The sequence below is a fragment of the Pygocentrus nattereri genome, chromosome 27 (assembly GCF_015220715.1).
Source record: "Pygocentrus nattereri isolate fPygNat1 chromosome 27, fPygNat1.pri, whole genome shotgun sequence".
Classification (NCBI taxonomy): Eukaryota; Metazoa; Chordata; class Actinopteri; order Characiformes; family Serrasalmidae; genus Pygocentrus; species Pygocentrus nattereri.
In genome coordinates, this window is record NC_051237.1 from 12070764 (window position 1) to 12211569 (window position 140806).

At 40.6% G+C, this 140806-nt stretch overlaps 11 protein-coding genes and 1 pseudogene across 16 annotated transcripts in view; 7 read left to right on the forward strand and 5 right to left on the reverse strand.

Annotated features, from left to right (window-relative positions):
- Positions 1-1037: 1037 nt before the first annotated feature.
- On the reverse strand, positions 1038-11690 carry krit1 (KRIT1 ankyrin repeat containing). 2 transcript variants are annotated; one of them, XM_017696694.2, is made up of 17 exons: positions 11531-11690; positions 10956-11102; positions 10267-10414; positions 8871-8963; positions 8299-8428; positions 7761-8004; positions 7212-7327; positions 5048-5191; positions 4657-4813; positions 4307-4414; positions 3997-4153; positions 3643-3794; positions 3312-3478; positions 3124-3211; positions 2755-2961; positions 1537-1653; positions 1038-1417 (listed from the first exon to the last, which is right to left on the reverse strand). In XM_017696694.2, exons 2-17 carry the CDS (start codon positions 11052-11054, stop codon positions 1328-1330), a joined length of 2217 nt encoding a protein of 738 aa, XP_017552183.2. In that variant the 5' UTR covers positions 11055-11102; positions 11531-11690; the 3' UTR covers positions 1038-1327. The 2 variants fall into 2 exon arrangements, with proteins under 2 accessions (XP_017552183.2, XP_017552181.2); XM_017696692.2 differs by having other exon boundaries at positions 10258-10414.
- Positions 11691-13238: 1548 nt separating this feature from the next.
- Positions 13239-13357, reverse strand: LOC119262603 (annotated as a pseudogene).
- A 3203-nt stretch (positions 13358-16560) lies between these two features.
- On the reverse strand, positions 16561-35047 carry nup153 (nucleoporin 153). 3 transcript variants are annotated; one of them, XM_017696716.2, is made up of 21 exons: positions 34850-35047; positions 30407-30620; positions 30005-30289; positions 29695-29786; positions 28967-29212; positions 28660-28704; positions 28515-28565; positions 27654-27794; positions 26339-26388; positions 26073-26193; positions 25833-25985; positions 23601-23699; positions 23429-23507; positions 23245-23346; positions 22526-23107; positions 21541-21741; positions 19266-20192; positions 18800-19135; positions 18329-18592; positions 17972-18149; positions 16561-17849 (listed from the first exon to the last, which is right to left on the reverse strand). In XM_017696716.2, the coding sequence occupies exons 1-21, from the start codon at positions 34925-34927 to the stop codon at positions 17759-17761; spliced, it is 4335 nt and encodes a 1444-aa protein (XP_017552205.2). In that variant the 5' UTR covers positions 34928-35047; the 3' UTR covers positions 16561-17758. The 3 variants fall into 3 exon arrangements, with proteins under 3 accessions (XP_017552205.2, XP_017552198.2, XP_017552192.2); XM_017696709.2 differs by having other exon boundaries at positions 29695-29828; positions 30407-30617; positions 34850-35042; XM_017696703.2 differs by having other exon boundaries at positions 29695-29828; positions 34850-35027.
- Positions 35048-37242: 2195 nt separating this feature from the next.
- On the reverse strand, positions 37243-52491 carry ptdss1b (phosphatidylserine synthase 1b). The gene is made up of 13 exons (XM_017696727.2): positions 52201-52491; positions 51344-51435; positions 51035-51079; positions 50810-50934; positions 47638-47796; positions 46235-46386; positions 44236-44377; positions 43923-44035; positions 43037-43102; positions 41728-41827; positions 41054-41122; positions 40281-40347; positions 37243-40176 (listed from the first exon to the last, which is right to left on the reverse strand). Exons 1-13 carry the CDS (start codon positions 52377-52379, stop codon positions 40082-40084), a joined length of 1404 nt encoding a protein of 467 aa, XP_017552216.1. The 5' UTR covers positions 52380-52491; the 3' UTR covers positions 37243-40081.
- A 3193-nt stretch (positions 52492-55684) lies between these two features.
- Positions 55685-60856, forward strand: LOC119262588 (tektin-2-like). Its single transcript, XM_037535566.1, has 10 exons — positions 55685-55689; positions 56552-56720; positions 56932-57057; positions 57648-57853; positions 57944-58087; positions 58216-58330; positions 58432-58539; positions 59354-59497; positions 60121-60200; positions 60577-60856. Exons 1-10 carry the CDS (start codon positions 55685-55687, stop codon positions 60725-60727), a joined length of 1248 nt encoding a protein of 415 aa, XP_037391463.1. The 3' UTR covers positions 60728-60856.
- A 3366-nt stretch (positions 60857-64222) lies between these two features.
- Positions 64223-68426, forward strand: stmnd1 (stathmin domain containing 1). Its single transcript, XM_017693091.2, has 5 exons — positions 64223-64429; positions 64648-64783; positions 66090-66220; positions 66329-66460; positions 67648-68426. The coding sequence occupies exons 1-5, from the start codon at positions 64361-64363 to the stop codon at positions 67870-67872; spliced, it is 693 nt and encodes a 230-aa protein (XP_017548580.1). The 5' UTR covers positions 64223-64360; the 3' UTR covers positions 67873-68426.
- Positions 68427-71559: 3133 nt separating this feature from the next.
- Positions 71560-82499, forward strand: rbm24a (RNA binding motif protein 24a). Its single transcript, XM_017696734.2, has 4 exons — positions 71560-71986; positions 73483-73606; positions 73760-73814; positions 79683-82499. The coding sequence occupies exons 1-4, from the start codon at positions 71819-71821 to the stop codon at positions 80029-80031; spliced, it is 696 nt and encodes a 231-aa protein (XP_017552223.1). The 5' UTR covers positions 71560-71818; the 3' UTR covers positions 80032-82499.
- A 4895-nt stretch (positions 82500-87394) lies between these two features.
- On the forward strand, positions 87395-108691 carry cap2 (cyclase associated actin cytoskeleton regulatory protein 2). Its single transcript, XM_017696747.2, has 13 exons — positions 87395-87713; positions 92459-92585; positions 93016-93116; positions 95823-95900; positions 100770-100913; positions 102155-102240; positions 102647-102752; positions 105761-105932; positions 106544-106716; positions 106970-107093; positions 107200-107282; positions 107389-107532; positions 107781-108691. The coding sequence occupies exons 2-13, from the start codon at positions 92471-92473 to the stop codon at positions 107862-107864; spliced, it is 1410 nt and encodes a 469-aa protein (XP_017552236.2). The 5' UTR covers positions 87395-87713; positions 92459-92470; the 3' UTR covers positions 107865-108691.
- Positions 108692-109916: 1225 nt separating this feature from the next.
- On the reverse strand, positions 109917-112876 carry LOC108426934 (aurora kinase A and ninein-interacting protein). Of its 2 annotated transcripts, XM_017696770.2 has the most exons (4): positions 112314-112394; positions 112041-112138; positions 111753-111918; positions 109917-111638 (listed from the first exon to the last, which is right to left on the reverse strand). In XM_017696770.2, the coding sequence occupies exons 3-4, from the start codon at positions 111853-111855 to the stop codon at positions 110542-110544; spliced, it is 1200 nt and encodes a 399-aa protein (XP_017552259.1). In that variant the 5' UTR covers positions 111856-111918; positions 112041-112138; positions 112314-112394; the 3' UTR covers positions 109917-110541. The 2 variants fall into 2 exon arrangements, with proteins under 2 accessions (XP_017552259.1, XP_017552249.1); XM_017696760.2 differs by lacking the exon at positions 112041-112138 and having other exon boundaries at positions 112314-112876.
- A 324-nt stretch (positions 112877-113200) lies between these two features.
- On the forward strand, positions 113201-119463 carry vps28 (VPS28 subunit of ESCRT-I). Its single transcript, XM_017696783.2, has 10 exons — positions 113201-113338; positions 114418-114484; positions 114610-114638; positions 114724-114761; positions 114906-114995; positions 115073-115178; positions 115876-115977; positions 116395-116448; positions 116559-116650; positions 117836-119463. Exons 2-10 carry the CDS (start codon positions 114445-114447, stop codon positions 117954-117956), a joined length of 672 nt encoding a protein of 223 aa, XP_017552272.1. The 5' UTR covers positions 113201-113338; positions 114418-114444; the 3' UTR covers positions 117957-119463.
- An 82-nt stretch (positions 119464-119545) lies between these two features.
- Positions 119546-133748, forward strand: mapk15 (mitogen-activated protein kinase 15). Of its 2 annotated transcripts, none has more exons than XM_017696795.2 (14): positions 119546-120063; positions 121472-121570; positions 121689-121718; positions 122181-122271; positions 123794-123924; positions 124020-124183; positions 124288-124427; positions 125495-125552; positions 125786-125923; positions 126068-126173; positions 126984-127317; positions 128544-128677; positions 130356-130508; positions 133265-133748. In XM_017696795.2, the coding sequence occupies exons 1-14, from the start codon at positions 119995-119997 to the stop codon at positions 133454-133456; spliced, it is 1839 nt and encodes a 612-aa protein (XP_017552284.2). In that variant the 5' UTR covers positions 119546-119994; the 3' UTR covers positions 133457-133748. The 2 variants fall into 2 exon arrangements, with proteins under 2 accessions (XP_017552284.2, XP_017552293.2); XM_017696804.2 differs by having other exon boundaries at positions 128547-128677.
- A 172-nt stretch (positions 133749-133920) lies between these two features.
- Positions 133921-140806, forward strand: part of grinaa (glutamate receptor, ionotropic, N-methyl D-aspartate-associated protein 1a (glutamate binding)) — a 21807-nt gene continuing 14921 nt past the window's right edge. The window contains exon 1 of the mRNA XM_017696817.2: positions 133921-134071. The gene's annotated coding sequence lies outside the window, so the exon portion shown is untranslated. The remainder of the gene's footprint in view (positions 134072-140806) is intronic.

Consider the following 140806-nt stretch of genomic DNA (forward strand, 5'->3'; position numbering starts at 1 on the left):
CAAGCAAGCGAGAGAGAGAGAGAGAGCGCGAGAGAAAAAAAGAGCGAGAGAGACGAGAGAGAAAGAGAGTGAGAGAGATAAAGAGAGCGAGAGAGAGAAAGAGCGAGAGAGAGAGAAAGAGCGAGAGAGAGCGCGCGCGAGAGAAAAAAAAGAGCGAGAGAGACGAGAGAGAAAGAGAGAGATAAAGAGAGCGAGAGAAAGAGCGAGAGAGCGCGCGCGAGAGAAAAAAAAGAGCGAGAGAGAGCGAGAGAGAGAGAGAGAGAGAGAGAAAGAGAGTGAGAGAGAGAGAGAGAGATAGAGATTTAATTGTGGTGTGGAACACTGTGACATTTGCACTGAGGTCATTAGAGCATGTGCAAATGTGAGATAAAGCCTTAAGGTCAATCAGCAGAGCGAAACATGACAATATAACAGAAGACAAATGACCAACCATTAAACTCAGAGTGACACTGAGAGAAAGACATTTATCGGCTGCAGAACTGCCTCCTTTCTAATGGTCCAGTGTGAGCGCTCAGTGAATGTAAATACCATTTCATGCCTTTTTGCTGCTTTTGAATAATTCATAGAATGCAATTGTATAAAGATGAAGAATGTAGTTTACAGGGCAGTCACTCATCTGTGAAGCTACAGTGCTATTTCTCTTCGTTAGAGAGAAACTGCTGAGACTTTTGTTCAGATGTTGTGATGACAAAAAAAAACAAAGACTCTAAAAAAATACCCCTTCTGCACAGAGGTAACATTAAACCATGTTATGATTTAAGTGATTGTTGCAGACTTTCACAGCTGTCAAGGTCAAATTCATTTTACGGCAAGCTTCCATTTTACATGTTGAACTTTCAAAAGAAAAAAAATACACACGTTATCAGTGATTTGACTAGTTCAGCAGGTCTAGGTCTCTCTATATGTATCTACGTGTGCTGCCTCTTACTGGTAGTTGGTGGTAAATACAGCTGGTCGAGGCTTGAAATTTTATTCATTTGGACTGTGACTAGGATCTAACTACAAAAATAAAAAAACCAAAGGTTTTTGTCTGTCTGTGATATATTATTCATTTTATTAAAACGCAACCATTAAATACAAATATTTACAAGCAACGGTGATAAATTCAAATTATTATGAAATTATAAAATGTATTCCAAACAGAATATCATATACAGTATGAAAATATGTCAAAAATAGATTGCTTTCAAAATGATATGCAAAGTTAAATCATTTTAGTAAAAACACTTCTTTCTCATCAAAAGTAGTAAAAACACAAAAGCAAAAAAAACTCAACAAGGCAAGGCAAGCCCAACAGGAGTTCTGACCCTTCTGACGATGACGGGAGCTAGCCGTATGCATACTTGTCTGATGCTGCTCTGTCGTTCGGAGTAATCTGTCCACTCAGCTTCATCAACAACTTTACAATAAGGCCTGCCTGTGGAGAACATAGAGGAACACATTCTCAATCCGTTTCACCACTTCAAAGGCTGCATCATCCCGCACCTTCACTAAAAGTGAAAGGTTACTTATAGAAGTATAAAAAGTCTTTCATACTTGTTTGGTGTGCACTATGAAATTCTTCTTGTTCTCTAGACTGTGGATTTGGACGTACTGGTCAGCCTGGCCGAGCTGCCACATGAAGGCTCCATACTCAAGGCTGAGATGGAGCACCTGGTGCATATAGGGGGAAATGAATCAGTTATTAATTAATTCAGAGGAAAGATTGATGTCACACAAACAGATCTAACCTTGGTAGACAGATATTTCATTTCTTTAAGCTCAGTCAATATGACTAGATGCCAAGATTACTTAATGCCTTTTGTCTATATTACTGTTCAAGATGCTATACATTTACATCCTTAATTTGGAATAAATCAAACTTGCACACAAAAGAGGTTAATCAAGAGACAATGGTCAATAAGAGGGATTTAGGTTTATTTAACCTGCTGCATTATTAATGCTTAGCAAAACTCTAGATGGAGCTGGATTCAATGCTCATCACTGTATTATCCAGTACCTATGATGATTTACTCAGTGACTACCATGAATATAACTAATATGCAGCTCTGAGGGTGAGAAAGAGAAGCCTGGACCCTCCAGCAGAGTTTTAAGAGATTAAACTCAATAAAATGGAATTAAACCTGAGATCACCATTCATTTATTTAACTTCCAGTCAAAACAGCTGCTAAGCACAAGTTATTCATTTTCAGGAAATATTTCTACACAAATATAAGAACCAATAAGTGAAAAGATAAGTGAAAAACTGGATTTACAAAAACTTTTAAAGATCTAGAGAAAATTGGACTCCTAACAACAGTGCAAGAATTGGTAGACCACCAAAACAGTCACCAACAACAAAAATAAACAACTTGTACTTAAAGGCCATTTTGACTGTAAACTGTAAATTAAACAAAGGGTGGTCTTTGATCAGGACTAGATCACCAAGCAAATTCTTTTGTTTCTCTTTCAGCTTGCAGGCTTAGCAAAGCCCCCGCCCCCCAACTTCAGTGGATTAGGGACATAATGTCAAGGCTAGAGAAATTTATTTACACTTTCGATGGATCAAATTTTGTAAAACCTAGTCCCTTTTTGGTAGTTCTGTTGAGTCATTTATACTTGCTTAAGTGAACTGTGGACATTAACATACTGGAGATACTTATCAATATGTTTGTAGATTGGTACCACACAACCAAACACAATAAAGCAGAATGTTTCCTATTTATATTTTGTCAAAATTTTCCAATACAAATTTGTTATCAGTTATTTCCCCACCTTAGTTTCCATATTCATGAGGTGTAGGCCTTTGGTGTTGACCCCCACATAGACACGGATGACCTTGTGGGTGCTGGAGCTAGCCTTGGTGAAGACCTGGCCAGTGAAGAAGGCAGCCCCATAGGTGGGAATGTCCCAACAGTTCTGCAGGAAAAGTCTCTGGAGGTGGTGCATCTCCTTACTGACCCCCTCACTGGTGCTCAGACTCTAAAAACCCAATTATACAAATGCCAGTTTAGATTAGCATTCAGTATTAGGTCAAAATGAAATACCCAGTAGGATACACTAATGCAGAGGTTAATAAGTGCCAAGTCCCACTATACAATAAAGAAAAGCTTAAAATGTTTGAATTCTGAAATTCAAATCTACCTTATACTCATGAAGTATCCTGTTGGTCCAATGATGTACTTTACTCTTGACTTTGGATATTGGAACTATGGATTTCAGGTTTTCTTCGCTGTTAAAAACAGTGAGAGTGAGAACAATTCTTCCACATGACTGTAATGTGGAAACTTAAGAACTGCTAACTAAAGCACTCTCCACAAACTGGGACTTACTTCAGAAAGCCTTGTTTATGTTTCTTGCTGTCGTAGTTGCCATAGATAATCTGCAGAAGAAGGCTGGCTAGAGTAATGAGCTTGCTATCTGGTGAGGAGAAGAAGCCTTTGAGAAGGAAGTGCCGTGCTTCATCAAACAGGATGAGGATTGACAGTGGGTCTTCAACCTGTAGGAGATATGTATGTAATTTCTGCACTACATTTATAGCATTTTATTTCTGCACTATATTTATAGCAACGTTTGCTGACCTGTGAGCAACTGGATAAACGATCTAACACTGTACTTAGAATTCGTAGAGATATTTTGCAATTCGAGAAATTTGTATAATACCTTCTTCTCAATGTCAAGTGGCAGGCGGACATCTCTGCGTAGGAAGAGCTGGGGGTTTTCTCTCTGGGGGTCCAGTGCGGTCAGGTCTGTGACGATCTCAGGCCAGATACGCAGGTGTTGCAAAGGTTTGTGGTAAGGCTTCAGTTGCAAACCTTAAAGATGATGACAACAGTTACAGGTGAAGTTAGAGCGAGGAGAAACAAGTATGAATAATTAGCAGTGTCCCAGTGTATTTATCCACTTCAAATTTACCCACATAATATCTTCTGACTTTGTACCGCGCAGACTGTGATTTTCTTTCTAGCAGATGGTTAAACAGGGTTGGCTTGTGTAAGGTGCTGCTATGGGACTTACTGAGGTTCTCTGAGCAGATCCAGATGGTGAAGTACTGTTGGGTCTCCTGCGAGAGTCGCATGCCCTCCATGATCTGCTGCACAGTGGTGTTGTTCCCGTGCTTTAGCTCCACTGAGCGGTAAGAGCCATCCATGCGGTAGATACGCACCTTTTCATACTGACACAGACACAAACCACTCAGTTTACAAATATATTAAGTGTTCCAGACAGGCTCATTAACAAACAGATGTGTGCACTCCCACATATGTGGACATTTGTACCTTTCTAATGGGTTTATGAATTTATGTCTATGGTGCGACATCATACTTACTGGTTGGGTACTGGCTTGTCTGAGGAGTTTCACAGTCTCTTCCCAGTTGTTCTGTTTGTTCTCCTCACAGACGTGAAGGGGCGAGTGTTTTTGTTGGTCCTCAATGTGCTTTACACGAGAAAAGCATAAAAAAGAAATTATAATTGGAAAATGTAAAAAAACTTGAATGTTCAATGAGAGATGAGTTCATTAATGAGCTTAGGTGTGGCTGCATACAAATGCAATAGTAAAATTAAATCTACATTCATCAAGACAAATTAAACCTCCTCAAACCTAACACCTCCCACTACTGGCCAATGCTACAGCACTAGATCTTAGAACCTGTAAGCCTGTTTGTTGGTGTGACTTACCCTATCTATCTCAGGGTGCTTCAAAAGGAGCTCCACGATGTCTGAGTGGCCTCTACCAGCTGCAAAATGCAATGGGGAACTGAGCTGTCCATTCAGCAGGTTGGGATTGCAGTTCCCTTTCTCCAGCAAAAGCTTTGTGGCCTCCACCTTTCCATGCCTGCAGGAACACAACATCTTCAATCACAGTTACAATGTGGGTGCCACTGGATGTTCAGATGTGGTCACCAAAAGGAGCACTTAAAATGTGTTGCAAATATTTTTCTGTCAATCACTTGGCTAACGAATACTCATGATATACCAAGTATAATAGACTGAATGATAAAGCGGCTAATTTTTTATTCCCATTATTACAGACAAGATTAAACAAGGAGAGAAAATGGAGAAGACGTACCAGCATGCATAATGAATGGGGGCCCAGTGGTCACTGTCTAACTGTTTGACAGAGAAGCCACTGTCAAGCAACTTGGACAGAAGCTCTGTGTCTCCCTCACAAGCACTGCGGTGAAGGGGAAAGTCGTCCACCCACTGGCGTTCCCTACAGGACAGAGAGAGCAATAGTACATGAGCAATGCTGTCTGCTAACACAGTATTAGATGAACTTGTTACAATACAAATCTACTTAAGGGGTGTATATTTGATTTAGGGCAGCAGCCCTTTATTAGAATGACTACATAACTTATGTCTGTGCACCTTCACATTCTCCAGGTAGCCACTGCTCTAAAATCATTTTGATAACTAAAGAAATGAATAGCGAAAGAAATGAATTAATAATACAACTGTATATAACAGTGACACAGAGGTATTGAGATTTTGCCATCACAATATTGCTAACAGGATTCATGTCTACACCACGTTCCAAATTATTATGCAAATTGGATTGAAGTGTCATAAAGATTAATTTTTTTGTTTCTCAATTAAACTCATGGATAGTATTGTATAGTATTGTATTGTGTCTCAGGGCTCTTTGGATCACTGAAATCAATCTCAGACACCTGTGATAATTAGTTTGCCAGGTGAACCCAATTAAAGGAAAACCACTTAAGAAGGCTGTTTCACATTATTAAGCAGGCCACAGGTTTCAAGCATCGTGGGAAAGAAAAAGGATCTCTCTGCTGCCGAAAAGCGTCAAATAGTGCAATGCCTTGGACAAGGTATGAAAACATTAGATAAATCACGAAAACTAAAGCGTGATCATCGCACTGTGAAGAGATTTGTGGCTGATTCAGAGCACAGATGGGTTCGTGCAGATAAAAGCAGGATGAGGAAGGTTTCTGCCAGGCAAGTTCATCGGATTAAGAGAGCAGCTGCTAAAACGCCATTACAAATCAGCAAAACAGGTATTTGAAGCTGCTGGTGCCTCTGGAGTCCCGCGAACCTCAATGTGTAGGATCCTTCAAAGGCTTGCTGTGGTGCATAAACCTACTATTCGGCCACCCCTAACCAGTGCTCACAAGCAGAAACGGTTGCAATGGGCCCAGACATACATGAAGACTAATTTCCAAACAGTCTTGTTTACTGATGAGTGTCGTGCAACCCTGGATGGTACAGATGGATGGAGTAGTGGATGGTTGGTGGACGGCCACCATGTCCCAACAAGGCTGCGATGTCAGCAAGGAGGTGGCGGAGTCAAGTTTTGGGCCGGAATCATGGGGAGAGAGCTGGTAGGCCCCTTTAGGGTTCCTGAAGGTGTGAAAATGACCTTGGCAAAGTATATAGAGTTTCTGACTGACCACTTTCTTCCATGGTACAAAAAGAAGAACCGTGCCTTCCGGAGCAAAATCATCTTCATGCATGACAATGCACCATCTCATGCTGCAAAGAATACCTCTGTGTCATTGGCTGCTATGGGCATAAAAGGAGAGAAACTCATGGTGTGGCCACCATCTTCCCCTGACCTCAACCCGATACAGAACCTTTGGAGTGTCATCAAGCAAAAGATCGATGAAGGTGGGAGGCAGTTCACATCAAAACAGCAGCTCTGGGAGGCTATTCTGACATCTTGCAAAGAAATTCAAGCAGAAACTCTCCAAAAACTCACAAGTTCAATGGATGCAAGAATTGTGAAGGTGATATCAAAGAAGGGTTCCTATGTTAACATGCAACTTGGCCTGTTAGGATGTTTTTGATTGAAATAGCTTTTGATTTCAGTGAATGTGACCTCCTAATGCTGCAAATTCAACAAATGACCATTTTCAGTTCTTTACAACCTATAAAATGTTTTGAAACTCTGCTGTGCATAATAATTTGGAACAGTGCATTTTGAGTTTTTTATTTTTGAAGAATATACTGTTATCATTGGGAGGTTTGTTCAATAAAATTCAATTTATACTCTAACGGGTGATGACTTATTATACTCACTCATTTGCATCGACCATTTAGGAAAATCAGGGGAAAAATATCATTTGCATACTAATTTGGAACGCGGTGTCCAACAGTAATCACAAAAATACCTCGGAAAACGCTGAACCTCTGAAAACAATCACTTCTGATAGAAAGGGCATCAGAACTCTTGATAGCTTGAATGTGGGACACTGTAGTATCATGAATTCACTCACTTGTCCTCAGTCACACTGGTCATGCTGTGTTGCCATTTCTCTCTTTTTGGAATCTGAATTTTGGAATAGTCTGGAGCTCCCAAACCAAAGTATGGATTAATGATGACTTTATCCACCTACACATCATCAAAAATGAATAATTACAACACACGCACACACACAACAAAAGTAAACTAAGCTGGACTGTGGACACAATGTCATGTCTTAGCAGAGCAAAGGTCTTCAACTTCAAATCTGGAGAGCAGTTTGGTGATCTCCCTGCTTTAACACACCAGCTAAATGTGACAGTAAACCACAAGGATAATATCTGGTCTCCCAACATTCAGCTCTGTTAGATCATGTTCGAATCAGGTGTGTTTGAGTAAAGAACAGAGCCAAAGTTCGAGACCCCAGCTGTAGAGTGTGCTAGCTTGAAAGCATACCTGAATCAGCCATAAGCCCTATAAAAGCTGCTCATTAAAATACAGTCTCTAAAGAAATTACATTACATAGTCTATATTTGACCTTAACCCTTAAGCAGTACATATTAGAATGGAGCTTTTATCTCACTCGGTTGGTGTACTGTAGGTCTGATCCATAGAGCGGATTCTCAATGCACATGTCTGCCTTCTCCAGAGACATCATCTTGCTTTTGATCTCCAGAGCGGTGTAGCCCATATGGAGCGGCCCGTCACTCTGCTTACTCTCTGTGGTGTAGGCTGGGTTGCTCACGTTGGTCTTCACTCGCTCTATAGGAGCAGGTCTGAAGAGTGCAGGGATTGCATGCGGCACACTGTGCTGTTCTGCTAACCACCTGCGGGCAGCACAGATACAGTGGGTTAGCTACTCTTCATCAAGTACTCTATACGCCATCTGTCATGAGCTCTGCACACACAGAAAATGTTTGGCATAACTTCACAGTGTGAAATGAGACACGTGCGATTAATGCAGAAAATTACTTATCTGCACTGACACTCAAGCATAAAATACATGTAGGCACATGCAGAGCGGCAATTCATGCACAAGCATGGAAAACGTGTCGTCCATTCATCTCTCAGTGATTTTCTGGTCTCATATATGAGGATGGAGGGTGATGATATGAACGTACTTGTCTAGGCCAAGCAGCATCTTTGAGGTAATAGAGGAGAAATGGGCACTGGTTTCACTGCACACACGCATGATGTCTTGAAGACAGTAAAAACTAGGACTCCCAGGGTGATAGACATGCTTGCTGTTGTCTGGAATGGAAGAGAGACCACAGTTTAAACAAAGTATTTAAAGTACATTTCTCTTATCAAAACCTTTAGGTTTAGCACCACGTTTTTCCCCAGACTATTAAATTGTGCCAATAAATGTCATGCAATATGTAATTTCAGGCTAACTTAGTCTTTTATCTGGTGCATTTGATGTGTGGAATTTATCTAATTTCAGGAAAATTCCAGCATTTCCAATCTACTCTCAATGTGGCACATTTGTAGCAAGTGGTCAGTTACCACACACCATCAACATGTTTTTTCTGTACTCGTTGACTTAAAGCATGCTTATAATAGAACATAACTCGTTTTTTTAGAGATGGGGCTCGTGTTAACTGAGTAGTGCAAGCTAAAAATACATCTGTTTTCCTATAATAAGAGTACTGTCCATATCAAGAATAAACATATACACAAAGTGTCGTCTTACCTTTTACATTAATTGGCACAATAAATAAAGAGGCTTCTTTTCCCTCATTCTCTCCATCTAGAGGAAATTTCTTCATGTGTACTACACGCTTTCCTGCAACAGAAACCATATGCAAAGTCGAATTAATATTTGTATGTTCCAACAATACAGTATTTGACTATATTTATATTAGATATTTCAAACCACTGCACACACAAGTGAAATCTATAGCTACCTGGGTAGGTAACTCCATACATAAAACTCTGAATAGGATGCTTTGAGGCTTAAACCTCAAGACTTTTCAAAACACCCTACCAGAATGAAACAATGAAGCTGAAACTGGCATTTTTTTGTTTGAATTTTCTCCTTCTACCTTAAATGGTGCAGCAGTTACCTTTTGGTGCCAGAGGTACTGGAGGGAGAGCCAATAAAAGCTGGGTTCAAGCTCATTTTTACACCCTAGTCGTATAAATCTCATGAAACAAAGCATTCAGCATCACTTATCACACTTGGTATCAGGTTACTACCTCTTCACAAACTGGCTGTTTTCAAGGTGAAAGATACAAGCTAAAAGAGACTAAGCTAGTAACATTTTTTGACATAACTTAGCATTAGCAAAGGTAAGACTGGCTGTCTTTTCTGTGTAAATTTCACGACATTATCTGCTGTGGCTTTCTGTGGCCTCAATATGGATTTGATTTAATGCAGCAATGACAAAAAGGCTGAGTGGCGTGCTTAAGAACTGAACAGTGCTGGCACTGGGCCAAGTTCCAACTCCCTTCGTGTACATGCACACCATACAGGCATATGGACACTACAGATAACAGTCATGATTTCAGTTGTCTCTATGTGTAAATAACAGGTCATCTTGAATTCACCTACATATTAAGCACCAGAACAGGACCTAAAGCCAAACAAAGAGTCTCAGTGATATTTAATATTCCATTTAAGGTGATGCATTAAAGACTTAAAGGTTTTTGGTGCAGCACTCGGAGAATTGAGTGCCTTTAGCATAAAAGTAAGTACTGTGAAAAGTACTACAAGAACACAATTTGAACACAGTTTAAAGCTGTGCGTACCTCCTTGAAAAACAATGTTTTTTAATGGTGGTGTGTACAACATGGCTAATGGCTGGGTGACACGGTTGGTCTGGTGTGCAGTGGCCCTTACAGAGGGCATGTAAAGATACGCACACGGACAATATTGGATATCGGCATCAGCCAATAGGTACATGTAAACTATCAGTTTTCGGCACCAGCCTAGAATTCCCATATCAGTGCATCCATACTAAAAATTAACTACACTTTAGCTGACCTTAATTTCCCTTATTAGAGACATATTAAAGACAATGATGACAATTAAATTATGTATTTTCGCAAACAATCAGAGACAGACAAATGATACTGACCTATAATACCTTGGTTATTTGATATGGGCTTGGTCGCTTCATCCACATATTCAAGAACTGACTTTGCTTTGTCACTGTCGGCATGTATTTTGGTCCCTAGTAGAACCTTCTTTCTTTTCTTCTCCTTACCCTCCAGCGGAACTTCAATCAAAAGAATCTAACAAGAAACATTTGTGAAAATAATTGTTTGAACATTTCTGCAAGCTTAATAAGAAGTAAGTATTTGTTCAAGTAACAGTTGTTTTAAAAGGACTTTACCACGGAAAAAACTTCACTTTTGTTTAGTTATTTTTTAAATAAAAGCGTTTTATGTAATATGCAATATCTATTAAGGTATCCAAACACGTCACCCACACCCCAGTTTATAAGGTCCATATGTGGAAACTATACAGCAAAAACAGCTTTAATTCACTCTCATGAACCTTCACATTTACATATGTGACAGCTGTTAGCTCTACAGCAGCTTTGGCCCACCTGTTCTCACTAAAGGTAGAAGGTTTCTGAGAGAGGAAAAACAGTCTCTGTTCATTTCTCAGGGCTAAAGATGTAAAAATGAAAAACTGTTTTTGGTGCATAAACGTAATAAGTGGATGTGAGGAAAAGAAAAAAGGACATGAGCCCTTTAAACGATCGTGGAGAATCAAAATCACAAAGCTACAAGGAAGGTCTCGCAAGAGAGCTGCTCCCACAGTCCTTACCTCATAGGCTTTAGCTCGGTACTCCTTTGAGCTGAGGCTGGCTGTGTTCTTCGGGCGAATAACAGCCACGAAAACATCTTCCAACTCCTGATTGCCCATCACGCAGCTTTTTAGTTTCTCCTACAGGTGACTGTCTTAACACCATGCCTGTGTAGACAGTGAAACCCCGCTGTAGTTAAAACCACCAAATCATTGTAACCGCTGCTTTGAGGATGTTTAATAAGTTCGTTAAGTCACTGGACGCCCCCGCGGAAAAACAGCTAAGCAGCTAACTACAACATCTTATCACAGGACGGCTAACAACACAAAAATAAATCACACCACACATTAACCTCTAATCCAATAAACAGTTTTACTCGACGAACAGTCCGCTACCGCGGCTGCTGTGACAGAGGGCTGCGGAAACACGACACGCATCGTCGGCCAACTCCTTGCTAGGTTAGCCGTTCGCCTGCTAGCTATTTTCCCACAACAAAGCTAAGCTAGCTAGCTAACAAGTGGTTAGGTGGATGTTATACTAGTCGCTAACGTGTTATTAATAGCTTATTACACAGCACGAAGCGGCGGTAACGTACCTGGAAAGTCTCCCTCACATATTTATCTATTCCGGATTGAGGAGGGGAGCTAGCTGTGCTAGTGCAGATCAGATTTCACCTCCTTCATCTTCCGCTCGCCGTGAACTCTCGGAGACGCCGGAGAGAGCGGAGAGAGCGGAGCCGCAGTCCTCTCGGCTGCTTTGTTTTCACACCCGTTTTCTCTCAGACCCCGCCTCCCACGCCACGATTGGCTGGTTGTCAGAAGCGGGTGGATTAAAGGGGAATTCCACAGAGTTACATTCACGGCATTTGGCTGACGCTCTTATCCAGAGCGACTTACAATGTGGTCATTTTACACAGGCAGGCCAAGGCGGTGTTAGGAGTCTTGCCCAAGGACTCTTATTGGTGTAGTGTAGGGTGGGGGATTGAACCCCAGTCTACAGCATGGAAGGCAGAGGTGTTACCCACTACACTACACCAACCACATTTCCCAAATAATTCTGCATAATTTAATAATTCAGATGTAAACAGTCGTATTCAAAGCAGTCTGGTGTGACTTACTGAGTGAACGGTGCGCTCCAAAATGTTTTGGACAAAGACGCACTTGCTTTCTCTTTTTGGAGAAGGCATTTGACCGCGTCCCTCGGGGGATCCTGTGGGGAGTGCTCCGGGAGTACGGGGTGAGGGGTTGGTTGTTACGGGCCATTCAGTCCCTGTACAAGCAGAGCAGGAGCTTGGTTCGTATAGCCGGCAGTAAGTCAGAATGGTTTCCAGTTATGATTGGACACTGCCAGGGCTGTCCGTTGTCACCGATCCTGTTCATAACTTTTATGGACAGAATTTCTCGGAATAGCCAAGTGGCGGAGGGTGTGGTATGGTGGCCTCAGGATTTCACATCTGCTTTTTGCGGATGATGTGGTCCTTTTGGCATCATCAGGCCGGACCTCCAGCTCTCTCTGGACCAGTTTGTAGCCGAGTGTGAAGCAGCTGGGATGAAAATCAGCACCTCTAAATCTGAGACCATGGTCCTCAGTTAGAAAAGGGTGGAATGCTCTGTTCAGGTCAGGGTTGAATTCTTGCCCCAAGTGGAGGAGTTTAAATAACTTTTTTTTTTTTTTTTTTTGTTCACGAGTGAAGGAAGGATGGAGTGAGAGGTTGACAGACGGATTGGTGTGGCGTAAGGCGGACCCTATACCGGTCCGTCATGGAGAAGAGAGAGGTGAGCCAGAAGGTAAAGCTGTCAATTTACTGGTTAATCTACGTTCCGCCTCTCACCTATGGTCACGAGCTTTGGGTAGTGACCGAAAGAACGAGATTGTGGATACAAGCGGCCAAAATGAGCTTTCTCCGCAGGGTTACCGGGCTCTCCCTTAGAGATAGGGTGAGAAGCTCAGCGATTCGGGAGAGGCTCGGAGTGGAGCTGCTGCTCCTCCACGTTGAGAGAAGCCAGTTGAGGTGGCTCGGGCATCTGGTTACGATGGCCTCTGGACGCCACCCTATGGAGGTGTTCCAGTCCAACGGGGAGAAGACCCCGGGGAAGACCCAGGACATGTTGGAGGGATTATAAATTCCACAACATGGCATGTATTTTATTTTTTGACTAATTACATTGGCAGGTCTTTTTTATGATCTCACACTATGAATACACTGATGTCTGTAAGGAGAAGCCCTGTAAATAACAGACGATAAAAGAAAATAAGAGTAAAAGAAGAAGAAAAACTCGGAAGTGTGTGCTTCAGTGTAAAAAAGTTTATGGCACCTGGTATTCCCAGGCAGTCTCCCATCCAAGTACTAACTAGGACCAATCCTGCTTAGCTTCCGAAATCAGAGGAGATCGGGCGTTCTCGAGGTGGTATGGCTGTAAGAGAGAGAGACACTGTGGATAAGACTATTTATAACGCTGAACCAAGAGCAGCGCTGGAAAACTAAAAGAGCTCTGCTGCTAATGATCAGAGACAGGGTTTCAGTATAATAGCTCACAAAGTGAATCCAAAACGTTAAATAAAGGACAAAAGAAAGAGTAATATAAAAATAATGATATATAAAAGATAAAGTACGTTCATAAACTGAAAAGCAGATATCACTTCTTCCACGAGGCAGTGGAACATGTCCTAGAACAAAGTTGAATTTTCTCAATACGTTCATTAATTTAGCGGTTCTTCTACAACACGTACTGGACTGAGAAGATATCACTGTAAAAGTCAGTTTTAAGTGCACTGTAAACTGGAATTCTCTTTGTAAAATTAATCTCATGGAAAAAGTATTTACTAAGGAGAATGAACAGATTAGCAAGTAGCAGATGTCCTTATTGGAGTCTTTACAATAAAATAAAATATCAAATATATCTGTTCTTAATATAACGCTCGTTTTTTGTCCAATATCTTTCATTGCATCATACCAAAATTCCAGGTATGTAAACATGCACGGTTGAAATGCCGGGCGGTGAGGCGCTGCTTGCGTGACCTTGGCCACACCTCTCTCTAATTTCCCCGCCCCCAAATCAAAACGAAGTCAAAACAACAAAAAAAAGTAACGCAAAAAGGGAAAGTACTGCAGAAAAAACAGGAGCGTAAAAACGCAAATAAAAGAGTGTCTCAAAAGATTTACCCTAATAAAAGTGTGATAAGAGAAAAAAGGCAGCACAATTTCACGTCTTTGCCATATCTAATTCTTTTTCCAGACCACATTTTTTTTGTGATAGTTTTATTTTCTCGTCACTATTAAAGTCCCCAGGACTCTTATTGTATGGAGTCTTCTGAGCAGCGAGCCAGGAACGTGAGATGGCTCGCGAACGAGGTGTGACTGCTTGTGTGCGGCGTGGCTGTGTCCAACAACAGGGGGAAAAGACGTTTTGACGACATTTTGCGTTTTTTTGTTTTTTTTACTTTAACTGGTTTTAACGAGTTTAGATCGCCATTCACTATAAATCAAACTCTTGGCATTGATTTTTTTCTCCAATTTCTGAGCAGAGATTGTGATATGGGTGTTTCAACTCAGCATCTTCCATCCATGTGAAGTCAAGAGTATCCAATGGCATTTCAGGGTCAATGACTGTGACCATGAATGAGTTACATAGGAAGGAGAGCACTTTACATACACTATATTGTCAAAAGTATTCACCCATTCAAATCATTGAATTCAGGTGTTGCAATCACTTCCATGGCCACAAGTGTATAAACCAAGCCCCTAGGCCTGCAGACTGCTTCTACAAGCATTAGTGAAAGAATGAGTCACTCTCAGGAGCTCAGTGAATTCCAGCATGGTACCGTGATAGGATGCCACCTGTGCATCCTATCAGTCGTAAAATTTCCTCACTACTAAATATTCCACAGTTAACTGTCAGTGGTATTATAACAAAGTGGAAGTGATTGGGAACGACAGCAACTCAGCCACATAAAATGACAGAGCGGGGTCAGCAGATGCTGCGGCGCATAGTGCGCAAGGGTCGCCAACTTTCTGCAGAGTCAATCGCTGCAGACCTCCAAACTTCATGTGGCCTTCAGATTAGCTCAAGAACAGCGTAGAGAGCTTCATGGAATAGGTTTCCATGGCTGAGCAGCTGCATCCAAGCCTTACATCACCAAGCGCAATGCAAAGCGTCGAATGTAGTGGCGTAAAGCACCGCCACTGGACTCTACAGCAGTCTAGACATGTTCTCTGGAGTAACGTATCGCGCTTCTCCGTCTGGCAATCTGATGGACGAGTCTGGGTTTGGCAGTTGCCAGGAGAACGGTACTTGTCTGACTGCATTGAGCCAAGTGTAGAGTTTGGTGGAGGGGGGATTATGGTGTGGGGTTGTTTTTCAGGAGTTGGGCTCGGCCCCTTAGTTCCAGTGAAAGGAACTTGTAAATGCTTCAGCACCAAGAGATTTTGGACTATTTCATGCTCCCAACTTTGTGGGAACAGTTTGGGGACAGCCCCTTCCTGTTCCAACATGACTGCGCACCAGTGCACAAAGAAAGGTCCATAAAGGCATGGATGAGCAAGTTTGGTGTGGAAGAACTTGAATGGCCTGCACAGAGTCCTGACCTCAACCCAACAGAACACCTTTGGGATGTTTTAGAGTGGAGACTGCAAGCCAGGCCTTCTCATCCAACATCAGTGTCTGACCTCACAAATGCACTTCTGGAAGAAATGTCAAATTCCCATAAACACACTCCTAAACCTTGTGGAAAGCCTTTCCAGAAGAGTTGAAGCTGTTATGGCTGCAAAGCGTGGGCCGACATCATATGAAACCCTATGGATTAAGAATGGGATGTCATTCAATTTCATATGCATGTGAAGGCAGACGAGCGAATACTTTTGGCAATATAGTGTAATATCTGGAAAGTGTCAGGAAAATCTTGTCATTTTGTAACGGAGATAAATCTCACAGATTGTATAATTCAGACTCTCTTGAAAAGAGCCCGAGCTCATGAGGTAATCTTACAAACAAAATTTACAAACTGGGGTGGGAAGCCCTTTTTTTCAATTTTAGTTCCACTTTACCATGGCAACGCATGGTTTCTGACAAAAATGCTCCATATCAGGCTAAAGTTGAGGTGTAGTTGAGCTTGATCAATTCTATTGGACAATTAATGTGACACAGGCTCTGTGGATTAAAACTCCAGAAAAACATTCCACCTCACTACTGTACAGTACACCGATGCAGTGTTGAGTACCTGTATTAAAAAGGTTTAGAAACAGTTCAATTATCATTAGTAATTGGTATGAAAAAGTAAATTAATATGTGGAAGATCACTGTATTCCCCCAAGATCGAATAATTAATCAGCTTAAAAGTTAAATCAACTAGTGTGGTCATAACCTCCACAAGGAGAACCAGTTGTTTTGCATTATTTTTTTTCCCGTCCCCAGTTAGTGTTTGTTGGTCTTGCACAGCACAGTCTTTAAATCAAGTGCAATAGTAAACCTCAAAGTTCTGCAAACAAATGTAGTGGAAAAATGTTTCAATCTGTAAACATGACAGAACACAATGAAACGAATAAGTTTGTTCATATACCCTTAAATATTAAACTGAAATTTACTCCCATGCTACTGTTTGCATCACATATGGGAAAGAACACACTTGTCTATTTCATAATTTTATTGATGGCAATTACCCATGGTTTTATTTATCACTCGTCCAGTAATAATTATCATGGCTTTAAAATTAAGTAGATGTCCTTACTATCCAAAGTCACCCTAGTCCATTTAAACAAGCAATAGAAAAATATATACTTAACACTTTTTACAACACTGCTTTTGGTCCAAACAAAAGTGGATCAGAAATGCCAATATACCTTTAGTATTCAAAGGATCTCCAATTTGCATTTAAGGTTATTTTTAAATGGATTTGGGCAACTTTGAATTAAGGGCTTTACATAATAAATTCTAAAAGACAAAAATTCCGAACGAAAAAGGTTGGTTTAACACACAAAAACTTCACAGATTAAAAAAAGTTACTATTTACAATTTTAATAATATTCAAAGGCCAATTGAGAGGGAGTGAAAGAGAGGGAGAGAGAGATGGAGATAAGGAACAGAGATGGCAGAACAAGAATATAAGAGGGAAAAGAAGTCAGAATAAAGGAGGGGAGAAGGTGGACTAAAAAGGAATACAAGATGAATGAACTAGAGATTTACAGAGGACCTCTGGAGAAGAGTTCTGGGGTTACTTTCCGTTTCACCCACCGTTTCTCCACAGTGCATGGGTGCGGCCCACACCACCCTGCCCTTTCCTTAAACACATTCATTTGCCTCTCACATCAACCAGCACAGTTCAGCAAGTACAAAGAAACCACATACACACATCAACCTGCAGACAAAAAAAAGAAAAAGAAAAAAAAAAAAAAAACAACCACACAACACCCAAACGTTCATAGAAACACTCGCCTCTTTACGTACAACAACTAGTCCGCATCTCTGCATTCGTTTAACCTGATCACCCAAAGAAAACCTACTTTGTCAATTCCCTAAATTTGTTTTTGCATGTTTTTTTCCATACAAAAAGTCATGCGCAAATCCTGCCAATAATGCAGATGTTGAAAATATATATGTACACATACACACCTTTCCTGTTTATGGTAAGGTTTTTGCTTGATTGTATTATTTTGTATTTTTGAGTCTTGGTTAGATTCTGTCAATGGACGAGGGCTCCACAGTCTACCATTGATCCTCAACTGCAAATCAAATCTCTTGGCACAAGGAGCCATCAGAGTGTCGTGCTCAAAATACTAAGTACTTCAGTGTTTGTTCAGAAATGAGGCAGCCCCTTGTCAATTCCAGCTTTACTTTCTACGTCGAACGGCGGTTTTGATCTTGCGGCCGGGAATGGCGTGCTGTCCAGTAGGTGCTGGGCTGAACGAATTTTTTGTTGACCTGAGGAGAAAGAGAGGTAACACTGCATCACATGACTGTTTAAACATCTGTTAAAAGGCTGTGCTCCTTAAAATATTCCAAAGGCAGAACTAGATAGAAATGAAGCCACTGATATACTCTACCCAATATTAAAGGCTGGGGCCTGGGTGAAGTTAAAGCCTCCTCCAGGTGCAACAGGCTGGGCAGACATTGACTGTGAGGATGCAGAATTGGCTGCTGTTCCTGACGCTCCAAAAGTAAACTCACTACTGTTTCTAGCAGATGTCCCAAAAGCACTGGCTCCTCCAAACTGGAAACCTCCTTGGAACGTGACAACAGCAGACAGATGATCTTAGCATTTACATCAGTAATGATAATGCCATGCAAAATTATGCTTGCACAGTGGATGTTCTTTTAGGACATCCTGTATATTGTTCATAGAAATGATACACATGTAATAAAATGTTTTAACTCCAGGAAAGAAAGGTGAAAAACCTCACCTTGACCAGCAGAGGCAGTAGAGGATCCAAAAACAGGGGTCGAGTTAGGCTGTTGGCCAAATGCAGGAGCAGCACTGGGCTTGGCTCCAAAGGCAGGAGCTGGTGAGGCTGTTGCTGAGAAGGAGGGTGCAGCTGATCCGAACGCTGGAGCGCTGGTCTGGGACGAGCCTTGTCCAAAGGCAGGTGTCTGCCCAAAGCCAAAGCCAGAGGAGGAAGTAGCAGAGGTAAACACAAATGGAGAAGGGGTAGCTGAGGGTGCAGGAGCTAAAAGAAGAGACAGAAATTAGTTGATCACATGTAACAAATAGAGGGAATATGGCAAGATGGCAACCACTAGATGATGCAGATTTTAAAGCTCTAGTTTACCAAACCATGCTTATACATGTAAAAGTGAAGAAAAAAAAAAGGCAAAAAACCTAACAGACAATGGAAAGAGGTTTCTGGCAGGAAACAGCTTGGCTCAAAACTAACCTGCAGATGCTGGTGTAGTGGCTGCTGCAGCTCCGAAAGAAAAGGTAGCTGAGTTGGCTGCCGAGCCAAAGAGGAATGGCTGTGTTGGAGCAGGGGCAGCAGGAAGGCCTGCAGAGGCTGGCTGGCTGTCTTGTTGCTGTCCGAACATGAAGGTCTTGGCAGGAGGAGCATCGGAGGAAGAGGTTTGCCCAAAGACAAAGGTGCTGTTTGGAGCAGAGGTGGGGGCTGAAGTTGAGCTACTCTGAGCTCCAAAGAGGCTTGGGGCAGGGCTGGAAGAGGCAGGTGTGCTGGACGAATTGGCCATGAAGCCAAACGCAGGCTTTGGTGCAGCAGTATCTGAGCAAGAGAAGATATGAAGCCATTTATAGTTTTCATAAGAATTAACCACATAGTTCTGCATATTTTTGGGGGGAGTTAGTAGTCCTCAATAATGCTCATTTATAGTATAATTTGTGCTCTCGCTTACCTGTTGCATTTTGCCCAAAGCCAAATGCTGGCTTTGGGGTTTCTGTGGATTCAGCAAGTTTTCCAAAGGTAAATGTAGGTTTAGGGATTTCCTTTGGGGGTTCTGGCTTGCTAAAAGAAAAGCCCATGGATGGTGCTGGTTTGTCAGCCTCTTTGGCGGCACTGAACACAAATCCAGTTGAGGGCGTCGAGTTATCTTTCTTCTCTTCTGGCTTGCCAAATGTAAAAGCAGGGGTTGCTGGCTCCTTTGCAGCTGTTTCACCAAATGATGGTGCTGCTGTTGCAGGTTCAACCACTGACGGCTTGCCAAATACAGGGATGGTGTTGGTAACTGCTGTAGAGGTTGTGGAGGCAGCTGAAACGGTTTCTGCTGAAGATGGACCATCATCTTTATCACCTTTGACTTTGGGTGCTGAAAAACTGAATGTTGAATTGGGTGCTGCCTTCTCCTCCGGTTTGGACAACCCAAAAGAAAAGCCCCCGGACACAGTTGTTGATGTGCTGGCAGCTCCAGAGCCAATAGAGACACCACTGCTTCCACCAAATTTAAAACCAGTGCTGGAACTCTCCTCACTTGTTGACACAGGTGCAGAGGCTGTTCCAAATTTGAAGCCATCAGAGGATCCATCAAATTTAAATCCCCCTGAAGAACCTGTGCCGGTGGAGGCAGGTTCTGTTAAGGCTCCACCAAATTTGAAACCTCCAGAGGCATCTGAGGATGAGGCTCCAAATTTGAAGCCTGCAGAGCTTGTGGTGGAGTCTGAGGAGTTATTACCCATTTGAAAGCCCACAGAGTTGGAGGAGTTTGAAAAAGTGCCACCAAACTTCAGTCCACTGGAGGCTGTATTTGAAGAACTTGTACCAAATTTGAAACTAGATGAGGTTGACTCTGTGCTAGATGACTGCGTGCCAAAAGACGACCCAAAATCTGAAACACAGCAATGATGCAGTTAGTTGTGAGGACTGTATACATGTGTAATATTTGCAATAAATAATTATTAAAAATAAAAAGTTGTTCACACAACAACATTCAGAGTGCATCAGTGTCATACAGAGCAACAGTGATCAGAACTGAAGTTTAGGACCCTGCCCCAAAGCACTGATCTTTAAGAGAGCTGCAATGCTGCTTTAACACTGAACACAGCATTAGACATGCTACTAGTACTTAAACTGTACTGGAATTAAAACAGCATTATTGTTTAGTAGATGCTCTTATCCAGAATGATATACAATTTCATGGTTACATAGCATTGAGTGTCTTTCCCAAGGACTTATTGGTGTAATGTGGCATGCTTGCCTGGGAGGGAATTAAACTGCTGCATAGAAGCGATATGACCCACTATGCTACACAACCCACTTGCACTGCAGTATATCACGCAGTCATCATGTACATTCCTTTGGAATCCTGTGCCTCTGAGGTCTTCAATTCCTTTTATCGATGCTGACATTTTTGCGCATTGCAAAACTCATGCATCATAATGTCAAACTCTGCTGGAAACTTCACAAAAGATAGATAACAGTACTACTTGCAATGTGCGTAAAATGATTGTTTCATGTAAGGGTGGAAAAACCAGCAAAAATGTTGAAACATCTTTTGATAACATGGGCTAAGGAATGGCATGTATGTGACACTATGCATAAATGCCTTTGCTTCCCAACCAAGCAAGTTTGTTACAGAGTATAAACATAATATGTTCTAGTATCATTAGGCAGGCAGGCCCATGCAGGCAGGACTAGATTTGTTACTAGTTGTTCTACTAGTTTGTAGAACTGTCAAATTTGTGTGTCAGTCATATTAAACTTGTTCCCTTTTTGAAAGTACTGGAATTTGAAAAAAAAAAAAAAAGTTACTAAGCATACACCGCTATTTCCCTAAAGAACCGTTTTATGTTATTATTATATTAAATTTTCTATAATTTAACATGTGCAAATGTTATTAGGCAGACATTCTATACTGTGTTCAGACGCAGAAATAATAAAACGGCCGTTTTGATGCTGAAAACCTGGGCAGCCCCACATAGAAATCTGATCAGGAATCAATACTGAATTGAAAGATTTGGACCGATTTGCAGAATTAATAATGCCATGGGCATCAATAAAATTGTATCTATTCCCATCCTTATATGGGTGCGATATCACCCAAGTCCTAAGCATAAATGGAAAGCTTTGGCATTTCGCATATTCTTACAGACTTTTGATAAATGCACTACAAGCTGACCATATCCTTTTGGACACAAACCTATCAGAATATCTGTAAACATAATTAGCCACTTTACCTTTGGATGCTACTTTTGCACCTGGTTTAGCTGACTGGCAGGCCACACATTGTTGGTCCTCAGCCTTGTTCTGGACACAGCAAACATCACAATCCCAGCTGCCCTCAGGTTTCTTAAACTTGTCCCCAAATCCTAATAGGGATCCAGTACTTGCTGTTTTTGGTGGAGGAGCCAAGGATGAAGGTGCAACAGCTGTCGTTCCTGTTCATTGCAACACAGAACAATATGATGAAGCAGATTTATCTGAGCACACAATGTCAATTAAATCCCTTATGAACTCTTGCAGTCATAGTTAAATTCACTGGCTAATTAGGATTATTTTTAGGGTATTTACCAAAAATAAAAAAGCTAAAGTTTCTGCAGTGAAAATTCAAAAAGAGCTGGGACAGAACACACTACCCCCATTGCTTTCAGCTAAACAACAAAATTTATACATAATTACATCAACAAACACATTTAAAGTAGTCTAATGTGAAATGCTACACTCTAAAGCAGATATCTTTTGACCTAAAAAGTATTTTTAAAACACATCCAAGGCAGAAACATATGTGCAGGATATAGTAAGTATAATACAATATTACCTACCTACTTACAAATATTACCTAAATAAAACTTTTTTCCAGATTTCTCTCTATTCGGTTACCAACAATAGATATTTAAAAAAAAAAAAAAACCCACAAGACATGTAGGTCGACCGGCCTTTGTAATGCAAATTTTTAACTATCCCAGAGATCACAGAAATTTGAGTTGATCAGTTTCTCTACAATGAACCATTTCACACAATTGGTGGAATTCCCCTTTAAGACAAACGAGAAAGATGGAGCAAGCAAAGATAGAAGAATCCTTGCCAAAGACTTTACAACTAAACTTGAGTGCCAATAATACTGTGCAGGTCTGCTTTTGATTTTTCCAAATTTATGGCACCTTTCTAAAGCTGCTGGTCTAGTACTGTCTACTAAACAGTTCTTATGCATTACAAACTCACCTGGTTTAGCATTCTGACAAGCTACACACTTAATGTCCTGTGCTTTGTTCTGAACCATGCAGACATCACAATCCCATGCACCCTCTGGCTTTTTAAACTTGTCACCAAAGCCAAGGGGTCCAGATGTGGTAGAGATGGAAATGGTGGTTGTGGCAGAAGAGGAGGGAGCACAGATGATGGAGGACACTTCTGAGGCAGGAGGAAGAGTCAGGGTAGGTTTTACTCCTGTCCCTGGTTTCGCTGTGTCACATGCTACACACTTAATTACTTCTGGTTTGTTCCGCACCAAGCAAGTGTCACATTCCCAGCTTCCAGGTGGAGGTGCAAACAAAGTAGTAAGACTAGCAGTAGGTGCTTTTGTAGGTTTATTGTCCAATTTGGAGGAAAATTCTGTGTTGGGCCGTGGGGCCAGGCAAGCCACACTCTCTTTGTCTGAAGGTTTGTTTTGCACTATAGACGCATCACAGTTCCGTGATTCTGATGCAGGTTTGAACCCAGAGAGAGAATTCGAGGATGCGCCCTCACTGGCAGTACACAAGGTTTTGTCTGGGACAGAGGAGCTCTGAGCAGGTGAAGCAAACCCTGGGAGTAAGAAACAGAAGTTGACATGCAAACAAATAAGTGTAAACATTGTTATCTGGACACTTAAAATATATAGTACCACAAACCAGTAGATTAAGTTTTAGAAAGACCAAGTTAAATTCTTAAAACAGCATTACCTGGTCCTTTAAGGATGTCCAGAACACTGCCCTGCTTCAAGGCCTTAGCAGGTTTAAAGGGCCCTTCAAACTCTTCATTGCCTTCACTTGCAGCTGCTTTTACTGTAAAATGTACACAATTTGACCACCGTTTTGCCTGATTTGCTTTAAATTTCAACCAAACATCGATCAACAATTCACTCACCTGCAACTGTTGTACCAGGATTCCCGTTTGAAGCAGAAGGTGCAGTTTTCATAGTGGGTGCACTGAAGGTAAATCCAGACTGCAGAAGAGGAGGGTAAAATCTGAGAGAATGCTTTTGTTTCACAGAAGAAAAAAAGAAAAAAAAGAATGTAAACTGGTAATGTTGACTTACAGAAGGAGAAAAAGATGTTGGACTGGCAGCTGTTGCCTTGACGATGGGTGAGGAGAAAATAAAAGGGAGTACTGGGGCCATGGACACTGGTGATGCCTCCTGTATTTAAAAAAAAAAAAAAAAAAAAAAAAAAAAATTATATATATATATATATATATATATATATATATATATATATATATATATATATATATATATATATATATATATATATAAAATTTTTTTTTTTTTTTTAAGGGGCAAAATGAAACCAGTGCCTTTCCAATAGTTGGTCAACAATAATTTAATTCCTCCAATTCATCCTTTATTATAAAGCTTAAAAATAATTTGTTAAAAACCCAAACCAACATCTGTGCTAGTCTAGTGTGTGTGTGTGAAAAAATAAAGGGAACACTTAAACAACACAATATAACTCCAAGTAAATCAAACTTCTGTGAAATCAAACTGTCCACTTAGGAAGCAACACTGATTGACAATCAATTTCACAGCTGTTGTGCAAATGGAATAGACAACAGGTGGAAATCATTGGCAATTAGCAAGACACACTCAATACAGGAGTGGTTCTGCAGGTGGGGACCACAGACCACTTCTCAGTACCTTTCTGCTTTCTGGCTGATGTTTTGGTCACTTTTGAATGTTGGTGGTGCTTTCACACTCGTGGTAGCATGAGACGGACTCTACAACCCACACAAGCGGCTCAGGTAGTGCAGCTCATCCAGGTTGGCACATCAATGCGAGCTGTGGCAAGAAGGTTTGCTGTGTCTGTCAGCGTAGCGTCCAGAGGCTGGAGGCGCTACCAGGAGACAGGCCAGTACACCAGGAGACGTGGAGGAGGCCGTAGGAGGGCAACAACCCAGCAGCAGGACCGCTACCTCCGCCTTTGTGCAAGGAGGAACAGGGGGACCACTGCCAGAGCCCTGCAAAATGACCTCCAGCAGGCCACAAACGTGCATGTGTCTGCACAAACTGTTAGAAACCGACTCCATGAGGATGGTATGAGGGCCCGACGTCCACAGATGGGGGTTGTGCTCACAGTCCAACACCGTGCAGGACGCTTGGCATTTGCTAGAGAACACCAGGATTGGCAAATTCGCCACTGGCGCCCTGTGCTCTTCACAGATGAAAGCAGGTTCACACTGAGCACATGTGACAGACGTGACAGAGTCTGGAGACGCCGTGGAGAGTGACCTGCTGCCTGGAACATCCTTCAGCATGACTGGTTTGGCAGTGGGTCAGTAATGGTGTGGGGTGGCATTTCTTTGGAGGGTCGCACAGCCCTCCATGTGCTCGCCAGAGGTAGCCTGACTGCCATTAGGTACCGAGATGAGATCCTCAGACCACTTGTGAGACCATATGCTGGTGCGGTTGGTCCTGGGTCCCTCCTAATGCAGGACAATGCTAGACCTCATGTGGCTGGAGTGTGTCAGCAGTTCCTGCAAGATGAAGGCATTGAAGCTATGGACTGGCCCGCCCGTTCCCCAGACCTGAATCCGATTGAGCACATCTGGGACATCATGTCTCGCTCCATCCACCAACACCATGTTGCACCAGACTGTCCAGGAGTTTGCGGATGCTTTAGTCCAGGTCTGGGAGGAGATCCCTCAGGAGACCATCCTCCACCTCGTCAGGAGCATGCCCAGGCATTGTAGGGAGGTCATACAGGCAGGTGGAGGCCACACACAATACTGAGCCTCATTTTGACTTGTGTTAAGGACATTACATCAAAGTTGGATCAGCCTGTAGTGTGTTTTTAATTTTGTGTGACTCCAAATCCAGGCCTCCATTGGTTAATAAATTTGATTTCCATTGATTTTTGCGTGATTTTGTTGGCAGCACATTCAACATTGTACAGAACAAAGTATTCAATGAGAATATTTCATTCATTAAGATCTAGGATGTGTTGCTTGAGTGTTCCCTTTATTTTACACACACACACAGTACACTTTTCTTGCTAACGGACAAGCAGACTGTACAATTTGGAAAATTTACTCAGAACATTTAGTTAGATTTTTCTAAAACCACATGCAGTGGCTTCTTGCACTCAGAACTTTTTCTACAAATGATATGAAGAAAACATGCTTTGAGCCATTTCTCTCAGTTTTTCATAAACTTCAGACCAGGGCATTGCTTTCTGTGAAACCTCTGAGATGACTTGTTCTAGGGCATGTAGAAATGAACTTAGAGTAAAGAATGCTTAAGCAATTTGGGTCAACTGGTGATGGCCAGTAGTACCTTGCGGACCAGAGGTTCTTCAGGGACAGATGTCAATGGTTTACTGCTGGGGGTGTGAGAAGAGGTAGATGGTGGGGAGGAGAAGCTGAAGGTAGGCAGAGTGAAGTTGCTTATGGGGAGAGAGATAGCCGGTAATTTTGGCACTTCACCAACCTGGCCAGGAAACAAGGATTATGCTTGTAAAGTAATCATAACTCACAAAACTATATGTTTAGTAGCAAGACAAACAGAGACAGTAACCTCATCATCAGGTTTTTTGGATGAAGGTCGGACACTCCTCTCCCTCTTCATCTTTCCGCCTCCAGCACCTGTACTGCTTGTAGCAGGCGTGCTGGACAGTGGGTACGACAGACTGCTTGTGCTGGGGAGATCGTCATGGAAGCACACCACATAAGAAAAATAGAAACATGCATGCAACTCAAGAAGTATGTCAAGAAATTAAGTCATATGTAATAATAACCGAACAATTAAAGCCATTAGTAACAAATCAATCCTCCTAGTCTCACCTTGATGGAGGAACTGATGGGGCATCTGGTATCTTGGGAGACCTAACAGGCTATGGTGGGGAAGGGAGAGACAAGGATTAGGCAACAATTTAAAACATTACCCCAATCAATCAATCAATAAATAAATAAAAGACGTGACCAATGAAAACATTACATAGTGTTTCATTTAAACAAGACTTTAAGGCTTTTCTAAATGGCAAAAATGCAATAACAGTTATGACTAGTTTAGTTCATAAGGGATGTATGAATTTTTAGTCTAGTGAATTTTTAACTAGTAATTTAATTTTTAAAAAAAAGGTCAACCTCTATTTGGGCGAGCAAATAAGGGAGGCAGGAAAAAAAAAAAAAGCACACTCACAGAAGTGACATCAGTGAAAAGCATTGTATTGGTAGACTGATAAGTGGTGGTGCGGCAGAGGCAACGGTTTGTGGTGTGCAAGAAGTACATAAGCTGATAAACGCATGCTAAATTCACCACAGCTCTTAGAACCTCACTTCATAGTACACATAATTTAAACTGGCTCTGGCTTTTCGTGTACTGGTATTATCAGTCTGATGGAAAAACAATTGCTTGTCAAGATAAATGCTAGTAGCAAGCAGTTGCATCTCTGTAGATTAGTCTTAGAGAGACAGCTAAACTTCATGCCCTCTTGTTTTAAGGCATTATTCTTGAATTGTGTTGGAAATTATTATATAGTTGTCTTGCATAGTAGACAAATAACCCTTTCCCAATCAGTGACACACATGCCTGACCAGAGCTAGCTTGAAGTTCGTATACGTTTTAACAATCAACATAAAACTGGTCTGCTGCTTTTAAGCATAGTGGGCATGAGACTAACAAGTTAATTATACAGGTTAACCACGCTTTAAAAATAAATTCTTTGCCCGCCAACAGAATAAACACTGATGCAAAAATGATATGTTGACACTAATGTCAAGGCATCATTTGTTTTTTTTTTTTTAAATAGCTTTGGACTTTAGTCCTAGTTCTGGTCACACATACTAAGTGAAGACTCCGAGAGCTTGACCTGCCACAATGGCTTCCAGCCCACCAAAACAGAAAGCTGCACCCAGAATCCTGATCCCATATTATGCACAAAAGAAAGCTAGATATTCGCTGTTCAGATAAAGCACAATTTAGCTTTATGCTTATAAATCAATTTGGTCAATTTACATAATCACTTTCCTTCCACGGCAATTATCCAAACAGGCTGCACGGATTCTGAATGAAGGCTGAAATAGTTTTAAAAAGTGACAAATTCCCTCCAATCCCAATTATCTGACATATGAAAACTATATGAAAAACAGTGCTCACAGTCTCTTTGACGCTCTTTTCTCCTGTTCTGCTCACTGATCCAGGAGTGAGCGACGGGCGGAAAGACATGGAGCGGTTTCCGGTCACAGCTGCAGCAGTTGGTATTACCAACTTCTGCACAGGTGGTAAGGCTGGCTCAAGCTGTCAAACAATGGATACACAAGAATCAGAACTGGTCAGAAACGGAGGCAGCAAACAAAAAAATATCCATAATAAATACTCCTGTGCAATAACTGAACTGTGAAAATACTACTATGGCAGAATATCTGGGGCAAGGTGAATTCTTCGACAATGACCAGTACATTGGTCACCAGACCTGTATGATCACTTCACTTCTTTTTGTTACTGAACATCAACCAGCTTAAGCTCAAAATAAAATGGGAGAAGAAGGCTCCACGATCGAAACATCTTAAAACTCATTTTTACCCATTGCTAGGGATTAGAGAGCAGCTGTCGCAGCTGCCCATAACTAGTAGGTAAAGCTTGGCTATGTTCACACTAAACGACAAACAGACAGTGTCAGAAAACACTTAACATTGTAACAGCTGGCACCTCTTTCATTACAAAGTGAGCACAACTATAGATTTAGTGCAGAGAAGTTTAATTTTGAAGAAAGGAGGGGGGGAAAAAAAAAAAAAATATATCACAGAAACCATTTTGATACACCATAGCTTAAACCAGCATCTGTAATAAAGGTTCTCTCAAACTGGGAACTGAGGGGTAGGTAGGGTGGGCACACTTGAGCCCCTTGTTTGCACTGAAGGTGCTAGTTACAACTATAAATGAAAGCAACCCAAAAAGAAAAGCTCATTCTAGTCCATATACAGACATATTCTGGCAAGACCTTATACATTTGCTTACCTTTTTCTTCTTTGACTGAAAAGGTGAAACATCTGGATCTGGGTGATTCAACTAGGAGGGAGGGTGAGAAAAATGTCATTTAAGACCAAAAATTCAAAAGGTGATCAAAGAGCTGAGATTTTAAATGATTCATTAAATTGCTTACTGTTGACAAAGGAGAAGAAACTGTTGAAGGAATTCTTTTGGCATCCTGAAATGACGAAAGGCAAAAATTTTGTTCAGTAAATCTCCTTTGCCCAACCATGGCTTTTTCTTAAGTTAAAAAAAAAAAAAAAAAAAAAAAAAAACACACACACACACACACACACACACACACACACACACACACACACACACCACCTTTTCTGGAATAAGCATTGCCTATTCCGTTTCACAGTCACACTGCCATCGCAATATACTAATGTGAGTACTGTATACCATAAGAGCTACTCAAGCAGAACCAATGCACTTACAGCAAGAGGGCTGGACATGCGCTCCAGGGATTGCAGGATGCGTCTGGCCGTTGCACTGGTCACTCCACAGGGCTGAGCTCCTGCTGGCTTGGCCTTTATCTGTCTCCTTACTGGAGCCTGATAAGGGGTGCCTGGCCTTGCACGAGCTGTTCTTGCAGCTGCAGCACCTCCATAAGTTGTCTTCCCTTGGTAGAAAGGAGAGTCTCCCAGCTGACTGGAGTTCAGCACTGAACTGTTCATAGCCGACTGAAAAAAAGAATGAGAAACACAATCCAGTCTCCTGTACTTTTCATGAAAACTATGGACTACAGGACAGGCATATGGAATACTTTCTAAGAATTTAAGTTTGATTCCCACATGTACACTACCAGCCTGCCAACGTCTCATAAGATTTATGAATGAGGAACTACTGCCATTAGTTCTCTTGCAGCAGCTGTGACTCATTTGACAGGGGTAAGAATAGGCCATTGGTGCATACTCATTAGCTTAAGATACATGGCCAAAAAGTTTGAAAATTATGATATTCTTAGCCAATTTATTCATCTGGCTAGTTTGCAAAGGCACTCTGCATTGGCCACTGCATCGGTAAGACAATTATTACATAATAAACACAATAAAGAAAACAGAAAGGAACCATAAACAATGAGAAAATCGCCACAAGTAGGGCATATCAACCTTAAAAACAAAAGCAGAAAATTAGTCAAAATATTGATCATAATGCCACTTACTGATGAGGAAGTACCAAAGACTGACAGGTTGAAGGCTGGCTTCTTGAGACTGTGCTGGGCTGGCTGCGATCCAGAGTGAGTGCGTTCTGTCTCTGGGGACCAGAGCAGTGGTGCAGTCTTTGAGGTTGGTACATCTGGAAGAAGATTAAACCCTATTCTTAGTGCTACCTGAGCCTAATTTTAGTTCTAGAGTACATCACTTATAAAAGTAAGTGACTATTCTACAAGACAGAGAAAAAAAAACAAAACCTTAAGTCAATTATTAGAGAACGCTTTGCACATTGCTCTAGGTCCACAAAAAATGCCTCACCTTTATCAGATGCTCGTGATGAGAAGCCACTGGTAGTGGAGATATTGTCATCCTCATGTTGAGAGCTGGAATCCTTGATCTCCTTCACCAGGGAGAAGTTGGAGGCTACAGCAAATGGGCTTGCCGGAAAGGGGGCTGTGGATGTGGAAGGTTGGGAGAAAAGGGAGTTAGAGCCCCCTAATGCAGGTGAGCCATCTTGGGAAGGGAAGTGTAGGTGGGAGCGGTTGAGCGGGGGCCGTGACAAAGCGTCCTGGAAGTTCAGCGATGCTCTGCTTGTAGAGGGTTCTGAAAATATGTAGGGCAAAAAAAATCATGCAAATATCTATGCAAAAAAAAAGCCACACTGAGTCATACAATGTTTTGTTCATGTGTCAGTAAAACTCTGAGGATAGATTCAGATACCTGCATTACTGGTGCTGGGCTCTGGTGAGTTGCGCCCATGTCGGAGTGGGACAGTTTCTTCATTGCCGTTGGGAGGAGGGGCTACGTTGTTCTGCTCCACCTCTACTCTGGCCTCCCCACCTTCAGTTAACTCTCCATTTTTAAAGTACTTTTGTAGCCAGGAGGGGACTATGCTTTTCACTGTGTCGGTCACTCGACTGATCAGACCTGGCTGCTGCAGCAAAACACAGACATGGTGATTAGCTTCAGTTAATACAATACAAAACTTCACTATTAATTAAAAACACACCAACATGAAAGGTCTGATAGTGGAAACTGCATACAGCACTGTAAAAAAAGTGTTAGGCACTTTTGAGAAATCATTTGTTTGGGGAAAAAAAATTAAACTTATGAAATTAACACAAAAATTCCAATACAATAAGTAGTGATTTTACATGCGTCAATGCATTACCATCTCCAAAGCTCCCCTCAATGCAGCCTAGTATTACTTGTAGACATCATCCAATACCCAGTTTGGCTACTCAGTGTTTTATTATGTTAACTCAAGTGTGCTGGCAATAGAATTTAGCAAATTGACGCAATGGCTGGGGGCACTGAGGAGACATCTGGAGTCAAACATTGTTCTTCAAAGTCATCAACTACTTTTTCCATACAGAGTTTACAGCCAACTATCAAAATTGGCATAAAACTCAGTTCTATTTGCCATCATAAAAGTGAGGTAGGCCAGTACGTATCAGTTTAATCTGGGCCACAGAATATACAAGCAAATGTGCCTTCAAGTGCCTGATGAATCGGCCTGATACCCATACCACATCTACACCAGTATGCCATTTAAAGACATTAGCTAGCATGACCAAGTGCGTGCTATTTCGTGCTAGATTACTCCAGGACCCGCTTTATCACACATCCCAATGTTAAACTAACCCTGCCCAATTTATGTTTGACTACTTCTATTACTTACATTACTACTTATGTTCTACTACAGCCAATCATGAAGCCAACCTAACTAAAAACTCCTGAAGGTCCGCTTCAACCTCAACACAGAAGTTAAATCGGCATATTAATATACCTAAGCACTCAAAATCTCTGCGTGCTGTGTACCAGCAACATATAGTTAAACAATCCAATACTTCACTTTCCACAACTGATAGAGATGAAAGTGATTAAATCAATCAGCAGACCATCATACAAACAGCAGAAACATAAGTACAGCTTTTAATTTGTGTGAGTACATAGCAGGGGTTTTCAGATAAGCACATGCTTTACTTGCCTTCTGTTTATCTATAACAAGTCTAGCCATCAGTACATCCCATAGGTCGACATCCACACTCAAAAACATGAACTGATGACTACATGTTTCCACTCAGCCTATGCCCACTTTACCTTTTGCAGCTCTAGCATAGCCCTGAGGCCTGTGAAATGAACCTGCAACTGAAAGAATTTGAGTGAGCAGCAGTTCTCTACCAAAAGAGGCCATGGGACAGAAGCATTATACATGCTCGAGGCCTTTTGTTCTCCCATGAAGCACCAGGGTCAGGATGCAATAGCAATACAGACAGTCTCACCATTAGTGCCTGCCAGGTTATGGGTAAAGCCAACTAGTGCATTCAAGAAGCTGTCCAAGTGAGGCAGCAACTTGAACAAAGTCTCCAATACAGTTCTACAGTGCTAATCCTCCCCTAAAAAGGTAGACTCGTTTAAAGCCTCTAAAATTTGAGGATGCTAATCTTTTTTTTTAACTAGAATTAGAACACATTGGACCAAGAGATTTTTTTTTTTACATCACTCTCTGGGAAAAACAAAGTAGAAAGAAGACAGCCTTGTGTGTCTAAACAAGATCTTTATATGTACAATTTGTGCAGATGTGCACTGTATGAACCATGAAGCACTGTACTAGCACGTTTTCAACTTTTAATTATAATTAATTTGTGTTGCGTTACCAAAACGTAAAATTCCCTCACTCAACATAACTCACAACATAAATTAATTAGATTAAGTGACCCTTATTAGTCCCACAACTGGGACACCTCCGCATTTAACCCATCCGTGAAGTGAAACACCACATACACTCTAGTGAGCGCACACACACTAGGGGGCAGTGAGCACACCTGCCCGGAGCGGTGGGAAGCCCAATCCGCAGCGCCCGGGGAGCAGTTGGGGGTTAGGTGTCTTGTGCTTAGGTGCAGTCATGTCCTGTCGGCTCTGGGGGTCGAACCGGCGACCTTCCGGTCACGAAGCTGGTTCCCTAACCTCCAGCCCATGACTGCCCCCATGCAGCTTAATCCTCAGTGACAAGAACACAAGCAAAGCTTTTGTTACTATTGAAAAATTGAACAGAAAGCCAATTAACTAGTAGAAATTATGAGATTCAGGAGTGCAGGGACAGTTACCTCAACCTCATTACATGATGAAATTATAAGCTGCGGCCATAAAACGTCCAGACTATATACACACATGAACGCAGGTAGAAAAGACTGCTTGACACTCTTCAGTAAATCAAGACTGTTTGAGCACACTGCAAAGGCTCACACCCGTCAACCTCGAACACAAGACGAGTGTCGCAACACAATTCACTTCCCAAAACACAGCACACATATGGTGACCCAAGATCACCATGTACACTCTCTAGAACCAAGTGTTAGTACACTCAGAACACACAACCTCCACCAGGAGAGAAAACACTACAAGTGTCGAAGCTGTCCACACTAATCCGTCTCACCAAACCCAGTCAAACCTCAACTGTGAGGACACATTAACTACCATCTTACTCTATTCATAGATATGACATGTAAAGGGAGACAATACGTGCACAAAAGGCTGACAGCTACACATTTCTGTTAGACACACGCATCCATAAAACTTTTTAAAGTTTTAAAGACATTAGAGTAGCATCTTCCCCGCAACTGTCAGGACCAAAGCCAAACTTTTGATTTTTCAAACAAACTGGACAGTTTCAAACAAACTGTGGACACCTGACAGATTTCTGTGGCCTTACAATGAAATATAACTACATAGTTTTCTGAAAGGTCTTATCCATAAAATCCGCCCGCTTAAAGCACCGCGACACGACAGAAGAACCCAAAACAAGCGTTTACGCTTAGACGTTTGCAATGTGTCCTCAAACACACACTAAAGGCGTTTACTCATCGTTACACACTCATCGTGCAAAGAAGTGAAGCTGATCAGGGACTCGAGCACGTCTGCAGCTCGGTTTTAATTAGCATTTCACATCCCGAAAGGCCACCGCTATAGCTGCCTTTCATCGCATAGCACGGACGGTGGACACGATGAACGGGCAACCTGCCCTCATTCCAGCGTAACCTACAGTCTATAAGAGACGAGCACACAGCTCGCTAACCGACCCAAGTAAATCTCCGTGTGGCGCATGTTGGCAGCAGACCACATGCGTTTTGCAGGATGTCATACGTGCGACTAGCCGCTGTCCTAGCTTGTAGCGTTCACAAGGCTGAGAAACGCCGCAACACGCAAATATCGGGCCTTTCGTTTCAGCCGCCTGAAACGAAAAACAACGCGTGCTGCTTTTCTCGATTTCCTCACCAGTGAAACCCCCCACTACGTTATGCGGCTCGTTCTCCTCCTGTTAAAAGACGCGGGAGAGCGCAAAAACGAGTCAACATGGTCGACTACACAAAGTGCTAACTAGCCTGGCTAACGCTCTCCGTCTCTGCTTAGCTGGCCGTCCATGTGCGGGCCCTGGCCGCCTTCCAGCCGGGGCGCAGCGCAGCGACAGCACAGCGGCTAGCGGAGGAAATTAGCTGTACGCCGTTAACTACACCTGCTTGGCCAACTCTACCCAACCACCGTTAACGCGCTGCTGGAGTTATTCACTAGTTGTAGCCCCTGGTGAGAGCGCTGCTTCAACAGAAACCATAACAGACTTTGTTCTAGCGAACACACACACACACACGAGGCATGTTCTACAACTCACAAACTCACTAGCCAGCCAGCCAACAAGTCAGCCAGCGTGCAGTTCAGGCAGCGGCGCAGCGCCGAGCCAGCCGAGCTAACCGCGCCGAGCTAACCGCGCCGCCCCGACGAGGCTTCAGCTAACTGCTAACTAGCACAAGCAGGCTAGTCAGTCAGCAGCTAACAAGCTACACACTTCGACGCGATAACGATGACAGAGAGGAACTAAATCGCTGACTGATGATCATTTCTACCCTGCGTTATGTTTCTCCTCATGTTGGAATTCGCCTAACTGCCCGTGAGCGACTCTGAAGAACTGACAGAAGAGCCGGAGCTCCGTCAAGTTTCCCTCCGAACACTAAAGCTAAAGCGCTCAGGCCTCGACAGGCTGCTAAGTCCGTAGGCCGCGACATGTCTCCGGCAAAGAATACAAAAGCAGTCAGGAAACGATGCGTCCAAAGTTGTGGTAGCATTCAAAGAACTCCGTTGCGCCAAAAAGGCGTGCGTGTGAGTTACCTGTTTGCCTTTGGCATAAGGTTTAGAAACGATATGATATCTCCTTGTTCTAATTTTCCCTCCTCCTGTGGCCGCCATGGCTGAGTGAAGTGAGCGTGCTGACCGCCTCGGCGCCGAGAGCGCTCTTCTGTCAGCGCAGCGCTCAGACTCCCAATATACCGAGCTACTCTTCACCGGCGGCTTTATGGGAAACTGAGTTACTGCGGCACTTTCTCAAACACACACACGAACAGCTTCACACCACAGTGCTGCAGGTTCAGTTGCAACAAGTGATGGAGGTTCGAAAACAAACAGCTGACGCAGAAGCGATTACGGAGATCTTAATCCTAAACCGGCCCTCTCACTGCGTGTAAAGCTCGCTCCTAACAGCCTGCATCCTCAAAAAGCAATCAGATATACACTTAACTCCCACGGCGAAAACGACAGAGCAAAGTGTATAAAATGTGCTGTTTTTGTTTAATATGTCACGTTTTGAACTTCGATTCGTTTGAAAATGAATAAACACAGTGAACTTTTATTCAAGGCCTGTTACACGCCCGTAATAAAATTCACATTTTCACAAATCTTTCCATAACACAAACCAGGCTTCGCCAGATTTGATGTTTTTGACAGCTAATTATACCAATTATTCCTCATTATGACTATCCTCATTTTTCTTCACATATTTTTCCTTTTAGTATTTTTAAGGTCCAGATTCCACAGTATCTATCTTAAGGTAAACACTTAAATGATCAATTTAAAGCTATACATTTAAATTTACATTTTGCAACTGTCAAAAAGGAAAGCGCGGAAACGTAAACTTAGGAACTATGGACTTTTCTCACTTTCCATTAAAAAAATCCTTGAAAACATTTTCAATAGTTCGCTGAAGGTGTAGTAAAGGTGTAGTTCACTGAAGGTGTAATAGTAAAGGTGTAGTTCGCTGAAGGTGTAGCGGTAAAGGTGTAGTTCGCTGAAGGTGTAGCGGTAAAGGTGTAGTTCACTGAAGGTGTAATGGTAAAGGTGTAGTTCGCTGAAGGTGTAGCGGTAAAGGTGTAGTTCGCTGAAGGTGTAGCGGTAAAGGTGAAAACCTCGTTTAAAGGGCGGATACCACTAAAAACAGAATATTCCTCATGATTTTGAAATGACAGGGTTTGATACAACACAGCACCACGGTTACAAGCTTAGCACACACAGCGTTTCGCTCGCCAACTTCATGTGTGGACTGGACCCGGTCATCCCGCTGTGCACCAGGTCGTGTCATTTCCTGATCAGATTTTTGTGACGTGGACAGCGGGAATGCATGCGGATCTCCAGCACGAGCTGCTCAGCAAATTCCTGCGAACATGTTAAACAGAGCATGAAGGATGATCTGCACGATCATTCAGGACGAAATACATTTTCATACATGATGAAAACGGAACAAATTTAGTTTAATATTATTATTACTATTATTAATATTAGTAATTTAGCCCTGTGATGGACTAGCGGCCTGTCCAGGGTGTATCCTGCCTTTCGCCCAATGACAGCTGGGATAGGCTCCAGCACCCCCTGCGACCCAGTAGAAGCGGCTTAGAAAACGTGTGTGTGTGTGTGTGTGTGTACAAATTTAGTTACGACTTCGTCCCACATGAGAGTAAAATGAAACTGAGTGAAAATAAACTGCCCCAGCTGAAGATGTACAATACTAATCATTAAAATGTACAAATAAATAAAGTTTAACAGTGTAAACTGTTGTGTTGTGCTCTAACATTATGGTGTTAGTAGTAAGCGTACCTGCTCTATGCTTTGTGTTATTGAGCAGCTTCTACTTCAAATATTGCAGCAGTGTTTTGTGTCCCAGCTTTAACACAGCAGTCTCTGTACTGCTGCACAGACAGTCCAGTCCCTCCAGAGGAGGGCAGAGCCATGAGGTGATCTAAAGTAGCTCAGGCGTGTCTTCACTTTTGAACTGAAATCAGCCCAAAATGAATGAAAGTGAAGGAGACTTTCTCCTAAATGGTCCTCTCGTGCCCCAGCAGCTCACTTCCGGTGATATGCTTTGGAAGGCAAAACCTGGGGGCCTGTTTTCAGCCTGGACTTTTTGAATGAGGCACAATACAGAGTAGCCAATCAAAACAGAGGTGATTTACATATACACTAGCCTTAAAGGCATAGTAACAGAAACAGCCTGGTTAAGTCTAAAGGATAAATTGGGAAATATTTATGTAGAAATGAATTTTTGATACATAAAACCTCTCGTAAGTGACCTGCAAAGAAAAAAAAATAGACGAAAAATGTTTTTTTTTTCTTTTTTAGATGTTAATGTTTTATGCAAGTGACTCACAGGAATTGAAACAGACTTAGGTCAATTATGTAATTTATGTAAATATACATATGCAAGCAATTATAAAAGCATTTCAGTAAAGCGACAATTCTGCTCCAAAGCTTTATTCGGTAACAATTTTTCATGTTTGGCGCTCAGGCAATTCCTACCAAATCCTCTTGGAGGTGCTCATGTTCAAAAAACACAAATGACTCATACTGACAAGGTTCTTCTGTCCATTTCTCACATAAAACCCAGGATGTTTTATTCAACTTCACACATACAGCAATAAAAATGTCTGAAATGGTCCAACTAGAAATACTGCAGTGGAAACTTTAGATCCAACACATACAATCTCATAAACAGAGAACAATTAAAAAAAAAAAATTCAACCGCTTTGCAGTGGCCACTCATTAAAGAGAAAAACTCTCAAAATCATTGGAGCACCTACAGCCTGCAACCTGCCAACACTGAAACTTCAAATCAATGGAACTTTTCAGTTGCCTCATTGAAACCATAGGAACTGCAGAACAGAACACATGCATTAACATGGAGTTTAAAAATAGAGATCATGCTAAACAAAAATATTGTATGTTAAATGTTTTTTTAGAAGACATTATTAGGCCTTATCAGATAAACTGGGGGAAAAAAAGAAACTTCTCACACCATTACTCACAGGACTCATTCGAAATTCAGCACACAAAGAGCCTTTAGACAGTACCTTGTAGTAATACCTCCAATTATTTGACCCCTTTAAAGCATTCAGGGAAAATAACTGTGCTGGAACTCACAAACATTCACTTATTTTAAATCAAGAACAGAAAAAAGGCCAAAGCAACTTCACTGCCTTTTGACGGAAGAAAACGACACTGTTTGCATAGTGTGTTCACATTCACACACGTGCGCACAGGAAGGAGTGACTGGCAGGGAAAGCATGTGCTCAACAGATTATAAAACAGTGCAGTTAGACAAAGAAAAGTCAGTCTACATTATTACAAATTATCACACATAATTTCAAAGCAACTTCAGGAATAGCCCTTGATATAATAGGAAAGTCTAGAAGCCATGGCTCGGTAGTCGTATGCGAAAGTTTGGCTGTTCCTGGTCAAATCTCATGTGTTTTCCATTTTAAACGTGAAAATAAGTTCACAGATCTGCAACACAGAACACACGTCTGCACATTTTAATCCACAATTACTGTTTATTTGCTGAATTTGAAAAAATAAAACAGAAAATGTGCAAAAGTTTTTTTTCTCTAAGATATGAATTTGTATTTTGCAGAAAATGTGATATTTCAGCCTTCTCCTTGTAGAGGATCTGTTAACTTATTTTCACTTCAACAAAACAAGTAAACTGAGAGGGGGTGTTCAAACTTTCACATACAACTGTAAGTGGTTACTGAAGATCCTGTCATGAAACCTTTAAAGCATCACTGCTGGACACCTATGAAACTTTTTCTTTCCCCAGGGACGCAGAATCATCCAAGATTAGGATCATCATTCAGAGACTTTATGATTCTGATTTTTGGCCGCTCTGCATTGCAATTCTATGACGTGAACCGGTTAAATGCAGTCACACTGTATTTGAATGCTGTTGCAACATCTATAGTAAAATTCTGTAGAATAATTATAATTACGCATGATTGTGCAAAAAAGTCAGCTGCCTCTTACTTAACAGGAAATGTGCTAGTGTGTTTTATGCATTTATTTGCTGTGTGTGGAAAAAAATCATAAAAAAAAAAAATATTAGCTGTAAATAGATCGCAATTGGCCATTCATGATCAGTGCATCCGTACTTTTTTCATTCCACTTCCAGGTGTATGCAGATTAAAGGAATCTTCCAGGGCAGTGTGCATGCAAAAAATTACAACAGTTAAGAGAAGCAACAAAGTAGTGCTTTATAGGAATGTTGTTGGACATGTCTATCATTACGGATGTAATTTATATATATATATGTAGAGAAAGAAAGAGAAAGAGAAAGAGAGAAAGATAGAGATAGAGATATAGATAGATAGATAGATAGATAGATAGATAGATAGATAGATAGATAGATAGATAGAGAGAGAGAGAGAGAGAGAGAGAGAGAGAGAGAGAGAGAGAGATTAGTAAGTAGATTCAGATACAGTTGTGTAGCTTTAAATATAACAGTTTGTAAAGTTACATCCTTAACTACAGGACTATCCTATTAATAGCAGCGCAAGAAATAAGAAAGAAAAGAAATAAAGTGGACGAGTGCTATAATAAACAGGAAAAAGTGTCAGTCACACACATACATCCCAATGTCTACACTAATGTCCAAAAAAGTGTTCAAATCTCCATAGTAAAGCACTGCCACTAAAATAGGACGCAGTGCCAAACATCAGCTACAGGTTATAACACCTCCCCCCAGCATTGGGCCGTGGAACAGTGTTTTTGTGGAGTGATGGAGCTCCATCCAGTACCTTTGGGATGAACGGGAGTGGCATTTCTGACCCTGAACTAATTATCCAACATCATTATCTGACCTCACCAACACTCTTGTAGCGAAATGCAATCAAATTCTCACAACATCTAGTGTAAAACCCTGATTTCAGAAGAAACATGAGCAGGTGTCAAACTTTTGGACACGTAGTGTTCCTTAAAACTGTTTGTTACCCAAATTGGAATAATAGACACTGGCATAATAATCAGTACCAATACTTTCTGCAGTGAGTGCTATTTGGAATACAACTTGTGTACCACCAACCCTGAAGATCATGTAATTAACTTTCATTTGTTTCTTTGCTAGTGCATTGGTCAAGAACCTAGTGCTGAGGAGCACGATGTGCAAGCAGTTGTAGGTTGTTCACAATACCGCTCTCGCTCCTCTCTCCCTATTATTATAATCCTTGTAAACTCATTAACTCTTTCTAATGCTTTATCACCCTCTTGTGTGTGGGTGCATTGAGAGAACCCTGCATCCAACCGGAGCTACTGCTTGTTGCTTGTTCCATTAGCTTTGTTCTTCCCCGAGCGCCCTCTTCTCCTGCTGGACGACTGGGAATGGTTGCTGGAGTGTCTTTCAGCTTTGTGAAGGAAAATAAAAAAAGAAGAAACAGGTTGCAGAGTCACTTCTTCAACATTCTGTCTTTACACTCAGACCCTCCCAGGATACACTGCTATATCTTACCTTTGATAGTTTCAGGAATGTAACCGCATGAATCAATAAAGCTGCCGTCGTCAAAATCAGAGGTGCTCTAAAAGAAAGGATTCAAAAAGCTGATTATGCATGACATGTACAGTAGCACTACCACATAGAGCAGATAGATAAACTGGGGCAAATTTAGCTGATACGAGTAAATCAAAATTCTTTGCCACACTTCATTAAGGACATCACCAGCAAGGCTAGTTAGGACAGTGAATATACACCAAGCAATCAGTGCTAATGTTCCCGGTCAGTCTCAGCACTGCATGAACTGAGCTACTCATTTAAGCAACAGAACAGGAGAGCAAGTGTGTTATCCTGAAATAACATCACAGTTGTGATTTGGTCGCAGTGTTCTATTCCTTTTATACAACAATTAAATAAATAAAGTAAAAAATTAATAAAATCAGACCGTGAACATATTCAATATATTTTAATATCAGTGATTCCTTCCGCCAAATTATAGTTCCTTAACAAGCAGCTTGTTGCTACGTCAGAGTACCACTTGCTGCAATTCGTTCTCCAGCTCCTCACACAGACTCATCTTCAGAGTCTGACCAAATCGGCTGTGGGTCAATTGCCTACAGCATTTCAGTGGAGTGACACAGTGTTTGTGAAGAACCTGTGATGTTATGGCAAAATATCAGCAGAACGCTTCTCAACCAATCAGCTTGCGTGGTCGAAACTAACTGTTGTATAATAAGAAATGCTAAACATTTAAAGGTTATAATGACATCTAAGATCACGCAAATGCTCACCTTGAGCCTCACACCGCAGTTCTGCTCATACCACACCATCCCATAGAGGCAGAGAGAGGTAATAAAGGCCTGACAGAGAAAGAGTGTGACAGTGACAAAATATTCTTTAATAAAAAGAAAAATTGATACAAATAAAGCAGGGCTTGTCAACCTGGGGGTCACAAGAGTGGTGCTACAAACCCAAATACCTTATAAAATAAAGGGGAAAGTAATGGTGATGAGTGCATGCAATTGAACTAAAGTGATATCAAATTATTTGATAAGTCATCTATCATTTGACTATCTTTTGCTGGATCATCGGTCATTTAACTCAAGCCACTCTTGTTTCTCATCTTTTTTTCATCATTAAATGTTTTTTTGTTGTTCGTCTTATTTTAAAAAAGTTTATATATATTGTTAATTTTATTTGAGCTCAAATTCAGAGGCATTTTACCAGCGCCGTATTTAATTCACATGCCATTCACATACCACTTTCATGCGTTCAAGTTCACTTCTACCCTCATAGTATAATGCCACAACAGCAATAATGCACACATATAATAACAGACTAAACCCTTAAATGTGTTCTTAATGCTTTGAGAACTATAAATAATATCTTACTGATTGGATCATTCATCATAGTTTTCAAAACAGCACAGGCAGAGCATAAACACTTGCAACCCTACAGTACTTACCACACACAAGAGCCACAGGACCACATACACAACCTGTGTTTTGGAGAACAGATCCTGCCCAAACTTAACACAAGCCACGGCTTCCAGGAAAGCAATGGCTCTGTTTAGAAGGGAAAGAAAATAGGGGTCAGATAAGCTGTCCAAAGGCTTTACAAGACTTTACCTCTATTTGATGTTTATATATATACACATACATACATACATACATACACACACACACACATATATATATATATATATATATATATATATATATATATATATATATATATATATATATATATATATATATATATATATATATATATATATATTTTTTTTTCTCTTTCTCACACAGACGCACACAGACACAAACTATTAAACATGTTAATTATAGTCACCAGACTAAACAGAGGTCCTGCAGTCTTCAGCACAGTTGCTAAGGTCAGGAAAAAAGCCTCCTTTGTTTGATTAGTAATGCAAAAAAAATGTAATGCTGCACAATTAGCTGTGGCAAAATGAGAAGGTACAAATGCTTTAGCTCTCTTTAGCATGTATTCAAAAAAAAAAAAAAAAAAAAAAAAAAAGACAACCTACTTCATTATTTTAAATATTTTTGTCCCACATAAATTAATCCATTAAAAGCTGGTAAAATATGTTTTGACAGCTTTGATTAGCCTATCTCTGCTTGTAACTAATGGAATAAAAACTCCTCACATTTCCAATCAATTAAGAAAGCTGCTGTGCGGAACGGAGGTGCACAAAAAATCCTGAAATCCGAAGGTTCATGTAAACAGTGTTTTTAACCTACACAGCATAATGTCTATAGACAAATCGCTGTGAGGAGTTTTAGCAGCGTGATGGGAACAGCACAAACACATTTGTTTGTTTGAGGTGCAAACATCCAAACATTAGAATAAATACAAATACTTGTATTTACTTACTATAAGCACTGATTTTATGGATTTAAATGTATATGTGTAACCTTTGCCAAACATCTCCCAGTGTTACTTGGAGTTATCATACAGAAGCTAATTTGGCTAATCAATACTTCAATAAGATCAATCAAGGCTGTTGGTGACAGATTTAAACAAATCTATGTGACGGCTCAGGGCAGACATTTAAAACCAAACCTGTGTTCCCCTGATTAGCTTAGAAGAAATCAAACACTTCTTTGAACTCGGTACTTTTTACTCAATTAATTATAATGTTTTCTGGTGTTTTTACTCGCAATTTTTTTTAAAGACCTTTGCACAGTCCTGTATGTATATATCTACATTTACTGTATATAAATGTATCATTTAGTGAAATATATCAAGGTTGTACTCACCCAAACATCCAACACTGGGTCCCCACTCTTTTGCATTGAGTGTCTGTGAGGTATGCATAATATTGCCTGAACCAACACAGATATTCATGTATTAGATAACAAAACACAACATATAACACATTGTAATTACAGTAGTGACCAAAATGAAGCTAAAACAGTCACATTTATCAGAGCCCATATTCATGTGCTACGCTTTTAAATTCTCAGTCCACCAAGGGCCATGAACTTTAGCACTATCCAAAACAGAATTACAACAACAATCAATATGCTTTGTTTCCAAACACACCAAAAAAGGCATTGCTTGGTCAAATAATCCTTTCCTGTGCAAAATAAAAGTGGGTGAACACTGTTTTCAAAATATACAGTCAATAATGCCAGCACGGAATCCAAGAAAACAGGTCTAGAAAACCCGTCAATCCTCTGAAATCTTCAGTAAATTGGCTAAATTCCAACTTTGTTTCTTTTTAGTGAAGTTCACAAAATGCACAAAAACCATCATGGATTCATGAGGCATGCTTGTTCTTACTAAGTGAAAAATGTTAAGTATACAGTGAGGTATTGGCACCAGGTTTTAGCAAGTTTTCAATTCCAGTTTTCCTTTTGTACACAGTGGAATAATCTCCTTCCAAGGAAAGATTTTGCTATAATGAGCTCTGGAGATATAACGCTAATTTCTAAGGCATGACACACAATACCGCAATATATTCCTCGGCATGAACAGCTTTTTTTCTGTAGTATGTAACCACTTTTTCCAACATTCTTGGAATGAGGACATGCTCAGTGTCCTGTAGATCTGCATAAACACTGAATCCATTGTTTAAGGAAAGTTGCACAGGAGTGCAGTAAGGGTTCTTCTTTGCTGTATGAAGTAATAGTCGGACAGTACCGCACAGTGGGGGCAGTGATGATCCCAATGAAGAGAATTCTGCACCAGCTGAGGGGGTGAGAGGCCTGGAATACGAAAATGTGCTTCAGGAAGAACGTGTTCAGTTCTGTTAGCTGGTGACAGAGAAAAGGACACAGAAGTAATTTAAACAAAACTGACTCTGATGAGACATACAGCCTAAAATACACATATGAAAATGCTGCCAACATACACACAAATAACACCAACACCAAGTTAACTTCAACAAAATAATGATGTGCAAATCACTCAAAATTAAATCAGACTTTAAACTTCAAGCCAAGGAGCTACACACCTGCCAGAAAATCATGAAGAGGTATATGCCTGCCACCCTCTGGAAGGAGGACTTGGGGTCAAACCAGCGTACGTAGGTCCAGCTGGCAGGGGTGAACTGTAGGACAGCACGCTTTAGCTTCCCTGTGGTGCTGTGGATGTCCCTAAACACATGGATGGCCACAATCCCATTATTGCTGGGTATCATTTAAATAAAAACAATATTGACATTAAAAGAAATACCTCAGATTCATAAATGACACATTTACATTATTTTAAGGGCGCTGTCATACCTACAGTTGTATACAAAAAGCCAAATTAGGCCAAATGACATATATTGTTGCTTTCTGAAGTGAAAAGAAAACACAAACTCTGCGGCGAAGTTTTTTTTTTTTTTCTGCAAATGTTAATGCACAGATTCTTTAGGGATTAGGGAATTAGGGAAAAATGGGCACATCAAGATCAGGCATTAGGAATTATCAGCGGCTGGCAAATCTAGAGCATGATCAATACTCTGACTGTTATACTACCACGGAACAATCATGGGCTCCTCTAAGCAGCCGTCTAAGGATCTGAAAATGAATCTGCCTACAGAGCAGGGAGAGATATAAAAAGATCTCAAAGAACTTTCAGATCGCAGAATTCACTTTTACAAAAGCCACTCACATACGGCAGGGAAACTGTGGAAGTCAAAGTACGATCTGAAAGACTAACAAAAATTATTAGATCTTTTTTATTATTATAAAAATATATGTATGATTTTACTTTATATTAATGATCTATACTTGGCAGCAAAGAACATACTCTTGTTTGCTGATGACACCAATATTTTTCTATATAATAAAGGCGGTCATAAATGAATCTCATCTATAATTATTGAATTATCAAATGTTAATCATGGAGTTTGCATGTTCTCCCTGTGTCTGCGTGGGTTTCCTCCGGGTTCTCCGGTTTCCTCCCACAGTCCAAAGACATGCAGTCAGGCCAATTGGTCATGCTAAATTACCCCAGTGTGTGAGTGTGTGAGTGACTGTCTGTTTCTGTCTGTCTGCCCTGCGATGGACTGGCGACCTGTCCAGGGTGTATCCTGCCTTCCGCCCGAAGACTGCTGGGATAGGCTCCAGCATCCCCCCGCGACCCTGACGGAGAAGCGGCTTAGAAAATGGATGGATGGATGGATGGATGGATGGTGTAAAGCTAATAAATTATACCTCAACATCAAAAAAAGTTTATATAAGCTTTTCAGCCCTTAAAATAAAAAAGGCATCAGTATGTCTAGTCATATATTAGCTCAGGTTGCCAGTAAGCAGTGGGAGGGCAAATGTGGCTATTATCTTTTAATTGCACAAAGAAAAAAGTCCACTTGTCAAATTAACTAACTTGATGATGGTGTTACGAGACGGCAAAGTAAGAAGTAATGGAAGGAGGTACAATGGATAAATTACAGAAATAATAATTGATAGACTAGTCAATTACAGAAAGAATTATCAGTGGCAATGTTAAAGTGCTGAGCAATGTATTGTCTCACAATGATAATGAATGATGAGTTAAAAGACCAGCACAACACTCAATAGAAACTTTAAGCAACAGCAGCAGCAACAGCCTGTTGTTCTACCACAAGAGAAACAGCAGTTTGATGTAGTTACAAAAAAGTGGGGCTCAGGTACGTAAATTTGACCTAATTCAGAGCAAATTTTCCTAGTGACTTGTTATCTAATAGTATCAGTACCAGAGACAACAGTGCAAAGCAATCACAGTAAGTGAATTTTGAGATCCCATTGACTATTCTGTTGTTTTATATGCATTTAGTGGTTAATACATGAGCAAAGACATCTCAAACTCTGGCTGATACTCCATTCCAATGAGGTGTTGCTTGCTGAGTCATCATAGTTTCTACAGCTGTTGATGCTTAAAGTTTCCTATGCGTATGTCCATATACACAATATTCACGTGCTTTACCCAGTCCTGGGTCTAAATAAGGCACCTGTAGAAAAAAAGACATTACAGTGTGCAAGGCTTACTTGATACTGGCCCAGTGGTAGGTGCGCATCTCTAGAAAATGACACGCAGTCATGCCAAGCCAGATACCGCCTCCGTTACACAGGAGGATGTCAAGAATAACCTGGTCCCACCAGCATTCAGCAAAGTTAGGCAGCAGGTGCATGAAGAACAGCTGAGGAAAGAAGAAAAAAAAGAGATAAGAATATTATTATTATTTAATAATTATTAATAATAATAATAAAGAGAGAGAGAGAGAGAGAGAGAGAGAGAGAGAGAGAGAGAGAGAGAGAGAGAGAGAAAATGTCAGAAGAATGCAAGAGAAATAGAGTTTTAAAAAATTGCTTCAACAACTAAAACGTTTTTGGCTTTAAATTGTGGTCCTGGGGTACAAATGCCCTACAATGCGCTGCAACTAAAAAGGGCTGCAACTAAAACTGCATATTACAAATACCATGTGTCACTTACTACTCATGATGGTGCACCATTTTTACATACTAAATACTTGGTAAAAATGGTGCATCATCATAGTACTTTTTGGATGCAGTTTAGGGCATGGAGTTCTCCAGCAGTATGACTGAACACACTTCTCTAGTGTACTTAAATGCATCCTTCAAGAGCTGCAGGCATGCAGGTGTGTAATGTAATACAGCAGAACACAGAACAAGTGCTCCTTAAAAAGAAAATCTCATTAGTGAAATCAGGTGGCGTCACTGAGGACCAAAAACTTTAGTGTTTGAGTGACTGCAGGTAAGAACTCCATTTTACATTCAAACCAGTCCAAGCCTGTCTTAGTGTTCTACATAAAAGATATATAGTACTGTGCAATAGTCAAAGACCGCACTATCACTCATTTCCAGCCAGAACAGTCATTAAGTACAAGTACTGTAAGTGATATTAAGTACTGTATATATTTGTATCCTAATCAATAACAATAACATCCAAGACTAGGAACCTTTAACCCACACATACACACACACACACACACACACACACTTTCTAAGCCGCTTCTCCCTCAGGGTCATGGGGGGGTGCTGGAGCCTATCCCAGCAGTCACTAGGCGGAAGACCTTTAACCCTCGAACCAATTAATCATTGGTAAAATTTTCTTTCAGATATTTAATAAAATTGTATATGGTGGACAGGTCACCATATACATTCACACCTAGGGGCAATTTAGCATGTCCAATTGGCATGACTACATATCTTTGGACTGTGGGAGGAAACCGGAGCACCTGGAGGAAAATGCAAATTCTACACAGAACGGAGCCTGTTAGGCCGGCTGGGGAATCGATCAAAGGCCCCTCTTGCTGTGAGGCAACAGCGCTACCCACTGCCAAACCCATTTTGCCAAACTACTGAATTGGTATCTTCAACTTGCATTGTATGCAGAGCAAAAAGAGGTCTGGTAAAACTTCTGGTCATACCTCTGTGAGTTCCCACGTGATGCTAATGGTCCAGCAGAGGCCATAGCTGCGGATGAGCAGGGCCTTCATTGCCCAGCCCCAGAAGTGCCCAAAAGCAAAGATGTCAAAGTGACTCAGGATGCGCTCCCATGTGATATCATGACAGTTTACTGCATATTCCTGCACAGTGAGAGAGAGAGGGACAAAGATTAACAACGTAGTCCATGTTGTACACAGTACATGAGCTTAAAGAAGTGGAGATGCCAAAGCAATGTATACATTTCTAAATGGTGACAAGCAGGTTCTGAAAAGTAGTCTCTACTAGATGTTTTTTAATAAAACCACTTTTTGCCAGCACACTTCGTAACAGACTCAAACGCAGAAGTGAACCTACAGCCTGTCAGGTTTTAAGAGAGAGCACCCACACTGTCAACAGTACCACTCACAGTAACAGCGATAGTATGTAGGGTACGAGCTAAAAAATATATCAGTAATCTAGGCCTGATTTTCCTTCGCAACTGGCTATTGTCTCAACCGCCCTTTAACCACATTGCACTGGATTAGTGCTGCACAGCATGGACCTGGCTGCGCACACCATAATCCAAGTATTGTACTGTTAGTCTGGCAGCAGAATTAAACCTGTGTAAAACTGATCAGCTTGTCCAATAGGCCTGTATTAGCTTCCGACAGAGGTTTCAGTGAAGCAGCGACATTCAATTATTGATCTTGCTCACAAAGTAATTTGTAAACTTCTCTCAAGTTTGTGCAAAAAGACCTCAGCACTGGTCTTTTTGTGTTATCAGTTGACTTTGCCCCTGTTCTTAAAACCACTGTTTAAGTACGGTGTTTGAGTTTAATCTGTCTTTATCCAGATCAATAAGGCACATCAGGAAAACCATCTATGCACAATTGCAATGTAGTTCAGTCAAGAGGAAAAAATCTGTAAACTTTTGTAAATTAACATATGTTGTTCAGAGAGATGAGCCAAGAAATGTTTTTCCCCTCATAAAGGTAATTAGTATGATCACATTTAGTAATATTGTACCATTCTTCATGTACAGGAATGGCATAACAGAAATGAAATATGACTGATGGCAAATTTTCACTGTAAACGGTACCATTCACAGAGGGCAGCTTTTTCCTTTTGTGACTGGCTTATTGATTATGGTTGACTGTCTTACTTTTAACTGGGGTGGTCAGAAGGCTCTGCCTTCTCTATAGTCTAAAACAGAAGAAAGCTAGCTTTGGTTGTTTGTGATCACCCAGAGCTGTACAACACTCTTTAACTGAATGTTTGGGAAAAAAAAAATTGTTTAGGTAAATGTTTATCGCTTGATCGTTCATGCTCTCTCAAATCACTTTCTCGTCCTTGTCAATCAAATGCTTTCACGTGCTTGCTTTTAAAGAGGAATTCCAGCTATTTCTGCATAATTAAATCATTAGGATGTGAACAGTTCCCAGTGGTTTGATTTGAAACACTGTGTCCTGGAGAAACGTTCAGAAATGTTCACAGTGGTGGTGATAGGAACCAGATGTCTGAACATTTTATTGCCTCTAAAAGCTCCATCAAAGAAAGTTCTTAGATGAAATGATTATATGATTATAGGTTACTTAATTCCTAAGACATTGTTTTACAATGATTTTGAGGAGGTTTTGCCCTAAAACACATTCATTCAGAATGTAGATGTATGCAAGGCAATATAAGGCAAAGGCAAGTTTTTTTTTAGACTTACCATTATTTCATCATTAATAGTATTACATACAAAAACTCAGGACACGTAGCTTCAGTGGTGCTTTTGCATAGTAAATAAAACAGATACATTTGTGTTACAGGCTTTACAACTCCTGGTCCCTTTTACCACCAAAAAAAAAAAAAAAAAAAAAAAAAAAAAAAAAAAATCGAGGCCAGTATGCTTTTCTTATTTCACATCAAAATACCTATATTCCCCTTCAAGCATGAACACCATGAGCTTTATGTTGAAAAAAGATGTCTGACCGTCTCAGGCATCCAGACCGTGGTCTGCCAGCAGACGACCTCTGACTAAGACCTTGTCCCAGCTGCTTAGCTAGTGCCTATAGTACAGGGGTGCACAAGTCCACTCCTGCAGGGCCAACATCAAGCTCAGTCTAGTAGTTTCCTTACTCAAACACACAAACTAAAATTGGCAATTAACAAGTGAGCTAAATCAGGTGTGTTTGAGCAGGAAGATCACCAAACTGTGCTGGACACCAGTCCTCCAGGAGTAGAGTTGGGAGTTTATTGTATTTTATTTACCATTTCTGGTTGAGTAAAGAAGTGGCAACATGACTTGAAAAAGGAAAGCAGACCACGAAACCTGTTTTAAAAGGAATGAACAGTGAACTGCAGGTTTTTTCTCTCTGCTTCGAGTTCCACCGTCTCATCTGTTCAGAGTCAGCAGCACTGGAAACCCTAAACACCACTGCAACTTCAAATTAACTGCTCACCCATTCACTGACAGTCCAAGAGCATGAAATTCTCATTAAGAATAGCATTTATTCGTTTTTATTTCATTTATTTTGCCTGGTGAAAAGACAAGTTTTTCATCTTTGAAAAATGCTTAAAGATTTTTTTTTCCTTTTCAAAAGGATTTTTTTAGGCTATGGCCATACAATTTCAAAAAGCTCACAGGATTATAAAGGTACACTCAAAACAAAACAGTTTATCAAAACTTTTTGTGTATTATATACGTACTATTTTATTTCATTAGTTGCCTGGACTGATCATTAATGGTTAAGCATTTAAACGTAACTGTTGCTGCCATTCGCTTAGGTTAGCTTGTTTCTGCGGATCTCCTTCTGCAAGAAGCTGGAAATTTTCTGTAACTGGACATTTGCACGTTTTAGTTAATTAGCCCTGCTTTAAATGATCAGACCTCATTATACTTGTGTGAAAGATTCCTGTCTCTCCTGCTCCCTCTTTGGCAGCATGTTGCACATTTTGCAGAGAATGAACATCTGTAAAAACATGGTATCACCTGCTAAACATCAGGTAACATTATCCCATCTTAGATACTACCACCTGGCATTCCAGTACTGCAGACGTGGCGACAGGCCCACTAAAAGAATTCTCCTCCACCTCTCTGGCTACGGCTGTCTGGCTTCTTACTGCATAGTGTTAATTTTGCCACGTTTAAAAACTATCGCAGAATGACCGCACTGGCCACTCACTCACCATAATATCAGCCTCACGGGTAGCATATTTTAGATCAGGGTCCAGCCAGTACATAAAGATCTTCACCTGGTCCCAGTTCAGGAAAATGAGGAACACCAAAAAAAGGAAGTAAAGGACACTAAGACCTGCAAAAGATTGAGCCAACATTTCACAGCTCAGTGGTCTCGGTCAACAAAGCTGCTGTCAAGAAAGATAAACAGACTTATTTCAAACAGGTCTACTCACCGAAAACCATGCGCCATATAGCTGGGTGCGGCCTGGTAAATGGACCTGAAATAAGATTCCAGCCATTTAGACTGTGCAAAGACCTTCATACAAGCACAGGGCATATAACCAAGTTATTCATTACCCAAAGCACAGTGCAAATAGCTTGAAACACATTATAATAGACACATTATTTTTAACCACAGTACTAAGCAATTGTGTATAATAGCGTATAGATTTACACATAACATTCCATAAAATATAAACAAAAATATAAAAGTAGCTACTGAGGATGCTGTGAATACTGTTGAAGTCAAAAAAGGCCTGTACCATTAGGGAACGCCAGAACACTAATAACAAGGAAGAAGGACACGACCAGAGCAAGGCCTACACGCAGGTTATTGTCAGGATCGGAATCATTCCTGTCAGAAGAAAAACAAGCAAGAAACAGAGAGAAACACAAGATCAACAGTCCACATATGTAGGGCTGAACAATAGGACAATCTTTTAATGTCTGGTGATTAATTACACCACAATATAGGACACGTTGCATATCATGGATATCATCATTACGTAAAGAATTCTGACCAGCATCCTCCGAAAAAGCACTTCGATAAACGTTTTGATACATATCACGTACCATGACATCACTTGTACTGAAACACAGTCCCATCATCACGGCAATAAATTATGCCACATCTACACTAAATGGCCCTTATCCTACATACCTTTCCTGTACTTTACTGTATCCCTGTCCTGTTTGGCTGCCCTTTATCGTGCTTCATTCAAAAAGCAGTCTGGCCCACCAGCACTCAGGAGACATGGCCTCATTAACTTCACTAATGCAAACTAATCAACTAACTCTAAGTGACATGGTCTGATACTAATGAAATATTGGATAATTATAGTAATAATGAATTATTTTAGTCATTAATGTATATTTCCTTTATAGTATTTAGTCATTAAATAATCTCTGATACAGCAGAGTGTCAGAACATTGTATTTTATCAATACTTCCCACCCCTACTGTGTCCACGCTTACTCAACCCGCCCTTAGTCAACATCCACTCCTGCAGTGGAAACAGCGGCAGCTCTCATTCAACCCAGACACAGAAGCCTGAAGCCCGCAAAGCGCACAAGGCCCGCTAAACACTGACAGCCACACACAGCAGCGGCGAGCAGCCCACCTGGTGAAGGCGAAGTACATGATGCTGATCACAGTGAAGGTGAGTAAAGTGATCGTGTGCGGTTTGTAGAAGAAGTCTATGGTGATATCCTCCACCTGTTGCTCATTGATCATCCGAAAATGCAGTTTATAGTTAACGTCATCCTTGCTGAGCGTGCGGGAGCCCAGTGCGGACGCCATAGCCGCTGGCAAAAGCCGCCCAAGAAGTCAGACCGTCGCTCTCGGCCGCGGTGTGAACTTCAGCAGCGCCACATCGCAGCTTCCTCTCCTCCTCGAGCTGGGCTGATGCAGCCGAGGGGCGGCCGCTGGAAGCGCCTCGTCTACCTCAGCGCACGCCATTGGCTGGAGGAGCCTGAACGGCTGCAACGCCTTTTCTCATTCGCAGAGCAGAGTCAGGCTGAGGGGCCAAAGAACCCGAGGGCGGTGTTAAAGATCTGTAACGTTTCCGTGGCTTTATGTTGTTTGATGATCGCACGAAAATAAAGTCTCAGTGGCGCCGTCTGCTGGGCCGACCGAGAACAGAGCGTGGGTTGTGCTGGTTGCTTCGGTTCTGTGTACTTAAGCTTCAGCAGTTTGCGACGGGTCTGTGATGAGTGATGGGTTTCAAATCAAAAAGAAGGTCATAATAAACTTGTGCTCCAAATGCTGGACGTACAAGGAAGTTCTGCTGTGTTTAAGCAGTCACTCATTGTTGTGTACGGTTCTATATAGACACTTTTTGAAAATGGTTCTTTGTAAAGGGTTCTTCTATTGTTACAAGCTTGACGTCATAATAACACAGGAGCCCATTCTGGTGCTACATAGAACAAGTCTCAAAGAAGTTCTATATAGAACCATATGCAACACATCCTTTATCAGTCTAAAGAACCATTTCACCATGCAACGAAACTAAAGAACCCCTGAAGACAGGTGGACAAAGTACACAAGTCATGTACTTGAGTTAAAGTAGAGACCCCCAAGGTAAAATACTACTCCAGTAAAAGTAGAAGTCCTTACTCTAGACCTCAACTTGAGTAAAAGTACAAAAGTATTTGCCTTCAAATGTACTTAAGTATCGAAAGTAAAAGTACTAAAAGAGTAATTATGGCTCTGATGTCCTGTTATCATTTTTATAACAAGACTGGCTTCATGAACTCATTTCAGGTGAAAATCCTCCAGCGTCTCTCTTGGTAAACCAGTCTTTTAATAGAACGTCATTAATTAGTGACACTGACGTCTATTAAAATGATCATAAGCACAAAACACTGAAGGTAAACAGTTTCCATCAGGGAGAACCGAGTGGCTCTGAAATCACTTTTACACACAAGTAAAGTTTCAGTTTAAGATTACTTTGTAAATTAGTTACAAGCTGAAAGAAAAACTGGCTTTAAACTCAGGATCACAGATGAGCTCCTTTACTGTGTTGATCTGTAGGCGTCTGTTCATAAACATAAACTAACCAAAACTAATTTACTATAAAATGAAAGTGTTTGTATGAATTCAGAAAAAAAGAAACACGCCAGTCACGACTGCATATGGACATATTTCAATATTGTGCTCTATTTACACAAAGTTAGGTTAGTTCATCATTTCGGTGACGTATGTGCTCCCCAATATTTACGCTGCTGCGCTGACGTTGAACCGTGTGCTGCACTGGGTCGGTATGACCAACAGCTCAAAACAAGCTCAGAACAAAGTGACCGCTGTGCCCTGATTGGTGCTCTGGCTTTGCACTTATTATATTTATATTTTTATACACAAAAAACAAAAGGAACGACAGATTTCTCAAAATATAGTGGAGGAAAAAGTCAGATATCAGACTCTGAAATGTAGTGGAGTGAAAGTAAAAAGTTGCCCAGAATGGAAATACTTAAGTACAGATACACGAAAAAACTACTTAAGTACAGTAACTAATTACATTTACTCAGTTACTGTCCACCACTGCCTGAAGAACCGCCCTTGATAGGAGTAGGTGTTAGTTTTTAAAGAAGATGAAAGCATGTAGAAGTCTTGTGTAGGCTTTTCTAGTCTCTTTTTTTATTTGTAGGCCTTTGAAGCTGACAGAGCCACAGTAACGGTTGGAGCTAATTGTTCTCTAATGGAGATTTTCAGGACGTCTGCCATATTATTGCTGCAGTCACTTCACAGGAGGGAGGAAGTTCTATTAAAAGTTGCAGCAACGTCTCATGATCCCTTTAAATTTGACTCTTTCTTTAGGGTTGTTATAGACGGATTCCTGTAATTCTGTATTTTCCAGTTATTCACTAGCGTCACTGTGTGTAACCTCCATATTTTGGCCATGTGGTCCTTTTGTTCAACCACATTTCTGCCTTAAAGCTGTCGTAAACATTTTTGTGAATTTCCACTGTGTAAGGCATTATGTGTAATGTATTACACTACAGCCATGCCAAACAGCCTGTTTCATCTTTGAAGCAGTTTGTGAGGGGCCTGTGCAGCAGCCCTCCACACCCAGCTAACAGAGGAACTGCAGTTACACCACATCCTGTGCCTCCACTGCACAGCATTAAAAGGGAATTCCAGTCAACGTGTTTTGTCATGTTATGTAAAATTCCCCTTCAATACTAGACAGATCATATGCCGATTTTCTTTCAGTCATTAAATCCAGTTTGATTGCTTTAGATGTTTTTGTGGTGTTGTTGTCTCTGAACCTTTGATCATTTTTGTTGCTGTATCTTGGGACTTGATTTCTTTAGGTTTCCTGGGTAGGTTATTATTATTTACTGACTTACTGTAACAGGGAGAGAGGAGGCGGACGCATATGTAGAGTTAAGTAAGATTTATTAAGGGCAAATCCAGGGTCATAGAGCCAACACTGAGAGATCAGGGGGCAGACATGACAGACACTAGAATCCAACAGAACAAGCAACAGTATAAAGACTAGTGCAAACAACAGCAGATAACACCAACAAAGACCAGCAAACACAAGGGGCAAACACAGGGCTTAAATACACAGGGAAAAGAGGGACAGGTGGAAAACAGGTGGAGACAATCAGGGGCGGAGTCATGAAACCAGGGGGCTAAACAAAAACAAACGCACATGGGCTAAACCAAAACACGAACAAATGGAGAGGACCGGGAGGGGCCAATCGTGACACTTACAGTATTTGTAGAGCATTTGACTTATTTTTTGTCAAAGCTAATGGGGATCCAAATAAATAAAAAAGCACAATAAGCCAGTTGAGAAATGTATTTCTGCAGTGATTGCTGTGTATATTGGACATGCAGAAATGTAAGGGTGCCATCGTGCATGAATATTTCTGGTTTTATTTGGCTTAATAAGCTTTATATACTAGTACACAATATGCTACGCCTTGAAGTCATATGAGTTCCGTTATGTTTCTATGGAGACAATATCATTTCAAATGTGTGTACATTCAATTCCTGAGATGCTTACTTTTTAGCAGCATGTTGTTTACAGTTGATACAGTTTAAATCCTTCGCCCTCTTTGTTATATCAGTCTTACTACTGCAGTTGTTACTTCGTCATGTGGTAAGTAAAGACAGAAAGGCAACGTCAGCTAATTTGCCCTCATTTCAAATTGTTTTTGCCTACAAAGTGATATTCTGAGCTAGGCCTGTGGTATTTCACATGAAGTTTTAGGTTTCATATAAAGATTGTACCTTATTCAGAATACAGGTATCATGTTTTGTAAAGGCAGTATTAAGAATACAGTTACTTCTTACATTTTTTGAGAATATTTTAGATGGTATATATTTTCACAGTTATGTGATTACGCAATTTTTAAAGAAACAGCATCAGCGTTTGTTTATTAAATATTTAAAATCAGTGCACAGCATGTAGCAAACATGCTTGTTAGATAAACTCTGAAGAGGAACTCAGTTAACAGCATCTTCACACCCTGAAGTTCTTATTAAAGCTTCAGAAGGCTGATAAATCTGTGTGATGAGCTAGGTATTAATCTCACTCTTACTGAGCTCTTTTGAGGTACGGTGAAACAAATAATCTCCTCAGTAGTGGACATATTTGTAGTAAGACATTAAGCACTGGTGCACTGGACTTGGCTTAGGGGGGTTGTGGGAGAAATAGTGAAATGAAGCAGATGAGAATGAAACAAAAAAGTAAGAATTTTGGAAATTCTTTACATGAGAAGTGAATTTCTCATGAAACATATTTGAAGAAACAATAGTTCCATGACAACCAGTGTGAATTAAATTCTATTATAAATGTATTCTACATGTAGTTAGAATATCTTACTTTTTAAGCGTTGTAATGGAATATGTTACTGGATGCATTTCGAACAGTGTATTCAATATTCAGCCATCACTACATTTTCAAAGTATTTTGTCTGACCCTGGATATATATGTATATATTGCTATTACCTTCCTGTAGGAAAACTCCTAATTCATCCGACAAGTCCTTAAAGCCCGGCCCAAGATACACTCAGCTGGACTGGTCCACCAGCAATCAGCTAATCACCAGCAGATCTGAACTGCAGAGACTGACAGCAAGCCAGATCAGCCAAGACCTGCAATGTGCGAGGGATGATGCCACCAACCAGGTGAACAGTCCACATAAGTCACTTAAACTCTCTCTCTCTCTCTCTATTGAATAAATATGTTCAAATAACTATGTAAGCCAGCATTAATCATGTGACTAGGTCTTTGAGTTAATAATAATTAAAATGACTAGTTCATCTGTTTGTCTATTTCGTGTTTAAATGATTCTCTACCCAGTTTTTATGTGGCACTCCTAAAAGATCTCTTTTCTAGATTCTTTGGACCACTCGAAGCACACAGTCCAACCTCAGCTGCCATGTGGAAGAGCTGAAACTTTGGAAGAGCCAAATGGCTAATAGTATCGCACAAGTTGATCAGGAGATCTCTCTGCTGGAGCAGGTACTTTACCTGGCACCCCAAACATCTCTACCAATCTGCTTAAAGGCTGTTGAATAAGTGTGATTTTATAATCATAACATCATGTTGTCAGTCAAGTATTTATGACATCCCAGAAAGCGTTTGATGGAAGTTGATGGGGCAATAACCTTAATTTGGAAAAGATACACTATGTAATATGTAAAAAAAAAAAAAAGAGAGAAAATCTAAAAAACATTTCCTAAAAGCTCTTCAAATTGAGCATACAGGCAAACATCCATCCATCCATCCATTTTCCAAGCCGCTTCTCCGTCAGGGTGTGTGTGGGGGGGGTGCTGGAGCCTATCCAGGCAGTCTACAGGCAAACATGAATAATTAAATAAGTATTTCCTCTTGACTCTGAATCAGTTAGTTAGGGTTTTTATGAATTTTACACTTTTATTTATACATAAGGGTCATATAAACCAGCTCTAGGTGGGTTAATCTGCTGTAGTCCAATTTTATTTTGTCATATGGATTTGAAATCTGCCAGTTTGATAGGCTATTTCAGAGATTTAATCAAGTTCAGGAGCTAAACCCCAGCTGCTAACAGCTCTGTTCTGTGGTCCATGCAGGTGAAGGCATCTGCTGAGACATGGTTACAGGAGAAAGCCCTCTACAGACAGGTTCTTGGGGAGTGTGTGACGCTGCGTGATGGCCGCTTGGCTGGAGATCTTGTCTATGACCACGTGGAGGAGCAGCTGGCCAGAGAGATGCAACTTTGTGAAGACATCAAGCAGCTGGTTCAGCAGAGGATCACTGAGGTGCTGGAACATCAGAGGTGAACTACCAACAGAATCATCATATACAACAGATTTTTATTGTCTTAAAAATGTATTTAGGTAAATCACTGTCCTAAACTGATCTTTAGGACATTAAAGGAGATGCGTAGTCAGTTGTTAGCTGACCAGAAGTACAAGGAGGATGCTATCAATCTCAACAGTCAGTGCCTTACCTTGGACCCCCAGTCTCCCAGTATTGGATACAGATACCAAATCTCCAATATCTCTAAAGGGTCAGTCTTTGAATAGCTCTCTCAGCTGTTCAGCTCAGAGTTCAGTTCTAAGTACTATATAGCCTCCTTAGTGTTCCTGGCTCCTTCCTTGTTCTTTGGTATTAATGTTAATTTTTCATTAAATGCAGAATCTTGACTTATGAGCAGTGGATAGCACATTGCCAGAACTTAAAGAAAAGTGCAGAAAGGGTGGTCCTGGACTCCTCCTGTTTCCGTAACAATCTGCAGCACTCACACGCTGAGGTAGGCAGCAGGGCAAACATAGACTGAGTGACACAGCCAACATCTTTGTCCATTTATTTCATTGTAACCAGTTGACACGTAATCATCTTCTTGTCTTACAGCTAATTAATGCTCTGAAAGCCCAGCACATTGCTACAGAGTTCTCTTTTCGCAAGAGGCTGGACGAACTGAGCAGAGCCATGGATGCTCTCGAATGGGAAAAGCAGCAGGTGAGACTCTGTTGCATCTGCGCTGTTAAATGTTAACATGAACAGATAATAGTTATTATGAGTGGCTTTTAGTGCCACCTCCTAATGTATCAGGTCCATAGATATGCATATTAGACACCAAAATAGCTGACACTGAAGCCAGTGATGCATACTCACTGGAAGTGTCCTCCACAGACTTCAGCTGACACTTGGCATTGCACACAGTAATGTGAGGCTTATGTGCAGCTGCTCAGATGTGGAAACCCACTTCATGCATCTCATGATGCACAGATTTTGTTCTGATATTGTTTCCAGAGGCCGTTTGAAACTCTGGATTTTTACGTGCTAGACACTCGATGGCCCCGCACTGTGAGTTTGCATGGTCTGTCTTTTTCTGGCTGAGCTGTTGTTGGTCCTAGATGTTTCCATTTCACAATAATAGCACTTACAGTTGGCCGGGGCAGATCTAGTTGGAAATAAATTTCACAAACTCATTTTTGGCAAAGGTGGCATCTTATTACAGAGCCACGTGTAAAGTCACTGAGATCTTCAGGACAACACATTATACTGCCAGTGTTTGTTGTTGGAGATTGTATTTGAACGTAGCAACTGTCCTTTACATTGTATGTGGTTGACAAACAAATGGGTCTGAACCCATTCTATTCTGTGACCTGAAGATTTTTTATGTCTTTGTCCCGTTGTGCAAGCATTTGAGGGTCAGCAATGCTATTTTAGAAAGGTACTGAAATGAATAGCCTAGTGTGAAATGAATAACCACAGATGTAATCAGTTAGAAATTATGATTGTAGATTTGTAGCTCTATATTACTCTTCAGGTGATGGAAGCAGTGAATGAGCTACAGGTAGAGATGCAGAAGGTGGAAAGTCAGATTCTCAGCTGTGGCTCTGCGGAACAGCTCGCTCAGACTCGGCTGGACATCCTGGGCCAGAGACTGAACTATGAACCCTGTCTGGATCAGGTAAGTTGGATACACCAGTAAGGCATTTACAGACCCCCAATGTTGATACTTACCCTCCTCTGGTCTGTATTCAGATACTGTGAGCTCATACAGGGTTGGACAGATTATGGGTAGAGCTGTAGTTATCTTGTAGGTATCTTTTATATTTCTTAAAAAGAGTGATCTAATATGATTATGCCTGGATTACTTTTACACTACTTCTGATTTTTAATTTGGTTCCCCTGTGCTTCCTTAAAAGTAAAGATCTCTACACCTTTGGTCAAATGCTGACCACTCCATATTGTTTGTTGGAATTTCAAACTGCCTGTAGACTCAACCCTAATATTCACTCTCCTTCATTCTTCCAACATCACATTGCTATTGGTATCAGTCATAGTGATATAGCTAGAATATGCAAGAATTGATGAACTGCCTAATCAACAGTGTAATCTTTGAAAACAGTAATCCTCGAAAGATGTAATAGTACTTAATAATGCATATTTTCTAAAGTATCCTACTCTGCTCACTTCATTTTTGTAGTCTGATTATGTATTCTGGTCTACATGTTATTGTTTACTACCCACCACTGGTAATATACTCATATCATTCTAGAGTGATGTAAAAAGTATTGAACTGTGTTGCAGCCAAACACCGAACTCCTGCAGGAGACTAAGAGCCTGTGCAGGAACACGTTCACCCTCAAGAAGAAGCTCCTTCTTTCACAGTGAGTCAATTTAAGATGACTGTAACTGATTATAATTTCTGATCATAACTATCAACACCCTAACAATCACCTGGAATAGAGTAGCTAAGGACTATAGCTTGACCTACATACCAACATATAGCTACAGCTACAACCACTTAAGATACGATAGCAATGGCCTAGCAACACCTTAGCAACCATGTGGAATGCCACAGCAACAGCCTAGCAACCACCTGGGATACAATAGCTGTGGCCTAGCAACATTTTAGCAATGATCATAGATTCCGTAGTAACATTCATTCACGAACTTTCCTCTTCTGGGTGCTCATTGGATTTTAACAGTAAGTAGTTATAGTAATCTTTTGTCTTATGAAGTCTTCTGATTTATCCTCTGCAGAAAAACACTGGATGCAATGTACAGTAACTTGTTCAATTTGGATAACGCTGTGAAAGAAAAGACACGCTCGATTGAGATAGACCAAAAGTGCCAGGAGATTCGTCAGAGACTTCTTGGCCTTTATAGAATGCCCACAATCCCTGTGGACTGAGCAGACAGCTAGGATCCCTCCATCAGTGCAGTGACTTCACATGGTGTGAAGAGTAATGGTCGGTGATACGCAACAAAGATATGAGAAGCAAACCTTTTTCATCTTTCCTGGATCTGACACCTAGATTAAACCTGAATAAATGTATTTTGACACCTGTGTGCTTAAGGTTACAGTATTCTCCCTGCCTGCATTACCTATACAAATACGTCACCTGATGATAAACTGGGATGGTATTCCGAAAGCAGAGTTAGAGGACTGTTCTCAGATCAGATTCCACTGTATTTAAGATAATTAAAGTCACAAAAACTGATCTTTATCATCACTCCTACTGCGGAGGTACACTGTAAAAGGAGAAACAGGGGAAAAGTTTATTTGAATTTATTTAAGGTTGGAATTAATGTAAGATATAGACTTTGTTCATCTGACTTAAAATTTAGTTTTTCATCGTTTCATTCAAGGCATGTTTAAGCTCAATAGCACCAGTTAAACTGCCCGATGAAGTCATTTTTACAGTGAAGCTGAGGTGAATACCAGACCGGGTATGCTGTGTTTAGCAGGTCAGTGAAACAGAGCTTGGGAATTTATAAACACATACATTCCAGTAGAGTTTAATGTGAGAAACATGTCAAACGCGCATTACATGCATTAGGGCCTTTATGTTGTGCGTGCGGGTTTTTGTGTTGACACATGTCGGCCTGGCACCAGAAAAACAAGTGTCACCGACCTTTCAATCACTCAGTCGCTATTTTTTTCCAACCTGTTTTCGGGTAAGACCCGCCTCATGAGCTGTGATAGGCCCGTTAGTTCACTGGCTGTGTCCCATATCGCATACCTCTGCTGTAAGTACACTGAAAAAGGTGCTTTGAACTGATTAAGGTGGTTGCACATGAATTCAATTTATTATATGAACCGTTTTCCCAGTGTACACATCTATAATAATAATAATAATAATAATAATCTTTATTTGTATAGCACCTTTCATACATACATGCAACTCAAAGTGCTTTACAGAATAAATAAAAAGAAAACAAAGATAAGCAAAACACATTAAAAGAAATAAAGATAGAAGGAAACAAAATAAAATAATGAAATAAACTGAAAAAGATAAAATGAAAGAGATAGAACAGACAAAAGTTTCTTAACTAAAAGCAGATCTAAACAGGAAGGTTTTAAGATTACTCTTGAAGCTGTACAGGGATGTAATGCCTCTTAGCTCCTCAGGAAGAGAGTTCCAAAGCTTTGGGCCGTAGTGGCTAAAAGCACCCTCGCCAATCTTTAACCGGGTTTTAGGAATCACCAGTAGATTACTGTTTGAAGACCTGAGAGACCTGACAGGAACATATCTCACCATCATTTCACTGAGGTAAAGAGGAGCAAGACCATGAAGACATTTAAAAACCATCACCAGAACCTTAAAATCTATTCTAAAACTGACAGGTAACCAGTGCAGTGAGTGGAGTGCAGGTGTAATATGATCTCTCTTTCTTCTGCGGGTCAAGACCCTTGCAGCAGCATTCTGAACTCGCTGTAGGTGAGAGATAGAGCTCTTTGGGAGAGCAGATAAAACAGCGTTGCAATAATCTAACCTTGATGTGATAAATGCATGGACAAGTTTTTCACTATCAGCAGGAGAGAGCATATCTCGGACCTTAGCGATGTTTCTAAGGTGAAAATAAGCTGTCTTGCATGTAGTCATGATGTGTGATTTAAAGCTGAGCTCATTATCAAAAGTGATGCCCAAGTTCTTAACACATTGTTTGGCCTTCAGATTCATTTGATTTAAATAAGTCTGAACATCATTCTTTTGTGAATCACTGCCAATAACAAGAACCTCTGTCTTCTCTTTATTTAATTGCAGAAAATTGTCTGACATCCATGTCTGTATATCACCTATGCACTCAAACAGTGAGCTAATTGATTTTAGGGCTTTAGGTTCTAAAGAAATGTAAAGTTGAGTGTCATCTGCATATTGATGATAACTAATACCATGTTTGTTAATGATATGCGGTAATGGAAGCATATATAGGTTGAACAGTAAAGGCCCAAGAATTGATCCTTGGGGGACGCCACAAGTTATTTTTTGACGTGTGGAGGAAGAGGTACCTAATGCAACATAGTAATCGCGCCCAGTTAGATACGATCTAAACCAGTCTAAGACTAAGCCACTAAGGCCTACCCAGCTCTGTAGTCGATCAATAAGTATTTCATGATCAACAGTGTCAAAAGCAGCGCTTAAATCTAGGAGAAAAAGGACTGAGAGTTTGCCTGCATCTTTATTCAATCTCAGGTCATTTACTACCCTAACTAGTGCTGTTTCAGTGCTATGGAGAGCTCTGAAACCGGACTGAAAAGTGTCATTTATTTGGTTTACTTTAACATAATCATTCAACTGGGTTGACACAACTTCTCTCTCTCTCTCTCTCTCTCTCTCTTTCTCTCAGCTCACACACACATAGACACACACCCCTGGGATGGTTTCTAGCATCTTCCCCCAAACAGAGTCCATAGCAAAACCAAATATTTATTTATTGAACACATTTCAATACATCAAAGCATTCGATCATTAAGAATTAAAAGCATGCTAGAAAACCTGCTCTAAATCTACCCAAAGTAGACCTAAACATGTGGAGTTCTGGGATGAATAGCGTCGAGTTCACTCCCTTCAGATTCTGACCATCTGTAGTGAGAAATCACCGTCGTGTTTCTGTTTGATGAGGGTGGGTGCACTAATACTTTGGGAGAAAGCATACTTAACACTTTCTTAACAAGGTGGTTCATCAGGGACTCCTTAGTAAAGACAATATGGTTCTACACTGGTTCTACACTGGACCATGAACACTCAAAGAACCATCTGCATGCTTAAACGGTTTCTTGCATTGTGAATGAGCTGTTAGAGAAAAACTTGGACGTATGACTGAGCTGCCATTTGTAACCCAGTTGCTGTCCTAATGTTTTCATATCAATAAGAAGTGCACAACCCTTGCTCTTCGTTCTGTTGCAGTAATGCAGTATGAACGTCCTCCCTGTGACAAACATAGCAAACAATTCCTCCCCAATCCAGTCACTTCTCATCATGTCATACAAGCTCCTGAGGAGGACCCGAAGACAGGATGGTAAACAGTGACGCAGCTTTTAAACTTAATAAAGTCCGTAACTGGCTTAACTTGTACTCATTTTGAGCTCATGTGAATTCAGATGCGTTTACAGCTGAATATCAGTCAGTTCACAGAAGAATAACTTCGAATAAGTGAACAGTGTTTGTCAGCTTATCGTTTAAGCTCGGAGACCTTAAGCAGCGTGTCGAGTTAACCTGGTGGCATCATGTTTTATAGTGTAGACTGTGTGGTTCACGCCCCCTGTGGATAAACGTGCTGTCTATGCTGCTCGATATGGTGCTGAACTTTGAGCCAATGCGGGCGCAGGGGGCGTGGTTTGTCGGAAAACGGGTGGGGAAAAATAACGCGGGTCAGATTTATTGTAGCAACGAGCCTTGGCGACGGAGAGAGTCCATGGAGACGAGGGTCGCGGGTCGCGGGTCCTGTGTAGGAATGCAGCATTGCTTTAAAACGGCTGAGCGACCAGTTTGGCGAGTAACCGTTGAAACATCACAGTGCCGTCACCCAGAGTGAAGATATGGGGTGCGGGAGCTCCAAAACTACGGCGGTCGAGCCCGTGACGCCGGACAGCCTGGACACAGGCGAGGTAGGAGACTCTCACCCCGGCCGTTTTGTTGTAGACACATTAAAGTCGTCAGAAACAGGTGCTGGTGAAAATGGCTCAGATGTTTGCTGAGCTGAGAATCCGTCAGCACTTCTTAGCGGACATTGATTTTTGACCTCGCCTGAACGCTGCGCTGTGTCTGAGGCTGGGAGTCGCTGCGTTGTGGCTCACAGCGCCGCCGCTTTGTGTTAAATCCTCAGGTTATAGCGGCGCGTGGAGGAGCTCGCGGCGACTCCGCCGTGTCCAAGCATACCACGGACAGTGGACTGGGGCTGGAGGCCGGAGAGGCCATCGGCCTTCCAGGCGCAGTTCCCAGGATACTCCCACCGTTGAGAGGTAGGAGGTGAAAGGCAGTGTGTTGTGTTCCCCAGCTGTGAAAATGTGCTGTCTCGGGTCGCTGTGAGCTCCAAGTGAGCTTGAAGTTTGGAGAAAATCGTGTAACACCTACAGCAATGAATTAGCTCTTAAACGGGAACTCCACAGATTTCTCACAATTTCTTCATAATGAAATGGTTGAGATGTAAACAAAGCCATCCAGACGACCGGTTTGGTGTAAAATGTTTTATCCTAGAGAAACTTACAGGGTCACTTTTAACCTGAAACGTTTTTTCATCTATTCATGGTGGAGGGATACATGAAGGGTGTTCTAAGGCAAAGTAGTCCCAAAGAAAACGCCTTATATTTTCAGATTTACTTCAGTTGTAATATCAACTTTACATATATCAGCTCAGAAGACACTCTTGACTAATGACTAATTTGTGTTGAAGCCATCACGACCCCTGGTTCCTATCACCACCACTGTAAAGAAAAATGAGTTTGTAAGTTCCTCTACAAGTGAACCATTTCACATCAAATCACTTTGAATGACTGTGGCATATTTCAACTACTATAGCATGCAGACATTTATTAAAATCAGTAGAATTTACCTTTAAAGTCTTTATTTGCATCCGGCTGAATTTACTTGAGCACTAGAGGCAGTGCCGCTGTATGGAAGTGTGCGGTGGGGGTGGGGGGTGACGACCATTCCAGGAGCCCTGAAGAGACAGGGGTCCACTTTTTTGGCGTGTGATGTTTAGGCTTACTGAAATATTCTTAATTGTCACCTACTCACCTACTTCATTAAAATATAATCAAAGACAAGTTTTAGACACAGATGCAGACAGCAGTGCGTTCTGTCACCCCTCCAGCAGGCCTGTATGCCCAATGACAAGAGGTGTTCATTTTACACTGTACGTATTAATTCAGTCCTGGTACGTTTGCTGTGTATACTGGATCCACTAGGTGGCAGACTTTCTTCATGGTTCTGGTGCAAAGTTGAAAAATGTTCCATACTGGAGTAATTTAAGGACTGTGCAGGCTTTCTGGTGATGTCCTCATCCAGATATGTCGTCCTTAAAACCTTAAATGACCGGGAGCCACTGGCTCCAAGTTTTCTTACACATGTCTATAGAGTGAGAATAGCTCAGGGAGGTTGCATTGAAGTCCCTGTAGCTACTGACTAATAAGCCTTAGTATATAATAAGCCTGGGATTTTAAGGGGTTAAGGGACATCTGGGAGACATTTACACTTTAACCAAGAACCTCTAACTACAGTTGGAACAGAAATGCAAAAGTGACCAACTCCTCATGCCTGTACCGTTAGCTCAGAGTCCAAGGCCGGTGCAGGACAGCCAGAGGCCTGAGTCCAGCGTGATTTTGGAGGAGCTGCTGAGTCAAGGCATCATTCCAGCCCAGCCTAAAGTTGCAGGCAGTGGAGAGGCTTACAACATCATGGTGAGTGGCCTGTTCCAGCGTGATGAGTTGCAAACACGGTAAATAGTGCTGTTGATTTCTATTAAGGGGTTTAAAGACGTCTGTGTGAATATTTATGATGTGCTGCAGTTGGATGATGCAGGGAGGCCGAGGAGGAGGCCACCACCTCGTCTAGAGTCCCTGAAGATTCGCAAAGAACAAGAGGTCACGAGAAAGGAAGACATTGAAGAGAAGATGAGACAAGTGGAGGAGAGAAGAAAAGTACAGCAAAAGCAAAATCTAATTAAATTTTTTCCAATTCCTTGTATTTTTGCGCCAATAAAGTATTTCTGTTGGCCACCTGCTCCACAAACACTAGAGCTCTATGTTCATCAAACATCAACTAAAGCATTGTTTCCTAACCGCAGTCCTTGAGTTCCTCCACACTGCAGAGCCACGTAACTTTTTGTTTTCCTTTCTCTGACACACATGATTCAGCTCAATAAGGGATTAATAATTATCTAATGCTGTGAATCAGACATGTTAGAGTACAGAGTGCAGGAGGAAGCTCTAAGGCTGGAGCTGGGGAAACACTGAACTAAAGCTGTGCAGTTCCAGCCCTGCGTAGTGTCAAGCATCCCCTGTTCCAACACATCAAATCCAGCTCATGGAAAGCCTAAAGGGGCATTTCAGCCTAAAACTAGCATTTAATACACTTTTTGTCATGTCAGGTATTATTCTGAAATGCAGCATTGCAGTCCTCAGCCTCATCAATTTTTTACAGAATTCCTGATTTTGTATTTTTCATACCTAGTTTTCATTATGTTTTTTTACTACAATACCCAGAATGCCTCATGCAAACATGTTGTGTAACTATCTAGAATATAGAAATCAGTCAAAATCTTGCAGAAACGTCAGTTGTTAGCTATCTGGCTTCCTCGTTCAATAGCCAGCTAGCAGATGAAGAAAAATCAGCTTGGCTTCAAATATCTTTCCCAAAGTCCTTGAAGCTTTTCAGATACATCATCAGAAAGGGGGTTTCCTAGTCTTGAATCCAGGAAATCTTACTCTAGAGTACCAAATCTCCAATATCTCCAAAGGGTCAGTCTTTGAATAGCTCTCTCAGCTGTTCAGCTCAGAGTTCAGTTCTAAGTAAAGAGCACAGTTCCAGTTCCAGACCCCTAATAAGCAAGTTGAGGGTTGACAGTGGCAGGAAAAGCTCTCTAGGAACATGAGGGAAAACCTTGAATGTAGCTAAAATGGGAAAATCCTCCTCTGGCCCACATGGGATCAAGTGTGTTGTGGCAGTAGATTATTGAAACCGTGCAGGGCATGACTAGAATTCCAGACTAGAATTGAGAGACCCTGAACTAACATGCAATCACCATGTTTTACTGATGTGGCTGGTGCCCATTGTCCTTTGGAGGCTAAATATACAACATTGTAAACTACCATTTCTCTGTGTGCAGGTACGGGAGGATGAGCTGCGGACCAGACTGAGGGCCAAGTCTGCACGGCCTCGTGGCGCTGCTCCACTCGAGGCTGAGGTTGATGCTGAAGGCCCTCTCTCATCCACAAACAAAGAGCCCCATATGGGCAGCCGTTCAGGAGATTCAGTGGATGGAAGACTGACTTACTCTCCAGAGCTGGAAAACGACTCAACGTTTCAGCAAATTGCTGATGAGTTATTTTAGCCTAGCGCTGCCCTCAGACCCCTAAACTAAAGCTGGGCCAACACAGCGTATTTCTTATAGTTAGTATATATTTAGCATGATATAGGCACATATACTGTATAGCACATCTATTCTGGGAAGGTTTTTTTGCACATGCACTTTATAATGATCTTATACAGCTTTTTAATACTGAACTTCCACACTGTCGTAACACAGTTTAACAAAATTATTGGATGTTTGTGAGCATGCTGCATAGAACAGTGTGGCTCATATGCGCATTCCATGAGTTGCCATTCAGTGAAATGTTAAACAAAGAGGAAGCTTATCATTCTTTACTACCTTTATTCTTTAAGACGCTGTTTTCCAAAGAAAAATGAAACGATAGCAACTTTCGTAGACATACAGACATTATTCTTATGAAAGAATGAGCACAGAGTGTACATCAGGTTCAAGTATTTTGTGTCAAATGAAAGAGAGGGTGGGGATTGATGATTTTGAGAGAGAATTCAATGCCTGAACTATAACATATACATTTGCCTTGCAACCCAAATTAAATCCATTTATGTGTAAATGTGTGAGCTGTACTGATCTTTGACAATCAAAATGTTCTCGAGAAAACTGAACAAGATTTCCAATGAAATGTGGCCATGTAGAGCTGTTTAGTCCACAAGGTGGCAGTGTTTGGTCAGCTGGTCAGTGTGTTCTAATAACAGGAGCTTTACCATGCTGCCGAGGGGATGTGTGTAGGTGTGAATCCGAGAGTGATCTCTCACATAGTCATTGTACGTAACTTTATCTCTTTGTAATTAGTAGAGTGGCAAAAACTAGGTCCCAAAAAAACGTTGGGTGTTTTGTTTTCTTATGAGGAGATCATATGTACGTGTGGGGTGTCTTTGAATATTCAACTGGAAATAATTTAGCTGACACTCAGCCCTGGAGGTCCTGTTCATATTTACATCTGCTGGTATTCATGTCTGTTAAGAGATTTTAATTTGAGGGCTGTTGTTAGTTTAGTGTGGGATATACTCTCTCTTGACAAGTTGGTTGTATGATTACTTTACTAAACAGCAGCATTAAGAAGGCCACACAACACTTACGTAAGCCCTTATGACCCCTACCAAGGGCCTGCATAATCATGTATAAAGGTTTCTTCCAGCAATCATCAGTTCTCACAACAATTTCTGAGACAAACTTTGACAAAAGCAGCCTTTATGACGACTGATGCTCATTGAAATAAGACTAAATGCTAGTGTAGGTGTGATGTAGCCTTTCGAATGTTGCCCTTTGGTAAAGTGTTACCAATAGCTTGCATACATGCACATCTTTATTTTGAAATCATGTTTGGTCGATGTGTTTGTTGCTTTGTATGCATACCTGTAACTACTTTTTGGGTAGGCCCCCAGTCTTACTGAAGTGAACACATTTGTGTAGTTTGTTAGTTTGTAGTTAGGTTCTCTACAGTAGTATAATTTTCTATGAAAATCCTTTCTTACAATACACATTTAAACTGTAGTAATGCTATAGTCACCTATAGTAGGTATGTTGCTTTGTCTTTTTAGGACACGTGCAGTTCTTCACTGACCCGTGACCTCTGTCCTATAAGGGATGTTTATAAGGGAAAAAGAGAGGCATACAATTGTGAATTAATTAATTTCATGTCATTGTTTCAATAATAGTATAAAGCACCACACCATATTGCTGCTGTTGGAACAAAACCTCATATCTCCAAAAGGGTAACTTTACAGGAGAAGGAAAAAACATACTTTACTTTTAATGTACGTCAATGCAAGCAGACTATTTTTCCAAGTAAGTTTGGGCTGTTTTCGTTTGGTCCCTTCATCATGAAATTTACACACAATGTAAAGGACAACAGGCATTTTCAAATCATGTCAAAAACTGAAAAACAACAAAAATGGAGATTCAAGGTTTTGTTCTGACAGCAGCAGGACACTAATTATTGCAATACTGAAATGTCCCTATCAGTCCAACCACCCAATTTAATATGCAAATGAAAGGAGCCAAAGGAACAAGGGAACGCAACAGGATAGGTTCCTATTGTACTCCTCCTGAAATCCAAACCTATCTCTATTACAGCGGCTCTGCTCCGGCCTTAACTGAGCATAAATAAATTAGTGGACGTGCTAGCATGCCAAAGATGCTCTCCATGAGGTTCATGTCATGCCTCCATGGTTGGTTGGTTGCTGACATTTTTTTCTGTAAAGCCTCAGTTATGCATCCCACACAGTTGGGCGTCAGAAGCTAGGCGAAGCATGGTGGACCCCACAAAACAGACGGCCTCTCGGGTTACACGCCTCCACAAAACCCACAGCAGTCGAGTGATATGGAAGAGCAGAGTCTAAATGAGTGGCTGTGTTAATAATTCACTGGGCACCCTATTGAGTTACCTGCCTAGTTAGAATTACAGGTAGATCTAGGAAATTAGGCCTTTCTGCTGTTTTTGTTTGTGTGAAAGAGAGTGACTTCACCTGTATGGATAATGACTATTGTGATTGCAATCTATTGTGATTAATCTGTTTTTGCAATCACAATGTACTTTTCCAGTTAGACCTGGGAATATACTATATTTTGAATTTAAAACAAATTCAATAAAATGGAGAAGAGATATTCTGCCCTATTTCTAGGCCACTATTCAAATGTAAGCAAATTTGTGACATTATTTAAAAGCCTTAGCACAATAACGACTGTTTTATCTCTTCCCCTGAAGCTTGTGTTTAGACGACTCTCAGGTTGATTTGATCTACTCATCAGAGGCTTTTGCACAAACTTGTGGATACCATTCCAGCTCAAGTGTGTGCTGTCATTAAAGCAAAAGGGAAGAAATGCAAACTTTTAAAGGATTCCACTTTTCCCTCAGATTATTATGCTGATAATATAATTTGCAATGAAAAACTGAATGCAAAATAAGAAGCATTTTAGTAGTAGCCACAGTCGTTTGGACCACACTGTATATCTACAATCTATATCTACAATCTGTATAATTGTAAAGCAACAGGAATTCAACTATATTATATAGTCTACTATATTCACTATATAATAGAAATAAGTAAGTTATATTACACTTTAATACCAAGACATAATGACGAAAGGGAGGTGCGCGCGGGCACACTGGTTGCTTTGTCCTTTCAGTGTAACATCATCTGAAAAGCACAAGTCCTCTGGTGCACACCTGTCTCGCAGTGATGCCGTCTCTGACCCATGAGGTGGCTTCTTAACACTGCTTTAACCACCTGTCATGCTGTCCCAGAGGACACGCTGGCCATTTGGTGGGCTTTAAGAAACGTCATTCTACTCACATGCAAATCCTTTGAACCCCTTTAAACTTCAGAAAGAAGATCAAACGTCACTCACAGGAATGTAAATATTTCAACAACAGTCGCTTCAGTGTGAGCTATAAGAATAGGAAGGAATAATGTAGGTCTAGCAGTGTTGAAGTCTCACTGACTGACACATACACACACACACACACACACACACACACACACACACACACTTATCAAAGCAACAAGTGTTCTTGGACAGTCCTGCGGTTTTCAACAGAAGCACACACAACCGACTCGTTGTACCGCTGGCCAGCTGTTGGTAGGCGCGTGTAGTGGGCGTGACCTGCACTCCCTCCTCCCCGTGGGCGGGGTTTCGCCGGGCGCATTTAGCATTGGGGTCAGAAGCACTTAGCAGAAGTCACGTCAGTTACGCAGGGGAGCTCAACCCACCTGAGGATCTTCGGCACAATCCGCTCCACATTTCCTCTCAAGTGACAATATATCTACCTCTAAGTTTGCAGCCTAAAGCAGTGTTTTATACTTCTCAGTAACTACTTTTTGTCGTATCTCCGCCTGCACATATCGTGTTTTAAAGGAATATAAGTAGCGGGAAAGTCATATCGACTCTGAAATATTGCACTACGTCTTTTTCTCCGTAATTGTTTTGCACTTGAGAATTTTTGAGGATGCATACCACCCAAAAGGACACGACTTATACCAAGATATTCGTCGGAGGTCTTCCGTACCACACCACGGACTCCAGCCTGAGGAAATATTTTGAAGTGTTTGGGGAAATTGAGGAGGCTGTCGTGATTACCGACAGACAGACTGGGAAGTCCAGGGGGTATGGTTTTGTAAGTAGCCTTTTCTTTCATGCCCGTTTGTCACACTGTGTCAGAATAGCTCGGCTGCTGCTGCTGCTGCTGCTGCTGTGACCCACGAGTGTTTAAAAGCCAACACCTCACATGTTTTCGTTACTGTGAGGGAGCTACTTCGCGTTGTTGATCCCAAAACAGTCTTCTAGGCATAAAGCCCCAAACTCCAGTCAGCCCTCTGGTTCTTTTCCTCAGAGTTGGGTGGGACAGCTAATGACAGAGCGATTAGCTAAAGCCTTCAGTTGCCTCAGTTTGGCCTCTTCAGGGTTCAGTGTTGGGGGATTTCTCTGAGGATGAAAACGAAAACCAAACACCGCCCAGTTTAGTCTCTCTGATGAGTCCTTCGTGATTTGTGCATGTTGGGTAATGCTTTTGAGTCCCTGCTTGTGAATTGGTGGCTATCACTGATATGTCGGTGTACACAATGGGAAAGCAGCTGGCCCGCTTTCAGTGGAAAGCTGACTCACTTTGAGGAGAAGCCTTGCTTTTTTAGAAGCTGTTTGACTTTGAAAAACTACTGTCATTAAGCACAGCAGCTAATCATGACCAGCCTAACCGTGAGTTATTCTAATGGGGCTCTGTTGGCTCAGCTGTGGAGCTAAGAGCGCCCTGATAAAGACTCTCGTGGCCGGAGAGTAAACACAGTGGCCTGGAAATTGTTGACCGTCCACATAGTTGAAGTGGAGTCTAACAGTTTCTCTGAAGTGGAGGGATTTCACAACAAACTGGCTGCCTGTTAGTCCGTTAGCCTCCTTCCCTACATCAGAATGAGTGGTGGTCGTGTTTTGTGTTGCCTCACACCATTTATAAAGGCAAAAAGTCAAAAGTACAGTGAATGTCAAATGGCCCCATACTCCCTACACACTCCTGGTTCCTCAAGGGTTCTTTAGTAAAGAAAATGCTTCTGTGTAGCACCAAACAGGGTTCTTATTGTTACAAGCTTGACATTGTAACAATAGAAGAACCCTTTTTTGGTGCTTTGTAGAACCATATATGACACATTTTCCATCAGTTTGATGAACCATTTAAGCATGCAAAGGGTTCTTAGAGTGTTCATGGTTCTATATAGAGTCATTGTCTTTAGAAAAGAATATTTGAGTAGTGCATAGGCATAAAATACTGGCTTCCACACCCAAACAGTATCTAACAGGCAGCCATTTGGGACACAGTGTAGGTATAATTGCTGTTTCTGAAATTGTATTGAATCAAACGTGTGTGCTGTATGTTAAAGCTGTGTCTGTGCGTATAGATGTCCTGTAAAAGAAGGTCAGGGGCTTTAATTAATGAAAGTGGAAAATCTAAAGAGGGTCAGCTTTTATTCTACTGAAGTCACCATAGAAGCCACAGTCGGTGTAACTCCGTCCAAAGTATTGTCCCAAACCTCCTTACATTTCATTCAGGTGCCTGTAACTTGTGAAATCAGTCATGGGTCCATTTTCAGAGTTTTTCTTTCTGTCAAACCTCTGCGAAACCAGGTGACTATGGCAGACCGCTCTGCAGCAGACAGAGCTTGTAAGGACCCCAACCCCATTATTGATGGCAGGAAGGCCAATGTAAACCTGGCTTACCTGGGAGCCAAGCCACGAGTGATGCAGCCAGGTGAGGTTTCAGTATCTCTTTTTCAGTGGACGCTGATTATTATAGTGATTATACGTTTAAAACTGCCTTATATGGCTGATTGAGAATGCTTGAAGCCCGCTGGAGACAAATGAACCAGCAGCTAACTAATGTTTCTCATGAATTTGTGCATAGGTTTCACTTTTGGAGTACCCCAGATTCATCCAGCGTTCATCCAAAGACCTTATGGGTAAGTGTCGGCAATACTCTCCAAAGAAGAAAAGTTGACTGAGTGTGCAGGGTGAGAAAGGTCAACAACCGTTAGCCATACCATTCTTTCATGATTGTGTCCAAATCTTACAAAATCCACTTTCTTTAGACTTAAGATTATCCCAGCCACTACAACACTACATATGGCTTTACGTATGTAGATATGAATTCTGGAATTTATTGCAGCAACCTTCAATGCCTAACCAGTTTCACCCCTTTTGAATAATTAATAGGATTAGGTATGTATGTATGTATGTATGTTCGAGAGAAAGAGTGTGTGTGTTTGTATGTGTGTGAGATGATGTTTCACTGGCTGAAGCCTGACTCAATGTTGTCTTTCTCTGGTCCGACAGGCTCGATATGGGTTAAGCTAACTGATGGTTTGAGGAATAGCTCTGAGGGCATTGCACAGATCAGTAGCTACCGTACCTGTAGACTCAAACACACACAAACAAGCTCAAAATGGTGATTACAGATGCATGTATGTTGGTTTTTATTGTGGTTTGGACTTCATTTAATAGTACATAGAGCTGTGTGTGCCTTTTTTACCTTTATGAAGTGGTGTTAATAGCTAAACTGTGTGCTTTTTTTCATTTACTTGGGGAGGGGGAAAAAAGGCTGGTTTGGGGGTGTTGACTTTCAGTGTTGTGGAGGAGTAATAACTTTGCCAGGGGCAGCAAAGTGGGGTTTTACTTTGATTCTTTTTTTTTTTTTTTTTTTTTTTTTGCTGGAACTTGTATTTGCGTTTTCTGGTGTCTTGTTTTTGGAGTGAGTCTTTTTGTGTGACATTGTTGAAACCCCTTTCCTCCATCCAACCTCAACCAAACAAACAACCCAACAACAACTTGCTTGCACGTTGCTGTTTTGTTTTTCTTCTTCTTTTCATTCCCACTCACATCTGTGATGAATGTGATGGACTCGTAGTTTGGCATTCTCTCTTTTGCACTCTTTTTCTATTATCTGGCCGTTTTTGTCTGTCTCTTTCTTGGTCTCTCACTCTCACTCTCACTCTCTCACTCTCACTCTCTGTGTCTCTCTCTCTCTCTCTCTCTCTCTCTCTCTCTCTCTCTCTCTCTCTCTCTCTCTCTCTCTCTCTCTCTCTCTCTCTCTCTCTCTCTCTCTCTCTCACTCTCTCTCTCACTCTCTCCCTCTAGCCCTATAAGGCATCCTGCAGTGAATCCAGGATCCCTGGAGACCTGCAGTCTTTCAGTCACTGATATGTTGTTGTACACAAGGGGAAGCCACTGGCCCGCCTCCTATGCAAAGCCAACTCTCTTTATGAGGCGTAATCTTGGACATTTTGGGAGATCAGTTAGAGAAGGGCCAAAGGGCTTTTAGCTTTCGCATTATTTCATCTGCTGTGTGGGAGTGAGTGTGTGTATGTGTGCCTGCATGTGTTTGCAGTGTTGCAAGCCCCCCAGTGTGACACAAACAAATGTCTGGATGGCACGGCCCCCTGAACGAGCCTTCGTCACATGGCCCTGTGCAGCGTTAAGGAAAACAAGCTTCTCCATTGTGCCACACAAAGGCCATAATGCTGACACTGCAGTCGCATGAAGCCTACTCTCTCTCCCTCTCTCTCTCTTTCTCCCTTTCTCTCTTTCTCTTGCTCTCTGGCTTTTGGGGGCTGGGTTGCTCCTAGTATGTAGCGATGAGATCCACTCTGGAAAACAGGCCCACAATGACGTGGTGTCATTTAAAAAGCATCTCTCATATAGCAACAGTGCATGGGGATAATGTGAGGAGTGCTGTCAGGAAGCAGCGGAGGGTGTTTGAATGGGAACCTCATGGTGTTGACCTTGGAGCAGTTGGCTCATGCTGACCTGAGGCCAAACCCAACACGGCAGTGTCAAAATGGGATAACAGTCCACTAGGCTGATGTCAGTGTATGGCCCAGCTGGGGATTTTTGTTTGACCAACACTGTCTATATAATGAGATTGTATGTTCCTGGATAAAACGCCCTGTTTAGTGGCTCAGCTATACTTTCTGCCACAATGTAACTGCAAATCCGTGCAGTTGATTGTTCAGCTGCAGTAATTGTCATAAGCAGAAAATGTAGAATGCATATTGCCAGGATTTTAAATGGAGGACAGTGACATGATGAACAAAGTCATCCAGTTATTAGCAGGCTTGATATACATCTGTTACACTGGCCCTTTAGGACTTTAAAGGTCCTGGATTTCACCACTCAAATTTCAACAGATGCCAACAGGTGTGCTCCCTAGAGGTGGATTTGATGGACCCTGTCTCCATGGCATTTGATCTGAAACGAACCTTTATTTAGATATGAACTTTAATGTGACTGTCCCCGATGGTCCTGTCAGAAGGGGGTGGAATATTTGTGGTTTGGCGTGGCACTCAGTAACAGTAGTATTTTTAACCAGTGCCTGAGGAGGAAATGGACTCCTGAATCTCACGAGACTGTATTTGTTTTAGAGCCGCTGTGGCATAAACCACTTGTTTGGTGCTCACCATCAACCGATGTGTGGTTACAGCACTACAAACATGACTGAGCAGAAACAGCTGGCCAGTTATTATGTGCTTGTGCTCAGTTCACCCCTTTTCCTTTTTAAGGAATGTTTATTATTGAAAATAGTGTAGCTTTGGATTAAGTACTCTTTCAATGAGAAATATAGGCCTTGTAGCAAGGAACTAGCTCTTTGTGGATCATATAGGTCTTAACGTGAAACTGCTACAAGGTTAAAAAAAAAAAGAGCCAATATGTTCGTCATAAGTTTCATGTAAAATATGGAATGTCTTTTAAAATCTTCAAATATCTGTTTTATCTAAAATGGCCAAAAAGTGCACGTGTACCAGCGTTAGCTTAGTGCTAATAAACCACTAGAATCCCATTGGAACACTAGCAGACATTAGTGTTATAGAAGTGGGTGTTTGTTCCTCATGTTTTAATGGAGTTTTGACATGTATGGCTTGAATTGAAGGCCACGGTTCGACCATTGGCCCAGCCTACCAAAAGATACTTATGATGACCTTAGAGATTAGAGAATCATAATCCTTTTTGAAAGATATCTCTCCAATAGAGAGGAAAGGGAGTGTGAGCAAGAGACATGAGCATGGTGTGATTTCAGGCAGGCTGTGTTTGGAACATACCACAGCAGCTTCTGCTGGAGATGAAAATAGCCCAAGTCCAGCTTCTCCTGTCATTCAACAGAGAGCAAGCCGTGGAGACTGTGGGGGCATTTGAGTAACATGATCTTTTGATCCACACGTAAGATATATGTGGAACATGATTTTACAGGAAATGATTTCCAGAAATTTCACAAAATAGAAGAAAAGATTTTTCCCAACAAATTTTACATAATGAAACCATTAAAATCATTCAGAGTGGTTTGATGTGAAATGCTCTCTTTCTAGAGAAACTTCATGGGGCAGTCATGGGCTGGAGGTTAGGGAACCAGCCTCGTGACCGGAAGGTCGCCGGTTCGATCCCCAGAACCGACAGCACATGACTGATGTGTCCTTGAGCAAGACACCTAACCCCCAACTGCTCCCCAGGCGCTGCGGATTGGGCTGCCCACCGCTCCAGGCAAGTGTGATCACTGCCCCTAGTGTGTGTGTGCTCACTAGAGTGTATGTGGTGTTTCACTTCACGGATAAAATGCAGGTTAAATGCGGAGGTGGAATAGTCCCCGATGTGGGACTAATAAGGGTCCTTTAATCTTAATTAATCTTAGAATTATTCACGGTGGTGGTGATAGAAACTAGATGTCTGAAGTATTTAATACCTGTACAAGGTACTTCTCAGAAATATACATAAAAGGAATTTTAATATGCTGCCTGATGTCTGAGACATTGTTTCACAATATTTTGTGATGAGGTTTGTATGATTAGGCCTAAAACACGTTTTTAAAAATCTATTCATAGTTCATAGTAGAGAGGTACATGCAAGGTGCTGTATGGCAAAATAGGGCTCAAAGAAAACTTTACCACTATTTAACCAACATTACATGTAAAACTCAGATACTTGTAGATACTTGTCTGTTTTAGACAGTTTTAGGAAGTTTTTTGTCTGTTTTAGGAACCCCTGGTTCCTATCAATGCCACTATAAATAAAAGAAATAAACCACTTTGGTTTGACTTTGTTTACATCATGATTGAATTATGCAGAGCTTTTGAAAAAGAACTTCCTTCAGAACTAGTCTGAGGTAGTGGGCAAGTAATGAAATATCCATGTCAGCTGTTATACCTTGTATCTATGGTAAAATACCCAACATTGAAGCTGGTATCAGGACTCTTAATGCAGAGAAAGGCTGCTCCACTCCTTTGGTGGCCTGCATGTGTGATGTGTCTTACAATCAGATTTGTGTGTTTGAGTCTATATGTGTCTTTCTTGTCTGTGGTGTCGAGTCCACAATATGTTGTAATATTTGTAACATGTTGTAACAGTGTGTGTTTTTACTCTTAACTGTTTTGAGATTTGAGGTGTGTGTGCTGAGTTGTCCCTGGCACTGTAACCCTTCTGTGTGCTGTGCTGAATAGTTGTGTATCACTATACAATTTTTCTGTACTACTTTATTTATTTGAGCCATGGTATGTTAACTAAGACAATGCTGTTACCTCAGGCTGGCGGAGCATCAATGCAGGATTTCATAGGAACAGCTTTGCCTTTTGACCTGAGTGAGAAATGTTAGAAACGGCTCTTTTTATTTTTTTCTTTATTTTGTGCTTTGTGTGAGTGGTTGGGTTGTATTGAGTTGGTTTTGGTGATACAGACTTTTTCTTTAATTTATTTATTCATTTATTTAGATGCCTGTGTTTGTAGACCTGCTTCTTTATCTGGGGCCATGATTTTTTTTTTTTTGGTTTGTTGGTGGTTTGAAATGTATGATGGTGTGCTGAAAATAGGGTTGCCATGATGGACCTTTTTGTTTGACAGCAACTGAGAAAATATGTATGTTGTTCAGACAAGTTCAAATGCTCAGTTCAACTAATATTTTTAGACTTATACCTTTTGCTACATAGTTACATGGTAGATAAAATAAAAGTCGCATAGTGGATAAAATAAGACCAAAATACTACAAAATATGAAAACATGTTTGTACCATGATCATTCCAGATTTTATGATTTGAAATTCATCAGTCAAATATGCTGTGCTGCTGCCAAAAACAGCAAACTGATTTGGGAAGCAGTAGGGGGGGAAACTCTCAAAGTGCACTGGGGTACGTAATGAAAGGCAGAATGTGCTCATTGTTCCTGATTGCTTATTTAATCAAAACTCCCCTCTGTGTGTGCTGTCCGGCCTGAAGCGCATTGTCTAAGCACGGAGGGGGAAATAGCCAGCAGCGTCCCTTTTTGAAAACTGTCCAGCTGTCAAAGTGGCAATGACATGTTCACAATGCCCCCCTCATCTCTTCCCTGCTTCCCCAGGGTCCCACCTTCCCCCCTCTCCCAGAGGTCTGCAGCAGACCTTGTGACTTGGGGCGACATCATCCAAAATTCCTAAATCAAAAGAGTTTTATCTGGAGGTACTAGTGCCTTTCAGGTACATGGTGAAATTCAAGTGTTGTTAGCAGCTATAAACTCAGTTTGTGATTTTGAGGAAACCTTAGTGCATCTTTCATGGTCCAGCACCAATGCGTTTTATTTCTGTGAGATGTCTATTCTGGCAACCCTATGTCTCTAATAACCACTAGCAGGCATTTCCTTGGTGTTACTGGAAAGTGGGGTGTTTCTTAAATTGTGGAAATGGGGGTGCTTGGCCGCGGTGTGGGTTTTGCCCTGTGGTTGTGGTTCTGCAGTTAAAAGCTCATGCGTGTTTTTTTTTTTTTTTTTTTCTCCTCCACAAAAGTTATTACAGCTGACACTTGTGCATTTGTGTCTCATAGGATTCCTGCTCACTACGTGTACCCGCAGGCCTTTGTGCAGCCCAGTGTGGTCATCCCTCATGTGCAGCCGGCCACTGCCTCTGCTACTGCCCCCTCGCCATACATCGACTACACTGGAGCTGCATATGCACAGTACGCGAGTGCTGCCAGCGCTGCAGCCGCGGCTGCTGCCTACGAGCAGTACCCTTACGCAGCCTCCCCAGCAGCAGCCGGCTATGTGGCCACTGCCGGCTACGGGTACGCCATGCAGCAGCCTCTCGCCGCTGCTGCCGCTCCAGGATCTGCAGCAGCTGCAGCAGCTTTTGGCCAATACCAGCCCCAGCAGCTGCAAGCTGACCGGATGCAATAGCAGCTAATGGCATGGAGAGGAGAAGGAGGGGAAGGAGGAGATGCAAGGGGAGCGAGCCTATGGACAGCAACTGCTCATCAGCTGTGAAGGGGAGATAGATGGAGATGATTGAAGATAGTTAAAGGGCATATTGCTGAAGGAGAAAGAGGAGTTAATGAGAGGAGGATGGTGAATGGTGGAGATGATTAGTGAGGTGGGAACTCCAACTGCTTTCCAACTTGCTGTGCTTAACAAAAAAAAGAAAGAAAAGGAAAAAAAAAGAAAAAAGTGAAAAAAAATGTGGGAAAAAATCAGAAAAGTAAAAGATGGGCGATTTAACTTTTTACTATTATCAACAAATATTATTGTTATCTTTATGATTAATATTGAAGTAGTATTTATTGCTAAAGGAGAACGCAATGACTAATCACTGTGGTTTGAAGATGTAGAAGAAGCCTTAAGTCCCAATGCTGTCATTAACGTAGGAGACCGTTCTTCTCGAAGGACGTTAGATGTCCCCACAGTGTTTTGATTCTGAAGCCCTGTAACTTATATATTTATTCTCATTTTTGAGGGCTCTTTTTGTTCTGTCTTCTCATGTGCATTGCAAGTTGTTTTTTTTTCTGATTATCAGGGAAATGGAGCATTTTCCAGCAAATTAGTAAAGACGAACTCTGCCAATCAGGGAATAGTAGACATAACTGTGGAGAAGCGGAGAAAACGAAAACGTAGCCGTAGCTTTGTTTCACATGTTCAGAACTACCTTTTTTATCTTCCTGATGCTGAATGTCCCCCTTCTCTGACTCCTGTTTTGACCTCTTGACCTATGCAAAGCAAACAAGCCACCAGGAGACAAAACAAACTGCAGGAAAAGCAGAGATTTTCTGCTGCTCCTCTCTGAAGGACAACGAACAATTTGATGGCACTCTGAATGGACATAATGACATTTGTATTATTTGCCTACACAGACATGCACATACACAACACTAATTCCTTTAACACTGTTTGAGTGGGGCAAAAGGCAAGAAACATTAAATCTGTGCAGCTCATACCCACGTATGCTTATACAGAATAAGATACAGCTTCAAATGGGAAAACTCTGCTGGAGACTGGGAGTTGGAAGCAGGGAGCAGCTGCTGTGTGGGGAGGGACAGGCGCACACATACACACACATGCACGCACACTCACAGACGGATTGCTCTGGAAAGAACGCATCACTTGTGCTCGTTTGTTGAGCTGTCACTTTTTAATCCCTGGGCCCGTTTGGGAACAGGTCCCCTCCAGCTCTGTCAGCAATTCCACCTCTGTCCTAGAGAGGGGCTGGAGGCTTAAGCACAGGCCACCCTCCCTCTGAACCCCCTCTAACATCATACTCCCCCCACCCCACCCCACCCTCTCCAACATCCACCAGACCACCTCTTGTTAGCAGCTGGACGTGGAGGCGCAACAAGGGAAAGATAGAGATACATACACACCCACACATATACATGCTTTTAACCCTGCACCAATGAACTACTATCAGTCAACCAATCCATATCAAGGAAACATGATCTCTGTTCTTTTTTGTGTTTTTGTAGGAAAAAAATGTCGTTCCTAGTGAGAGATGACTCCATTCTCCACTCTCTCCAAAAGAGCTAATGTTAACATCTTTGTGTTAGAAAGCAGCACTAAAGCCGAGGGTTCGAATACAAGTACGAGGGTTCTTCGTGTGCCTTACAGTTGTAACGCTATTTAAAGAGGAAAGAGATCTACTATTTAAGATATTTATTTTGAGAGTTATGTTGCGCTCTAAGGACAGAGACTTAGTGGCGGTACTGTATTAATATAATGTATTCATCTCATGGCATAAGTTATTGAGTAGGTTTAGTTGTAGTATCATTAACATACTCAACCAAAAATGTTGACGTAGGACTTATTTAAGATACAATTCTGTATGTGCACTGTACAATTCTGTTTTTTTTTTCTTTATGCCTTTCCATTTTAGAACATTACATTAAATATCGGCTAGTTTAATGCCTATTGTAAGAAGTTTATTTAAATGCAGGCCTATTTGCTGGCAAGTTCTCTTCTTTTTTTTGTCATATCTAGGACTGTCAGATTTGGAAAAAAAAAAACAAAAAAAACAAAAAAAAAAATCTCCTGGCAAAAACTAAGCAACATGCTGCTTCATACACTAGAATGTATAGTCCTTGTCATGGTTGAATAGCTGTGCTTCTACTGCTTTTAATATACATCAGATGGGCTATTTTACACTGTTGGGAATTTTTATACTTGAACTATTTCTTACAAGGGAAAATATGAAAATGAATAACAAAAAAAACTTTTTAAGGAAGCTTTTCATTGTCACTGGATTTGGGCATGTAAAGTGTTATTTACTATTTAACGTAAATCCAAAGGTCCTCCTGGTAAACCTTATTTAAACCTTATTTCAGATTTTCAACACTATTTACTCTAAATGGAAATAAAAAGGTTCTATATTTCAACCTTAACCGCTGTGTTTCCTTTGTGTGTTTCCTGTGACTTTACTAAATGTCCCATATGGAAGCATTTTCAATACCTGTATATTAAAATGTATAAAATGATGTCAGTGTTTTCAGTATCATTGCCTGAATTCACCCGGGCAACATTATGTTTTTGTTGAAGAAACATTGCACTGAATAGGACTACATGAACTGATAAGACCTCTGGGCCTGTATTCAGAAAGCTTCTCAGAGTAGGACTGGTCTACGATCAGATTCCTCTCTTGTTTACTATAACTTTACTAGCAGGTACAGATCCTAGATCAGCACTCCTGCTCTGATCTGGCTTCATGAATATGGGCCCTGGTTCTCACTCAGACAGGCTTGATAAATATAGGCCATTTTTACACAATATAACAAAGTATTTCGACACTCTTTCTAGTGGGTGAACTTTCGGTCACCATATCCGATGCCGAATGTTGGCTAGAGGGGAATAAGGCCCCCCAGCATCGGGCTTGGGAGCGGCGGAACTGCGTACCTGATCTCACTAATGCTGTTGTGGCTGAAGGCAGTCAAATCCTCACAGTGATGTTCCAACAGCTAGTGTAAAGCCAGAAGAGTAGAGACTTACTGCAGCAAAGAGAGATAAATTGCCTATTAATGCTGTTGAATACTGTCAGAAGAAATGGTGAATAAATAGATGTTTGCTTATTTTTGGACCTATGGGACCAGTTTTCCAGACCCAGATCAAGCCTAAGTCTAGGCTACATATTATTTGTAAAGATAAAACACCTTTTGCATTGCTATTTGGTCTGAGACTTGGTTTAACATCCAAGAAACCAGCACATTGTGCAGATGGTTTGTTGTTCTGTTTCAGTCATTTTTATATTGTTTAACTGTACACACTGTGTGAAGAACCACACAATTCTTTAGTAAAGGCAATGGTTCATTATAGAACCATAATTTCTATGTACCACCATTTCATGCTTACATGGTTAATTGCATGGTGAAATTGTTCTCCAACAATTGGACAATGTGTTGAATGAGGCTCTAAGCAGTACCAACCCTTTTTGGTGCTATATAGAACCATGTTAAAATTTTCTATATAGAATCATATGCAACACAGTCTCCATCAATCTGAAGATTCTCTTTGCAATTAACTATTTAATCATTAAATAGTTACATATACAATTGATGGTTGCTTTACTTAAGAACCCTCGAAGAACCATCTTTTTTAATTGTGTAATTTAATGTTGTCTATGGTGCAAACGTCATCTCTTGTAGTGTGGTATTTACATTTTTATGTACAAATCTGACTAAACGTTGAAAACTAAGCCCTGCTGAACTGTTAAAATCATACAAAAGACGGGTAGTGAAACTGTTGGAGGACAGCAATGTCCTAACTTTCTGATCACTGATTGACCAAGGTACTGGCCTGCACTCAGCAGTGATGACACAGCCTAAAAGGTAGAAGTGCTTGTTTACAAATATGAAATCATTCCATTGGTGTGTACTTCTCTAATGAGGGCCTCGCACTCTTAAAAGTTACAAGTACAAACTATTCATTTGGTGTGGAGCATCTTAGGGCTGTTTGGTTACGAAACTTGTGTAGTGTTTCCATGTTGAGCAATAGGTACATCAAATGTTTAAACCTTTATTTTACCAGGTAAAATGTTTGAGAACCAGTTCTCATTCACAAATGTGAAGAATGGAAGTGTTGTGATGAGAGACAGAAATGTCTGGTGAGCCACAAACAGCACTGCCAGTACATCTGCACCCCCCTCCCCCCACCCCCATAGGCAAAAACATCCACTAAGCTTTGTTTATGTCTTTGTTTATACTTTCTGTAACTTGATTTCTTCCTGAAAGCGCTGGTGGCTGGGAATTTCCCCTCTTTAGATATAAAACTAGTAACTTTACCTTCTCAAAATCTTCTTACCTTCTTTAACTTTACCTTCTAAAAAAATATAACCCTTGCTCGTGTGTGTGTGAAACTGATGATCAGCTGCTGCCTGGATATAGCAAGTTGAGCAATGCTTTAACCAAAGGGCAGCGACACTGATCTCGATTCCACCATGCTGACCACATTATTGGAACTCCAATAATTTTTCCAAGTGGCCATTGATCACCAATAAATTCTAATCAGCACTTTCAGCTTAATCCGGTTTCTAAACATAGCCCACAGTGCATAACCAACTGCTTATCTGTGCTTAAACATGATCTATTCTTACCCTCTCAACAGGCTATCACAAAATGAAGGCTTACCAGAGCACTGTGAATAATTTAAGTCCTTTCTAATCAATAAGAAATGCCTGCTGCTCCTTGTGGCACCCCTTCTCCAGCAGGTTCTATTTCTGCCTTACCAAGTAACCTGACGCATGGCCATAACCGAACAACTGTGACACAGCAAAGTAACAGATCTTCTTGTCTCTCGCCACTGTGCACGCCTGCCTGAAGTCCACCATGATTAAAAATAGTGTTACAGGGAGTGAAGACGACGGAAAACTTTTTTTTATCCCTCACCCATGATAGGAAAATACACAGAAATAAATGACAAGCTTCATTACGGAGATGGAGAATGGTTGCATAATACAACAATATGGGGAAAAACTGTATGAATGGAATACTTTAATTGATCTGGTCCTGAAAATAGTCCATCACGTCTGTACTAGGGCCATCACATACGTACAATTTCATATTTGGAATTTTATGGGCAGATGTTATAATTAATTCAACGATGAGACACCTAGGAGAGGAACCAGAGAAGGCCAGACATTTGAACATTAAAGCCAAACTCCACTGACTTTTGCATTAATAAATGAATAATAAAATATAAACAAAGTAATTCAGAGTGGTTTGATGTTAAATGGTCCTATCTAGTGAGTCTGAATTGTTCAGATAATTCATGATGGGAACCAGACATCTAGAGAGTTTAAAAGAGCCCATATCCTATTTTTTCAAAGTTATATCCCAAAAAGTTATCACACAGAATGCTGATGCTTGAGACGCTGTTTAATGATCATTTTGAGATGTATGCATTTTTAAAAACGCAGTAATGGCAGAGAAGTATGTGTAGCGAGTTTTAAGACAAATAGTACCTGAAGAAAGCATGGCTTTTTCAGATTTCACTATTATCAACATTACATACAAAAACTCAGAAGACAGGTGTAGGTTTTCTGAGCATTTTGTATACTAACGCTGATGTACGCCATCTATGCACATATATCATAAAGGGTCAGGCATACATTTCGAAATACATGCATATGTATGTATATACACTATATGTATAGGTGTATAAAATAAAACACCTGGTCATGAAGTCTGGCTTTACAAACATTTGCGAAAGAATAGGTCGTTCTAAAGAGCTCACTGAATCAGAGCGTGGTCCTGTAATGAGATACCACCGTTGCAACAAGTCTGTTCGTGAAATTTCTTGCCTTCTAGATATTCTATAATCAACTATGAATGAGTGGTATTATTGAAAAAAGTAATGTGTCAGACCAACACTCTGCTGACTCAGTAATTGCAGAGTTCTACACCTCCTCTGGCATCAACATCAGCACAAAAACTGCACCAGGAGCTCCATGGCATGAGTTTCCATGGAACAGCTGCATTTTGTCCATATAGTGTATGTGTAATAACCACACATTGAACATATATGCATAACAGATGGATTATATCCGTGTATGATACGTAGGTGAATATATACAAGACTAAAATATGGACCATACATTCTATATCTGATATATGTCTGATACATATGCTACATGGACAAAAGTATTGGGACACCTACATGACCTTTTATGACATCCAATTCTAAATCCTTTGGCGTTGATATGGAGTCAGTCCCCCTTTGCAGCTATAACAGCTTCCACTCTTCTGAGAAGCTTTCTACAAGATTTTGTAGACACTGATGTTCGACGAGAGGGCTCACAATTACCATTCTAGTTCATCCCAAAGGTGTTTGATGGGATTAAGGTCAGGGCTCTGTGAGGGCCAGTCAAGTTCTTCCACACAAAATTCACCCAACCATGAGTTTAAGGACATTGCTTTGTGCCCTGGGGTTCAGTCATGCTGGAACAGAAAAGGGCCCTCCCCAAACTGTTCCCACAAAGTTGGAAGCATACAACTGTCTTAAGTGTCTTGGTCTGCGGAAACATTAAGGTTTCCCTTCACTAGAACTAAGGGGTCTAGGCCAACCCTCTGAAAAAGAACCCCATAGCATTATCCCTCCTCCACCAAACTTTACGCTTGGCACAATGCAGTCAGGTATGTAATGTTCTCCTGGTATTCATCAAAGCCAGACACGTCCATCAGACTGCCACATAGAGAAGCGCGATTCATCACTCCACAGAACGTTTCCACTGTTCCAGAGTGCTTTACACTGCGCCAGTTAGCATTGTGTTTGGTGAAGTAAGGATTGCATGTTGCTGCTTGGCCATGGATACCCATACCATGAAGCCCCCAGTGCAGAGTCAGCAGAGGGTTGGCAACTTTTATGCACTACGCACCTTAGCCTGCTCCGAAACTTTACAGGGTCTGAGCGGCTGTCCACACTGAACACTTCCACTCCTCAGTAATGCCGCTCACAATTGATCGAGGAATATCTAGGAGGGAAGATCTGACTTGTTGCAAGGTGGCGTCCTATTACAGTACCACACTCGAACTCAGTGAGCTCTGCAGAGCGACCCGTTCTTTCACACGTTTGGAAAGCCAGACTGCATGGCTAGATGCTTGATTTTGTACACCTGTGGCAACGGAACTGAATGAACGGTGCGGCCCCATATTTGGTCCACGTCCATATGCTGAAAGCTGGATATAAGAGGACCCCACATGTGCTAATTAATATATGACGTATATCTGATGTGTATATCAGATCCGTATGGGAGATAAGACGTTTGCGCCGTGGCCCCCGGATGATCCTATCACCGCCAAGGAAATCGGCGTCTTTCTCAATATCGCACCAGTTCACACCCGATCACTCTGATCTCAGTGACTGAGCTACTCCAGCGCTTCGACAACCCGCTGGCGTTCCTCTTTAAGGTAGGCTGGCGGTTTTCATCAGACGTCTTCTGGTCCGCAGACGGCTCGCTTTATTTGGAGAGGGCGGAAGTGCGAGCCGCGCTGCGGTGCTATTGGCTGAGAGGGACGCTGAGAGCGGCAGGGACCGGGCCGGGGCAGGAGATCCGCCAGCAGCCGATTTACCGCAAAACCTGGAGATAAAAAGCCGCATTACAGCCAAAGGTAAAGCCGCCGCCTCCGAATCCCTGTCTCACGGGGGTTTTTGAAACATGCAGCCGTCTTTGTCTGACAGGACAGCGCGGCGTCGGCGCGAGAGGCTCGGTGGAGCGGCTGGGGGAGGGAAGCGCGCGCTCCGTCGAAACGCGCCGTTACTGTTTTCGAGCCGTTCACTCACGTTCACCTTCACGGTGTGGCAGGAGCGGAAGACCCCCGGCGACAGCAAAGGTTTGAACGGCAGTCTCGGTCGTGTTTTGTGGTGAGAGGTTCCCTTAATGTCCTCCCCTCTCCGTCCGCGGTGTCGCCGCCGTGTCGGGGCTTCTCTGTGAGCTCAGGGCTGCGCTGCCGGCGCGGGCTGCTCCTCGCTGTCGGTCAATGTTTCAGACTAGACACACTTTCCCTGCTTCAGATAACGCCGTAGGCCGCCTGCGCGCCGTGCTCGTGTCAGCTTGCCCTGTTGGTTCAGGTGCGTTTGGACACTGTCAGAAATTCATTTCGCAGAAACACATTTTCATGAAAAGATGATTTGGTAGGTCAGCTGAGGCTCCCAGGGTCGCTCTCTGGCCTGGAGAGCTTGTCATGTACTGAGAAGGTGGGCCTTCTCTGTGTCTCGTCTGGAATGAGTATCTGTGCTGGATGATGCCTCAGCAGACCTCGTTCCCCTCGACTGAGACACGGTGTGTCAGTCAAAGCCTCAAACACAAGCTCCCAGTGCTGCTCTCGCTGGCATTTGATAGCTTGGTCACAAACTTGGTGGCTCTTCTTTGTCTAAGACACGAAACAGATATGAGGCTTTAGCTTTTTCGCAGGTGCATTTGGAGGAATGTGGAGTGATGGGTTATAAAAACCTCACAGTTTTCTCTGAAGAGACATTTAAACAGTGGGCACATTTGGACTGGCAGCCGGCTTGGAGGAATGCGTGAAAGCGCTAATGTGATGCCGGACTGACAGAGCCATGCTGGGCCTTTCATACTGTCTCCAAATGCCTTTTTGGATGAATTCATAAGTGATGAATTAGCAGCACCCACATTTTCAGAAGCGAGCCAACAAATTCACTGTATAGTTACTGCCTGGCACCAGCGCTACATCAGCGCTCCTAACTCATCCGGAGTTCTACACACATGACATACTCCAGTCTTGGATATGTTCAGGAAGGGCAGCTTAGTTCACCAGGAGTCTCGCACCTACGGCTGAAGTCATGCACAGCTCAGGTCATGTAATCTACGTCATCAGTGGTGCATCCATCACAGTCTGTAGTTGCGAGGCTTGGAGCCTGGAGCCGTGTGGCTGAGAGGCCGAGGGCTTCTGCTGCCTCTGAAATAGCCTCTGAGGCCTAGGTCAGGCATTTGGCACGTCAGAGAGAATTCTCCAGAGAGATTACAAGATGACGTGTGCATTTCCACACAGGGCCACTATTAATTACCGCTGACAAATCTCAGAGAGACAGAGACAAATCGGAGAGGTGGGTATTGTAGAACACCATCAGGAGGTGCAGGTAAACATGCTGCTTATTTTAGTGCATGTGCAGTAAGCACACAAAATCATTGGTTTCCCTCTCTAACGTTGCCTTGTGTGATATGGATGGAGACTGCTGTCAGTGGGGATGGCCAAACTGAACTTTGTGGCTATTACTTTTCTTATCATTCACTGTTCCAGAAAAGAGAAGCTACAGTTAATAGATGGGCTTTGGACAATTACTAACCATCTTCTTACTTTGCAGATGAACTAATGTATTTTAATTTAAATAGAGATTACAGACAAGGTAAGCAGGTGGGGGTCATTTCACTCCTGAACTCTGATTAGAAGCTGTCCTAGTATCGTTGGAGAGGTTTTAATCACACAAATTGTTTGGCAGGTGAGGTCGTCTTTCACTGACTCATCCCGGATTGGGTGACCAGATTCCATTTCTTCTCTAACTTGAGAGAGATCATGGTAGCATGTTGTCCTCTTGAAAGCGTGGTTCTCGTGCAGGTGCCTCTTTCCACCTCCATCTGGACAATAGAATGAATTTAAGATGATGCTATTCTCTCAGTCCTTGAATTCACGTAGAGGTGGGTATTAATATCGTGTCAGACCTCGTTATTACTTTCTTTATGCATTGTGTGAACGGCATCATCTCTACTGTAGTTCATCTTCGTTTGCTGTGAGTAGATGACATCAAACCAAATGCAATGTTGTGAGTAAGAGAACAACACAACGAAGAGTGAAGACTTATGAAAGTAAATACTCCACTTGTTGTGGACTTTTGGAAGTTTTCACGTTGGTATTTGCAGCTTGAGTGAAGTTAGTATGACTTGATTCCTCTCTGATATCTGTGATCCTGCACTGTTAGAAATAAAGGTGCTATGCAGGTACATGATTCATTCATCAAGGTACAAACAATGTACCTGTACCCTCAAAGGTACACCAGCGGTTTTAAAGTCCAGTGGTGTACCTTACATGCATTTTTCCTAGTGGAAAAGTAGACATTTGTATCTTTTTATAAACTAATGTTTTAAATCAGAACATTAAAATAAAAAGCCTGGAGATGAGACGGGGTGTGTGGAGTCAGTACAGTTTAGAAAATTTAACTTCAGTGGATTCTGGTACAGTTATGTTCCCTGACTAAAGGTACTGAGATGTACCCTTGAGGGTACCACCACAGTGACAAGAGGGGTGCTGCCCCAGTGACAGTGTCCTACCTTTTTTTCTGAGAGTGTGGTGATGGTGTTGTGAGGGGCTATAAAACTGAACTGTTAATACTTTTTAGTCTGCATGCTCAGCATACTGCATCTGGAGTTGTAGTCTTTCCCACATCCTCTAGTCTTCCATTTTTGGAAATCCTCATGAAATTACCACACTGACGGGCAAAGGACACAGAACAGTTTGAGTATTTTGTAGGGATGTATCAGTGTGGGACTTTTTAGCACTGTAGCTCTGTTCTTCTGGAGTACCTTAAGTCTCATTAAATATGGTTTGAAGTTTCGGAATGGATCTGAACATCTGACGGAAGCCGATGTGATTACCTTTGTGCATACTTGACATTTTGCTGCCTTACTAGTACTGACAACCTTTTCCATTGATTAACGTGGTCCAGTAGCTGTTTTGAATAAAACCTCTAGTGTGTGTTCTGCAATAATGTTGAGTTTGAGGTGATTTCATCATTCTGTATACGCACACATATACACACCAAAGAGGTGGCGGTGATCTCTTTCTCTTCACAGACTGTGTGTGTACGGTGTTGGGGAAATTAATTTGGAAGTTTTTTAGTTTTAGTGTACAATAATGTTTTGGTCATTTTAGAATTACATTTTGGTAAGTTGAATGAATGTTTTAAAACATATACATTATTTCTTTATTGCCTGATTCAGACTTGTTTCTCAAATGGTTTACAGATATTTCTTTTAACTGTGTAATATTAAAAGTGGAATTTTCATTGTTATTGTGAAATTACATCACATTACCACATGCTTTTATGATCAAACTGGATATGGTCAATACTTAAAGAACACTGGCTAACTGCTTTTATTTGTTTATATTGTTATTTTTGTCTAGCACAGCTGTTGGAGTTGTAGTAAAATAATAAATATCAGCGCAAAGTACATATGTTTAGCTTTAATTAGAGGACATTACATCCAAATCAGATGAATGTTGTAGGAAATACAACCATTTTTGTACAGAGACCCCCCATTTTTAGGGGCTCAGAAATGTTATTTCCTCGTTATTTCACTTATTAATAAGCAGATAAAAGGTCGAGAGGTGTTTTCATGTGTGGCATTTGGATTTGGAAAGAGCCAAAATAGCAAGCCATCATTAGGCTGAATTCAGAGTGATAACTAAAAGATCAAATATGCCCAAACAACCGTTTGGTACATACATGAAAATAAATTATGCACGTCAGCTCAGAAAAACAAGGCTCCAAAAGATGATGGAAAATGACTGTGATGAATGACAGAAAAATGATTTCCCTGTTGAAGAAAACTCTTCACAACCATTGGCCATATCAAGAACATCTTCCAGGTGGTCAGCCTATCTGTGTCAAGGTCAACAATAAAGAGAAGTAAAATCCAGAGTAAATACATAGAGTTTACCACAAGAAGTAACGAACATCAGGGTGACCAATTTAAAGTTAGCCAAAAACATCTATAAATGCCTGTAAAATAGCCTTTCTGGAATATTACCTTATGGATAGATGAGACAAAGATCAACATGTACCAGAATAATGGGAAGAGAAATGTATGAAGATGGGAAGGAATTGCTTGTGAACCAAAGCACAACACCTCATCTCACGTAGAATTGGTTCCTTAGAATTTATTGATGATGTGATTGCTGATTTAAATTGCCACCACAATATTAGTCAGAAAAATTACAATTAAATATTTTCCCCAAATTCTTCAGCCCGACCTCATGCTCACTGTACGTCAGTGGAACTTGGGATTATATGGCTAAAAATAAAGCATTTCGTAGTGAAACACCAGATGTTGGCTTGCTGTCAAGTCAAGATCACACAAGAAAGAACCACTGTTCCCCAATGTGAAGTATGGTGGTAGATCAATGGGGACTGTTGGAACTATTTTTCTTTCAAAGATGCTGAAAATGTTTTTTTTTCTTTGAATAATTTTACTTTACCAAGTTTGTCTCACATTTTTAACAGCTAAAAATATTTTTTCCACAGTGTTTTTTGCTTGTATGTTAATGTTTGGTGGCTGTTTGTATGAGATACTTGAAGACAGTGTGAAGCACATGTATATAACTTTTTTGACTTTTTACAGGCCTTTCTTGCCATGGAACCACTAGTTGAGCGACTGGAACAGGCTGTGATTCGCCTGGAGGCAGTTTCAGCCAAGCTTCAGGGTTGTTCTCCAAGCATGGCCAATGGTGACATCAATGGACTCAGTGGTACTGTCATAACACTGAATCAATGACGCTATTCAGATACAAATACATATATACCAAACTCTTTCTCAAGAGAGTCCCAAAAAGTGTGTTTTGCTCCTTGTGAACAGTGCAGTGCTTAAAATGTTGAATTTATTGACAATATACATCATGCAGACCTGATTGTGCCCTTCAAACCATGAAAAATAAACAGTTCCCAAAGTGTTTTGTTGAGTTTAATGACAATGAATTGATCAAAGAACAAACTACTTTTGATATTTATGAATTTGCCCCTCCATTGAAAATTCTTTCTAATACAAGCCAAATCACACTGAGAAAATACATTCAGCTAACTGCCTAACCATTTGGTATCCTTTTAAATAATTCATAACTTTCTTGGCTTTGCTGGTGTACTGTTATAGTTTACTGTTTGTTAAAATAATTGTCTTCAAAGGTGAGGCCCAGTGCGTGAATGCATTTGATCGTTTACTGAGAGGCCCTCTGTGTGAATACTTGAAGAACAGCCGGGCTATTGGAGAAGATGTGGCAAAGCATGTATGTACAAAAGTGTGTGTGCTTGTGCATGTTACACACAGACAGATATGTTTTGTTTTGTTTGTTTGGTTTTTTTTTTTGCTATTTTGAGAGTGGGGAAATTTCACCTAAGCACAATCTACAACATACAACGAATATACAAATAAATGATCAAAATGAACACTCCCAAAGTATACAAAGTATGTCCTGTTGACATTTTGTACAAAGCTTCTTCTGAAATTGTTCTGTGTCTTTAGCTTGATATGAAGAGAACAAAACAGTGGAAAAAGTGGGTGGTAGAGGACAAGGAGCAAATGTGAGTGCTCTACAGTACAAAACGAACAGAAACTAAGCTGGGAATTCCCAGCTATTCCCACAGCTCTTCGGTACCTGTCATATGACTTTATTTCTGACTCATTGTGAGAGTCATTATATTCATATGCAACTGAAATGGAGGAACCCCTAACAAATCAGAGACCACTCAGTGTATAAATGCTACATAAAGTCTGTCATACACATCGCTGTCCTAATTTGTAAACTATCTGTGTTATAGACTTGTGGACTCTTGACTTGTGGAGTGCAAGCTGTCTAAAATAATCCTCCTTATTAATCACCTGTCAGACAGTGACTCTGCTTTCACAGTATGACTGACCGTTTCTTTCCACACTCATTAAGAGGTGAAAACCCCAAAACAACGTTAATATAATCAGTCATTTAATATTATGGAAAATATGGCAGCTCCGAGCTGATTGGTGCCTTGAAGTTAAAGTTCAGGGGAGCACATAGTGAACACTTGGGGTCTCTGTCACTGGACGGTCATTTAGGAAACATTTCCTTATTGTAGTGAGAATAGATGAAAATGTACTGCAAAATCTTGTGTGTACAGTGGATACAAAAGGTGTACACTAGATGATGATGATAAACAACTAGATAATATTAGGTTAATAATAATAAAACTCTACACTTAGCAATTTTTCCCACTCTTCCTTGCAAAAAAAGTTCAAGCTTCTTTATATTACCAGATGATCTCCTGTGCACAGCCTATTTAGGTAATTTCAGCTTTCTGACAGAGGCCAGCAGGTTTAGTGCCAAAACATCTTAATATGATCTCATCTATCTTGACTAGGGCCCCTGTCCCAGCTGAAGAAAAGCTTCCTCAAAACATGGTGCTCCAGCCACCATGCTGCACAGTAGGTGTGGTGTTCTTTAGTAGATGAGCTGTGTTGTTTTTGCAGCAGACTTGCCTTTTAGAATTCAGGCCAAACTCTTCAGTCTTTGTCTCATCACAGAGTGTTAGCTGGTTCTTAATGTACTTTAATTGCAAGGCTGTGTAGACTTTTCATATCCACTGTACACACAAGATCTTGCATCCTCTCCTATCAGATTTCTTGTCCTCTAATCAACTTTTGAGGATTTTCCTAACCATGGCAATGTCCCTATGGTGCCACATTTTTTTCTGCTAAATGATGAGTCTTTGTGATGCTCCATGCTGTTTGATGAATACAGTGCTTTTATACCATTCTCCCGGTTTATTCCTTTTACTTTGCGGATGTTTTGTGAGCTCAAGTACCATAGATATCTGAGAAGGAAGAAATTTTAAAAACATCAACAACTACAGGATCAGCTTTTTTAAAATTTGGGGTTAATCAGAATGACTTTAATTGAGGGCAGTGATATGCTGCTTATCTTTCTACTGAATGTGATAAAACCCTTACTGCGGATAGCTCATGCGATCACAATATTGTATGTGTTTTGACTTTTAATTACTTTTCTTAGTAATTATATATTTCTTTATCTTTTGAGCATGGGCAGTTGTAAGATCCCATTAAGCATGGAAATATGCCCAACATATTTTATCTTTTTATAGCAGAAACATGAAATTTCAGTAAGGGTGTGTAGACCTTTAATATTCACTGTTTATGGCTGCAGTGGCCCTATGCCGAAGTGGAACACCTGTATTGAAGTTAGAAACTGCCATTCATATGTTTGAATTCTAGAAGCAACCACATGCTCTAGATAATATTTACATTGTTTTATGTACCTTCAGTACTTGAATCTTATCGGCAATGGTGTAGCCAGGTACACACTGTATCTTTTCTTTGCTTTGACTTCAACATTAAATCCAGCCCAATCCTCTGCTTTTAGCTAGGAAATTCAACTTTTGAACCTGAACATGTAAGAATTACAAAAAACTGTTTCATAAAGTTCTTTACCACGAAAGGCAACACTTAGTAATCCAGCTCCCTCATTGCTGCTGAAGGAGGTTGAATGGGATAATGTTTTTATCCCGTATAGTCAGCTCCTTTTATGGTAATAGCCTCTGGGTTCCTCTCATCTGTAAGAGGAGGTCTTTTCCCAAACATTGGGTTTGCCTCCTTGGAAATGACCCTTCTGTATGAAGGAGCCCTAAGCAGAGATGTTTATGCCACAGATGCAGCTCTGACATGTTTGACACACAAAGGTGGTTAATGTGTTTGTTTTATAATCACAATTAAAGAAATAACTAATTATTTCTTTAGTGGTAAGTCAAATAACACAATGCATATTTCTTTACACACTCCAAGTATCGAAATTTGATTCACAAGTTTGTGTTGGGTTTGGCACGCCTCTGCTAAATGCTACCCTACAGATGATGCATTGCTTTTACATTGTTTAATAGGCTGTAGCTCTGTCTCTGTCAAGTCCTAGTTGGCTGGTTTTTTATGTGGGTTTTCTTTTACTTAACAGGCTGAGATGGTACAAAAGGCCCTGCAATTGCAACGGACCTTCCTTAAAACGGTCTCTACACACCAGAGGCCTGCACAGGTAAAGACTAAGAAGAGTTTGTCTGCATTTTTTTTTCTCATTTCACTTCCCATAATTATCACAATTATCGCTCAAAAAACATATGGAGTTTCAGAAGTGCTCTGCACATTTCTATTGAGATGCCCTAATGCACACACATTATTAATTGCCAGTTGTTAAAATGTAAGAACTGTATGAGAGCTGTGTTAGTGGTTTTGAACGGACCCTATCTCACTGTCTGTTGACCCTAATAATAAATGGAAATAAATTGGTTCTTGGTCATATCATTATAGTGAACATGCACACACATCATTCATTCCATTCAAAACTTATGTAATCAGTTGTCTTTGTACATTACACACATTCTTCCAGCCCATACTGATAGTGATGGAGGTAATCGTATGGGTTGGCTTACACATCCTTCGAATGTGTGATTGAAGGATGGGGTGTCCATAAGCTTCTGAGGTTCAGTGAGTTTGCCCTGGTTTACACTGCTATATAGAGCTCTTCCTCTGCTCCATACGGTTCTGAGGTTATGTGGTCAGCCATGCGACGTTGGGCTCTCTGTGCACATAGGGATTACCTCCACTGTTCAAAAGAACGCCAATACAACACATTCCCAACGCTTCACACAGCGGCCCCGGGGGGAAGTCTGGGAGGCCAGCCTGATGTCATTACATCGGACTTTGGTTTGTGTTGTCTGTTGCCCAAACAGGAAGTGATTAGCTTTGAGCGTGCAGGCCATTGGACGAGAGGAGAAGCAGGAATAAAGTCGTCTAATAAACAAACAAGCCGTTGAGATACGTATTCAGGCTTGAGCATCATGACCCATTGCAGCTATTTTCTGAAATGTGTTTCCCAGGGAGTTGATTTTGGTGTTTGAAGCACTAGCGCAGCACAAAGACTATATAAATGAAACATAACAAAAACATTGAAAAGAATAGGTCAAAGTCACCGTTCTCTGAGTGGCTGAATTACAGTCAGTGACAGCTGTGCAGTGAATCCTCGAGAGTAACAAGCTGCACTTTTATATAGCCATATGCGCACTGCAGTCACACACACATGCGCGCACACACACACACACATACACATTTTCTCTAGTTGTCATACAGCACACATACACACTGACCTGGCTGTGACAGGCTTTTTTGACAAAGAGTTACTGTACAAAAATCAGAGACAGCACTTCATTTATTTCATTTCCAGTCAAAATGTACAAAGTTATTCATTTTCAGTGTGAACATATTCTAACAGAACATTTATTCGAATACTAAATATAATTTTTGCCTTTGTTATAGCTTAAATTCTTTTTCAGAGACTTGTTTTCAGTTTTTCAGAGAAATCTGCAGGGATATTTTTACACACTTTTGAAGTCCAGTTTTAGAAGTCGGTTGTATTTTCTGCTTTTAACAGTTCAAGTAATCTCAAAAATCTGGGCTCTGGGGAGGTCAGGCCATTGTTTTGAGAACATCAGCAAACTTCTTTGTTTTCTTCTGTTTTCTTTCTTCACATCTACTCATCCTTTCAGACCCATAGCATTGAGTTATCCTCTCAAACTGGTTTAATTTTTTCAGATCTGAAGCAAGAGTGGAGACTGATTTTTAATTGTTTTTTTGAGTAACAGTTTTGGTTTACCATAATGTAGATTTACTGTTTTGCAGAGAGCAAGGGTTAATTCTTCAAATAGATTCCCTCAATCTTGAATGGAAAAAGACTTCCACTGAATTAGATGTGTCTATAAAAAAACCCAGTGGGTCTTTGGTGTAGTGCACATTCAGATTTTGTTTAACTGTATTCCTTCTCTAAACTCTCTGACTATACAGACACACTTGTCCTAACCCCTTCTGTGCGCTTGTATATATTATCCTTGTGTATAAATGCATATAGTATTTCTTCATACACTGTTATGGGTATGGGTAGCAGTGCCAGTATGCTGGAAAGCTGTAAACCTCTGGCTTCTCTCACTCTGTCTCTTTCTGTGTTTGTGTGTGCGGCTGAGGTTGCATTCTGTGGCTTTTTATGGTCATGTTCTATATTTAAGCTGCTGTGTTTCTGTGGCCTTGGTCAAGTGACAGGCCTGTTGGTGGACGTTGAGGAGTGTTTGTATGGCCTGCAGACTAGAGAGCACAGCTGTTACTCTCTGTAATTCCCTCACAGACTTCCTAGTGGAGCTGATATGATCTCAACCAGATCTCCCGGTCAAGGAGTTCAGGCTTAGGTTGCCATCAAGGTCATGTTAATGTGAATCATTGACTACAGAATTTATAGTTTTTTTTTTTATCTTCTTTGAACATGTACTGCTCTTATACTTACTCTCAAGAATATACATGATATGTGAGCAGATTAAATAGGGAAAGGGGGGTATTGGATGGACAAGAGTTTACAGGGTCAGTCACATCAGCTGTGGTGCAAATTGAACTACTGGTGTGAAACACCAGTGGAATCCCCATTTTTCCCTCTTGGATATCTTTTTTTTTTTTGTCCTGGTCATTCAGGGTCTTCAGAAGGAAAACATAACTCTTGCCCTGACTTCATTCATAGCTCAGACATAGTGAGGCTATTTCTGTCCCTCTCCCCCGAACTGAGACTGATACAAGAGGGGAAGTCCAGGCTGGTGCAGGGTCAGGTACGGACTGATGAGTCAGATTAGGTCTAAATTTGTGTTGACTCAAAGCTTTACCTCTCCAAGAGGTCATCAAACAAACCTAACTTAAGCTAGTAATGTAATGTAATGGCTCTTTAGATGGTGGCAGGGATTCCCCCAAGGAAAAGTGACCAGTACAAATTGGGCATGTATAGTAAAATGGCATTGAAATGGAGTAATTGATTATATAATGTACTCCTTCTTTATAGCACCTATTGCAAGTTTGGACAAACTTGACAGAGTATTGACAAGGCTCATTCAACCTAATGAGCAATAGCGTTCAGTATTAATGTATTTATTATAAATTATATTTATTTAGTATGTATGTGAATGATAACACTTAGGTTTTCTTTGATCGTGTAATCCAGCTAACATAGTATGAGTGGCAAATTTGTTTCCAGCCTCCTTAGTTTAGTTAGCTACAACAACATAGTCCTGCTCTTTAGGATTTGTAAGAACTTGAAACTCAGTGAAAAAACTTACAGCAGTGGATACAAAAGAACAAATTTGTGGACAGATTATGGATAAGCCATTTATTGCACAAAAATGGGATATTTTCTTTAGACATGCTGTTTCTGTACCCATTGTGAAGATTGGTTTCATTTTGAAAAGGTTTGAAATCTTTCTGTTAAACTTTATTTTTAACCTTGTTTCCTCATTTTTGGGACTGTTACTTAATCACAGCCATAATGTCCAGAGCATGAAAGGCCTGCCTTTATCTAAAGAAATGAATATCATGTGCTCGTAGTTAGTAGAATTGCCCCTCCCTCGTCCCCTCCCCCCCCAGCCCCCCTTTACACACACACACACACACACACACACACACCCACACACACACACACACACACACACACATGACAGCTGAAGAAATCAAAGTAACACAGGCATTTCCCCTTGTGGACATCACCGCCTTCTTTATTCATGCTGATTCAAACTGCAAAATGTTCAACCACATAAGCTGTATCTCCAAAAGCATCCAGACAAATTATTTCCATAGAAAGCATTGCCGATAGAACAGGATGTTCTGAAGTAGCTGCAGAGGAGCCTGAGGCAACCATGCTTAATGCCAAGCGTTGGCTAGAGGGGTATAAAATCCCCCAGCAGTGGGCTTTGTAGAAGTGAAACTGTGTGCTCTGGTGTGTTGGAAGACCATCCACATTAGACATGAGTTGGAATGGCGTTTATGATCCAGAAAAGATCAGGTACATCAGTACCTGACCTCACTAATGCTCTTGTGGCTGAATGCAATCAAATCCTCACAGCATTGTTCCAACATCTAGTGTAAAACCTAAGACGTGTAAAGGCTGGTACTGCAGCAAAGGAGGCCTTTATAGTCTATATTAACACCACTAACTAAGTTATTAAACTAAATTAATCAACTAAATGCATTGTTGGATAAGCAAATCTGCAAACTTGTGGACATATAGGGTCAGACAGGGATTGAGTTTACTGCTGGACTACACTTTACTTTAAATTCAGAATCTCCATTTAGTAGAATGCAGGACTAGGCTTAATCCTCGTCCTGGAAACCAGAACATACAACTAAAAACCGTAGCCTCTTCCATTGTACGTGGTGCCTGACTAATGATTTTTCTTATCTGAAAGAAGAAAACAGTTGTTACTATATTTGTCTAGTTTGGCTTGGCCCATGTAATGGGACTAAAAACGAGAGTGCTTTTTTAACCTGGGTAAAGTAAGAACAGCTAACATGATTTATTTTCCCACCAAGTTATCTGGCAGTACAGTGAATATGTGAATGTTGAATTAATAACAGCAAACATGGCAGCACATGACCTCAAGTAGCAACAAGACGTAGTCATACTAGAAAAAAGAAACAGCGTGTTCCCTTTCTCACTGTTATGCTGGACTAAACTCTAAACACGACCTGTGCAGGGCCTTACAAGGCTAGTGGGATCTCCCTGTCTGGGGCTGGAATGCTGGCTAGGAGGGATATGGCACTCTCAGGACGTTTCACTAGAATAAAAGTACTTCCTGTACTAGATGCTTTTTCAATAAATGGGTACTTTTCATCATTCTATGTTTACTTCACTGTAGGGACATAAACCTCTGTAATGTCGTTTAATAGTATTGAACTTTGAATTGCAGCCTGATGTGGTCATTTGTGTGCAGGATTGGATTTCTAATGAGGTGTGTTCCACCAGCTAATAGAGAAGATTCTTACATTCTGTGCTTGTAATACAATTGATTTTCCACCTTTGTCCTGGTTGTGTGTGGCCTCTCCTCAGACAGAGCTGACGGACCTCCTCAGGCCCATCTCGGATCAGATAGAGGAGATCCAGAGCTTCCGAGAGAAGAACCGCGGCAGCCAGCTGTTTAACCATCTGTCTGCCGTCAGTGAAGGCATTCCTGCTCTGGGCTGGGTGGCACTGGTGAGTTGTGCAAAGTACAGTAGTCTGAGTACAATGTCATACACAGTTCTTCAAATTATGCCTAAATTTCTCAACAATTTAATGACTAGATGATACATTCTCCCAAAAAGGTGTTTGGCTTCTGAATATTGGACTTGGAACACAGCAGATCCAGAAAATGTATATTAAGACCAGATATTTTAGATCAATGGTGATACTTATTGCTTATCAAATGCCCTGATTCAAACTGAGGTTAAATAGTGGTTATCACTGTTCCAGACTTTTTTACTAGACTGATGATTGATGTAAGTTGGTCAAACTTGCAATACCACCCAAATTCAGCTCGCAGCTCAAAATCTTCCCGACTGCAAACGGAATGCTAAGACAGCATAAACATAAAAAGCACACAATACTTTAACCTATTTATGCTTTAAAAGCAGCTAACATATGTCACTGGGTTTTGTCACAATATGCAACAAACCAACTTTGAATCAACGTTAAGTTAAATAGTTCGCGCTCTGAAAATGTTTTGTTTGCTTTAATGTCTGGATTAAATTAGCAACAGAAATGCCACAGCTCAGCTGTTCAGCTGCTAACTTCATGGACTTTCGATAAGATTGACTTATTTGGTTGAATGATGATGACGAAAATAGCCCTTTCATTGGCTTCAGTTTTAGAATCAGTCATTGTCTGACATTCATAAATTAATGGAAATTAAACATGAGAAAAATGAGGTACTCAGATTAGTTTTTCTTCCCTTAAAAGGCACATATGTTTAGAGCAGTTCTTCTCCACACAACCGTTTGAAAAGTTCTTGCTATAAGTTTAGATTATGCACATGTTTCATTGAACTGAGTGACAATGTTTGTGGGCTCTTTTTCTGAATATATTATTTCCCCTAACCTCTTGAAAGATTTACTGTGCTATGGTGAGCTGGACTCTGTCAACTCCGTCTACAGCTACAATCCTTTCCCATACTCTCTTCTTTCCCATTGGATGTGTATGTTACCTATTCAAAACCTCTTACGCGCTTATAATCTTTGTTTACATTAGTCTGCAGCAATGTCTGCAGTGTACAGGTTTTTACAGTTTGCTTAAGCGTTCAGCTTGTTCTTTTGTGTCTGAACTGTGACAGACTTTACAGATCTTTTCAGTGCTCAGTATCTGTGCGTGCGCTAGTTTCTTTCAACAGTGAAAGTACACAATAAGGATGTCATTATTACCTTTCTCCCACTCTGTCTGCTTCTATTGCTCTTTTTTAGAGTCAGAAGCCAGCGCCCTATGTTAAGGAGATGAATGATGCTGCTATGTTCTACACCAACAGAGTTCTGAAGGACTACAAAGACTCGTGAGTGATGCCTCTAAAAACAAGTGGATTATAACAGGCACTAGCTTAGAAAATGTGGTCAATTCAAGAAGTACTGACACGCTATGGTGATCTGTTGTAATAAAAACTGTACTGTATCCATGCAGTGTTTTAACTTGGAATAGAAAAGATAAAGATCAGAATCATAAGTGTGATAATAATTTTGCTAATTTATTATCACTTATTTGACACTATTTAAAGACTCTATATGCCTTTTGAACATTTTATGATGAACTAACAAAAATGGTCAAAAATGTAATATGAATCATAAAATCTTCTTACATTAACATACATTAAAGTTAAGAATGTTTTTCATTCTCCTGTATAGTTTTTGTGAAGGTGTTGCTGCTTCAGCAAGAAGAACTTAATTGTCTCTCCCTGGTTGTAGTGACCCATGCCATGCTGAGTGGGTGCGTTCATACTTGAGTATCTGGACTGAACTGCAGGCCTATATCAAACAGCACCACACCACTGGACTGGTGTGGAGCAAGACTGTGAGTTGTACTTCCAATCCATACTGTCCTTTAATAGATGCTAAGGAGTTTACATAAACAGTAATTGAAGAAGGAAGGCAGCGGCCTATTCTAAGCCTTTTTCTCACCTTTTCCATTGGAGGGAGTTGGCACAGCATCTGTTTCAGATGAGAATTCTTTAATCAGCACAAGAATTAGTCTTTTTATAGTGCATTTTTAGTCATTCATGGGTTGCCTCAGTGTGCAGAGATATTATCTGAATTGTGATAGCCATCCAGTTAGAGAGATCTCTCCTGAAAGCTGCCACAGCTGGGTGTCTGCCCTGGGAATTCATTAGTCTTCCTCCTTTTCTCTTCCAACTCGTGTTTTCTTTTCTTTACCATCTTTAGATAAAAGACCTGTAAATTGTGTGTTTTGTTAGTGTTGTGTCACTCCATTAATTCATGGTATGCCCTACATGGCCTGATATAAAGTGGATTCAGGCAGATCAGACCTCAGTTACGACGATCAAGCTTTACTTGTTTAAGTTTTGGAAGGAGATGCTGTCTTTGTCTCCTCTGATGAGATGTGAAGGAAGCGTGTTGGGGGGGCAGTCAGAAACTTGAGCGTTCTCAGTAGCTGTGTGTGTGTCAGCTGTCCCTCTTGCTGTGAGCGTTAGAGTGTGAGGGAGTTTGTGCTGTGGACAGGTGGCTCTCAGGGTCTCTTTGAAAGGAAGGGTTTTACCAAAAAATGCCCCATAACAAAAGCCTAGTGTATGTTCAGATAACCCACCTGCTCACACACACGTGGTATGTAATTTAAACTCTCAGCTCTTGTATTGAGCAGTTTTCCTCCATGATGATATCAGTTACAAGCTGATATATTTATAAGTGAGCAATATAATATACATTTTCACCCTATTTTCCTTTAACATTTAGTGTTTCTTCTTTACATGCAGTGTTGTGGACATACTATGGATTTAAAGACTGTTAAGTACTGACCTTTTGGGGTCATGGGTTAAGGTCCACAACTGCTGAACCCATGCTGAACCGAGACATCAGCACAAGCATTTGGAGTGACAGGAGGGTGTGAGCTTGTTTATGTTGGAGAAGAAAAGACGTGTGTGTTGCAGTTGTTGTAGTGTTGTAAGTGTTGAAGAGGGGATTGTGTGCAACTGTCAATGACAGCTGTGCTGACAGGGGAAAAAAGCATGAATGTGCCTCGTTTAACGTGGTAACCAACTGCCCCACATTTATCTGTTTCTACGGCTTCGTGTTTCAACTCCTGTCAGTACACTGAAAACTAAAACACAGATGGTAACCCTTTGTGAGCCAAATCGGTTTATATTTAACAGAATACGTGAATCGTGGAATGAACTCCTGCATGAATAATCCTCAATCAGTGGTCAAAATCTGCTGGTCTGAGCATGAGAGAAAGCTGTCATTGTCTCTCCAACATGTGTTCAGTTCCTTTAAGAAGAAAATTTTGAATATGAACCGCTTATAATTTATCTCTCAAGTTATCTCCTAAAATACACTTCGAATTAAAGAAATGATTTTCTCCTTTTTATGATTAATATGAAAGCAAATAGTTGAAGAAAACCGTTGTTGTGGCCCACCCAACACACAGAGTGAAAAGTTGTTTTCTCCCAAGTGTGTAACTATAGATAGGAGGGACTACATTCATTATTAAGTACTAGGGCTACCACAGCTGAGGTCGTGAATTTAGGTTAGTGGTACGAGTCAAAGTGTTGCCTAATACACCTCCTGCTGGAGTGTCACTGTACTGCAGTTTTCGTTCCTGTGCCCATATCCTGCATTTTTCTTTCTGTTTTCTTCTGAGGTCCACTTTTGATATTTGTCGGGGGTTATGTAACAAAAAACAGTTATGTTGTTTTTAAGTGACTCTTTCCTTATCCTGTAGAATTAAACAGGCTGCTTTTGTTACTTTAATATGCCTTTATGAGTGATAATGTGCTGCTTGAATGTTTGTGAATGCTTCAGGATTATGTGAATTTCCCCCTAAATGTGACCTAAAATGTTATCAGATCTTCATTTGAGTCAAAACGTGAAAAAAAAGTGAACCTGATAAAACAAATAAATCAGTTATATAGTTTGTCATTCATTTGTTGGAAAAATGATCCAACATTAAATTTCTTTGCTGGCAAAGGAATGTTAACCTCCGCTTTCAATAACTGGTGTTACCCCTTTGACTTGGAAGAATCTTGGCCCGTTCCTCCTTACAGAACTGCTTTAACTGAATGTTGGTGGGCTTTCTTGCATGCAAGCCACATTTTAGATTCTTCCATTTCTATTGGATTACGGCCTGGACTCATTTCAAAATGTATTTCTTTTCTTTTGTCAATCTCTTTGTAGACTAACTGATGTTTCTAGGTTTGTTGTCCTTCTGCAGGACGCATTTTCTGTTAAAGTTCAGTTCCTGGATGGATGCCCTATAATTCTCCTGTATAAGGCTAATGTTTTTTTTTTCCCCTAAAAGGTTAGGGTGAGCTTCACTGTCATCCAACTGATTGAACCTCCTAACTCTAATTATCACCTGTACCAATCTGATCATTCTAGTGGTTCACATACTTTTGCCAACCACAATGTATTTCTTATTAGTTTTATTTGGTTGTTATGACTTAAATGAAAATCTGATCTCATTTTTAGGTGAAACTCATGCAGAAATTCACATAATGCTAAGATGTTCACAAACCTTTCAAGCTGATGCTGTATATAAATTACCTATACTCTGTGTTGTAAGGTAGTTCGTTGGTTTCAGTTTAAGTTTAAACTGCAAGGTGGCCACTGTGGTAAATGAGCATAAAAGCTGTTAGCATGTCTGATTGTGCTGGTTTTGATGTCCCTAAATCATCTGTCTGAGGAAAGTAGCTGGAAGAGGTGATTATATACTAACTCAAACTATTTTATTTCAAAGAAATAAGATCATTCTGTTTTCCAAGTTTCCACTGCCCCATGATTTTTAAATTCCTTATTAAACAGTAAATCTTTGTTGTAGTTCTGAGTTAATGATTCCAATGTTTTCCATAGGGTCCTATAGCTCCTTCATCCCTGTTCATGGCTGCTCCTGCTGGCCCCTGTCCTCCTCCTCCACCGCCACCACTACCTGTATTCACAGATGAAAGCCCTAAATCTGACACAACTGCAGCTCAGCGCTCTGCTCTGTTCGCCCAGCTCAACCAAGGAGAGGCCATAACTAAAGGTGGGCAGGAAAACGCAGCATTACACATAGAAAACCTCGTATCTCCAAAATGAGAACTTCACAGAAGGAAAATGCTTACTTTTAATGTAAGTCAATGGAACCAGACTTTCTTCCAAGAGCCGTTTCTATTGGTCGATCCATCATGAAGTTAACACACAATGTAAATGGCAACAGGCATTTTCAAATTATGTCAAAAACTGAAAAAGTTATGAGGTTTTCTTCTGACAGCAGCGATGTTTTTATCTCCTCACAAACATATCAGAAGACTTTTATACCAGACATGATCAGTGTACAGTTACACCACATGTAATATCCTTCTAAGTCACTAAACTGCATTTTAATGTAATAGAACTTATTACGTAATCAATGATTAACAGTGGCATTTGTGTACTAATGTCAGCTTCTACATGCAATGGTTTATACATTTTAGCTACATTTACGTGAATGTTTAAGCATCTAAATCTGCTTAAACCAAAAAAACATTTACTTTCCGTGTCACTGCTCTGCCTTGCTTGAAACTTTCCATGCATTGTTATGTAGAGGGATGGTAAGAAGGCTTAAATGCTTATGGAAATACTTAAGGACAATTTATGTATTTTGTTGTCACTTAGGATTAAAGCATGTGTCTGATGAGCAGAAGACCCATAAGAACCCTGTTCTGCGCTCTCAGGGTGGAGAACATCAAACCTCTCCATCAAAAGGCAGAGCACCCTGCTCCTCCACTCCCACACCAGCCAAGAAACATTCTCCCGTACTGGAGCTGGAGGGGAAGAAGTGGAGGGTGGTAGGTCCATTTAGCCTCTGTTTAGCTTTCTTTCAGTTTTTGTCTTTGACTATTGGTATTAGTTATTGTTACAGTGATGTCTGAGATGGTCTGGATGAGGTTATGAAAGCTGGACAAATCATCCATATTAAAATTACTGTATGCAAAGACCTAAATTAGTGATTGTAAATGAACACTGAACAAGTTAATTTAGAATGTATCAAACAGTTAAATCAGACTTTATACAACAGCAATGTGTGTGTTTGGCTCTCAGGAGTACCAGGAGCAGACTCATGGCCTGGTGATAGAGGAAACTGAGCTCAGACAGGTGGTTTATGTCTTTAGTTGCAACAACTCCACACTTCACATCAAAGGCAAAGTCAACTCGATCATAGTGGGTGAGTGAAACTATTTGACATCAGTTCCTCCCATTCAGCGTGCTCCTGGAACTGTGGATTATGTCCAACACTGTTGTTGAAGTTTAATACATTGCTCTATGTTTAGATAACTGCAAGAAACTTGGACTTGTGTTTGATAATGTAGTCGGCATTCTTGAAGTCATTAACTCCAAGGACATTCAGCTCCAGGTCAGGATAAGCCACCAATGTTAAATAAGATGTGGCACATACAGCCATGTTGTAACACTAGTGAGACAATCATTTATACATAATAATCTGTTCGTCCTTCGCTTAGGTGCTGGGAAAAGTGCCAACTATTTCTATCAATAAGACAGAGGGATGTCACGTCTACCTGAGCAAGGAGGCTCTAAACTGTGAGATTATCAGTGCCAAGAGTTCTGAAATGAACATCCTGGTTCCTCAGGAAGATGACGACTATGTGAGTGAACTAAATGACTTTCAGCACATTTGGAATAATTCATTTGAGTACCATACATATTAAATACAGATATTTTTCTAGAACCAAGTCAGGATCCACTGGAGCAGGATGTGCTGAAATAAGTTAGAATCAGTTAATGCAATAACTTCAATTAACTTCTTTCAATTTATAGGAAAAAATGTGTATTCATTATTATTTTTGTTTACAGTGACAATTTGGTAATGCCTTTTTATGCTTTTTATCAACAGAGAGAGTTTCCAGTCCCAGAACAGTTTAAGACAGTTTGGCATGGGTCCAAGCTGGTGACGGAGCCAACGGAGATTGCTGGCTGAATGACAGATTCATTGTGCTTTCCATGTCATCTGTACTAGTAGCCCCCAATCCACTACCCCTCCACTATCAGTGCTGGTCTTGGAGAATCATTTAGTCTCTGTCCTAAATTGTACATTAGGGTTCTCCATTGAAAATCCCTTATGTACTGTAAGACCTGGGTTAATGTGTGTTGTACTACGAAGACACGAAAAGGGGGTCAGAATAATCGCAAACACTGTATAGTTTAGAGGATTGGAAGCAGATTTTAAGTGAAAGCCTGTTTTTCTACAGCTGTCAAATTACAATTTGGGTTCCTGATTAAATTCAGATATCTCTTTACTTCAGTGAATCAGCCCAACAGCCAAAATCCATCAAATTAAAAAATATTAAAGAAATTGATTTTGCTCCACAGCACTTTTCAGAGTTGTTTTGAATGTCATCTTTCAGACCTATGCATTTTGTGCATGGCAGTTAACTGCCTTTGTGTTTACAAAAGCATTTTCTTTTCAGTCCTGTTTTCTGTTGAAATAATGTTTTAAGATTTAAGATGTTTTAAAGATTTCACTGACATAGACACAGGTTTATTAGACACAGGCTGAGCTCAGACCTATTTGGGGAAAAATGCAGCACTACTTTGTCTGGGTATGTGAATTTGGCTCTTCATTATCAAGAAAATATGTGCCTCAAGTTTTTTTTTCTAATTTCACACATTTCATGTAATGTAAAATGTGTCTTTTTATTGTTTTGATATTCCTTCACCCAGTATGGTGATTGTAGTTGCACAGGCATACAGTACAAAGACAGTGTCAACCTGTGCCATCTAGGTCATACACTGATTTTTGATTTATTTAATTTTTTTTGCATGTACAGAAATGTAACAAAGATAACCAAACCATATCATAACCAATACAGTGGTAATATAGTGTAGTTAAAAACATGGTAAAATTTCAGTTGCTCAGTAAGTTCACTACAGTTGTTCTTGATGATGTCCACTACATGGTAACCAATCAGGCTTGCTTTAAGTACAGTACTTAAAGTTTAGTTAGGATGTACAAATACAGTATGACACTTTAGTAAAGTATCTGTTATGAACAATAAGGGAAGCCACAAAATTCACATGGATCATAATAGATTTTGATGTTTATGCAGCACATTTTTAAAGTCACATCTTTGTGATCTGTAAAATGTAAGGTCAATTTAGAAAGTCCTACTCATCACAGAATTCAAAGTCAAAATCTGAGAAAGTTTTTTTTTGTTTGTTTCTTGTTATTGCAAAGGCAAGGCCAACTCGGATTGTCTTGTTCCACACATTTCTGTATGGTCATTATTCGTCCATGGACTTGTTAAAACCCATTTTATTCACGTATATGCTTTCAACATCAGAAAAGTAAGTAGATGCACATAAAATATGGAAGTTATGTAGAAAAATCAATGTGGGATTTTAGATGTTCACCTTTATAGCCTTCTTTGAGATGTGGATTAAAAAAAAAAAAAAATTACATATCTTCATCTGAGACTCAAAACTGAGCTCAAAACTATAGCACAGAAATTCTAATTCAATTAAAATATTTAATTATGAGTGTTTTAATCACGACTCTACTCTTAAGAGTTCACTCAGCAGAAGAATTAAGTATATTTTCACATTAGTTCTACAAATAAAGCTTAATAAACCTCAGAAATTGTCATCGCACTTCTTATGGGGTCATGCCTTTTACCCATTTCTATCAAATCACTACAATGCTTTTCATAAGTTCTTGTTACAAGATGCAGGAATTCAGTTTAAGGCCTGATGAGTGTTGTCATCTTAAAAACAATTCAAATCAATTTTCAGGGAAACTCAAATGAAAATGTCTAAGAATAAAAAGGTTCTACCTCTGACTTCTAGTTGCACAAATCTGACCAGTCTGTTGAGAGAACACACCTAATATTGAGGGTTCACTTTCAGAACCTCTGCCTCTAATTCATCACCGTACTGAGGTCTGAAATAGGATGAAAAGGATTTTTAAATATTTTATGCAACAAAAACAGCATGTCAACCTCCACCTTGTTAACAAAAACTTGACTCATTAAACTACAATTTGACTTTTTTATTGTGCACAGCCAGATTAGACGAACAAAGAAGCGCTTCAAACAGGTTAAAACTGGATCAGGAAAATCCTGACAGAGGCAATGTTTTTAGAAAGACTGCCATCTAGTGGTATAAAAAGCAGTTGGTTCTCTTGAGTTTGGTTGTTGTGCTTTAAGTCTCAGACCACAGATAACAGTCATCAGTAAGCATTCTTAGCAGCATCTGCACATGCAAGCTTCTACACAAACAAAACAGCAAACAAATAAAATTTACCAACACAAAATTAAAAATAATTACAAAGAATTTTTTGGATAAAAAAAGCTGCTGTATTCAATCAGTGAGATTTCAGCTTTCAAAATGGGTAAAGATGAAAGGTTTGAATGTCTTTAAAATCCTGAGACCATTCTGAACCTCATTATGTTTCTCACTGTTTGTTCGCTGGATAATACTTTTGCCCTTCCTGTGACTCTGTTTGCTAGAACCTTAAAGCACCGTCTAGCCGCCTTGATGATACTCGGATGCACAAATGTTTGTTAACTGCTGCCCAGACGAAAGCAAGTACAGTTCAAACATCTTTCCAAACTGCATTCTCATACACATCCGCTTATGCCATTCCAGTGCAATAACCTTCAGTGTCTGATGACCAGGTTTCCTTGCGAGTCCTGTGTGAAAAGCACCTCTGGCTCTACCTGTGAGTCCTCCTCCATTTCCAGACACTTTACGGGTGGTAGGTTCCAGTTTTCTCGGTCTTCAGTTGAGTTGGTTCGGTCCTTCAGCGCACATCTAGTCTGTTGGCTGCTATTGGCAATCACCCGAAAACCTTCCGAGTCTTGAGTGAATAACATGGCAAAAGAGTCTTGCTCGTTCTCTAAAGACTTCTTGGCTGACTGGTAAAGCTTCACCCTTTCAAAGACACTTGGCTTTTCGAAATTTGAAAAGCACTTGACTGGGCTGGGAGACGGCAGCCGGTTAACAGGTGGAACTCCAGTATCACGTGTGGGTGATGTGGGTCCAATATTCTCTTTATCCTTTCTCTTCACATGTGACCTCTGAGTATAATTTTGCTTCTGCACAGAAATCTCCAGCTCTTTATGAGGATTCTGGCTATGTTTTGCTGTGTGTTTCTCTGCGCCTGATCTTGTAGTTAAAACAGGCTTCTGACAAGTGTTCCTGTGCATTACAGCACAGGCCCTTAGGTTTTCCTGCCACTGTACATCCTCTGCAGAAAGAGAAGCTGAAGAACCACTGCTGTTCGCCCTAAAACTGCTCCTATGCAACTGATTACAAGGAGAATCCTGATGCACTGAATCTTGCTGTACCTGAACATTGTAATGCAAAGTTTCTGGCTTATCTTGAATCTCATCCATCATTCTACATCTGTGAAACGTGGCTTGGTTGCTTTCCTTTAGTGTTTGTGTGTTGTTTTCAAAAGCAGCATCTTCAGGAAGTCTTCTCTTTTCTGCTGGCTCAGGCTCCTCTGACTGATATCCCCAAATCAAACGGAAAAAATGTTGCTCTTTCTTCCGGTCTTTACAGATTTCAACTGACTCGCTCTCTAAATCCGCATCAATCTCCTGTGAGTGTACCTGAGAGGTGTGACTGGTCTTATTATTTGCCTCCTGCAAGTCTGTGGTCATCGCATGCTTTCGTTTGGTCCCCAGATGTGGCTCAGGAAGCGGAGTAGAGGAACTCTCTGAGGGAAGAGAAGAACTACGTTCTTCCGTATCTGGGGGAAAGAAATGATTCTGTTCAATCAAAAGCATTCAAACCAACTATAGCACCTAAGTACATATCACGAGAGGCACAACAGAAAAAGCCACGTTCTTCAGCGTTTCCTTACCTTTACTCACTTCACTCTGCGGCAGAAAGAATGCCGATATGGTGCTCTGCTTTGTGGCAGGCATCTTCATCTTGGTCTGGGTGAAGCTCAGTGCTACTGCCATGCTGTAACCACCTGACCGAGCCAGTGGATTCAGTACTTTGGATATCGGCCGCACAAGTCGTTTCTGTGATTTGTAAAGTCATTTTACAAGATCAGACATTTTAGGCATTGAAGAGGCGTCTCCTCACACCCTCATAACTACGGTGTGTGAAGTACAAGTACTTCACAACAGAAGTAAACCCTGACCCATATTTAAAGATGAAAAGGGCTCTAAGATCAGGTCTTATCAGTTGATGTAACTCTTCAGTGTTGCATCAAAGGTGTAAGCTGAGTCTGCTGTAGTCCTGCACCAAAACACCGACGAAATACACAGCAAGGGCTCAGTCCACAGCAGCTGCCAGGGACACAGACTACACCACGAAGCATCTTACCACCAAATTCTGGACGTTATGGAGACAAACCGTAACAACAGCTTCTTTCTTTGTAAGTTAACGCAGACCTGAACAGTGCGAGACTCACCTGTCTCTTCTTTGCTCGTAACTCGGTGGCGTCGAGCCACACGCCGCACTCCTCTGAAGCTGCTGCTGGGACGACTTCAGTCGTCTTTTTCTCGATGGTTTTCATGCTCACACTTTAGCTAACGCTGCACCGCAACCAAAAGGGTCCAAGGGTTTAAAATAACGCTTTTCCCTAAATATCCAGCTGACGATAACTACCAAACACCCGGACCAACGCCAACGGTTTACTAAGCTGTAACTAGTTGGTTGGCTGAGGCGAGCTGGCTGGGTTAACCGACGGTCACACATCAGCTAAAACGGGCAGAAACAGCATAACTACACAGTTTACACACTGCTCTACGAACTAACTACAGGGTTTAAGTTTAAGCTAGTTCTGCTGCTCAGCTGTTGATGTGAGTCCTCATGAACGCCGTTCCCGCGCACAGGATTTGTTTGGGGGTTGTTGGGTTGCCAAATATATCCAATACGGTGTAATTCCCGCACAAACACGGGTTAATGCCAAACTGAATCTGTAGAGCAAAACAAAAAGTTAAGTAATGTATTCAATATCCGATTGATAGTGATACTAGTACCACTACTACCAAGCCAGACATTTAATTTCACTTTTACTTCTTTCGCAAAGACCGTTTATGAAGGTTAGTAGACGTGCATCTGATGCAACGGCGTTATGTCTAGACTTGACTCTGATAGATGATTCTATTAAAAACCTTCAGTGGGGGAGAGGTTAGGGTGGCAAACAGCTGTCCTGGATTCCCCTCTAAAGGAAGGTGTGCAGATTTGTACATGTAAATATGTAATTGTGTGTGAATGATGCACAAATATTGTAAACGGGGACTTCTTTTGGTCGTGGCAACACGCCCCTCCTTTGAAGTGACTGGATGTGAGGTAACGCGCCCGCGACGAGCGCTGACGTAAGCAGGAGGAGCTGCGGTTCGTCGAGCTTTGTTTATTCCCAGTTTACTCTCCGCGCCGATGGTCGGACGCCGGGATTACGCCGCTGCGTAGTTATTTAAACGTCGGATATTTGTAAGTAACAGGAGCGAAGTGTGTAGGCAGTGACCGAGCGGGAGCGGGAGCGGTGGCAGGCGGCAGGCTAAACGTGCTGATGCTAGGTTAACTGGTGCGCTAGTTAGCAGTTGTCGTTTCTCACATTTTTCACATCGACCGGTTTTATTGAGTTCCCTCGGGAATTGCCCTCAGCGCCCACCGACATGCTGCGAAATACACGTATTTGGGTTTTATTTACTTTGTTTTTTCTTAGCCGTCTCGGCGCGCTTGTGTCGGCCCGAACAACGCATTTCCGCAGTCCTGGGTCGTGCTGCGCTGCTTGTTTCCTGAAAGCCCGGGAGAAAGATCGTTAGTTAGTGATCTCGGCTACAGTGCGTGGAAGCGCCGTCCACGCTTTGGCGACCTTTAACTCCGCTGTCGACCTGTTTTTAATAATAGGTGCCGTGTTGTCGCTGTAACTCTACTGGCGTCACGGCTTTGACGAAGATGACGTCACTTGCTGTTCACCCGCTCCTTAATCTTACTCTCCCTGTTCGCCCGCTCCTTACTCTTACTCTCCCTGTTCGCCCGCTCCTTACTCTTACTCTCCCTGTTCGCCCGCTCCTTACTCTTACTCTCCCTGTTCGCCCGCTCCTTACTCTTACTCTCCCTATTCACCAGCTCCTTACTCTTACTCCTCCTATTTTCCCCGCTCCTTACTCTTACTCTCCCTGTTCGCCCGCTCCTTACTCTTACTCCTCCTATTTTCCCCGCTCCTTACTCTTACTCTCCCTGTTCGTCCGCTCCTTACTCTTACTCTCCCTATTCGCCCGCTCCTTACTCTTACTCTCCCTGTTCGCCCGCTCCTTACTCTTACTCTCCCTGTTCGCCCGCTCCTTACTCTTACTCTCCCTGTTCGCCCGCTCCTTACTCTTACTCTCCCTATTTACCAGCTTCATTCTGAAGCCTCAGTTGATTCTCAGGAGCCAGAATGTATCTGCTGCACCGTTTAAGGTGGAGCAGGAAAAGTTGAATAGGGAGCTGACTTCAGCTTGTTATAGCAATGAGTCTTTTCTCCCACCTGTTCTTAATCTTTGTATATGTCTTATTGTCTGTAGGTGTATATAATAAAGTTGAGTGGTACCATGTTCCATGGAATACCTGCTTCAGGAGGGATGGGAGGTGGTAAGTGGAAAGGCAACAGCTTCGTTTCACTGTTCTGTCACAATGTTTTTCTCCCAGCTTGTTGTGCTCATCACACTTTCTCTCTTATTGCTTTTCCTGTTTCCCATTATTGCAACAATATCAAGCTCCAGCCAATAAGCCAGAATTGTATGAGGTAAGACCTGGTCTGTAAAATTCAGTAATAATGTAATTAAACTTACTACTAGTTTTATGTTAATGTGCTCTCTACAATTTTGTAGGAGGTGAAGCTTTATAAAAATGCAAGAGAAAGAGAAAAGTAAGTAGCATTCTTTGTCTTAGTTCTCAAATCTTAACGATTATAAAATGAACATTCTGTTTTGATTTTATTTGTTAAACACTGCTGCAGGTTCAGACATTTGAATTCTTAACTGTAATTTGTCTTTCGTTGGCTGTGTTAAAGGTATGACAACATGGCAGAACTGTTTGCTGTGGTAAAGACGCTCCAAGCCTTAGAAAAAGCTTACATTAAGGACTGTGTAACACCCAATGAGTAAGTATTTCTGTAATGTGATGTTAAGTCACTTCATGGTGGCCACATCCTTCTAAACAGATCTCCCTCGCTTTCAGATACACAGGTGCCTGCTCAAGATTGCTTGTCCAGTACAAGGCTGCTTTCAGACAGGTCCAGGCATCAGACGTTGGCTCCATCGATGACTTCTGTAGGAAATACAGGGTAGTTATTGGCACTTCACAGTTGCTGTTTTTATTAGATATGCACTACAGTGTGGATTTTCTTTTCCATTCTAAATGTGGTATTGAAAGTATAATATTTCTGTCTTGATGCGACATGGTTGTCAATGGTAACGGTAAATCATTCTAAAATGCTATTGATAAGGTAATAATTGTTGTTTACACCTTGCATTAACATGCTTATATCCAAATCATAAATGGGCATGTGTCTAAAACATAAATCTAATACTTTCATAAATCTAAAACTTTGAAATGGTATATAAAATGCTAATAAAACAAAGAAAGCAGTAATTAGTAAAGTGTTTTTTACTCATATTAAATTGAAAACTGCAAAAACATGGCATTTAATGTCTGCATTATGCTGCAAACTTTGGGATAGAGGCATGTTTACCACTGTTTACAATGTTATTTGCTAATGCATTTTTTTGGCGAAGTGGTGAGCCTCAACCCATCTTTGCTCGTAAGTAGGCCTTATCCTGGCTTAGTAGCCGTGGATGCTCCTTTTATACACAAGAATGATGGCATCACCTGTTTAAAACATGGCCAAATATGGTTTGAACACAATCCACGGTTTTTTACTGTACATATTTACTGTAAATGCATGTTAATACAGGGCGTACACAGCCGCAGTGTTTGTGTCAACTAACTAATGTGACAATTATCCCTCCCCATTGTTGCAGCTTGACTGTCCACTGGCAATGGAGAGAATCAAAGATGACCGCCCCATTACTATAAAGGATGACAAAGGCAACCTGAATCGCTGCATTGCAGATATCGTATCTGTGGGTATCTTTAGCTTATTAGAGATTTGGCGGTATATCCTGCAATCAATGGTTCTGCTTGGATGAATGCCAGTCGAGTAGTTCCAGCAGTTCCATTTAGCCGATTTATTTATTTATTGCAGTTTGTGGCCCTTATTCATTGCGCTTTGGCAATTCATCTCGGTGCTCCTTGTTACTAGAAGAGACTGACATTAAGCTCTGTCAACACATAAATGACTGCACAGGACAGGGGCACCATGAAGAGATTATTATTACATGGCAACCTGATTGTGTGTACGTTCTGCTTTTGAACTGACATTTTAAAAAGCTTTATTAATATTAAGTTTTATTTGTTAATTTTAGGTCATTGTGTGTATGTGTTGGCCCCTGACAGTGCTTTGAAATTAAATTATTATTCTATTGCTCTGCTTCCTCTAGCTCTTCATCACAGTGATGGACAAACTGAGACTGGAGATTCGAGCCATGGATGAGGTATTGACAGTTTGGCTTTTTAATTACATTTTCGTCAGTGCATTTACCCCATTTGTCTCTTTGAAAAAGACAAATAATCAGATATGATGATTCATATGTGTCTATTGTAGATTCAGCCAGATCTTAGGGAGCTGATGGAGACCATGAACAGGATGAGCAATATGCCACCAGATTCAGAGGCTAAAGACAAGGTCAACCTCTGGTAAGGAAGGATTTTCCTACAAATAAGCGATATAAGAGAGGGTAGTACAGGGTTCGGCCACATGCAGTTCTTTTACTGCCTTGTTGCAGCGCCACAGCAGAATTTGATTTTTAAATAAAAATGAAAATCCTTTTTTTTTTGTGGTGAAATAAAGCTCTGCTGATTATTCTGACAGTTTTAACACTAAATGGTCTTAAATGCTGGAGTTAATGTATAACTGCTAATTTGATCACCTTTAAAGTATAGTTAAGAATAACATCATTTGGAGACAAAATGATATATTTGAATTTATAAGCACCTGATATGTTTATAGTATGCAGCGAGAAACTGTCAAACGAAGCAGAAGTCAGCCACTCGTTTGGCAGCTTCTTGGACGAATTTTCCCATTTCCCATTGAGCTAAAGCTAAAAGCAGGGTAAAGTAAGCCAGAGTTTTTGTTTATATTATATTTTTTAGCACATACTGAGACATATTTATAGCCATGATGGTGAGATGTTCATCTATTGTTGTTCAATAACATAAAACACTGTGAAAGGACAAAATGGCTCTTCTTCTTAACATTTGAAACCTGAAAGAGTTTTTCTTTTGTTATAAGCTTGATGTAACAACAGAATCCTTGTGGGTGCTAAACAGAACCGTTTTCAAAAAGGTTTCAAATAGAACTGTCTGCAGAGCATTCTCCATCAATCTGAAGAACCTTTTCTTGATGCAAAGTACCCTTTTAATCATGTGAAAGGTTCTTTGAGTGTTCATGGTTCTATATATAGAACCATTTTCTTTACTAAAGAACCCTTGAAGAACCATATTTTTTTTAAGAGTATATGCCACACAATCAACACACATTTGGATGTTTTTAATCTTCACTAAAGAGATTTGCCTCTAAAACTTTTGGATTTGCAGCTGAGGAATCTACTCAGAATTAGAGCTAGGTTTTAAGTAACCCGTCTGAATTAATCTTCAATCTGATGATTTTTCCTTCCACACGTAAAATACCTTTGTTAAAGGAACCTTGTTCTGAATGGCTTGCACTGGAACTTATACTGCAGTGTCCTATGACATGGAAAGTAGACAGCAGCTTTGAGAACATAATAGTTTTGTTTATCAGTGTCGTACATAAACGTATTTCTTTAATTTTTCTACACCTGTGTTCCACCACCCCCCACCCCACACTGTTTCCATCCACAGGTTGACCACTCTGAGCAGCATGTCTGCTTCTGACGAGCTGGATGACTCTCAGGTTCGTCAGATGCTGTTTGACCTGGAGTCTGCCTACAATGCCTTCAACCGGTTCCTACACTCCTCCTAAATAATGTCAACATTGGACCCAGAACTGCACTTACTCTACTTGACTGGCCCTCGGTCATCCAGTTCCTGGTCCCTTTGCTCCCTACTGGAAGCCTCTTATGGATACAGAACTCTAATGTTTAGGAATCTAATGCAGAGACTCTTTAATACCCCTCTGGGGATTTAATAAGGAATGCGTGTCTGCTGACGTTGCTCTCAAGCTCTTTCTTTGTCATTTATGTAGCTTTAACTAACTATAATTTCAGATTTGTTATATTGTGAGCCTGCTTAAATCGATCTATACCCATTAGATAGAGGCCTCATGCATATTGCTTCTTTGAGGAAAGAACAGTGCTTTCCTACACTCTTAAAAAGATGGTTCTTTTGTAAAGAAAATGGTTCTCTATAGAACCATAAATACTCAAATATAACCCATTGTATGTTAAAGGGTTCTTTGCATGATGAAACGTTTCTTCAGATAGATGGAAATTGTGCGTGAATGTGTCGGGTCTATATAGAACCTTTTTGAAAAGGGTTGTTTGTAGAACCTGAAAGAGTTCTTCTTTTGTTATAAGCTTGATGTAACAACAGAATCCTTGTGGGTGCTAAACAGAACCGTTTTCAAAAAGGTTTCAAATAGAACTGTCTGCAGAGCATTCTCCATCAATCTGAAGAACCTTTTCTTGATGCAAAGTACCCTTTTAATCATGTGAAAGGTTCTTTGAGTGTTCATGGTTCTATATATAAAACAATTTTCTTTACTAAAGAACCCTTGAAGAACCATATTTTTTTAAGAGTATATGCCACACAATCAACACACATTTGGATGTTTTTAATCTTCACTAAAGAGATTTGCCTCTAAAACTTTTGGATTTGCAGCTGAGGAATCTACTCAGAATTAGAGCTAGGTTTTAAGTAACCCATCTGAATTAATCTTCAATCTGATGATTTTTCCTTCCACACGTAAAATACCTTTGTTAAAGGAACCTTGTTCTGAATGGCCTGCACTGGAACTTATACTGCAGTGTCCTATGACATGGAAAGTAGACAGCAGCTTTGAGAACATAATAGTTTGTGGGGTTTTGGCAAAGCTGCAAAAATGCGCTCAAAACAACAAATCTTGCATTAATTGTAGGAATCTAATAGACTCATATTGTCATTGATTGTGTTGGGCAGCTTAAACATGTTTACGCTCATGTTGAAGTTGCGGCACCTCAAATCTTTACAGAGAAACATGATCGGAGGGTTTACAATGCCTGGTGATGGAAATCCTTTTAATTTTAATTACAATTCTGTAATAAAGCTCTTGTCTTAGATTTTTGTCTTATCGCAGTTTAATTTTCCTAGTATTTGTAAATCAGCAAATCAGTTCAATAAATTGTCAACAGGGATGATTTTGTTTAATTTCTCTGTTCTTTGGTTGCAGAAAATCGTTTCACTTTATTGTAAGAGAAGTCATATTTATGAAAGGACCACTGTTGGGGGGGGGGGGTTAAAATGAAGCATGTAAATCTTTCAGAAATAAAAAAGTCACAAAAAGCTGACGGTTTTTAGGCTGTGGCTCCTTTAAGCGGCGCCGTCTGGCTGCGTCTCCATGGCGACAGTTACAAAACGAAGCGAAGCGAGACTTTGTACTGTCGGCTGTTATCGAGGGAGAGGGAAACTTTGGTTTACAGTTTTCAGCCAGCACCTAACTGTCCGTCTGAAGGAGCAAATAGTCGCCCGGAATGTCGAGAAAAGCAGCAGCAGCGCTAACTGACCGGTAACTTAGCAAAATTAGTGTTTTGTAGCCACCGCTAATCGCGGCGGCTAACTAACGTTAGCTAACAGCTAACTACCGTCGGCGAGCTGGTCGAGCTGTGAGGGGTCAGAGGAGCTGCGTTAGGTGTTGAGCGTCCACTGCTCTGAGAAGAATTGGCACGGCTTCTGTCTCAGACTCGACCTGTTTTGTGCTACAAGAAATCGTAGCTAAGGTTACAGCGGCTGCCTGCTGCGAAGGCTCTCTGACATGGTCAGAAATACGGGTTTTGTCACAGCGTAAACAGACGAACTCTTAAAACATGAACCTTACGGAGTTGGAAGAGCACATCACCTTGAAGTATGAAATCAAGAGAAGACTGGGAAAAGGCGTAAGTTAAACCTTGTTTAGTTACTGTAGCCAGAGATTGGCACTTATTTACCCAGCCATGCTTTTTATTGCTGTTTTCATTTTATTTAAGCTATACTGAACATAGTTCTGCAAGCGTTCTTTAGGAAAGGAAATGGTTGTATCTAGAACCGTTTGCGTGCTTAAATGCTTCAGCTTCATGGAGAATGTGAGTACTTGTTGCAATAGAGGAAACCTTTTTGGTGCTGCCATTTCCAAAAAAGGTTCTATAGAGAACCATATACAACGCATTCTCCATCAAACAACGTTTTCCCTTTTGAATGAATTGGATTCACACCAGTAAGAGAACAACCCTGATAACACACGTAGATCATTTGGTTCTTAGGGTCCATCTAGAGTCCCAGTTATTACATGCTTGGTAGGACAGCTCTAACTTCAGCGTCTATGTGCCAGGTGGCAACTGTGCACATAGATTTCCCTGTGACCGTACCTTGGGGACCAGGAGGGGCCATGGCTCCTGTTTCATAGGATTACAGTGTAAAGGACGGACCAGTGGTAGAGGCAAAACAACTCACTGAACTGAATACTACAGTTACATTTTAAACGAGAATAATTAATATCATTTCCTCCTGACATTCTCTCTGTTCTGTGCTCGGAGTGGTCATGTGATTAGGATACTGTGTTATGAACACAAACAAAGACTTTAAAATGAGCAGTAGCTTGCTTTCATCATACAGAAAACAGGGACATCACTGAGGACCTGAACAAGCCATAAGAACCGAACTATACGAAGAGACGTGATCCATGAAAGGCAAAAATGGTTTGTGGGGTTTAATGCTTGTGATTTTGAATTTCATCTTGCAATGTGTGGCAACAGGTGTCAGCAGTTTTAAATAGTTGTTTAAACATCAGGTACTGTGTATAGTAGCAGTGTTTCATTTGTTTAGATTCTCTTCAAAACATTCATTTTTCAGCATCAGAAAAAAGACAACATCTATATTTAACAGAACATTGAGTCATCTTCTCACAGAGGAAGGATGGACAGAAACAGCAGTGGATTTCTTCAGATCTGAAGCAAGAGTGGAGCTTGATTTTCTTCTCTTTCTCAAAGACGAAAGCTTTAAGTTCTGTTTATCTGATAGAGACCATTTTGGTGGTCTGCCAGGTCTTGCATGGCTGTTACGAGTCCCATTTGCTCCAAATCTTGTGATACTCTTCTGAACTGCAGTTTTGGAAACTCCTGTTTTTTCACTTCTTTTCTTTTTCCCCACTTTCTTATGCATGTGGATTGTCTTATAGCTGATCTCTGTCCTCAGAAATACGTTCTGAAAATTAACGCATTTGTACTTGATGGCTGTTTTGAGTGAATGTTAAGATAAATTAAGGGTGGTCTCTGACTCACTACGTTATTTCTGCCTTTCTCATGACAGGCATATGGAATTGTGTGGAAGGCAGTGGATAGAAAAACAGGAGAGACGGTGGCTGTGAAAAAAATATTCGATGCTTTCAGGAATCGAACTGATGCTCAGGTCAGAGAAAATTACAGTTTAAGATATTCTGTCACATTGTATAGTAATTATATACATGCATGTACATATCCATCATTTTATTCTTCAGTTATTAATTGTTCATTTTGTTTTTATATAGAGAACATTCAGAGAAATCATGTTTCTTCAGGTAAGGACACTCTGTAAACGTTCTGTGAAACTGAACACGCACTCCACTCCGTCATCTGTAGTAACTACTTGATATTCTCAATGTGCCTGCATGATGTATTACAAACACCAGGTGGTTCTGCTTCTCCAGGAAGCATTATGGATGCTATTCATGTGGTCACAGCAGGCTTTAATTTTAGATTTAGTTCATATATGATGGTGTTCAGGTCAAAATATTCGGTGTACATATGCTGTGTGCTGTTTTGTGTGCTTCTCTCCTTTATTCATTTTTGTCTCAAATGCGATCACCTCTTTATACCGTAATGTGATAGAGCACTTAAGTCTTTCTTAAAACATAGAATGTCAAACAGTGGCCTTCTGGTATTAATTACTGATGCTGTCCTCAAGATCACATATATTTTTAGTTTAATTGAATATTTCAGAGTGCATCTGTCTGTAATTCTGCCTGCTTTCTTTCCTTCAGGAGTTCGGAGATCATGCAAATATCATCAAATTACTGAATGTCATCCGAGCTCAGAATGACAAAGATATTTACTTGGTCTTTGAGTACATGGGTAAGGCTTGGTTGTCTACAGTCTATGACAAGAATATGAAGTATCCACATATATTGGCTTCTTTCCAAGCTACACTGCCTCTTTTTCTTGTTTGCTGCTGGCTCCTTCCGAAGTGTTTTTGGCTCTTTGCTTTATCGTATTACCCATATTAGGCTCCTCAAAACTGATGTGAGGGATCAGTTTAGAGAACATCATAACAAGATTGAAGGATAATTCTGGCCTGGTAGACCACAGACTAGCACTACCACCTGATGGTGAATAAAAAAGCACCACTAAACCGATCAGGAACATATCTCCCGTATGTGAGCATATGAGTGTAACAAGCTAGCACAGAGAGAAGAACATAGCCAAGAGTTTACCACAAGACACAAAGCGCTGTTAATCCTACATTAAGAGCAGAAGGGCCAGGGAAACAGTTTGTGAAAGTACACAAAACTAGATTTCTCAGAGCTTCTCAAAAGTTTTCAAAGCTTCATCTTTTAGCAGAACAGTGACTACAAACACACTATTAGAGCAAGTATAGGGTTTTCAGGACCAGAAAGAGGAATATTCTTGACTGGCCTTGTCTGCAATTTCCCCCTGGGATCAATAAAGGAATCTGAATCTGAATCTGAATCAGTCACACTATTCTAACTTATAAGGTAACAATACTGGCAACAATACTCTAACACAAGCTGGAACTGAAAATTACAGGCCTAGAAAGAACATTTCCAGGATACACCTGACCAATAAAGTAAGTTAAGCATAAAACAGGGTGACCATTACTTGGAGGGGATATTGACCCTAGGAAAGAAAGAATTTCAGGAGTCTTACAGAATTCAAAGTGAAGCAGCAGGAAACCATAAAAATAACAAATAATAATACACGATCATTCATTATTCTTTCATACCCAATAAACCTTCACGTCTTAAGATTAAACCTTAAAGTTTCCTCCTAAATATATCAAAATTGCATTTCACTAATTGCTAAATATTTAAAACAGTATTTTAAGTCAAACATGACATTATGCATTTATACATTGATCTGTAACTAAATTGGATTTTATATGATTGATAATGTTGATTACAAGCCTTTGAATGGTAATGTGTGTGGATGTGGACCATACCTGTTCAAATGTGTAAAAAATTATTCCGGCATTAAATAGTCGTATTGCATAGAATACTTTTTAAGATCTCAGATTTGATGTGGCAGGTTTGTACAGTGATTGTGTAGTAGTAATAGAAGTTGAAGAAAACTGCAAAGTATAAACTCTAAAACCCCTTTATTTAAAAACATGTCATAACGGAGTGTTTAAGGGACTTGTGTATACTTAGAACAATGACATTTGAAGCAATTAAACTACAAATCTTTGACCATCTTTGTTCATATGCAAATATGGCCATTGTTACTAGAAGTGTACTTAATGTGTTACTGTGTTGGAACAGAACATAGAATGGTAAATCTTGAGCAATGAAAGTTTGCTTTTTGCCACTGAGTTGAAGAAGATTTTTAATGGCAATTAAAACTGCTGTTTTATCTCCAGATACTGACCTGCATGCAGTAATAAAGAAAGGCAACCTCTTGAAGGACATTCATAAGCGCTACATCATGTACCAGCTTCTCAAAGCCACCAAGTACTTACACTCAGGAAATGTGATCCACAGGGATCAGAAGGTATGTTCTTATATGCAGGGATTTTTAGGTGACAGATCTTTAGACTTCAAAACAATCGATAAGCCTTTCCATGTATCCTTGTTCCTCTTGTTCAGCCATCCAATATACTGCTAGATGCAGACTGCTTCGTCAAACTGTGTGACTTCGGCTTGGCACGCTCCCTCTATCAGATGCAAGAAGATGTTGGGAACCCTGCCCTAACAGAATATGTGGCAACACGGTGGTACCGTGCTCCTGAAATTCTTCTTGGCTCCTCTAGGTACCTATCCTTCATTTAGTTCTCCTTGAAAATGACATGGTTTTCTATAGAATTAGCTTTTTTGTCATTGCTGGAATTAAGTTGTTGTGTTATCTCCTGTACAGGTACACAAAAGGGGTGGACATGTGGAGCATAGGCTGCATTCTAGGGGAAATGTTACTTGGCAAGCCGCTTTTCCCTGGAACCTCCACCATCAATCAGATTGAAAAAATCATGAGTGCCATTCCACACCCTATGCCAGAGGGTGATCATTCACTATATCTTTTAGTATAATGCTTTCTTTTAGTATAAGTATAAAGTACACCATCCAGCCACTTCATTAAGTTCACTTACTTTGTTTCTATACTTTTTGTCCATTTTATCAGGTCCACTTACCATACAGGTACATCTGCCTTGTGGTTGTTTTAATTACAGACTGTAGTCCATCTGTTTCTATGCATGCTCTGTTAACCCCCTTTTCCCCTATTCTACAATTGTCAGGACCACCAAAGAGCAGGTATTATTTGAGTTGTGAATCATTCACAGCACTGCAAGGACACTGACATGGTAATGATATGTTAATGTGTGTTGCGCTGTTACAAGTGTATCAGACGCAGCAGTGCTGCTGGAGTTTTTAATGCCCACTTACTGTCCACTCTATTAGACATGCCCTACCTTGTTGGTAAAAGATGTAAAGTTACAGATGATAACTCATCTGTTGCTGCTCAGTTTTTGTTAGTCATCCTCTTATCATTCATTGCTGGTCCCACACAGCACTGTTGGCTGGATGTTTTTTTTAGTTAGTGGACTATTCTCAGTTCAGCAGTGATACTGAGGTGTTTAAAAGCTCCAGCAGCACTGCTGTGACTGATGTACTCCTGTCAGTGCAATACATACTAACACATCACTACCACATCAGTGTCACTGCAGTGCTGAGAATGATCACCAACCAAATAATGTTCTGTGGTGGTTCTGTGGGGGTCCTGACCAGTGAAGAACAGGGTAAAAGGGGACTAATGTATGCAAAAGAAACTGATGGAGCACAGTCTGTATTTGTAGAACCACAAAGTGCTCCTTTGTGGTAAGTGGAGTGGATAAAATGGACCGTGAGTGTAGAAACAACATTGGTTTACTTGATTACATGGCCTGTCAGTGTATGTGGTGCTGTTAAATCACCAAAACCACAAAATTTTGTTCATGTTATGAGTCTGAAGAATAGTCTAAACTTTACAAAACTGCCTAGTTTTCCTGAAAAAAATCCAATTTTCCTATTTAAAAAAAAAAAAAAGACTCTAGGCCTAATTTTTTTTATATCATTTTCTTTCATTTCAGATGTTTTGGCCATTAGATCAGAGTATGGAGCATCTGTAATCCAGAGAATGCTACTTAGGTATGTGTTGAAAATCTAAAACTAAATGTACGATTTATTTCTGTTATTAGCCATTTAATATATACAGATAACCATATTACATATGTGTTACTGAACTTCTTGTACTTTCTTGGTTCCTTACCTATTTTTCTTCTTTTTTCAGTCATCATGACTTGGCCTAAGCACAAGTCCTAGTGGTCACAGCTAACATGACCATTGTTGAATAAGTCTTTTTTTTGTAATTGTGTGTCCAGGCCACAGGTTCCTTTGGGTGACTTACTGCAGCCATCAGTGCCACATGATGCTCTTGATCTGCTACAGCGCCTGCTGGTCTTCAACCCAGATAAAAGGCTGACAGCAGAGCAAGCCCTTCAGCACCCTTATGTGGCCAAGTAAATGGAATCATGTTACTAATGTACAGTTTCCAGAGGCAAAGCATGTGGATTTTAAAGACTTGTGATTTCTTGTAACAGTAATATATTGTAACCACAATATCAGATAAATCTAATGACTTTTTCCTGCTTTTTTTATATTAGGTTTCACAATCCAGCTAGAGAACCCAGTCTGGACTATGATGTTATTCTCCCCGTGGATGATGATGTCCAGCTCTCTGTTGCTCAGTACAGAAACAAGCTTTATGAGGTGAAGTGACTACACTCATGTCTTGATTTGTTTGCATATTTTACTTTCAAGCACGCTTTCATAATCTTCCATGTGAAATCAGTCATGTGATATGTGTGCTATGACAACAAAAGAGCCGTGTCATGGAGTAGGTGGGTTTTTTTTCTTTTTCCCCTAAGTGCACATTAGAAAGGGAAATATTTCTTGGGTCATCTGATCTGAAAGCAAGGCAGAGACTCTCTCAGGAGGCCGAGGAGTTTGAACACCAGCAAACACACTCTGACCATGGTCTACAGATCACTTATAGAGAGCATTCTCAGTTTCAATATCATGTCTAGGTTCAGGAACCTCTCAATAAAGCAAAGAAATAAATTGACCCAGGTGGTCAACCAGGCCAGCAAGGCAACCCAGATTTACAAGGACCCCACCCACCCACTTCATTCATCATTCCAGTTTTTGCCATCAGGCAGGAGACTTAAGGTCCCACTAGCCAGGAAGACTGGGTACAAAAATCATTTGTGCCCACTGCTGTGAACACTTTGAATAAGGACATAAGTAATACTCTACATAGTTCATGTGCACTGTTGCTATAAGTGTTTTTAAGTGATTTATGTGTGTAAGAATGTATTTCTGTGCCAGACTGCCAAAGACAAATTTCCATTTTATGCAAGTCTAATGGTTTTCTTATCTTCTCTCAAATAATGGATATCTAAAAAGTCTTAATAGGAACATTATCAAAGCTGCATGGTAGCTGCTGTGTTGTACTGCAGCGGGTCTTTCAAACCATCAGAAGAAGACAATAACCCTTTTTTATAAATGTCTTGTGAACAGATGATTCTAGAGAAACGGGCAACTCGCCAAATGGAAAGACGAGTTCATGTGAAGCAGCAAGCTGAAGAGAAAACAGGTGGAGTTAGCAGAGACAACAAACTGCATAAGGTCAGCGGACAAGACAAAGAGTGTAGGATGGAAGACACAGAGGGAGGGGGAGGAGATGGCGAAAAGAAATCTGTCCATAACAAAACGGGCCATCCTGCAACTCGACCAGTTGTTGCCAAGCCTGTCCCCACACAAGAGCAAGCTCAGACAGTCATTGAGAGAAGCAGTCCAGCTACCAGCCCCAGCATGGCCAAGATATCCTATAACCCCATCACACATGTGTCCAGTGAGTCCTGCTTAAAATAAACAATTTCTGTACTACATACCGTACTGTGCAAAAGTCAGAGACCAGCTTTTATTTATTAAATGTCCAGTCAAACCTGCCGTCAGGTACAAGGTATTAATTTAAAAGGTATTCATTCAGGAGATATTTCTGAGGAAATTAAATATAAAATAAACAATCTTTGCATAAGGATATGGAAAGTGAAGTTAAAAAAGGAGTTTCCTTAACTGCTCCAAAAATGATTGAAAGATATAACCACAGAATTTGAATCCTAACAACCATGCAAGACCTAGTAGACCACCAAAATAGTCACTGTCCGATAAACAGTACTTAAAGCTTTAAAGAGAAATTAGACAAAATCAAGCTCCACTCCTGCATCAGATCTTTGTCCATTCTTCCGTGGTGAAAAGGTAATGCAAAACAGTTGGACTGAAAGGATAGTAGCTGGCAAGAAGCTGTTACTGAGAAAAGAAAATAAAGAAAAAAGATTGAATCAACACAGAAGTTGCTGGTGTTTTCACAATGTACTTTATAAGTCTGTGTGCATTTGAGTATATTTGTGTATTACTTATTTGAGTATATGATTATAATCTTAATTGTATTGGCATTTTATTTGTAAGTATTTTGTAAAGCACTTTGTAAGTCACTCTGTAAAAGTGCTATATAAATAATGTTTTACTTACTTACTTTCAGAAACAGGACTGACCACAAGATTTTTTTTTTGTTTGTTTTTTAACCTCAAATTTAAATTCATGGTTGAAATGTTTGTTTTATCAAATTAACCGTTCCATTTGACATTAAAGTTACATTACATTTAAAACTCAGAAAACTCATGTAGTTCATTGAACATTTTGGATAAATAAAATGGCTATATTTGTGTTGTAGACCTCACAACCCCTGGTTCCTGTCACCATCATTGTAAAGAAATCATACTTTCAGATTTCTCTATATTGAACTGTTCAAAACATTAAAACACAGAATGACTGTTTACTCTCTCAATCTCAGTGACTAAATTATGCAGAAATTTTGAAACATTGGTGGAAATTCCCCTTTAATGGCAGCTTTGACTGGAAATTAAATAAATGAAGGGTGCTCTCTGCCTTTTGCAGAGTCACAAATACATTTACTCACACACATTAATAACAATCACACACTGGCTTCTCAGTAGTCTATAAACCTCAAGTTCTGCACTCAAGCAGTATGCAATTACTTATTACTTATTTTACCAGATGGTGTGGTCAAATCGTCCAGTACCCCTTCCGTTTCCCCTCAACATCTGCATCACCGATTTGGCAGAAAGATGGTGCAGCCACCTCAAAGCCATGACAGCAGTAGCATCTTGCCCACAGAGAGCTGTAACAAGGTGAGGCCTGAGAATTCCTTTCTGACCAAAGATTTGTCTTCAATGCATTTTGACACTTCCGGTTTACTTTTGGTGTGGTAAAAAATGCACTGATGCACTGTGATGAGTTGATCTGTAAATAGTGATTTAACTTATTTTTTTTTTTATTTTTGTAATGTTTGAATGCATTTAAATAAATCCTAATAATAATCAATAAAGCATGTGCTAGGGATGTAACAGTGCGTTGTGATATTGCAGTACAAAACTGTAACAGTGTTCAGAACGGACACTCCCAAATTATTAATCTAGTGAAAGTTTGCAAACAATCCGCACCAATAAGCAACTCATGGCAGGGGCCTGTCTCACAAAGCACGTTCAGCAGAGAAAGAGTTCCTGTCCAAGGAATGCAGAATGCGTAAAATATGAGGAGTCGCCAAAGAAGGAAAAAGAAATCTACAAATTTATACAACAGTTAGCTCCAGCCATGCAAGCTGATTGATTAAGAAGCGTTCTAACCGTGCTGTTATTTCGTCATAACATCACAGGTTTTTCACAAACACTCTCACTCTGCTGAGACGCTGTTGCTAAGCAACAACTTTGATAGGAGACGCTCAAGCTATATTTCTCTTTGCGCAAAAACAGAAAATGCATACTTTTAAGATCACGTTTAACCCACAGCCGATTTGGTCTCTGAAGATGACACTACACTAAATTTCAAAACTGTCAAGTGGTCTGTGTAAGGAGCTGGAGAACAAACTGCTGGCTGTACTGCGAGTGAGCGGTGCTTGTTACTCTGATGTCTCAACGTCACTCGACTTTGCCTGTGACCAAATCACAGTTATTTTGCGATAACACGCTCGCTCTTGTGTTTTATTGATTAAGTATGTAATTTTATTAAATTTATAACCGTGAAACGCAGTGCTGTTAGTATTAGTGCTTATAGGAGTAATAACCACTTTGTTCTTAGTGCCTATGTAGTATGAACTGCTTCCTCTGCTAAAAAAGTTATGTTCTTCACTTGATTGATGTCATAAAAAATGGAAAATAAACATTTTCCTGGAGAGGTCCACCTCTGTCAGTCCCTGATAGATCAGAAGCCCTGGTTGGTTCAAGAGCTGTTTACATTCCGAAATCCCGAACTTAAACTTGTGTGGAGATGGAAAATTCAGGGTTAGATTGAAGTTTTTAAGTTAGCTGGCTAAGCAGTACATCCTGCGTTGTGCCCCATCACTTGTTCTGCCTCCCAGCTCCAGTGCTACAACATGATTATCAATTTTCTTCATTCAGATTTTGTTCAAAATATTGTGAAAATACTAAATCGTGAACTCAGTATTAAGTAATTGAATCATGAGCTAAGTGTAGTGTTGCCTCAGTTTTCAGTTTTGGGCTGAAATAAAATTTTAGTGCTATTTTAAAACAATCATCCAATCAAAGTTTGGTGTATTGTTTTTAATGTTTAGATTCTATTACTGTTTATATTGTTTGTATTTAGTGTAAAATCACTCTGAATTTTACCACAGAAATTTAACTGAATTAAACCAAACAGTGGTGACATTTGAGACTTACATTTAATCATGTCCCAAATAATTATAATAGAATTACCGAGATCAGAGGCGCACACCCTTCATTTACATGTTGGTGAGCTAGACCTTTGCGTGCCTGATCATAGTATGTTCTTAATTTGTTGTCTGTTTATTAGGGTGTAGAGCAGAGTCAGCAGCGTGGTCAATCAGCCCCAGTGGCACGCACCCGCTCTTTCTCCCTCACCCTCTCACCGCCCCAGAACAACCCTCTGCTCCGCAAGGAGGAGACCATGATTTCCCCCGGTCTGTGCGTCACCTCTGCTCGGCTCGTGAGTAGGCCACCTGTTTAATTATTTTACAAATCAGTGCCTTACATTTTATTTCAGTGATGGATAAATGCAGATAAAACACATAATTTAAAAGCATGTTATACTGTACTGCATATGTAGATCATTTTACTAGTACATAAAATCAGAATTTTCAGAAATTACCGTACTGCCTATTGAAATGGCATTAGTGCACACAGTTGTCTCTCACAAAACTGTACCCATAATAACATCACCTACATCCCTATGGACTAATGTCAGTTCTCTTCTAGCATCACTCCCTCTTTCGCCTACCCAGAGTTGCAGTAAATGTTGATCTTTGGAAAACTGTCACGAGAGAGAGGGCAAAAAAAAGCACTGACATATTGAGACGTCCTACTAGTTTGTCACAGATCAGAAGGAGGCCTCGCTGCCACCTGTTACTAATGCTGTATCTCTGTATCTTCATGCCTTGCAGCTCGACTGCATTGTGTGCATGTGATGCATGTATTAGATTAGATAAAACAGCGTGGTTCCATATCTAAGTGAAAATGTATTAGATTTTGATGGTACATAGTACCACCAGTGGTGGTGATTGGAACCAGGGGTCGCTATGTCTACAACAGAAATATAGCCATTTTACTTACTTTTAAGAAGTGATTAAGAAACTGACATGTGTCTTCTGATTTAATTGCATCTAATGTAAACAATGGTAAAATAGTGATGAATCTGAAAGTAGGTGAATGAATACGTTTTCTTTGGGTACTATTTTACCATGTAGTGACATATGTTTTTGGTCAAAAGCATATCTCAAAACTATCATAAAACAAAATGTTTAGCAACTGTAAAGTTATGTAAACCTGTGATGTAATAGCTTTTAGTGGCATTAACCACTTCAGGCATCTGCTGCCTGTCGCCACCACTGTGAATATGGGAGACAAATCCAGCCAAAAAGGAAATGAAAATGAAAACAATAAAATGTAAATGCAAACCTCTTTTTGCCATTTCATTTCAGTCGTTATTCTGGTTTTTCAGGGCCAAATCTAAAATGAAAAAGCTAACAGACAAAAGAGAATGCAAACTTCACTTTGGCTTTGGCTTTTCTTCATGAAACGCAGAATACGTGTCAAAACTAAAATCAAAATGCAAAGTTTACTTTCTCATTTCTTTTTCATAGCGATCGGCTACAAATCTGACAAAATTAAAATGAAAATAAAAAATGAATAAATTGACAGCAAAGTGACAGTTCGTGATTCCGTTTTTGGCGCTGCTGCACTTTAACTGTCAGAATGAAAAGGAGAATGAAAACAAACATCAGCGCCACCTGCTGAAGATTCACTTTTCATTTTCTTTTTCTAACTGACCAACGGGCAAATATATGTTAATTAGCACTAGGCGGGGCTATGGGTTACATTTTAGGACATCCTCAGCTGTCCACGTCAGAATCGCCATCATTCCTCCAGAAAAACCACCATCATGACTCAGATCTGGTGAAACTGAACATCAGACCAAACGCTGTTAAACCAAACGGCCTCAGAGAAATTTATCAGACCAAACACAAGCCTGGTCGAGGACAGACTGGTTCATATAACTTAGAAAACTATGGTGTATCTCGATATGAATGCCAGTGTAACATTTTTTTCGGGGGCTGTTTGGTCTGATACCTTTTCTCTGGGGCCGTTTGGTCCGATACCCTTTCTCTGGGGCCGTTTGGTCCGATACCCTTTCTCTGGGGCCGTTTGGTCCGATACCCTTTCTCTGGGGCCGTTTGGTCACCAGATCTGAGACATGATGTGTTTTTCCTCAGACGGCTGAGGATGTCCTAAAATGTACCCCATAGCCCCGCCTAGTGCTAATTAACATATATTTGCCCGTTGGTCAGTTAGAAAAAGAAAATGAAAAGTGAATCTCCAGCAGGTGGCGCTGATGTTTGTTTTCATTTTCCTTTTCATTCTGACAGTTAAAGCACGTCAGCGCCGCAAACGGAATCACAAACTGTCACTTTGCTGTTGATTTATTCATTTTGTATTTTCATTTTAATTTTGTCAGATTTGTAGCCGATCGCTATGAAAAAGAAATGAGAAAGTAAACTTTGCATTTTGATTTTAGTTTTGACACGTATTCTGCGTTTCATGAAGAAAAGCCAAAGCCAAAGTGAAGTTTGCATTCTCTTTTGTCTGTTAGCTTTTTCATTTTAGATTTGGCCCTGAAAAACCAGAATAACGACTGAAATGAAATGACAAATAGGCATTCTCAATTTATTTTTATTTTTGTCACAAACGGCTCATGCTCATGTAAAAAATGAAATTGCAAGTGAAAGCATTATATTTCATTTTCAGTTTTGGCAGGATATTTGTGTAGATGTTTGGAAAAAGAAATGGCAAAAAGAGGTTTGCATTTACATTTTATTGTTTGCATTTTCATTTCCTTTTTGGCTGGATTTGCCTCCCATACTGAGAACCCTTATGTTTTATTATAGGTGATGAGTTTCATTCTGATATTTGCTCAGTTCCCCCTACCTCACAGTAGTACATTTCACGATTTCTCACTTAAACATTAAATTTTTTTTTTTTTAATATTCATTAGTGTGGAAAATTTAATACACATTGAACAATTCTCTAACTGGTCACCCTTGCAAAAGAGATTAGTAACCCCCTCACTACCTGAAATGAAGTGAAAAATGACAATAGAAATGTTAAGTAAAAACCTCATGAACTGTAATAAAAAACATTCTCTTCTAACATGCTTTTCTGACTCTTGATGTCTTTGTGGCTTTGCAGAATCAGCGTTCCCCCTCACAGACACGGGATGCAAAACCTCCTCCCAGGTTTAGCAAGAAGGTGTTCCAGAGCAACTCTAATATCTCTGCTGCTGGAGACCCTCGAGCCAAACTGGGAAGCTACGCTCAGGCCTATGGGACCATCAACAAGACAGAGCTGGACAATCTGCTTAAGAGCTGCCAGCAAATATAGAATCTAGTGGAGTTGGGTCATTAAAGACCCCTACAGGGGTGGCAGTATGCAGAAATTGAGGCCTGCGCCTCTGACAGAAGGGGGTCCAGTATGTTGAGTGGTGGCACGTCATGGGGTTTTGATAATATAGTCTTCATGACGGACTTGCTGTAGGATCTCACAGTGAGATGGATGCTGTCCTGAGACCTGAAAGCCAGCTCCTCTTCCACTTTGTACTGTCTTTGCGCTCTGTACAGAAACCTGATTCATCTTTATGATGTTAAGATGATGCAATAAAGAACTTGTGAATAAAGGTCGAGCGTGTGAGTGCTTCGAGGTCACCGTGTAACGGAGGAGGACTGATTCTAGGGGCGTTTGTGAAGGAGCTGATGTAGCGCCAGTTGGCTGATAAATCTGGGAGTTTGTAGAAAATTCCACAGAGCTCTGGCTGAGAAGTCTCTCTGTTGGCACGTGACCCGTGAGGTGACGTCAGATGCTGTTGCGTCGAGACCGTTAGCGGTGGGGGGGGCGCCATCAGATCCAGAGCAAACGGGCGAACCTGTCAAATCCACCGACAGAGACCTCAATACCACCGTCTGACTGAAATCTCCGCTTATAAACGTCCCTGTTCAGAAGGTAAGACCTAAGACTGCCTGTGTGTGTTGTGGTTGGTCTTTCCGAGTAAACAGCGCAGTGTTTACCTCAGTGGGCTGGAAGTACCTCGCGTTACCGCGTTAGCCGCCTCAGGATTCGCTCCTCAGTCACGCACTAATTTTGTTTAGCAAACGCGTTGATGTTGTCATCCATAACGGCACAGGCACGGCCCAAGAATGGGGGAAGCGAACATTTTCAGCCCATACATCTATCGTTAACTAATTTTATGTGGCTCTTTGTTTATTTTTTGGCGTGTGGCTCGGACGTGTGGATGGGTAATTTGCTACTAGTATCCTATGGCGAGCGTTGCGCAGCCCGTTAGCTGTAGCCCCCGCGTTATCCTCCCTCAGCTGATGCAGGCTGATGACAGTCTAAGCCCTGAGGAGGACGCAAGGCCAGCCTCGCTGCTTTAAAAGATTAACACTCGGCTACAGCCTCGCCTCTTTTCGGTAGCGGTCGGTGTCTATCATGCGAAATTATATATTACATGAACTTATGTTATTAAATGTATTATTTATAGATACGCATGTCTTGGCGGTGCCTCACCGCGAATAAAGCTGAGTAAACTGCAGTGGTCAGCTCCAGCTCCAGCTCCAGCGCGCCTTAGTGCGTTACTTTGCCAAAGACTTCACCTATTTATAGACAGCTGCAGTCTTAAAAAGGCTGGCTCTTTAGAAGAGGGAATGGTTCTATTTAGAACCGTGAGTTTTATATAGCATCATTTCATGATTAAATGGTTCTTTTGCATGTTGAAATGGCTCTTCAGATTGACGGAGAACGTGTTGTATATGTATAGAACCTTTTTGAAAATTGGTTTTATTTAGCACCAAAAAGGGTTCTGCTATTGGTTTGATGCTTGTAACAGCAGAGCCCTTGCTGACCCAAGGAACCATTTCAGCATATAAAGAACCATTTAAGCATGAAATGGTTCTATGTAGAACTCATGGACCTAAACAAAATCATTACTAAAGAGCCGTGGGAGAACCATCTTCTTCAAGAGTGTATAAAAGTAGCTTTAACTTATTTTACTAATTGACATGCAAAAAAAAGCGAAAGCTTTTCGTCCCCAGATGTTTCATGTGGTTTGCTTTGTGAACTGCACAGGTCACTGATGTAATGCACATGACGCACAGGCGCTGGGTTTGAGGGATTTGGTCACTGTCAGGATATTAGACTCGGTTACGTGTTGAGAAGTTCTTGCAGACAGCAGTTGATTATTAATCTGGTTCTCTCACAAACACACAAGGAAGCGTGTCTAGATGGTCTGATCCTATATTTCATGTCCATGTTTCACGTTATTTTTGTGTGACATCATATTGGCTTTGGGTGCTCTTTGTGGGAATCACTTCGAAACATTCCTTGATAAGTGATGAATTCCCCCAAATTGCCAAGTCACCAGCAGCGCCTCCCTGGCTTGACAGCATTTGGGCCAACTCATCAGGCCTTTCACCCCATCTCAGCACATAAGTGCTGCATCACACTCCAGTTAATTTGCTCCGCCAGGACCTAAAGGAAGGTCTTTATCAGTATCCTGTTACAGTTTTTAATCTGACCTGGAGGTGTGGAGTAATCTGCAGTGATATGTCTAACTGCATTTTTAGCTCCAGTGAATTGTCCACTGTTCTGTTGTGGCCTGCTGTGTTGCTTGCGAATCTGCTCGCTCTGTAAAACGACTTGCTGTCTTCAGTGAAATATTCCTGGATGTAAATCGCATTGCGTCTGTGTAGACTTGACTGAGCCAATTTAGTCTGTATCCGGGCACTGATGTTTGTCAGTATAGGCTGCAGAGATGAGGTAAAGAGTTTACTGAGAACAAATAGAGAATCCAGAGTCACAGCCAGAAATGTGTAGAATAAAGAGAACAACTGAGATTGTGAACAGAAAGAGACAATTTAGTGTACTAGCAACATTTATTGGGTGAAATTTTTATTGATATTTTGATTGTGGTAATTGGATGCGGTTTTGTTCAATATTGCAGAGAGGCAGAGCTGCAAGGAGTGTAACAGTATACTGTTACTGACTGTCTTGCTAAAACTGTCGTTTTAACGTAATGCAACAGATGTTCTAAAACCGTTCCACGCCACATGCCGAAGTAAATAAATGAAGTGTTGGTTATATTTCTGTCAGACTGGACTGGAACCTTCCTACCAGTGTTCACACTCAGTTTTCCAGTTTTACTCTTCTTCATTATTGCTGAATCCTAGTATCACATCTTTCGAAATTGGTATGTGTCTCCTTACATCTGGTTGTAAGTGCTGTGCTGTTTGCAGAGCTGGCATGTATATACCTGCCAACTTATAGCCCACCACAGTGGAAATTGCAGCCATTTTCCTTTGCCTCTGCTTGCCGTCACTCTGTTCTTGTGTGATTGTCTTATGTTGTTGGTAAATTGTGGGAATATATCAAGATAGTAGTTTAAGGAATATACTAATTGAGCGATGTCAGATACTCAGGTGGTCTACAGTGGCCAGGAACCCCCTTGAAAATGTTTTCTCTTATGTGTATGTGGATAAAGATGGTAACAGTCATTCTAATCATGTTTGTTTGTCAAAAGATAACAGCAGTGGAAGTGTGTTTGTTGTTTGAACTTTCAACACACTCCATCCATTTTTCAGTGAGTCACAAGTCATGCAAATGCTGTAAATTTGGTTGTAGAACACAGCCACTGTCTTTGCATGTTTCCATTATGTGTAGTTGTGCTTCAGTGTGTTGATGAATACTCCTTATAGCTTCCTGAGCTGCCTGTAAGCTGAGATTTGCATTGCCTGCTTTTTACACAGACCACAGCCTGTCTCCAGAATGCCTATTTTGTAGCAAATAGGACTATGAGAATTACAAATGAAACCAGAAAACTGTTGTTTTGAGATGCACACTGTTTGAGCACTGTTCTGAATCATTTTGGGCAGAGTTTCAATGTTTCATTCCCAGTGATATTTTATTTACTTTGCATATAGAAATGAATCAGAATCAACATGAGGTAAAATAGTTTCTCATGTAAAAGCTTATGGCAGAGACATGAACATGAGCAGAGAATACAGAGATAGCTGGGACAAATACTTCTCCATCTACAATTTGTAAACATTAGGATTGCTCAGTTTTATTGGAATCAAACAAAATATCTGCACTGGACCGATATTTCAAACTAATGTTCGATGATGTATTTATTTAATTAATAAATACATAATCGTATTTCTTACAAATACAGAAATTAATTTAATATTTCTACATTTTATAGATGTATTATGTTTTATATTTTATAAATGTTATATATATATATATATATATATATATATATATATATACACAATACTCTGCGAAAGTCTTTCACATTTTCAAAATCTATATTTATTTGTGTTGTATGTGTTTATTTGCTGAGAAAAGTGTTAATATTTTAATTAACAGTGTTAATATTAATTAATAATGATTTATATATATATATATATATATATATATATATATATATATATATATATATATATATATATATATATATATGGCATCAGATATCAGCATCAGCCCACAAGTATTACAGCACTGCGTATCACACCAAAGCATCATAGATTATCATAAGAGAAGATTTATATATAAATATTGCAGAATGCTTACTGATTGCTTATTTCCAAGCCAGTGAAAAGTGGCTTCCTATCTTTTCTGTTACATCTGTAGGTAATTAAACCAACATATTTTAGATCTGTGTTATGGAACAAAGGCTAGTATTATGATAATGTTGTTAGATATTGTGATTGTGCCTTACAGTATAGCCTAATTAAAAATGAGTGTAACATGGTTAAAGTTAAAGGGTTAAAAGAGAAATTGTATATTTGTGCAGCCCGACCTTATTTGAAGAAATACTGTGTCCTTGCCCTGAGCAGAAGTGCTTAGTCATTCTGGGGGAGTGCCACAAAGACCGCCCTATACCGCTGAATTGTTATAGGCAATGTTTATCGTTTCAAATGTAACTCCGTCCAGATTTACTGTCCAGTTGTGACGTATGATGATATGTCAGCATACACCACTCAGTTCTGCTTTGAAGTGTCTGCTGCCTCTGAGTTCTGCAGACTTAATAGAGGACATTCAGCAGCTAATGGTTTCTCTGGAACAACTGCATGTTGTTTGACTAGAGTGATCCGCACTACAATGCCTCCCTCTTAATTCGTCTCGTGGAATACATCAGCTGTAGCTCAGGATAGTGTCATTTTATCCACCACATGTCCCCTAAGAGGATTTCTCTCCTGTTTAGCCTCTGCGGAACTAAGTGGATCTCATTTTTTCTTTTTTCTATTTCCCTTGAAAGAAGAAATTCATGTTTTAATGGGTCTTGGGTTTCGTTGTCTCTTCTTATCCTTCTGTCACTGCCTCCAGTTAGATACCTGCACTAAATGGTCACTTTAGACTCAAGTCACAATATATGCCTTTATCTAGGCTATCCTTTGTAGTTGGGTACAAATAGAGTTTTAAGCTAAATAAAGAATAGTGTGAGTGTCTGTAGGCTGCATGTACACACGGCTTAAATGAGCAGTTCCAGATAGCATCTCATAATGGTGTGTGTGTGTGTGTGTGTGTGTGTGTGTGTGTGTGTGTGTGTGTGTGTGTGTGTGCGCATGATTGTATGTAGGGTGTGGAATGTTACAAAATGACGTTTTATGTCAGTATGTTGTCAGAATTAGGAGAGCTGCATGGTTAACAGTGAAAAAGCATTGTACTTCACTGAAGTCAGGATTAAGTCTCTTAGAGCTGGTGCAGTGGGTTCACTTCAGGAATTCTGTTTAGTTCAGTGGCCAGTATTTATCTTTGTCCCTGAGTAACACAAAATGGTAAGGGTGAAAAAGACTTACCTGTAAAATAAACCCAATTTCTCTGGTCAGGCCTATTGGTAAAGTGTTTGATCAGATTTAAGGGGCCCATATCATTGCAAAACACATTTTTATCTAGTATATATTGCATTTTATATTGTATATTGTATGTTAACATGTTTCAAAATTTTAGGTGCAGTCCCCTTTCTGCAAGTATCACGATTTTCGCCAGTTTATATTTTTCTGTATCATTTACACAAAACAGCTGTCCTTTACATTGTGCAAGGATTTCATAAAGAATGGACCAATAGAAATGCTCCAAAATGACTTGGAATAAAATCTCTTTACATTAACTTACATTAACTGTAAAAAACGTCTGTTTTAAACTTTTTTCTTCTTCTCCTGTAAAGTTGCTGTTTGAAAGATACTTTTGGGACATTGTTGAAATGGCATGTTGCACATTGTAGGGGCTAGCATGCTAGCATCTTTCTTTTAATCTTTATTTATTAAAATCCTATTTAACATATTGTAAGCAATGTAATGTACAGTGAGAATGGATGGGTTGACTTGTAAGATTAACACAGGGGAGGGAAAGTGGGTTGTTTGAGTTTGTTTCAGTCCTGTAATAATGCTGTTTGTCTAATAGAAAATAAAATAATCAATTGATCACAAAAAAGAGAGGTTGGAAAATGGTCATGTACAACCCCAATTCCAATGAAGTTGGGACGTTGTGTAAAACATAAATAAAAACAGAATACGATGATTTGTAAATCCTTATCAACCCATATTTAATTGAATACACTAGAAAGACAAGATATTTAATGTCCAAACAGATAAAATTTATTGTTTCTTGCAAATATTCATGCATTTTGAATTTGATGCCTGCAACACGTTACAAAGAAGTTGGGACAGGGGCAACAAAAGACTGGGAAGTTGAGGAATGCTCAAAAAACACCTGTTTGGAACATTCCACAGGTGAATAGGTTAACTAGAAGGTGACTGTAATGATTGAGTATAAAGGGAGCATCCCTGAAAGATGAAAAGGACTGTCCGGATTGTTATCAGCACAAAGTTCAAAAGCCAGCATCTCTGATGGTGTGGGGGTGTGTTAGTGCCCATGGGTAACTTGTACATCTGTGAAGGTCCCATTAATGCTGAAAGGTACATACAGGTTTTGGAGCGACATCTGCTGCCATCCAAGCAACATCTTTTTCAGGGACGTCCTGCTTATTTCAGCAAGACAAAATGTCGCAAAATACGACAACGGAGACCCCGGACTGTTGAGCAACTGAAGTTGTACATCAAGCAAGAATGCTTATTGAGTGTTGTTAAAAGGAAAGGTGATGTAACACAGTGGTAAACATGCCCCTGTCCCAGCTTCTTTGGAACATGTTGCAGGCATCAAATTCAAAAGTGAATATTTGCAAAAAACAATAAAGTTTATCAGTTTGAACATTAAATATCTTGTCTTTGTAGTGTATTCAATTGAATATAGGTTGAAAAGGATTTGCAAATCATTCTGTTCTGTTTATATTTATGTTTTACACAACGTCCCAACTTCATTGGAATTAGGTTTGTAAAAATGAGTTCTGACTGTTTTGGGTCTATAAAGCTACACAATTGTTGTAGGTGGACTTTGGGGAAAAATAAAATACAAGAAAATTGTACATTTTAGCCTGTTATGTTTTACTGAAGCACCATTTCCTACCCAGTTTGATGCTTTCCTCTCTGTGAGTAGTTTTTGTCTTTGTAATGATCTGAGGCAGGACTTCGTTCTGGGTTTGTTAGGATCCATATGCTTGTCACAACGTCCTTCAGAGGGCTTCAACAGAGAATTTGAGTGCTTAATGTAGTGACTTAACCTAACTTCACTTTCTGGAGAGAGTTTTATGTGATGATCCTGGGTGTCTAGATGCTTGAAGAC

Coding starts and splice junctions, on each gene's coding strand:
- krit1 (XM_017696692.2), bottom strand. CDS start 11,054: ATGGGCAATCAGGAGTTGGAAGATGTTTTCGTGGCTGTTATTCGCCCG. Junction 8,964..10,257: donor AAATAACCAAGGTATTATAG/GTCAGTATCATT, acceptor TTTCTGTTGCAG/GAAAGCGTGTAGTACACATG. Junction 4,154..4,306: donor GACAAGCCAGTACCCAACCA/GTAAGTATGATG, acceptor TGTCTGTGTCAG/TATGAAAAGGTGCGTATCTA.
- nup153 (XM_017696703.2), bottom strand. CDS start 34,927: ATGGCGGCCACAGGAGGAGGGAAAATTAGAACAAGGAGATATCATATC. Junction 23,508..23,600: donor CAACATCTTTTTCTCCTTCT/GTAAGTCAACAT, acceptor CCTCTTCTGCAG/TCTGGATTTACCTTCAGTGC. Junction 21,742..22,525: donor TTGTCAGAATGCTAAACCAG/GTGAGTTTGTAA, acceptor TGCAATGAACAG/GAACGACAGCTGTTGCACCT.
- ptdss1b (XM_017696727.2), bottom strand. CDS start 52,379: ATGGCGTCCGCACTGGGCTCCCGCACGCTCAGCAAGGATGACGTTAAC. Junction 44,378..46,234: donor TACCACTGGGCCAGTATCAA/GTAAGCCTTGCA, acceptor CCATGTGTTTAG/GGACATCCACAGCACCACAG. Junction 41,828..43,036: donor ACCCAGTGTTGGATGTTTGG/GTGAGTACAACC, acceptor CCTTCTAAACAG/AGCCATTGCTTTCCTGGAAG.
- LOC119262588 (XM_037535566.1), top strand. Junction 56,721..56,931: donor GGGATGATGCCACCAACCAG/GTGAACAGTCCA, acceptor TCTCTTTTCTAG/ATTCTTTGGACCACTCGAAG. Junction 59,498..60,120: donor ATGAACCCTGTCTGGATCAG/GTAAGTTGGATA, acceptor ACTGTGTTGCAG/CCAAACACCGAACTCCTGCA.
- stmnd1 (XM_017693091.2), top strand. CDS start 64,361: ATGGGGTGCGGGAGCTCCAAAACTACGGCGGTCGAGCCCGTGACGCCG. Junction 64,784..66,089: donor GATACTCCCACCGTTGAGAG/GTAGGAGGTGAA, acceptor CTGTACCGTTAG/CTCAGAGTCCAAGGCCGGTG. Junction 66,221..66,328: donor GAGAGGCTTACAACATCATG/GTGAGTGGCCTG, acceptor GATGTGCTGCAG/TTGGATGATGCAGGGAGGCC.
- rbm24a (XM_017696734.2), top strand. CDS start 71,819: ATGCATACCACCCAAAAGGACACGACTTATACCAAGATATTCGTCGGA. Junction 71,987..73,482: donor AGTCCAGGGGGTATGGTTTT/GTAAGTAGCCTT, acceptor CTGCGAAACCAG/GTGACTATGGCAGACCGCTC. Junction 73,607..73,759: donor GCCACGAGTGATGCAGCCAG/GTGAGGTTTCAG, acceptor ATTTGTGCATAG/GTTTCACTTTTGGAGTACCC.
- cap2 (XM_017696747.2), top strand. CDS start 92,471: ATGGAACCACTAGTTGAGCGACTGGAACAGGCTGTGATTCGCCTGGAG. Junction 93,117..95,822: donor GAGAAGATGTGGCAAAGCAT/GTATGTACAAAA, acceptor TTTACTTAACAG/GCTGAGATGGTACAAAAGGC. Junction 100,914..102,154: donor CTCTGGGCTGGGTGGCACTG/GTGAGTTGTGCA, acceptor GCTCTTTTTTAG/AGTCAGAAGCCAGCGCCCTA.
- LOC108426934 (XM_017696760.2), bottom strand. CDS start 112,418: ATGAAAACCATCGAGAAAAAGACGACTGAAGTCGTCCCAGCAGCAGCT. Junction 111,919..112,313: donor TACGAGCAAAGAAGAGACAG/GTGAGTCTCGCA, acceptor TACAAATCACAG/AAACGACTTGTGCGGCCGAT. Junction 111,639..111,752: donor GCAGAGTGAAGTGAGTAAAG/GTAAGGAAACGC, acceptor TCTTTCCCCCAG/ATACGGAAGAACGTAGTTCT.
- vps28 (XM_017696783.2), top strand. CDS start 114,445: ATGTTCCATGGAATACCTGCTTCAGGAGGGATGGGAGGTG. Junction 114,762..114,905: donor AATGCAAGAGAAAGAGAAAA/GTAAGTAGCATT, acceptor GCTGTGTTAAAG/GTATGACAACATGGCAGAAC. Junction 116,651..117,835: donor AAAGACAAGGTCAACCTCTG/GTAAGGAAGGAT, acceptor TTCCATCCACAG/GTTGACCACTCTGAGCAGCA.
- mapk15 (XM_017696795.2), top strand. CDS start 119,995: ATGAACCTTACGGAGTTGGAAGAGCACATCACCTTGAAGTATGAAATC. Junction 124,428..125,494: donor TCCACACCCTATGCCAGAGG/GTGATCATTCAC, acceptor CTTTCATTTCAG/ATGTTTTGGCCATTAGATCA. Junction 128,678..130,355: donor CCACAGAGAGCTGTAACAAG/GTGAGGCCTGAG, acceptor TCTGTTTATTAG/GGTGTAGAGCAGAGTCAGCA.